Source organism: Mauremys reevesii, linkage group 20, assembly GCF_016161935.1.
Source record: "Mauremys reevesii isolate NIE-2019 linkage group 20, ASM1616193v1, whole genome shotgun sequence".
NCBI lineage: Eukaryota > Metazoa > Chordata > Testudines > Geoemydidae > Mauremys > Mauremys reevesii.
The window spans coordinates 3248966-3359051 of record NC_052642.1 but is presented as its reverse complement, the minus strand read 5'-3'; the positions used below and the strand labels follow the sequence as shown (position 1 = coordinate 3359051).

The following is a 110086-nucleotide window of genomic DNA, read 5'->3' as shown; positions in this document are numbered from 1 at the left end:
CAGGTGTAGGGACTATGGGGGCAGCTGACTAGCCAATACACAGTAAACTGCTCGGACTGAATCGCTACTGCAGAAGGGTGAAGACGTGAGGTGATCCTGCACACATTGAACCTGCAGTTCCAGGGAGCCTGGGGATTTCCAGACCATGGTCAGGCCACTAAGCCAACGGGGGGATGGTGTCAAAGGAGTTACAAGAAAACACTTGGCCCATTACATCTCTCTGCCAGGAACATCCAACCTGAGGACCCGGAGGGTGCAAAGTAGATACTATGTATTTGATGACGGGCTGAGCCACACCCTTAATTTTTAAATGGAAGCGTGTAATGCTCCCTCCCCTCCTGGTCGGAGGAAGGCCGCTCAGGCTAGTCCTATGGGGTCAGGACCAGAGTCTGTAAAACAGGCTAATAGTGAATACTGGGCTTTAACCTGGACTGGGTCACCTCAGGTAGTCAGCCCTCACCTACAGTCTGTCAGGGCTGGCTGGGCCTGGGCGGAGCTCAGGCAGCTACCAAGCAAATAGTCTTTCAGGGGCTGGCTTCAGCTGGAGTGGAGCTCAGGCAGCCAGAAAACACAGTCTCTAAGGTGAGTGGTGAAGGAGCTCCTATTCTGGGCTAGAGCCTCCTTGCACTGGGCTTGGGGTCCACCACCCGGGGTTGGGTAGCAGGGGGACACAGGCCCACCCTACTCCATTGTGTCCCAGCCCAGGGCCCTGGCAGGGGCAGGATTGGCTGCCCCTGCGTCGGCGGGGATCCAGCCGCAACACACCGACTGAGCCATGCCAGGCTCTGCAGCTGGCTGCTCCGTGGCTGCCCCTGGGCTACTTCCTGCAGCCTCCAGGCCTCTTCCGGCTCTTTGGGGTAAATGGCAGTGGGTACTCTGGGCCAGTCCTCGTCCACACCAGGGAATCGGGAACAGCCAGGCGCAGGTTCCTCTCGGGGCCTCTGGCAAACAGGCCGAGCATCCTCCTCCGTTGCAGGATCTCCCTCAACTGAGCTGCCGGGCCGGCCTTTTATACTTCCGGCCCCGCACCGGTACTTCTGGCAAGGGGGGCAGGGTGGTCTAGGCTCTGCCCTCCAAGGGACGTCTAATGCTCCCTCCCCCTCCCAGTCAGAGGGAGGCCACTCAGCCTCACTAAAAAGCATCTAAGCGCATGTCTACACATGCAGCATGTCTGGTGAAGATGCTCTGTGCCGACAGGAGAACGCTCTCCCATCGGCGTAAAACACCACCTCCCTGAGCAGCAGATGCGATGTCAGTGGTAGAAGCTCTCCCACCGACCTAGTGCTGTGCACACTAGTGCTTACTTCACTCACGGGGGTGGACTGGTCACACCCCTGAGTGACATAAGTTTTGCCGCCATAGGCAGCAGTGTAGACATAGCCTGAATCAACTGCATTGCTATGTCATCCCCAGCAGCCTCCCACCACTTCCACTGCAGCCGCCAGTGCAGCTCGTGTGTGAGCTGGCCAAGCTCTGAGAAGCTGCTGTCTCTTGTCTGCATCACAGGGGAAAGGGAGAAGGGAGCGCTGGGTGCTCCATCACCTGCTTCCCTGATGGGCTGTGGTGGGAGAGACATTGTGATATCAAACAATAACCCACTGCTAGCGGCAGGGGAGGAACTCAGCTGACTCTGCCTGAGGCTAGTGCAGTGCCTGGTGAAGGATGGCTCCACTCTCCTACAGGGACAGCCCGGGTGAGGGAAAGTGTAGAAGCCAAGAACCAGTTACAGCTATCGCAGTCTCTGCCCCAGCCCTGGTACAGAACTGTCTGGGAGATGCTGCTCTAACTTATGCCAGCTGGCAACAGTCCCCAAGGGACCATACACCAACTGGGGACAGCCAGAGTGCAGCCACGTCCTCACCTGAGGGCACCCCTTTCCACCAGCGGTGGAAGAGCTGGCTATAAAGCTATACTCCAGTGCTCAGGGCTTCTCCCACACCAGTGGCATTCCCAGCAGGGGTTGGGGGTGGCTTCCTTCCCTTTGCTCCACATCATAAGTGGGAAGGGAGGGGAACAGAGCAGAGAATCTGCCCTAAAGTATGGATTGTGGCTGCCTGATCTTCTGACATAACGTTTGACACTAGAGCTACAAAGGACAGACACCAATTACTCCTGAGGACGTTTTGTGCCAAAAAATTAACACGTCTGCTCAAAAAAATATACAAATTCTGCAAAATTGTGCAGACTTTGTCAAATCAATGTGGAGGCTCCAGCGTGGCCTTGGGGAGCACAGGCCCCTAGCTGCACAGAGGTGGGAGATCACTGTGCTGCTCCGCTCCGCGCCCCAACACGGACTCAATGGTGAGGCTGCACCCAATCCTGACATGGCGCAAGGATCCGGCTTGCCCCAGAAACACCTCAGGGTCCTGCCCCTCTGTGCCAGGTGCACCAGGTATTGGCAGGCAGGCTCAGCAAGGCAGGATCCAAGTGTGGAGGGGCTCAGTGTGGGGGGATCCACGTGTGGGGCAAGAGGTTTCTGTGTGGGGCAATTTGGGTGCAGGCAGCTCAATGGGGGATTTGGGTGTGGGGGGCAGATCTGCATGCACAGGGGCTTGTTGGGGGGTTCTGGGTGCAATGGTAATGGGACTTTGCAGCAGGGTCCAGGCGAAGGTAGTTGGGGCTCAGCAGGGGGTGTCTGGGTGTGTGGGGGATAGAGCTTGGCAGGGGGGGTCTGGGTGTGGGGGGCTCACTGGGGAGGTCCAGATGCTGGGGGAGTGGGGCTCAGTGAGGTGGGGATCCAGGTGCAGCTGGCTGGGGCTTGGGAGGGGGGGGGAGATCCAGGTGTGGGCGGCTTGCTGGGTTGGTCCAGGTGCAGGGGGAGTGGGGCTCATTGTGGGGGTTCTGAGTGCACGGGTGAGGCTTGGCAGGAGGGTCTGGGTATGAGGGGGTCTGGATGGGGGAGCAGCTCCCTGTACAGGATCCCTCCCCCAGCAGCTAAGGAACGATAGGTGCAGGAAGTGGTGGGTGGGGGTGGAGGAGTTTGCAGAGCTTCCTGCAGCTGGGGGAGAAATCTGTGGGCGGGTCTCACCCACCCCGGATGCCGTGCAGGGGAAGAGGAAGTCCCGTCCTCCCTAGTCCAGCCAGGACTAGCAGGTGAGCCTGGCACAGGGTAGGAACCACCTGCCGGGTCTTCCCCAGTCCCGCCCCTGCCCCACAGTGATTTACAGCTCTGCAGACTGCCATGGGTCCCTGAAACACACTGCTGGGGAGCCACTCTTGTGGCTTCCCTTTGCGAAAGTCATTTTTCTGCAGGGAAGCAAAGCAAACTGTGGGGGACTTATATTCTGCACATGCACGGTGGCACAGAATTCCCCCAGGAGTAACCAATGCTCAAGATCCCAAATGCCCAGTTTTCTTTACATTTCCCCATAGGCCTTATCTTCTAGCCCTTTTTCTCATTGTTGTTGCCCTCCTCTGAAATCCCGTGTGCGTATCTGTTTGCAAAAAGGCAGAGGATCAGTGTGCTCCAGGGGTGACTGCTCTGAATTTGCAGTGTAGTTGTAGATTTCCACCACAACTTCAGCAACCACCACCTGTCCATTAAACTCTCCCTGTAACACTTCCACACTAGCATCAACTTCCTCCACATCACAATCAGCTTCAACAATGGAACTCTACAGACAACCATATGTCTCACAACTGAGAGTGCCAGTCTCCGGTCAGACTGCCAGAAAGCAGGGCAGACATCCCAAACTGCTGGTATGTTCTATGAGTAGATTTCACCAAGCTCCTGGATTACTATCGCAATCTCCCCATGGAACCACAGGCAGTCCCCTTCGGTGTCCAGCCAAACTTACCACCTGGACAAACTGGACTTACTGATATTGGTCACATTAACCCCCCCAAAAAAATCACACTGTATTAGGTTCTTCCAGTCCCAAAGGGCCAGTCGCTTACCCCAGGTCCAGGTATACTCCAGATCTCACCAAAGACAACGCTGAACCCAACTTTCTCTAGTAAACTAACTAAAGATTTATTAGTGAAGAAAAAGAGATGAGTTATTAAGAGGTTACAGCAGATAAAATACACTGATTTACTTGCAAAGTTTTTAAGTCCAATGATAGCAGAGGTGTTGTAATTTGCTAGTACATCTCTCAGGGTTACCTAGAATGGCCCTAGGGATCTCTGTCCAACTGCTCAGAATCCCCCGTCAGAATTCATCAGTCCAGAGATGAAGGATCGCTCCCAGGGCACACTTTTATATCTGTCTTCATAGGCGCCGACTCCCACGGAAAAAAATTAGTGGATGCGTAGCACGCACCGGCAGCTAGCTCCCTGCTCCTCTACAGCGCCTCCTGTGCGCTAGCAGCCATACCGATCAATTCCTCCCCCTCCGTCTCAGTGCCTCCAGCCCGCCACAATCAGCTGTTTGCTGGGGGGAGGAGCGGGGATGGGTGCACTCAGAAGAGGGGGTGGAACTGGGCAGGAAGAGGCAGGGTGGTGGCGGGCCTGGGCTTGAGCACTCCCAGGGCCCAGAGGAAGCCGGCGCCTGTGTGTGTCTTCCCTGAAAAGCAGCCGGGCAAATGCTTGCACTCACAGCCCAGCCCAGCACTCACCTGCACAACATCCGTTTTGAGTCTTTGACCTCAGGTCACCACATCAAGGACCCTTGGTTTGAAATTAACGTTCTATTTTCTACGTATACACAAGTGATCCAGTTACAGTGAGATACAGAATGCAGTTGCTGGCTATTCATTATCATAGGGATGGATATGTGAAAACAATACAGGTAACATTCACTGGTTTTCATGAAGTAAATCAAGTAAATTCTCATCTCAATATTAACACGGTCCTTCGATCTAGGATGAATTGAGGGGCATGCATAATAGTTAAGGTTAAGATTCTGTCATAGGTATTTTTAGTACAAGCCAGGGACAGGTCATGGGCAATAAACAAAAATTCAAGGAAGCCTGTGACCTGTCTCTGACTTGTACTAAAAATATCCTGAGGGTGCGGGGAAAACAGAGTGCAGGCTCTGGGAGGGAGTTTGGGTGCGGGAGGGGGCGAGGGGCGCAGGCTCTGGGAGGGAGTTTGGGTGCGGGAGGGGGCGAGGGGCGCAGGCTCTGGGAGGGAGTTTGGGTGTGGGCTCTGGGCTTGGCTTGGGGTGCAGGAGACAGCGGGCTCTGGGAGGGAGTTTGGGTGCAGGCTCTGGGCTGGGGTGTGGAAGAGGATGAGGGGTGCAACACTTACCTTGGGCACCTCTGAAAGTGACCCACACACCCCTCTGGCAGTGGCTCCTAGGCAGGGGGGCAGGGGGGATCTCCACATGCTGCTGCCTGCAGGCGCTGCCCGTGCAGCTCCCATTGGCCGCAGTTCCAATGCCAGAGTCAGCACTCGGGGTGGGGGCAGCGTGTGGAGACACATCCTCCCCGGGGCAGCAGAAACTGCTGCTTCTGGGAGTGGCACGCCATGCGGAGTGAGAATGTGAGGGTGGGCAGGAAGGCACTTTAGCCGGCTGCACTGCCGGTGGTGGCGGCAGGGGCCCCCGGGCCCTTTTAAATCACCCAGGGGTGGCAGGTAGGGCTAGGAAACGCTCTTGGGAGGTGTGCAGGAGCAGCAGGCAGGGCCGAGGGAAGAGACCCAGCCCTGAACATTGGTGGAGCCGGGCCCCCATGTTCTGAGTATTCCTGGAGCATGGGTACCACAGGCCCATACAACTCACCATCCCTGCTCCCACCGTGTCATTGCTCCTGTGGGAGGGGCTGGCCGCTGCTGCTCCAGCCGCAGGGGGGGCTGACCCAAGCCCAGCTGCTGCTCCAGCAGGCCTTGGGCCTGGCTGCTGGTCAGCTGTTCTGGTGACCCCGAGGCTGGCGTCGATCAACTGTTCCGGTGGCCCTGGCGCTGGCAGCTGCTCCAGCTCTGCCCCAGAAGAAGTCACAGAGACCCCAGAAAGTCAAGGAATCTGTGACCTCCATGATAGGATCGTAGCCTTAATAGTAGTGAATAAACTTAGAGATAAGTGAAGACAATTTACTATCACATTTCCTTTGAATTATGCCCCCACACAAGTGAGTTGGCCTTTTGACACTCCTTTGATTTCTAGCATGTGAGTGAATTAGCCTGTTGGCAGCTTGCTAGACCATATACAAGAGACCCACAGATCGCCATACCTACCTTCACAGATCCAGTAACCACCCCAAATACACCGAGAAATCTGTTATCTACAGCCAGGCACTCCGATACCACGGAATATGCTTCGAGGATCAAGTCCAGGATATATACCTTAACACACTTAAAAGCGACTTCACCAAACAAGGACACTCCACCAGAGAAGTAGGCCACATCATGGAACAGGCCACCCAAATACCCTGAGAGAACCTGCTTCAATACAGGGGAGGAAAACCCAACTTCGGACCGTACAACCGTAGTTGTCACTTACCCTCCATGGGTTCCAGCATGGGGTGGTATCATCAAACAACTACAATCCATACTCGATGAGGACCCCATCTTGAAAGAAATCTTTCTTGAACCCCCACTTCTGGCCTTCCACAATCCCTCAACCTCATCATCAGAAGCAAGTTCCCCACAGACCAGGACACTCCAACTCAAAGCTGCCCCAGAACAACAGATGTGAAAAGTGCAGACATAGCTCCACTTCCACAATAATCAATACCCCTCACACCACACCTTTCAAGATCCATGTTCCTACACAACTCTATCACATGTGGTGTACTTCATCCAGTGCACTGAATGCCTCAATAACAGCTTTGTGAGTGAAACCAGACAATCACTACACCCTCGAATGAACTCTCTCAGGAAAATGATAAAAGACAAAAACACCCTGTCACCTGTGGGTGAACACTTTTCACAAAGCGATCACTCTATGTCTGACCCATCAGTCCTCATCCTCATCAGAAACCTGCACAACACTTTCCAAAGATGAGTGAGGGAGCTTTAAATTCATCACGCTGCTAGACATTTAAAATCATGGACTGAACAGAGACACTGGATTTATGGTTTATTATAATAATCTGTAAACCACTAACTCCCTCTTTTTGTCCTATGACTGGAGAGATGTGAAGGGGCCACTTCACCTGAATGGTCCCTTACAATATGTGCTAACTACTTAGTCTAAACTATCTGTTCCACTTTGCATTAAGCTGGGATGCTGGGAGGACCTGAGGAAGAGCTCTGTGTGGCTCAATAGCTTGTCGCTCTCACAAACAGAGGTTAGTTCAATAAGAGATATTACTTCACCCAGCTTGTTCCTCTGAATTTGCCATACAGGGGAGCACTGCCAGCTGAATTAGACCTTGGTGAGGCCACGTCCCATGGCCACACCACAGGATTTGGGAAGCTGTCCTGCTCTGGTCACTCTGGGAACCCGTTACTCAAGCTTGTTTTCCCAGCAACACTGCTAAGTGTGGGCGTGTACTACCCTGTGCCATTGGAAAGCGCTACTCTTCCTATACAGCCTGTCTTCTGCACAGAGGCTGCGGGCAGAAGGCCGCTTTCCGCAGCATACAGCTCAGCTTGTCTCCTTCCGGGCAAGTCCTTTTAGCCTCATCTCGCCCAAACCGCAAACAAATGTCGCAGCACCAGGTCAGCCTGGAGGCTTCTCCCTTCATGTCCTTTAGGCCCCGCATGGCCTCCTCAGTAGGCACCTGCTTGCAAGAGCTGTGACAAGGGCGTGGACGCTGTGCTCCACCCCCCCATCCCGCCCAACACCTGCAGCTCCCTGGAGCAAAGCGTTCCTGATAGTAACCCTGGGGGAGTTCCCCGGGCATGGCTCCCAGCTGCACCCCCCTTCTGGCCAGCGCTCCCCCCTGCTCTCCCCGTCCCCGGCCAGCGCTCCCGCCGGCTCTCCCGCCAGCGCACCCCTGCTCTCCCCACCTGCCAGCGCTCCCCCACTGCTCTCCCCCCCCCGCCAGCGCTCCCCCCTACTCTCCCCGTCCCCGGCCAGCGCTCCCCCCTACTCTCCCCGTCCCGCACTCCCCCCTGCTCTCCCCCCCCCCGCCAGCGCTCCCCCCTACTCTCCCCCGCCTGCCAGCGCTCCCCCCTACTCTCCCGTCCCGGCCAGCGCTCCCCTGCTCTCCCCGCCAGCGCTCCCCTGCTCTCCCGCCAGCGCTCCCCTACTCTCCCGTCCCCGGCCAGCGCTCCCTGCTCTCCCCGCCAGCGCCCCTGCTCTCCCGTCCCGGCCAGCGCTCCGCCAGCGCCCCGCTCTCCCGCCCGCCAGCACTCCCCTACTCTCCCGCCCCGGCCAGCACTCCCCTACTCTCCCGCCCCGGCCAGCGCTCCCCTACTCTCCCGCCCCGGCCAGCGCTCCCCTACTCTCCCGTCCCGGCCAGCGCCCCTGCTCTCCCGCCCGCCAGCGCTCCCCTGCTCTCCCGTCCCGGCCAGCGCCCCTGCTCTCCCGCCAGCGCCCCCCTACTCTCCCGTCCCCGGCCAGCGCTCCTGCTCTCCCGTCCCGGCCAGCGCTCCCCTGCTCTCCGTCCCCGGCCAGCGCCCCTGTTCTCCCCCGCGCGCCAGCGCTCCCCTGCTCTCCCGCGCCAGCGCTCCCTGCTCTCCCGCGCGCCAGCGCTCCCTGCTCTCCTCCCCGCCAGCGCACCCGCCAGCGCTCTCCCCGCCCGCCAGCGCACCCGCCTCCCCCTCCCCAGCCAGCGCTCCCCTGCTCTCCCCGCACCAGCGCTCCCCTGCTCTCCTCCCCGCCAGCGCACCCGCCGGCTCTTCCCCGGCCCGGCCAGCGCTCCCCCCTACTCTCCCCGTCCCCGGCCAGCGCTCCCCCCTGCTCTCCCCCGCCCGCCAGCGCTCCCCCCTGCTCTCCCCCGCCCGCCAGCGCTCCCCTGCTCTCCCCGCGCGCCAGCGCTCCCTGCTCTCCTCCCCGCCAGCGCACCCCTGCTCTTCCCGGCCCGGCCAGCGCTCCCTGCTCTCCCCGTCCCCGGCCAGCGCTCCCCTGCTCTCCCCGCCCGCCAGCGCTCCCCTGCTCTCCCCGCCCGCCAGCGCTCCCCTGCTCTCCTCCCCGCCAGCGCACCCGCCGGCTCTCCCCCGGCCCGGCCAGCGCTCCCCCCTGCTCCCCCCACCCCGGCCAGCGCACCCGCCGGCTCTCCCCCCCGCCAGCGCTCCCCCCTGCTCTCCCCCCCCCGGCCAGCGCTCCCGCCGGCTCCCCGCGCTCCAGCCTCCTGCCCCCCAGGAGCGCTACGCCCGCAGCCAACAGTCTTGCCCCACAGCGCCCCCTGCCGGGAGAGGCCGGGGCTAGTCGTTGGCGCCCGCCCTCTGCTCCCCGTCGGCTATTGGACAATCCCCTTCCCCCGCCCTGCCCCCACCGCGCCAGCCGGCACAGCCCCTCCCGCAACCAGCAGAGCTACGGGGCGGGGCCAGGGCTCTGAGTGACATGGGGACCCTCCCCCGGATCTCAACTCGCCAGGCCCGGAACCCCGGAAGTGCCCCTTTCCAATTCCTGTGACGTAGGGACCCGCCTTTCTGAGCCACCAATAGTCGCGGGTTCGCCCCCTTGGGTGCCGGGGCGGAGCCGGTGGTCCTGCCCACTCTGCCCATTGGCTCGCCGGGGACGCGCTGTGATTTGTCACTGGACGTTTCGCTGCGTGGTCCCGCCCCTCGCGCGCCCCCGATAGGCTGGCAGTGCGGGGGTGTGTTCGATCTCCGCGGCCCAGGCTGGGCGGTGCCGTGGGGCGGGAGGAGATTCCGTTCGCTGATTGGCCCGCGGCGGGGCGGGCGCTGATTGGTTGCAGTGGCAGGGTCTTTGCGTGGAGGTGTACGCGGCAGGGCGGGAGTGGCGGAGACGGACCGAGGTGAGACCCCCGCGCTGGGTGCAGGGCCCCCCCGGCCGGGTCCCGCCGCCCGGGGCCTAGCGCGCCTCCGCCCCTTGCGCGCGGGGACTTCCGCCCACAGCCTCTCCGGGGGCGAGCCTGGGCACGTGCCCCGGGGCGCGCTCCGCGTGCAGGCCCGCTGGACGGAGCCGTGCGCGTGCCCCGGGGCGCGTCCCCGATACGGCCCCTCACATCCCCTGTGTCCGCCCCGGGCTTCACCCTTCTCGCCGCGGGCCGCCCGCCCGCCCCGCCACGAGCCCAGCCCGCCCTTTGCCTCCGCCCCTTGCTTGAAGCAAGCCCCCGCCCCGGGCCATCCTGCTGGCCCCTGCAGCCCCCGCCCCCGCCCCGGGCTCGCTCCCTGTGGGCTGGTTCATTGCTTGGGTCGGTCTCCGGCCTGGTCCGCAGGAGGTCGGGCTGGATGCTCAGTGGGGCCTTGGCGGCTGAGAGTCGATGGCTGGGGGCCAGGGTTTTCCCTTTGCTTGTCCAAGGGTCACTCACAGGTGGGGTGACAAGGGAAGTCTCCTGTCACTTCTCATCAGTCTGTCTTGCTGTTTCTCATATTTAAACATTGAAGTGAAAAGTGCTCTGCTCCCCCAGGTTCAGCTTCTTCTCAGTCATGTTGGCTGCATGCTTGGTCTTTCTAGCATTGCATTGTGCAATTTATCTCCCAATTTCCAATTCCAGTTTAATATACTTGCTCCTTCTGTCTCTGCAAAGAGTCTGTCCACATATCACTGTGGTAAAATATCTGCCATTCTGTGTAGATCTTGCAAGTCTAACCTCTTTTGGATCTGTTCTTCTCGACTTCTATCTACTGCTTACAGCAGGGGTCGGCAGCCTTTCAGAAGGGGTGTGCTGAGTCTTCATTTATTCACTCTAATTTAAGGTTTCGCGTACCAGTAATACATTTTAACGTTTTTAGAAGGTCTCTTTCTATAAGTCTGTAATATATAACTAAACTGTTGTTGTATGTAAAGCAAATAAGGTTTGAAAAATGTTTAAGAAGCTTCATTTTAAATTAAAATGCAGAGCCCCCCCGAACCGGTGGCCAGGACCCAGGCAGTGAGAGTGCCACTGACAATCAGCTTGTGTGCCACCTTTGGCACACATGTCATAGGTTGCCTACCCCTGGCTTACAGCATTGTTTCTAGGTGAGGTTGTTTGCTCTGTTGGCCAAGAGGTTTATGTTGCTGAGACTTCGGAACGATCTCACATAGCAGTGGATGATGTTTTTATTTGGTTTTAGTTTCTGTTCCTCTCAGACTTCCTGGGAAAGGGAGAGGTTTCTGCTTTGGTTGAAGTGTCATCAAAAGCTGAGTACCGTTTTCTATATGTTGATTGCTGAGCAGCCATAATTGCTGGAGTTCCTCTGATCATGTTGCACTTATTTGCAGAACTGCAGGTGTGAGATTTATTTAGATGGAACATATATGCATGAGCAGCTATGGAAACTTTCAGTTCATTCAAGCTTGCAATGGGTGGGAAAAGTAGAGGAACAGTTATTAACGCAACCTGCTTTTATATATAGCTTGAGCAGAGGGCCCATAACCCTACAACTGTTTCAAGTGGGTGACAAGCAAGGCTGGAGAGGAATTTAGGATGATAGATAGTTATGCCCTGGTACTCCTAGTTATAAACCTAAGCCAGGGAAAATCTGCCACTGTGTGATACTAGTCTCTCTCAGAAAATGGTGGTACCTCTGTAACACTGACAGATCCCTGTCGTCGGGGGTGGGATCGAACCTGGGACCTCTGGAGCTAAATGCATGAGCTAAAAGCCATATAGCTCTTAGCAAAAGCTGTATAGCAGACTCATTAATCTCTCTCTAAGTGGTCTTGGTGCCACTAGATTGGAACAGAACACCACACCTAGGAGGTGTGTGGGTTACAACTCCATCACTTGGGCCACTTGAAATAAGAGTGGTCAGTGTATTAAAAAATGATAGGAAATTACCTCAGCCAGAAGGTGACAAAGAATGTTTGTACAGCTCTAGCTTTCATAAAGAGATTTCAACTTAGTCATCCGCTCCCCGGGGCCCATGTCCTGCCTTCCTGTCCCCAGGCTTAGGAAGTGGAGTGTCTGTGTTTCTCCCAGTGTTTATAACCTAGCTCTTTTAATCGCTTAGGGTCTGTCTACACAGCAGTGTAAGCACGGCCTAGGTGACAAGCCTAACCACCCTTGCGTCCACATACCAATTGTGTTAATCTAGGGCTTGACCCTAAGGTCCCAGGACCCTGAAGGGTACGAGCCCATGTTAAGCTGGGACCTAGAATCCAAATCTTATTGCTTTCCTCTGCATGTGTCTTAGCCCCCTCTTGTCTCAATCCCAGAAGTCCTTTGAATGTATCCCATTGTTCCTTGGGGCAACTTCCTTAGTCCTCTCTATGCCAAAAATCTGTGGTGCAGTCTATTACACTCTTGCAAATGGAAGCCACACCTCCCTTTGCAAACCGTAGCAGCTCAGATGATCAGCATTAACCCATTGTCTGTTGGACACCAGTCTGCACGCATGCAATCAGAGAGCCTGCAGGGTTTTCAGTGGAGAGCAATCAGAAGATGCTTTTTGCAAAAAGAGCTGTTACTTGGTCATAAGAGCACAGCCAGATTTTGGTGGAGGTCTGCTACTTGGTTCCTGCTCTGCTCTCTGTGTCTTGCTCCCAGGTGCTTTCCCCCAGCACCCTCTGGCTACATGTGTAGGGGTGCCCAGGCAGTGTGAGGGTGGTGAGTGGGAACCAGCCCCAAAACTTACCTACAGCCTCCCAGGGATCCAAGCCCTGGGGATGCCCTTCACCTCTCCACAGGCTGTGTGTGTGTTTTTTTCCTCTGAAACCTATATTTTATGTCAAACTTCAAAACAGACAGACAAATAAACAACCAAACAACACCATCACTGAATGTCCCATTTTAAAAATTAAGAATTGCAAATTTTCATTTTAATAGTTTGACAGCCCTTTGATGTCCTAATTATCCTCAGACATGTGCACATAGGCATTTTCCTGCCAATCTGACTCAGCCTAAAGGTGGAGCACCCTGTTCTCAGGTTAGATGGTAGTTCAGCATGAAGCTTTCTAAAATTGCAGTCATTCTGCTGAGACTGCCACCAAAGGAGCTATTTATGCAGTTATCTACTCCTGTGCTCCTGAGTCCCGTCAATAGCACCCTCAGAGTTAGGAAGCAGGGTGGGCAGCAGAGTTTTCCCATAGTGTAACACATTCATAGGGGAGGGTGCTAGCCACTGTGGGTTAGGGTTACTTTCACTCGTGTCTGTGCACTGCAGTGTGGATGCCAGAGCCCTAGGTTTGAGTGTGGCTCAGAAAATCCTTAACCTGGGGTCAAAATACAGTGTAGATGCTCAAACCCAGAGTTCCCTGACACGGGTCAGCTGACTTGAGTCCCACTATCCCTAGGCTTACATTGCTGTGTAGATGTACCCTTAGATGGATTCAAAGATGGCTGGAGCAGTTGTCGTTGCTGTTATTGTTTAATCCCATTTCCTAAGAAGAAAGAACATGACAAAGGGTATGTCTACACTACGGGATTATTCCGATTTTACATAAACCGATTTTGTAAAACAGATTGTATAAGGTCGAGTGCACGCGGCCACACTAAGCACATTAATTCGGCGGTGTGCGTCCATGTACCGAGGCTAGCGTCGATTTCCGGAGCGTTGCACTGTGGGTAGCTATCCCGGAGCTATCCCATAGTTCCCGCAGTCTCCTCCGCCCATTGGAATTCTGGGTTGAGATCACAATGCATGATGGAGCAAAAACAGTGTCGCGGGTGATTCTGGGTAAATGTCGTCACTCAATCCTTCCTCCGTGAAAGCAACGGCAGACAATCATTTCGCACCCTTTTTCTCTGGATTGCCCTGGCAGATGCCATAGCATGGTAACCATGGAGCCTGTTTAGCCTTTTTTCACTGTCACCGTATGTCTACTGGGTGCTGCTGACAGATGCGGTACTACAGCGCTACACAGCAGCATCTCCTTGCCTTTGCAAGTTAGCAAAGACAGTTACCAGCCCTACTGTACCGTCTGCTGCTTTGCAAGTTGACAAAGACGGTTACCAGTCATACTGTACCGTCTGCTGCTGTCATGGGTGCTCCTGGCCGGCCTTGGTGAGGTCGGTCGGGGGCGCCTGGACAACAATAGGAATGACTCCCCAGGTCATTCTCTTCTTTATTTTGTCTAATGGAGAGTCAGTCCTGCCTAGAATATCAGGCAAGCCTACTAAAGAACCAGAGAGGCAAACGGCCGCTCCGGGTCAGAGCCCCAGACATCTCGCAGAAATGATGAGCTGCATGCCATTCTAGGGGGTGCCCCTGCAACAACGCCACCTGTTGCTTCCCTCCTCCCCCACCCCTCCTGGGCTACCATGGCAGTTATCCCCCCATTTGTGTGGTGAAGTAATAAAGAATGCATGAATAAGAAACAACACTGACTTTATTGCCTCTGCAAGCAGAGATCAAAGGGGGGAGGGGAGGGCGGTTCGCTTACAGCGAAGTAGAGTGAACCACCATTCTGCACTTGCTCAGCCTATAGCTGAAAATGGGAATCTGTGATAAGTACTAGGATAGAAGCACAGGTAGGACTGAATCTCCATTTGTGTGTGGGCCTTTGGTTGACACTGGTAAAATACAAAATGTCCCGGGATATGTATGTTGGGGGACAGTTCTAAACGGCAGCTTAATTTTTTTATTTGCAGCAAAATGTAGAGGTCTAAGTATCTGATTGTGAGCCCTGGTAGCAAGGGGTAGGCGTGACTGTGCGGTGCTGCTGACTGGGAGAGCAGCCTGAGGCAGAAGCCTCCAGCTGGCATGATACTCCAGGCAGGACTGAATCTCCATTAGACAAAACTTAAAGAAGAGAATGACCTGGAGTCATTCCCATTTTTGCCCAGGTTCCCCCGGCCGACCTCACCGAGGCCAGCCAGGAGCACCCACGGGACGATGACGACAGATACCAATCCTACTTTACCGTCTGCCGTCCACAAGGGAAGGGAAGGGCTTCGTTGTGTGGACGGGTGCAGGGTTAAATCGGTTTAACGCTGCTAAATTCGGTATAAACACGTAGTGTAGACCAGGCCTAAGACACACAAAATGGGGAGAGAAATGAACAGCGCAGACAAAAAATGCAGCTTCTGTCTCTGACTTCCACTTGTACCCTCACTGCTGGGAAAAACACAGGCATAGCTCACGGTCTTATCAGCCAGCCCAAGAACTGACAGGCTCATAGCAGCATTGGGCTTTTTAGGGCAGTGGTTCTCAAACTTTTGTACTGGTGACTACTTTCACATAGCAAGCCTCTGAGTGCGACTCCCCTAATAAATTAAAAACACTTTTTGTATATATTTAACACCATTATAAATGCTGGGGGCAAAGTGGGGTTTGCTGTGGAGGCTGACAGCTCGTGACCCCCCCATATAATATCCTCACGGCCCCCTGTGAGGTCCTGACCCCCAGTTTGAGAACCCCTGTTTTAGGGCATTGCTTTTAGCTGCCTCTTTCTGGTCACAGGTTTACAGCAGGCTTGGCTGGTGAAGCCAGACTCTTATTAGACAGAAGGGAAAAGGAGAGAGTAGGAAAGAGGAGAAATCAGGTGGGGAAGGTAAAGAAGAGACCAGGGCAAGGGAGGGTTTTGTGACAAAGTTTCACATTCCAGGTGGTTGGGATTCAGCTGGAGTTGGTAGAAGTGACAATATCATCTGGATCCTTCTCTCTGGCCCAGTTTGGTCAGGACATCTCTCAGGATCAGGATGACAAAGGCCTGGGGTCTCAGGAGATGCTGACGGTGGCAGCCATAATGGTAAAGCTTGCTACAATAGCCAGTTTTTCTCCCGAAGTTCCCTTCTTTAAGGACCCCAAAAGGGAACGATGGGTGGAATAGCTTCTCTTGTTTACCCAGCATGATCTTAACACAGTCCTTGAATTCTATCAGAAGGTCTTTTTGTTTGGACCAGTTCAATGTGTCTCCCTTTTGCAACTTTTCCTATCAACATTTGTTATTGTAAGTTACAGTGACACTTCATGACTTTCACTCCTTTTTACAGTTGAGCTCACAATCAGGGTTAATTTGTAGTCCCTCGTCACAACAGTTAAAGTCATGCACTTCCAACCCATACAGTGACATTGGTTGAATAATGCTATCCATTTCAGGAGCATTATTTGTGATGGATACTGCAACCACATGCCATATCTCTGGGGACCATATTATATGAATGGTTTATGTAGCACTGTGGGCCAGAGCTGTTGGGTGTTTTGAGTTGCTGTGGCTTCCTGATTTACTACCTTTTGATGTATTTGCTTGGTTTATATGGAGGCATGTGAAGTCCTAAGTGGTAAGGGTGCTTTTTTGTCATTCTGATTTGAAATCTGCTTACTTACTAGTCTTCTCATTGTTCACATAGCTTTCAGGGCATTCCTGGGAGAGAGTAAGGAGGCTAGTGTAAAGATGGGGAGCTATCTGAGAACTAACTTGTACAGGCACTAGTCTGACACATCTAATTAAAAGGGTTTGTAAATCAGTGTTCGTTTGCAGCAATGGGCACTGTAACTTTCACTGATAAAAGTGAACATGTATGTAATGTTCTGAGGAGGGCAGGATGGGTAAGTAAGTTTCCAGAGCGGTGTCACCCCACTGCTGGAGTTATTTAGCCACATCTTCCAAATCTCATGTTTTGCTGCAGCTTCGTACCCTAGCCGGGAGGAGGTCTTTTTGTCAGCATGTGTAGCGAAGCCCTCCAGCAAACCGAAGTCTCTGGCCCATCTCGGAGGCAGGAATTTGAGCAATACGTTAGGAGCAGCAGCTCCACCCAGTACCTTAGAGGAGTCTGTCAGGATGGTGTACAGACCTCAGAGATCAAAGGGTCACCAACTTACATTGTTGCCTCTGTCCCCCAAAATACTCTGCCTGTTTTGTTCCCCGGTGGATTTTGTAGAACTGATAAGTGTTTGTGTGGTGACCCGGCTTGGCTAGGCTATTGTAACTGTGAGGAGAGGCAAACCACAACAAAAGGGATCATTTGAAATGTTTATAACTTTCTAAGGGAAAGCCCCAAACTTGTACCAGGAGCATAGATAATATAGAACATTACCGAAGACTTACTACTTACGATAATAAACTATAGGTTACCAGCTTGTTAACCTTTTGTGTGCTTGGACTTGCTGTACAGTTAGTACCAAACGCATTGTTGTTACCAAGGCCAAAAGAGATTACCATAGACTGTCACTTCAGAGAAGAAACTCTTCCTCTCCTTCACTCTAAATCCAGCTCCACTCTTGCTGTTCTATTCTTTGCCTCTCTTTGGCTTGAAATGCTCCTTGGATTCGATGTTCCTGTGGCTGTACCTCTTCTACCGAGTTTATCCACAAGTGAGGTTTCTTTACTTTGTGGGCCCTCACTTGTCCATTAGGCACCTTTGAACTGTGTTCCTTCAACAGATGTTTAAACAGTCATTCTCTCTGCTCACTCACTTTAGGTCCTTTCTGGGTGGGCTTTTCATTTACTGTTCTCAGGATCTGTTTTAATCTAACACAGCTTTTTGATCAATTCTCCTTTTCACCAAAGATATTTTCTTTCAGTTTTTCCCCCTGATGCTCTGTCTCTGGTAAGTCTGTAGATCAGGGGTAGGCAACCTATGGCATGCCAGCTGATTTTCAGTTGCACTCACACTGCCCGGGTCCTGGCCACCAGTCTGGGGGGCTCTGCATTTTAATTTAATTTTAAATGAAGCTTCTTAAACATTTTAAAAACCTTATTTACTTTACATACAACAATAGTTTAGTTATATATTATAGACTTATAGAAAGAGACCTTCTAAAAATGTTAAAATGTATTAGTGGCACGCAAAACCTTAAATTAGAGTGAATAAATGAAGACTTGGCACACCCTTCTGAAAGGTTGCCAACCCCTGCTGTAGATTTTATTTCCCTCTACTCCTTTCTCCAATAGTACCTGTTTCTCCTGACCTGAAACCATGCCTATTTTCTTTCTTTCCTCTTTCTCACTTCCCAGTCTCCTACTTTTATTGTCCTGTTCTTCTCTTATCACCTCACCTCCTACCCAGGGTCTTCCCGTTCATCCGCTAGCTCAGCATTGAGATTCTTCTCTTTTTCTAACAGCTTTTTTTCCCAACTGCCCCTTTGGGTGGATCCTGAGCCCCCTCCCCAGCTCAGTCTGCCCTCTCATTGGCTGTCTCGCTCCCCAAGACAGCATTCCGTGCTGCTGCATCACCGCTGTAGCAGGTGGTAGTGCCAGGGGGAAGGTTACTACATGTGCAGCTCTTCAGAGAATGGCTCCTTATCCCTGGCTTTTGTGGAGGGTGGATTGGTATGGCTGTGTTCAGGGATGCCAAACAAAATGCTTTGTGATTCACTGGGCTCGCATCTAGAACCATTATGTGTGTATCCCATGCACTGTGTGATCATGTAGGTTATAACTCTGTCTCCATGATTATGAGCACAATGAGTGTTCTCTTGGGACAGCTTCTTCCTGAGAGTGCCTCTGGTCTCTCCCCCTTAAGGCAAAACCATCCTGACCTCAACTTTATATTCCAATGCCCTACATGGGAGTGACCTGGTCTGAGTAGAATCATAGAACTGGAAGGGACCTCGAGAGGTCACCTAGACCAGTCCCCTGCACTCAAGGCAGGACTAAGTATTATCTAGACCATCCCTGACAGGTGTTTGGGGATTTTTAAAAGCAGGTTGGACAATGATGGAGATTTTACAACCTCCCTAGGCAATTTGTTCCAGTACTTAACCACCCTCCTAGTGAAATAGTGTTTCCTAATATCCAACCTAGACCTCCTCCATTGCAACTGGAGACCATTGCTCCTTGTTCTGTCATCTGCCACCGCTGAGAACAGCCGAGCTCCATCCTTTTTGGAACCCCCCTTCAAGTAGTTGAATGCTGCTATCAAATCCCTCCTCATTCTTCTCTTCTCCAGACTAAACAAACCCAGTTTTTTCAATCTTCCCTCATAGGTCATGTTTTCTAGACCTTTAATCATTTTTGTTTAGACTCTAGGACTGGAAGGAACCTCGAGAGGTCATCGAGTCCAGTCCCCTGTCCTAATGGCAGGACCAAATACTGTCTAGACCATCCCAGATAGACATTTATCTAACCTACTCTTAAATATCTCTAGAGATGGAGATTCCACAACCTCCCTAGGCAATTTATTCTAGTGTTTAACCACCCTGACAGTTAAGAATTTTTTCCTAATGTCCAACCTAAACCTCCCTTGCTGCAGTTTAAGCCCATTGCTTCTATGTTCTATCCTTGGAGGCAAAGATGAACAAGTTTTCTCCCTCCTCCTTACGACACCGTTTTAGATACCTGAAAACTGCTATCATGTCCCCTCTCAGTCTTCTCTTTCCAAACTAAACAAACCCAATTCTTTCAGCCGTCCTTCGTAGGTCATGTTCTCTAGACCTTTAATCATTCTTGTTGCTCTTCTCTGGACCCTCTCTAATTTCTTCACATCTTTCTTGAAATGTGGTGCCCCGAACTGGACACAATATTCCAGTTGAGGCCTAACCAGAGCAGAGTAGAGTGGAAGAATGACTTCTCATGACTTGCTCACAACAAACCTGTTAATGCATCCCAGAATCACGTTTGCTTTTTTTGCAACAGCATCCCACTGTTGTCTCATATTTAGCTTGTGATCCACAATGACCCCCAGATCCCTTTCCGCAGTGCTCCTTCCTAGGCATTTTGTATGTGTGCAACTGATTGTTCCTTCCTATGTGGAGCACTTTGCATTTGTCTTTATTGAATTTCATCCTATTTACTTCAGACCATTTCTCCAGTTTGCCCAGATCATTTTGAATTTTAATCCTGTCCTCCAAATCACTTGCAAGTACTGGGCTGAAGATACAGAAAAAAGATGCCAGAGCTCAGAGGCACCATTTCTCAGGGGAGTGTACAATTTGTCTTCAATAGAAATTCATGGACATTTCCTTGCATGAAAATAAAGAATTGAAAGTTAACACACAATTACTTTTAACTAGAAAAAATTACAGTACCAAGTGGAAATGAAATCTTTGCTCTATCTAGTCATATGTGATGCTCACCTTGGTAGTATCTGAGTGCCTCTCAGGTAATTAAAAAGTAACAAATAATTACAAAAAAGTTCTCTCCCTTCCCTGCTTGTAGTTATTGAGGGAAGAAGCTAAGTCAAAGGGACGGGTATTGCATTTGTTGAAAATGCTTCTCTAGATTTCAATGCATAGTTTTTCACTGAGATTTTTACTTCTGTTTGCAGGAAAATGTCAGCCGTCATAGACTAAGCTTAGAGACATCTACAACGACAGAAGAATCGAAGTCTCAAAAGGTAGTGCTTAATATTTGTTTTATGTATTATTACTTTTCCACTAATACATGAACCTAATAAATAAAGATGCCCATAACCCCTTCAAAAAGAAGCCCACCCTATTACCGAACAAGAAACAAATCTACACAAGTTTTTCATTTGGTCCCCTCTGATATCACCTATTCCTTTACAGTTCTTTCTCGGGGCTGCTCTTGAAACAGCACTGCTATGCACTGCTTCATATTCGGAGCTAGGAGCAAATGCACAATCTAGCCCAGGGGTCGGCAACCTTTCAGAAGTGCTGTGCCGAGTCTTCATTTATTCACTCTCATTTAAGGTTTTGCGTGCCGGTGATACATTTTAACGTTTTTATAAGGTCTCTTTCTGTAAGTCTATATTATATAACTAAACTATTGTATGTAAAGTAAACAAGGTTTTCAAAATGTTTAAGAAGCGTCATTTAAAATTAAATTAAAATGTTGATCTTACGCCGCCAGCCTGCTCAGCTCACTGCCAGCCTGGGGCTCTGTTCACCTAGGCCAGCAGCGGGCTGAGCAGGGCCTGCAGCTGGGATGCCAGTACTGGGTGGGGAGGTTTCAGGGGTCAGGGATGAGGGCTGGGGTGGGGTGGGGGTGTAGGGCAGAAGGCTGGGTGTGTGTGTGGGGGGGGTCAGGGCAGAGGGCTGGGTGTGTGAGGGGGTTCAGGGATCAGGGCAGAGGGCTGGGGGTTATGGGGGCTGCAGGGCAGAATGCTGAGTGTGTGTGGGGGGTCAGGGCAGAGGGCTGAGGGGCGTGGGGGGTGTAGGACAGAAGACAGTGTGGGGGGGGTTAGGGCAGAGGGCTGGGGTGCTCCATGAGTGGCTCAGGGCAGGGGGCTGGAAGAGATATGTCTGTTCCAACCCCTTCCCCAAGGCTCCGTCCCTACCTCTCTCTGTCCCCTCTAGGGAACTACCTGCACGCTGCTGCTCTTCCCCCTTCCCCATCGCTAGGGCCATCAGCTGATTGGCGCAGGGAAGCACCACGCTGGGGGAAGAAGCGGGGGAGAGGGAAGCTTGGTTGCCGCAGAACCAAGTTTCTGCCTCCTGCCCCAGCAGGGGAGAGCGGTGGGCGGGGGGGCTGAGTGGGGCTGGGGGCCAGGACTGCGGCAGGCGGCTGCGTGCTGCTCAAAATCGACTCGCGTGCCATAGGTTGCCGACCCCTGATCTAGCCTTTGGTATGTTGACAGACTTTCCTATTTCCTATGCTTTCCAACTTAACATCCCCAGCAACTAAACTCATACTCAGTTTTCCCCCATATGCGGGAGAGCTATCGTGAGTGTCCATTGGTGGCTGAAGTACATTATCTTTTGCAAGATTGCATTTGGCTTCTACTGTGTTAATAAAGAACATATATCTAGAGAAACATCCCCCTTCCTCCCCTCCCAAGTCCTCTGCAGGAGAGTCTAAAGGGATAGGATTTCTGTTGGGAGGATCAGATGATTGGCTTATAAATAGTAATGCATTTTGATGCCTGTCTAGGGCTACTTGTTATAGCCTTTCTAGTACTACTTCTTGGCCTCAGCTGGGCGGTGTAATACTAATGTTTGATGCCAGAAACAAGGAGTGAAATGTGTACTTTCCATCTGAACGGGTTGGTTTCGGAGAGTTACATTTCCTATATGGAAGGTCACTGACCTGATGCCAGTGATTTTTACCTCACAGCATGAGCTTCAGGCCCAAGACACTGACCTGCCTTATACCAGGTTTTACAAGAACGTGGTGTTAGTATCAGGGCCGGCTCTGGCTTTTTTGCCGTCCCAAGCCCCCCCCCCCCCCCAAAAAAAAAACCCCAACAACCTGCGGGGCGGCCGGAGCCAGGGTGCAAACTTTCAGCTAGTGGGACTCCCTGCGCTGCAGACATGCCCCGGGCAGTGGAGTGCGCACCCCGGCTAGCAGGTGGGACGGGGGAGGGAGCGGGGGGAGAGAGAGAAAGGGGCCGGCCAGGGCTTCCTCCAGCCAGGGCGCTCACCACTCAGCCCCTCCTGCCGCGCTGCCTGCCAGGAGGGCTCTGCGCCGCTCCGATCGGCGGGGAGGGAAGGACGCGGGCTGCCGGGCTTGCTGCAGACCAGGCACTGGCTGGGGCAGACGGAGCGTGTAGCCGGCTCCCAGCAGGGTGCTCCCCTCCTCCGCGCCACCGCCCCCTACAGGGCAGCCAGAGTGGCAAACAAAGAAAAAAAAGGGGGGGGGGGAAGACGGCTGTGCCGCCCTAGGATTGGCCAATATGCCGCCCCTTAGAATCTGCCGCCCCAGGCACGAGCTTGCTTGGCTGGTGCCTGGAGCCGGCCCTGGTTAGTGTGGGTTCATGTGAGGAATTCACAGGGTTAAGTGCCCAGTTAAGAAGCACTTAAGGAACAATGCATCTTGGAATGCTCCAATCCACGTAAGAAATCTTCCTAGAGACATTCAAGATACCATGTGGGCAATGGCTTCTGCCTGTAAAAACTGAGAGTCATGCATGGACATGTGACTTGCCCAGGTGACTCCAGAACTCCATCTTGGAGCTGGACTTTCCATAGGAGAGAGGAGGGGGTCTCCACCCACAAGAGAAAGTCTATTTAAGCCCATGGGAGACCCCTCCATAGGGTCTTCAACTGACTAAAGAGAGAGCCTCTCCACCTCAAGGATATCTAAAAGAAACTGGAACAAAGAACAGTAACCACAGGTGGTGTGAGTGATTGCTGGATCCAGACTAGAAGACTAGTCTGTAAAAGGAAGCTTACTGGTGAGGTTTTTATCTGTACTCAGTCGTATTGCTGTGTTAGACTCAATTTACGTGTTTTATTTTACTTGGTAATTCACTTTGTTCTGTCTGTTAGTACTTGGAATTACTTAAATCCTACGTTCTGTATTTAATAAAATCACTTTTTACTTATTAATTAACCCAGCATATGTATTAATACCTGGGGCGGGGGGAGTGTTATAGAGGGCGAACAATTAGAGTTTACCCTGTAAGCTTTATACAGGGTAAAACGGATTTATTTGGGTTTAGACCCCACTGGGAGTTGGGCATCTGAGTGTTAAAAATAAGAACACTTCTGTAAGCAGCTTTCAGGTTAAGACTGCAGCTATGGGGCAAGTAATTCAGCCCCTGGGTCTGTGTTGGAGCAGACGGGTGTGTCTGGCTCAGCAAGACAGGGTGCTGAAGTCCCAAGCTGGCAGGGAAGCAGGGGCAGAAGTAGTCTTGGCACATCAGGTGGCAGCCCCAAGGGGGTTTCTGTGATCCAACCCATCACACCTTATTTATGAGGGGTAGTCTGGGAAAGGTTCATGATGCTAGGATCTTTATAAAGCCTGGACTGTTTTTTTACAATCACAAATGGAACTTTTGCACCAATGGTATTGATGGACATTGTTGGTATCACCACCCACCAGTCATTCAGCTTACCCTCTGCTGCCCTGGCTTATGAAGCCTTTTACTGGACACTTGGAGGGAGAAAGGAACTGTTTAACCATTTCCTGAGTAGATGTGGAATGAATGTGGAACGTGCATTTGGAAGATTGAAAGGTAGATGGAGGATCCTGGGACTGAGGCTGATGAGGAGCGTCTTTCTCTTAGGATAGAAGCTTGCTGTGTCAGGCTGGGTTGATTTGAAATCAGTAAGTCACCAATTTTTAATCAATTTTTTCATTTGGACTTCAGTTATTTTCTGAAGAGAGGTACGGTCTCATTGGTTGATGATGTAACCATTAAAACATATTGATTTACAACTAAATAAGGCCTTTATGTTAGTTTTGGTACATCTTTTGGTGTCTAGGGGGGTACACTATAACAATTTACGTTTAAGCAATTATGTAGCTTAATATTTTCAGATCCTTATTAATTGTACATTTTAGTATGTTAAAAAGTGGTGAATGATATTCCTTATTTACTATATAATTAACTTTTTGCTCTTGACTTGTGTCGAGCTGCATTAAGATGGTAACTAGCATTTAATTAAATACACAACAGCATGTAAAAGTATTTTTTATTAAAACACCCGTAAATGTAAACTTCTCTTATCAAAATGTTTCACATTTATAGCTACATGATTTCTTAAACAAAGGATTAATTTTTAATTTAAATTAGGCTTTACTTTGTTTAAATTGTTTTTTTTAAATAGCTTATCTTTAGAAAGAAAAATGTATTATAACTTAAAGAGCAAAATAAAAAAAATCCAAATTAAATAATAATTAAATAAAAATCGGTGCCCCCCCAGTTGACTTTTATCCACCCTGTGCTGTGTTTTGCACAACCTATTTGAGAGCAAGGGGTAGGACCTTGCTAATGGATTGGGACAGTTGGAGACCATTGCAAAACGATGCAGCTGCTCAGGGGCACAGAGTGGGGGATGCATTTTGCTCAGACCGCAAATCTGGGTGTCACTTGTAAGAGTGAGTGTGTGTTTTGCCATTTGTCAGCATGGCTGGTGGCTACCTAAAGAGGGTGCAGCAATTGCAAGCTCATAATTGCATGTGCACCTCTGCAAGCTGCCATTGCTTTGGAAGATATTACCCTGAGGTGTGTCTAGGGTGACCAGACAGAAAGTGTGAAAAATCGGGATGGGGGTAGGGGGGTAATAGGAGCCTACTTAAGAAAAAGACCCCCAAATCGGGACTGTCCCTATAAAATCGGGGCATCTGGTCACCCTAGGTGTGTCCCTTCTGTTCAAAAAGGCATTGGGCCAATGGGGAAGTTGTGCCCTGCTGCTCTTTGGCAGGATGGTTCCCCCAGAGCTGGCGCAGGAGTGTAAGGGAACCACTATGCTCACCACTGCCCATCTCTCTGCTGAATTAGAGCACTGTTTGTGCGGTAAGTTCTCCTTTTTAACACTCGCAGATCAGCAGAAAGTGCACTGCCGAATTAACAGAATTCTGCAGTAACGCAGAGGGATGAATTCCTTTCAGTGCTTTAAAATAGTTTTCTTTTGGGAAATGCCTGTAGCATGATTTGAGTGGTTTAACACACAACTCATGGTTGCGCCAAGCTGAGGGCAGTAGTGAAACTGGGAGCCAGAAACATGATTTTTATATTTTTTCTATATTTTCTGCTGCAATAAAAGTGCCTTTCTTCAGCTTAGTCCATGCAGTGCTGCCATTTTGCGTGGGCATGGTGGGGTCAGTTGGGTGGGTGAAGACTAGCAAGTGCCTCGGTAAGGGAGAGTTGGGCAGTAGACAGCAAGCATAAGAGGTGTCTTTGTTTGCATATTTATAGAAATAAAGGAATAGAATTTGCAGTGTTTAACGTGGCTGTCAGTTGGGTAGTGGGGGTATTAAAAGCCCAGGGGGCAGAGAGAAAGTAGACCAATATGGTAGTGCCCTCATGGTGCCCAGAACTAAGTTGCTTACCCCTTGCCCCATTCAGTTCTCATGTAACATGTCATTTCATATTTACTTGACTTGGTCCCCGCCACAGTTTGGGTCTCTGCATGTGGTGTGGGTTGATTCTCTGGCTGTGATTGGAGGGTTCTGGATCTCTTCGATTGTTTCTGCCCCAGGGATCACAGAGCTGACAAGATCCTAGTTTGGAGGGTCAATCAGGGAGCCACAACATGCTATGGTAGCTGACGATCACACCATTCAAACACACAGTCCAGCTCCTCATGAGTACGAGCAGGATGTTCTGGCTCTCCCAGATTTCCTATAGTAGTTACCAGGTCTGTACCCCAGTCAGAGTGCCTTTGCCTTACCATGGTACTGGAGGCTGTCCTGGACATGCCACCTAGCCTGCATTTGTCATGATAAGCTGCTTGTACCCCTGAGCTAAGTGACTGCCACTCGGATGTGCCTGACCACGCTTCTCTTCCCAGAGGGCAGTGAAGTCCTGGATCTCCGTATGGTGCCAGGGAGAAGAACAAGGCTGCTGCTCGGTAGTCAAGAGGATGACAGAAGTGTGTGAACTCCACAAAAGCTGGACTCTCAAGTCAGAACCAGTCTGCCTGCCAGCATTTCAGTGGGATGGGGAGGTCACGTTTGGTCAGGATAGCTCCAGAGCAGTACAGGGCACAGACGCAAACAGGATAACTCCAGTAGCCAGCCAAGCAGCAAGGCATAGCAGTAAGAGGACTTGGCAAATGTGCGTCAGTGGGTTCAGGATGGGGATGCATCCACATCTACTCTGCTGCGGGTAAACTCATCTCACAGCTCAGTGAACCTACTTCCAAAGTGGGGTTAAAACACCAGATGGTTCCCAACAAAAACACTGTATGGAGGCCAGGCACTGTAATGCAAAATAACTCAGGTGGACTTGCAACATGTTGAGTGTAGACAAGCTCTAAAATAGCTCGTTGTGCCCATGGGAAGGGAAAGTCCCTTGGCCCTGAAAGCAGAAGTGTCTGGTAAGCTGTGAAGTCCCTGTTTTCTGGGGTTTTTGCACCTTGTTATGCACCATCGCTGCAATGGGTGTCATTTAAGAGTCTAGCCAGAGAGAAACTTTCCCTCAGGCCATTGGAGGTGCTTTTCTTCTGGATGGGATCCCTCTGACAAGGGAAGTGATAATGCAGCAGTTCTGACCGCTTTGCTCTGATAGGAGACGCGTAGGAGTTGGAGGCTGAAATTCTGGATTGGGTCTAGTGGAAAGCCCCAGTGTTTCCCTGTGTCCTGGCAGTTCCCAAACTGCACGTCCCAACAGAGCCTGTGTCTATTGTGAGCCCTGGCGGTTCCTTAGGGCAAGGCGGAAGCAGAGTCCCTGAAGCAGCAGTTGCTCACTGTGACAGCTTCACTCCAGCAAGCTCCATTCCTACAGGTGAAGTTGGACCAGCCATTTGTGGCACCTTCATTCTTGGTGAGCACCTGGGCATTGGTGACTAATTTGAACTGATGTTTGCAGTGTCCAGCTTTGGGGGGAGCATGCGTGGAGGCAGATGATGTACGTTGGGGGGATGCAGGTGGGAATTCAAGCTGGATTGGTTGATGTATTCCATAAATCTTGATGGATGATGTGGGTAACCTTGTGACCAGCTGGATGTTGGGGTGAGCTCCTGAGAAGGAGTGGTGTTGCTGACTCTCTGCTGTAAGAGAGAGAGGAAGGCTGGTCAGCAGGTTGTAGGGTTGCGTGTTACGGGAGGGAGGAGTGCTGATTGTGTGGCTGAGGGGAGAGAGTGCAGGGTGTGTTTGTGAGCGCAGGGATCTGGTGTTTGGAATGGGAGTAAGCGCTCCGAGTTTTCCTGCAGTCATTTGGGATGAGTGAATAAATGCTGAGGGGTTGTGCACCGAGTTGAATTTACAGCTGCTCCTTTGTCTGAAGAGTTGGTACTTGTCCCAGTCGTCCCTTGGGAGAATTATTGTTGTCTCATTGACAATAGCAGGCAGTCTCACTGCCCAGAGAGACAGAGGCTCCTACCATACAGGGGACTGTGCATGTTACAAGGGCGACTTGAGGAATGTGAAGGGAAATTGGCAGGCGGCTGCTGAGGGGAGCACCATGTTATCCAGAATGCAGTGCAACCCGAACACAGGGACCCAGAGGCACTAGCTTTCGAAGACAGACATGTGCCAGCATGCAAATGACCTCTGTCCCCTACCCTTTGCCATTAGGGGTCTGGTTGCCTTGCTGGTGTCCTCAGGCTGCTTCTTCCATCACTCTTTCCCTCTCCTCTGGGCCGACTGTTGGCACCAGTAAAACAGGGAACTGAGAGTGTGAGCAATTTTCTCACCCTCTCAGTTCCCTGTTTCTCCCGCCCCCTTCATCCTCTTTCTCCAGTTCCTCATCTTCCTTTAAAAATAGAAGGTATATGTTATAGGGATGCCAACTTTGCTCCCTGCTTAAGGGTTGGAAGCTTCCTCCCCACCTGCCTGCCCCCGAAATGCTACCCAACATGACCCTCTTCTTGCTCTAGCCCAATGGCTTTCAAACTTTTTAGGCTACATGCCCCTTTCCAAATAATGTAGTCTGCTGTGTACCCCCGTCTGACATAGGGTCATAATATACCTATGGTTAGATTGCCAAGTCTTACTAAATAAAATGTGGTGTCTACCATTACTGGATTTTTCTCGCGTACCCCTGAGGAGCTTGCGTATCCCAGTATGATAACCACTGCCCTAGCCAGTAATCATAGGGGCCCCTGAATACAGAAGGAGCAAAGCATTGGAGCGTGATCCTGTGCATGGCTGTTTCCTGGGCAAGGAGGGTGAATGTTAGGAGCTGGTTGGAGGGGGGTTAATTTTTAAAATATATTTTTTAATGCTATAAAATGATACAGTCCATAGATCCCAAAGTCAGTCCCATTACAAATACACTGCACAGGGTTCTGGCCTGCATTGCTAAGTCAGATGTGAAATACAGCAGAAGATTTTTGTCTGTTAAATTAGATCAGAATTTCATATTTGTTAAATCTAACACAGAATTTAGAGAAGAGGAAGAGACATATGAGAGAGACAGGAGGAAGTGAAGAAAAATGGAAATATTAGAAGCAGAAGGGAGAGTAGAGGATTAAATGTCACTGTCTTCACCTTTTTGCTAAAGGACTCTGCAAAAGCACAGTGCATGCTGTGAGTTTGTATCCCTTACCAGAGTGTGCCTGCCTAGTCTTGTACAGAGATGCTAGGTTCCAGGCCTGTTGAACCCATTCGGACAACAAAGGAGAATGGAGATTTTTACCCTCTCCTACAAAGAACTGATTGAGCAACTGGCCCAAAAACTGAATTAGCATCTGATTATCTGTTACGTTCCTCAGAGTTCCAATACTCCAACATATAAGACACCAAAGCACTTAGTACTAAAAAGACAATTATCTTTTGCCCCCAGTGTAACACAGAACAAGTGATCAGTGCTGACGTAAGTTTGTGAAGCAGGGTGTCCTATTGAATGAAGTGACTCTAATATTTGTCAGTGACGTAACTTGCATCTTACTTATTTTCACTAGTACTAGTACCTGGTGTCATTGTCTTATGTTAAGCCTTAACGAATGTGTTAAAATGAAACAAACTGTATAAAAGACTTAAGGAGAAATCCTTGTCCTGTTGAAGTTGATAAAACGTCCATTAACTTCAGGAGCGCTGGCATTTCAGCACTGGAGATCATTGCATCTGACTGGAGAAGGTGTGATAGTTCCTTTTCCCATATAATCATAAAGTTTTCTTTATCAAACAAAGAAGATGGAGAAATTGCACTATTCTGTGGTTCGTTTCTTAAAGAGGGTTTGCTCAGAAAGAAAGAACTCTTTCAAACTTGTAACTTCAACTTCAGGCAGAGTAAGGAAGCGCCTCATCTGACAACAAAGGAAGATCTGGCATGTTCCATTGGTGTGTTAGCTCTAGGAGTTACAAAACAAAAACAATATTAAAAAAAATATATATTATTTTTTTATTCCACCTCTCTTTTTTTCCATCACCCAAAAAAAAGGACACAACATGTGTGGACCAGATGAGAGTGAAGAGAGGGATGGATGACCTATAGCAAACTTTTTGGCACATCCATCCGGTGAAACCCATTTATTTTAAAACACAAACACAAAATAAAAATATATATAATATTTTTAAATTCCACCTCTGTTTCCCATCACCCAAGTTAAAAAGGACAACATGTGAATTGGACCAGATGAGTATGAAGAGGATGGATGACCTATAGCACTAACTTTGGCACACATCCATCCCGGTGAAACCCATGCCGCACCACTGGTGTGGATAGGGGGCAGACACTTGATACAGACTTACGATTGCTGGTCTGCACCTACCAAATTCATTCTGTTTCCACTCCACAACAGGCTGATTTCTAAGGCCCTGTAAAACACAGAACACAAAAATGGTCCCTGCTGTCTTTAGCTTACAACCTGTGCCCTTCTTACGTTAGCCAAACCTAGTCATGTTTTGGGATCACTATAGGGCACATGATTCACTTGTAGAGACCTTATTTTTTCTCTTTACTTTTTCTGTCTGAATGTGTTCTTTCAAAAACAATTTGTATTGACCTTTGATGTAACATTGCCTTAGCAGGATCCTGTTTTTTAAGGGGCAGCATGATAGTACACTTTTAGATCTGGCAAAGAAAATCTGCAACGTTCAAAACATGACATGAATGGAAACAACAACAGATGGTAGTCAAAACTGGCTTGGAGGGCTCAGATACAGAAATGAGGGTGACCTGAGAGTCTTGACAGGTTCCCCTTATACCCAGAGCTTTCTTCAAGAATCGGTTGGGGTTAGACAAGAACACTAGGGCAACAGTGTGACGCCCTGAAAAATGTGTCTTATGTGAAGTCACAGAGAAAGAGAACAGTACCAAGGCTTGTGATTTATCATCAGCTGTGTCAACTTGGCTAACGCTGGTGTGACTGTACCGCTGTAGTGTCACGGAGCAATTGTTAGGATATAGATATTTAGGCCTGTTTGCAAAGGCCTATACTTTAAGAATTTAGGTGTGTTTTTATAGCTATATTAAGAGGATAAAAAAGAGAGAAAATTCTGTGTTGTCTGTGTGTAATGCTCTCTTACTGTGACAGTTTGAGGCCTGGTTCTTAGTGAGGCCTTTGGCTAAGCAGCAGAGGCCAGCCATAAACTGGGAAGCGTATGGTCACATCCTTACTTTTCAAACTAGTCACATTGAAATAAGGCGCTATTGGGCTGTTAGGAATATCAGGACAGGATTGTATTCCTATCACCTCCAGAGAAAGGGAAGAGCCTAGAAGATTATCAATAGCTGAAATGTAAAATCCTCATTTCTGTATTGGTCTATCACTGTAGTCTCCCCTTCCCTATTGTTTTTGTCTGTACAATATAATTGGTTAAATAACCTATAGCTAAGCAAAACTCAAGTTTTACTATATAGTCTGCAGTTAATCAGGAAGTAAGGGGGGAATGAGAACAGGGAATGGGAGTGGGGGAATTGGGATCATGTTTTGCTAAAGGGGGGAATGGGAACAGGAACAGGGACACAGGCAAGGCTCTGTGGTGTCAGAGCTGGGAAGGGGGACACTGAGAGAGAAAACTGGAATCATGCTTGCTAAAAGTTCACCCCGATAAACATCAAATTGTTTGCACCTTCAGACTTCGGGTATTGTTGCCCCTGGTTCATGCAAAAAAGGACCAGGGAAGTGAGAGGGTGAAGCAATAAGCCCCCTAACAGCAATGTAGTCTCCTCCTTAGAACTGCCATAGTAATAAGGGAAGCCAGGGCACAAAGATTTTTTAAAAATTTGTGACTTACTCTCTGGATTAATTAGATTTCAGTGTCAGCATTTCAGAGAATGGAGTAGGTGACTCCAGAACCTCTTCCCTCATCAGTACATCTGGGTATATTAACTTTGGCCACGAAAGCTGTTATATTTTTCAGGACTTGGCATGTCAGACTAACACAAAGTTCAGATAGTTTTTGAAAAGGAGGTTTTAACTTCTTAATATATAAAATACATACACATCCACCCATCATATGTAAAAACTCTTCCGAGGGGTCTTTGGGTATTTTCTGCCATGCATTAATTGCACATTTTATGCATGCTTACACAATTAACTAACAATGTGTTCACTTTGTTGCTGCAAAAGAAAAATTGCTCTTAGAAATTTTTGAGCAAATTTGTTTGTTCATTTCAGATTCCTTTGTAATTGTGGTAGCACCAGAGCTCCAGTCATTGACTAGAGCCTGTTGTGCTAGCACTCTAGAAACCATAGGTGCTGAGACTAGGGGTACTGGGGGTGCTACCGCACCCCCTGGTTTGAAGTGGTTTCCATCAAATGCAGGGTTTGGTTCAATGGCTCTCAGCACCCCCACCGTACAAATTGTTCCAGCACCCGTGCGACAAACACAACAAAAAGATGGTTCCTGTCCCAAACAGCTTTCAGTCTGTGCCTCTCTGAGGTTAGCCAAACCTAGTAATGTTTTAGGAACGCTATAGCACAGAACCAATTGTAGAGACGTTATTTTTCTTTCCAGTTTTTGTGTTTGTGTGTTTTCTTTCAGACAAGTTGGATTAACTTTCCATGCAACATTGCCTTAACAGAATCTCGTAAAATCTGGTCTGATACTGCACCACTATTTTTGTTTTACAGACATTTTTTCCAAGAATCCAGTATGGCTGCTTTACACAGTATTGCCAGCCAAAATTCATGAGTCAGGCCCTAAAAATCATAACATTTTAAAAAACTTTTTTGTAGTTGTTTTTTCTTTACCTTCTGGTTTCTGATCCTTTAGGGTGCACTCAGGTCACATTTTTAGGCTTTTTTTTTACTGCAACCACAAGGACCAATACTACTTAATGAAACCTGAGATTCTCACATCATCACAGGAAGTCAAGAGCCAGGGTTTGTATTAAAACACCAAATATTGCAAGACTCATAATAAATCATGAGCGTTTACACCCAAGGCTATTGTGTAAGTAAATCATTACAGTGCCAAGAGGATCCTCCTCTTAGTTTCTGTAAGTCTGAAAAGTTGATATTGGTGCCAGTCAGTGCAGCGTTAGAAACGTTTCATGGGTAGAGCTCTCTCTGGAGACCTGGGATTGTCTAGACATCAAGTATCAGGAGGGCCTGGTTGAGAAAGCAAGTTCTTTGCAAGGGGTATTATTGTTCCTCCAGAAACCAAGTAGACCTAAATCCATGATAGCGCTTTTTAATGTCCTGGGCACTTTCATGTCTTCTTGTTGAGGTGCAGATGATGATGCTGGCTTAATGCTGTACCATATCTATGCAGTTCCTCACTCAGGGAGCTGGCAGTCTGAATGGTTAGGCCTCTTTTCACCAGAGGATGAAAGTTTTGGCTGTTGCGTGGGCCTGATGTGAGGGCCCTTTCTCTGCTTCTCTCACATCCAGCCTCTGTCCTTGGTTTCTGTGGCTCTGGACCAGGGGAGGGGCAAACTATGGCTCACAGACCGGATTCAGCCCATCAGGGCTTTGAATCTGACCAGCGGGATTGCCAGCCCTGTGGCGCAGCAGGGCTAAGGCAGACTCCCTGCCTGCCCTGGCTCTGCGCCGCTCCCGGTAGCGGCCGGCATCACGTCCCTGCGGCCCCTGGTCGGGGGGGTGGGGGGGGCAGAGGGCTCCATGTGCTGCCCTCTCCTGCAGGCACCACCCTCTGCAGCTCCCATTGGCTGCAGTTCCCTGTTCCTGGCCAATGGGAGCTTCGGGGTGGTACCCATAGGTGAGGGCAGCACATGGTGGAGTCGCCTGCCCCACCCCACCCCCAGAAGCCTGCCTGCCTTAGCTCCGCTGTGTGCCGCTGCCACCTCAGGGCTGCTTGAGGTAAGCCAGAGCCCGCACTCCCAACCCCCTGCCCTGAGCCCCATAACCCTGCCGCACTCCAATCCCCTGTCCTGAGCCCACTGCCGCACCCCTCCTGTATCCAACCCCCTGCCTTGAGCCCCTTCCTGCACACTGCACCCTCTCACACACCCTGCACTCCCTCCCTCCCGCACCCCAACCCCCTGCCTCAGCCCTATATTCATGGCCCTGCATACAATTTTCCCACCCAGATGTGGCCCTTGGGCCAAAAAGTTTGCCCACCCCTGCTCTTGACTGTTCCAGCTCAATTCAAATCTTAACCAGAAGGGTTAGAATCCTGCAAAGCTGGTAACACTAAATCTGCTTTCTGTTTTGAACTCCTGTTATCCTCTGGCGTTTCCATGGCTGCTGATCAGATGGTGAGTTAAATGGGGTAATTCCCTAGTTGAGGGCCTGGTGGTGATGGGAGAGGGGTTGTATTGCATATTCAGAATCTATAGCGGCATATGGCAGTGTGTACTGTCTGACTGTGTGAGTGGCCTGTGGCTGGAGCTTCCTTGCTCTGTAGAAGTGAGCAGGCGTCTCCTTCAAGTCTGTGCAAGAACCTTAGCTCTCTGACTTGCTTGTGATTTGAGAGGACACAGTTACTGCCAAGCTATGACTATGCTGTAATTTGTACTGCACGGACAGCAAGCTTGGCACTGTTGCAGAGCATGCAATAAGCAGCAGACTCTATTCCCAAGGCAGCTTATAATGACTAGAACAGTAGGAGTTAGTCAAAAAGACCTCCTAAGGTCTCTTCCAACCCTAATCTTCTATTATTCTAAAAAAGCAAAGCTGAACAAGGAGTCCATCCTTGATGCCACCTGGTGTGCAACAGTCATGTGTCTGGCTTACCCTGGAAATTAGATTAATACAGGGGTCCCCAACGCGGTGCCTGCGGCTGCCATGGCGCCCGCGGGGGCATCTAAATGCGCCCGCGTCCTGGCCGGTGGTGGAGCATCCGCCGAAATGCCGCCGAATTTCTGCGGCATTTCGGCGGCGACGCCTCTTGATGACGTCACTTGCTGACAAGCGACGTCATCGAGAGGCATCGCCGCAGAAATGCCACAGAAATTTGGCGGCATTTCGGCAGATGCTCCACCGCCACCACGGTCCTTCGTCTGGCGCCAACCAGACGAAAAGGTTGGGGATCATTGGATTAATAGATTTATAAATTCCAAGGCCAAAAAAGAACCATTGTAATCATCTGGTCTGACCCTTGCATAACAGAGGCCAGAAAATGTCCTCAACCGTTCCCTTTGGGCTAGAACATTTCTTTAAATAAATAAATAATCCAATCTTGATTTAAAAATTGCCAGTGATGGAGAATCCACCAGGTTCCAGTGTAGTTCCAATGGTTAATTCTCCTCACTGTTAAAAATTTAAATCTTATCTCCAGTCTGAATTTGTCTAGCTTCAATTTCCAGTCGTTGGAGTGTATTAGACCTGTCGCTGCTAGACTGAAGAGCCCAAATATTTGTTCCCCATGTAGGTATTTATGGACTGTGATCAAGTCACCCCATAACCTTCTCTTTCTTAAGCTAAGGGGTCGGCAACCTTTCAGAAGTGCTGTGCCGAGTCTTCATTTATTCGCTCTAATTTAAGGTTTCCCGTGCCAGTAATACATTTTAATGTTTTCAGAAGGTCTCTTTATATAAGTTTATAATATATAACTAAACTATTGTTGTATGGAAAGTAAACAAAGTTTTTAAAATGTTTAAGAAGCTTCATTTAAAATTAAATTAAAATGCAGAGCCCCCCGGACCAGTGGCCAGGACCCGGGCAGTGTGAGTGCCACTGAAAATCAGCTCGCGTGCCATAGGTTGCCTACCCCTGAAGTATACTGAGCTCCTTGAGTCTATTGCTATAAGGCATGTTTTCCAATCCTTTAATCATTCTGGTGGCTCTCCTCTGAACCCTCTCCAATTTATCAGTATCCTTGAATATGGACACCAGAACTGGACACACTATTCCAGCGGCAATGCACCACTGTCATATACAAAGGTAAAATAACCTCTCTACTCCTAGTTGAGATTCTCCTGTTATGCATCCAAGGGTCACATTAACCCTTTTGGCCACAGCGTGACACTGGGATCTCATGTTCAGCTGATTATTCACCACGATGCCTAAATTTGAGTCCCTGCTTCCCTGGATAGAGTCCCCCATCCTGTAAGCGATCCAGATTGCTTTTTGTCAGCAACCTGTCCTGTTCATTATTTACAGCTCCCCCAATCTGTGTGTTATCTGGAAACTTTATCAGTGATGATGACTTTTGTTTTCTTTCAGGTCATTGATAAAAAATATTAAATAGTGTGAGGCTAAGACCTGATCCCTGGGAGACCTCCCTAGAAACACACCCTCTCAATCATAGAATATCAGGGTTGGAAGGGACCTCAGGAGATCATCTAGTCCAACCCCCTGGTCAAAATAGGACCAATCCCCAACTAAATCATCCCAGCCAGGGCTTTGTCAAGCCTGACCTTAAAAACCTCTAAGGAATGAGATTCCACCACCTCCCTAGGTGATTCCCTGTTGATAATTACATTTTGAGACCCATCAGTTAGGTATGCTGCCTTGTAGGCAATACAGTCCCTTGTAACTGTAATTAGGCTTGGCAGAATTTGATTTATATTTTTGATAATTTTTTGGATAATATCAGTGTTTATTGATTGTAAATTTTCACAGGTGCACAAAATTATGGGTTTTAAGCTTTTTATTTTTATTTTTTAGCAATGTACATTTTTACAATTGTGGGAAATTACAGGGGGGTATCAGACAGTCACAATGGGGGGGGTCAGACAATAATTATTTACTGATAGATGTTGAGATTCAGAAAGCTGAAGCCTTCTAGCAGCTAAAACACAAATTGTCAACATCATATCTCAAAATGTGCGAAGTAAATAGCCTTAAATCAGTCCAATAATTTCTCAATCAGCATTTTTGCCTGTCTGTAACTTTCTGTTATTGATGGTTTGGGTGTGTTCGGTGAAATCGATATTTATCAACATTAACTGATACAAATCTAATCCTTCCAAACCTAAATATAACACAGCACGTACCCATACATGGTACATACCCTCTCACCTGCTGTGTGGGGGTTCTGGCTTTTGGGGGGGGCATATTCCAGGCTCCCATTGAATCTCCTCTTTATAATCACAGTAGGATCTCTGATTTGGTTACCAGCGGTGCAGATTGTGTGGTGATGGTCTGCTTTCAGACAGGCAGGTTAACTACAGAGTAGTTATAAATTACTTGAGCTCATTGCAGCAGCAGGCAGAAATGCCACCTTTGCAGTCTGGGTAAGCATGAAGGAAACTGCCCTTTCCTCTTGGATAGTCACATGCACCTTTATAACCTCTAGGCAGGACTGCTGCACCCTGGTCAACTGGCCACCTGGAGGACCCAGTTCTCAATGAAACCCCTTTATGCTACTCTGGCTGTGCAGAGGAGACTTAGAGTGAGTATAAGGTCCCTTTGTACAGCTAGTGTGGTGTAACTGAGAATTGGGTCTGGAAGCTAATTCAGAATGCAGCAGCCCATGTAAGAGGGACAGGCTGATCTAAGCACATACCCCAATGCAGAGTGCTCCCTATCTACTGCAGGACTTGAACCCAATCTGTGGGCTTGTCTTTGAGGCCTTTAATGGGGTAGCAGTGAACAGGCTTTCTCTCTCCACACCATTGCAGCAGCTGTAATCAGCAGGGAAGGGATGCTGAATTTTAGAAGTCTCCCAGGTAAAACATGTGGGGCCTTTTTAGGGTGCTGAGTAAATGCGGGTCATGAGACACCTGATTGTCAGAAAAGATGAGGATGTCATTAACATAAGAACATAAGAAAGGCCGTACTGGGTCAGACCAAAGGTCCATCTAGCCCAGTATCTGTCTATTGACAGTGGCCAATGCCAGGTGCCCCTGAGGGAGTGAACCTAACAGGCAATGATCAAGTGATCTCTCTCCTGCCATCCATCTCCATCCTCTGACGAACAGAGGCTAGGGACACCATTCTTACCCATCCTGGCTAATAGCCATTTATGGACTTAGCCACCATGAATTTATCCAGTCCCCTTTTAAACATAGTTATAATGACTACATAGAGATCTAACATATCCCTGAAGATGTCGTTTATGAAGTGCTGGAATGTTGCTGGGGCATTGCACAGGCCGAACAGCGTGACCAGGTACTCGGTATCCATACTGTGTACGGAAGGCGGTCTGCCACTAATCTCCCTTTCTAATCCAGACCAAATTGTAGGCCCCACAAAGGTCCAGTTTAGTAAAAACTTTTGTGGAGTGGAGCCTGTCAAAAAGCTCATTGAGGAGGAAAGGGTATCAATTTGAATTGTGATTCTGTTTCACACCCAGTAGTCAACACAAGGTAACGATCCGTGGTGGTTGGTTTTTTATTTATTTATTTTTTTACCAAGAAAATTGGTACCCAGCTGGAGGCATGGAAGGCTGGAGCTTGATGGGACAGTTGTAGCTGTGAAGGGGTGGCAAAATGTTTGTGTTCTTTTTGTTGAACACAGCAAAATTCTTGTATTTAATCAGTAATGTAGAGGCATTGGATGGGGTTGCAGAGGGTAAGGAGACTCCTTGGGGATTAAACGACTCAGACTCAGAATCTCTAGTATGAGGTAAAATGAACTATAAGGGGTTCCCAGTCTAAGGTCTCTACAGTTGGTTTTCAGGAGACAGAATTGTCGGCAATGTGGGAAGCTGAAATGTATTGTGCCTGGCCACCAACAAATGCAGAGGCTTGCCAGGCCGTCTACTCGGCAGCCTCCTCCGCCCGGGTCAACTGGGTCAAGAGCTCTGGGCTGGTGGTCGGGGACGGGTGGCAGGCGAGCTCCCTCCCACTTGCGCTTCAGGCCATCCGGTGGAGCGCGGGTCCGCTGCTCTGTCTCAGCGTTTACCTTTCTGCAACACATCCGTCTCCGCCAGAAAACTGGTTCGGTTTAATGGGCAGGGTGACGGAGCGGCTACTCTGGTGCCTCTCCCTCTGAGGGAGGGCACTGGTGCTTAATCAACTAGTCCTGTCCATGCTCTGGTACTGACTCAACACCCTGGTCCCGGCCCCGGGCTTCCTGGCCCACCTCCGGACGGCGATTCTTGAGTTCTTTTGGCCAGGACTGCACTGGGTCTCTGCAGGGGCCCTCCACCTGCCCCTGGAGGAGGGAGGGCAGGGCCTGAAGTGCCTACGCATTCAGGTCCACGTCTTCCTCCTCCAGGCCCTGCAGAGGCTCCTGTATGGTGCGGGTAGTCCGGCGTGGAGAGCACTGACGCACGCCTTCCTGCGCCGCTTCCGAGGGCTCCGATACGACCGGCAGCTCCTTTATCTCGATCCGAGGGGTCTTCCGCAAGACCTCTCCGGGCTGCCGGTCTTCTACCAGGACCTCCTCCGGACCTGGAATCTGTTCTCTGTGAGCAGGTCCATGGCGGCCACTGAGGGAGCAGATCTCCTTGTGGAGCCCCTGCTACACAACCCCCAGCTGCGTGTGCAGGTGGCAGAGTCCCCCTGGTGCGCCAGAGGTTGGTCCTGGCAGAAGTCATCAGGGTTGGAGACCTCCTGGGCTACGACCAGGGAGAATGGCTGGATCCCCTGACGCTCGCTCAGCGCATGGGGCTCCTACTCCCCAGCACGTACTTCAGGAGGTGAGGGCTGCTTTGCTGCCCACTGCTCAGGCCTACCTCAACCGGGTCCTGCGAGAGGGCACGCCCCGCCCACCCTCGACCCCATGCCCTCCGGACCTTTTCATCGGGCCCCTGCCCCGTGGACCCAACTGGCCCCTTCACCGTGAGCCAGCTGCACAATCTGCAGTTGGTCTGCTTCCAGACTGTGCCAAGGAAACATCTATATACGTCGTGCTCCACACCCTTTGCTTCCTCACCCTCACGTCCCGCCGCGAGACAAGGTGGCGGAACCTCCTGCCACTTCTAGAGGGTGAGGAGCCCCGGTGGGCCAGCCTATACTCTGCTCTGGTCCCGAGGCCTGCCAGGGATATCAGCTGGCGGATCCTTCATGGGGCCGTGAGCACAGGCGTGTACTGGGCGTGGTTTACCCCTGTCCCGGACACCTGCCCCTTTTGCGGCGTGAGGGAAACCCTGGCACACGTTTACTTGGAGCGCACCAGGCTGCAGCCCCTATTCCGTCTCCTCACAAATATTTTGTTAAGATTTTGGTTGCACTTTTCCCCTCACCTTTTTATTGATGCACTCCCCATCCGTGGCCCCACAAAGTCCCGGGACCTCCTGGTCAACCTCCTCCTGGCCCTGTCTAAAACTGCCATCTATAAAACCAGGGAGAGGAGATTGGCCGATGGGGTCTCCTGTGACTGGGCCTTTTTCGGATCCTCTGTCCATTCACACATCCGGGCAGAGTTCCTCTGGGCGGCGTCCGCTGGCTCCCTTGACGGCTTGGAGGAGCAGTGGGCGCTGTCCGGGGTTCTCTGCTCGGTGTCCCCGTCAGGTTCCCTTTGACCTCACTCCCGTCCCTGTTATCTCATTAGTTGTCCCTCGGAATTATTTGGTTTCCAGGCCCTGTGGATCCTCCCCTTAGGCTCAGGGGAGAGTCCTTTAGCAGTGGGCAGGCTCTGCCCGCCCACTTCCTGGTTCCCAGTAGGAACAAATGCAGAGGTAGTGAGTCCAGAGCATGCTGAGAACTACTGGAAAGTGTGGTGCTCAGATAAATCCATACTGGAGAGTCTCTTGGTGATCCTGCAATCCAGTGCTTAATTTGCCTGGCAACTCTAGGCTTGCTGCATCAGTTATGAATGTAAAAAAAACTGTTAGCCCCAGCGCCTCTTGCATTACAAATTAAGCATTGGTGCGATCTGGTGGATAACCAGTCTTGATGAAAGGTGCAAGCTGTCAATAGACTCCACCAAGACCAGAGAGTCCTTGCGTTGGGTGGGGATCTGATGTACTTGTGCAAAGTCCTGATTCATGAAATTGTCTGAGGTACCTGAATCCACCAGTACCTCCAGATGGAGGGCTCTGAGATGGAGGGCTGTTGGACTTGCAGAGGGAGATGGAGATGTCGGGACCTGCTCGGTTGTTGCCGGCAGACAGGTGCTGATGCTGGGTACTGAGGAGAGGTGGAGAGCACCACCCCGGACCCCCCTATCCGGGGCTGGTGTTTGCCATTCCCTGATGACAGTGCAGATTGGACCTTAGCAGGGGAGCCCAATGTGGAATGTCCTGGTCTTCCACAGTAATAGGCATAGCCCCAATGCAGTTTTCTCTTTGCATCAGAGAGGTCAAGCTGCAGGGGGTCAGGCTGTGGGGAAGACACTGAGGGTTGGTGGGCCAGAGATGGCAGGACTGCGGGGAGTCGGGAAACCGACCTTTCCTGGCAGCATTCCATCAGGCATTTGTCAGCCTTTATGCAAGGTCAATCAAGGCATCCAGACTGGGTGGGAAGTCCAATTGTACCAGCTCATCTTGATTGTGAGACAGGTTGTGGATTCCTAACATTACTGCCCATTGGGAAATGCCTTTTAGTTAACTACTGACCACTTAGCACTCTAGTTGAAGGTACTGAAGAAGACCAACCCTCGAATAATGCATTGGCATGTGTCACTGCCACCCTATAAGTTCCAGCTCAACCACTGAGCCGGAAAAGCTTAGCATAGTGCCAGTTTTTTCTCCCATGATGGGTTACTCTGATTCACACCCTCTCCCTCAGGACTGGGGTAGGGGTGACAGGTATATAAAACTGCTCTGGTGACCTAGAGCTGCTGTGGGCAGGGCTGCGGGAGACCAGACATAAGAATGGCCATACTGGGTCAGACCACAGGTCCATCTAACCCATTATCCTGTCTTCTGACAGTGGCCAGTGCCAGGTGCCCTAGAGGGAATGAACAGAACAAGTAATCATCAAGTGATCCATCCCATTGCCCATTCCCAGCTTCTGGCAAACAGAGGCTAGCGCTACAGCTCCCAAGAGGAACCCCAGGAGAGCTACAGAGAACTAGCCTTCCAAAAGGCCACTCACTGATTCCCCATGCCTACAAGGGGACAGCATGCTATGATATACCAACAGCAGGAGAGGCTTGGTGCAGCTGGGACTATGCTCAGAAGGACTTTGAGAGTGGGAGCCAGGGCCTTCCCCTACCCCTAAACTCAGACTGTTTAGCTTAATGTAGTATTGAGGGGACTCCTGTTTGTGTGGAGTGGTTTAGTGGTGGTTAGACAGCAGGAGGTGTCGGTCAGTTACCCGAAAATTGTGACAGCTGCTCTGTCACTTCTCCATGAGTGTTAGTCCTGTTGTCTTACCAGATCCAGTTACCTTTTCCTAAAAGTCCTCTAACTTCAAATGATGCCGTATGCCGTTTTCATTCTATATTACACACGAGAAAACTCTGTTAAAGGAGCGTTTTAAAGTTGTAAAGTCAAGGCTCACAAGTTAAAAAATGCTAGAATAAAGGCTGCCTGTGTGACTTGAATTGACTCCTTTGTATGATACAGCCTTTTAACTACTTGATCACACCCTATTTTCCCCCTCTGGATTCTCCCCTCCTCCCTACCAGCTCTTTGTCTGATCTGTCATCCCCCCTGTCCATGTTCCCTTTCCTCCCAGTCTGTTTTCCTGCCCTGCCCCTTTTCCCAGTCTCTTTGTCCGGCCATTCCCAGTTCTCCCTGCATGCCCTGTCTCCTTATCAGATCTGTCTGTCCTCTTCCGCAGCTCCCAATCTCCTTGCCCAGCTAGTCCTCGTTCTCATGGGCTGGCCAAGAAATCAGTTTCCCTAGGGAGGACCAGGAAGACTACTGGAGTAGTCCTGTTCTCCCCTGCCCCCCCAGCACCATTTCATTTTCCCTCTAGGATGCCCCCTCCTTCTGGCTTGCTTTTATTTCTCCATGTGATACCTGGCAGACTGTTTCCCATGTTCCCTGCCAGCTGGAAGCAGCTTCCACCTCTTCACTCTGAGTCTCCTGGCTGACTAGGCAGGCTTGACCCTCTATTTTTATTCTGGGACTGTTCTCATGACTTCTCTTGCACTGCAAAGGCTCTGTCAAGTCTGGAGCCTTCCCTTTGGGCATCTTGGGCAACCAGAGATGACATACCCCTTGAGTACTAGCTCGTGCATGCTCATGTCACCTTGCATGCTCAGTTCAGGTTTCTGATCTTGAACTAAGCTTCAAAGAGTAAAATATCCTTTCCAGATCCAGTGACTTTCCATTTATCTGGATAATGCTCTCTCTCCATTCAAGGTTTTGAAAAGCCAGAGTTGAAGTGTCTCAGTGGTAATGCCTCAGTCACTGGGCACTGGCCTCAGTGTTGTTGCTGTTCATGAAGTTAGAGGCCAAATCTTTTAAGTGACTGGGGACTTTGCTTGCCTAACGAGACAGCTCCAGGAGGCCTGGTGTTCAGATGCAGGAGCTCAGCACTTTCCAGAGTTCAAACCCCTTTTATGGTGTCTCAAGTTTGGCACCCAAAATCACATATTGCTCTTGAAAATCATGGCCTAGGTGTTTAAGATGTTCATGCCGGGACATTTCAGTGTTCTTGTGATTATTTTCTGCTCATAAACCTGTCTAACCAAGGCTGCTGCTCTTTCCTGCTGGCTGCCCAGAAGTTGGAGCAGCCCTCAGTGGAAAGGAAGGGAGCAGGTGCCCTGCCCATCTCTCCATTGGGGAATGGACAGTGTTCTTCTGCCCAGTGTATCGGGGAGAGAACATTCATTCCCAGTGTTCCCAGGAGAAGCAGTTCGCCCTTGAGATGGGTGCCACAGTGAGAGGCTGGTTGCCCTGACAGAGGGCACTTCTGTTGGTGGTGGCCCTGCGGAGATGAAGATGAAGCCAAATAGCGAGGTTAATGGTCACAGGTGTATAGGTTGTGTGCTCTTGGTAACCTTACATATGCTAATCCTTTTCTGGGCATGCGTTGTGTGCACCCTGCAGTACCATTACCGTATGCCTACAGCCTCTATACTGGTTTCTTTTCTTTTTGCTATAGGTGAATCTGGAGGAAGATAAAGGGAGAAAACCATCTGGATTTGAACTGTGAGATCTGGACCCAAGCCTTGTAATGATGGTGAGTACTTTCTCTAGTCTCTCTGTCTCTGCCTTTTGTTCATCTCTCTCTCTACTTTCTTCAGAGCTTTACCCTCTCTCCCTGTAGTAACTGGAAACTCCAGAGTCCACGCACCTACCTTCTGCATTTTAGAAACAGCCAGCGTGGCTGCATCTGAGATGTTCCAAGCTGTGGCAATAGCATCTGAAGTAGGAACCAAACTTCTGGGGAATGGAGAATGAATTAAGTAGAAGAAAGGGATCGGAACAAGTGTGTGCCATTGCTTGATGGCACCTAAGTGAGAAGATCGTGTTGTCTGGCAGCAGTTGTGTGCTAGCCCAGGCCTCTGGGCACTAGAATTTTCCCACCTTCAACACTGGAGGGCCCTGGGATCCAAGAATTATGCAAGAGGCCCCTTGGCTCTTATTACAGACCTGGGGGTACGTCTTCACTACCCGCCGTATCGGCGGGTAGCAATCGATTTCTCGGGGATCGATATATCGCGTCTCATCTAGACGCGATATATTGATCCCCGAACGCGCTCATGTCGACTCCGTAACTCCACCAACCCGAACGGCGGTAGTGGAGTCGACATGGGAAGCCGCGGACATCGATCCCGCGCCGTGAGGACGGTAGGTAATTCGATATAATATACTTCGACTTCAGCTACGTTATTCACGTAGCTGAAGTTGCGTATCTTATATCGATTTTCCTCCGTAGTGTAGACCTGCCCTGGGAGTGGATGCTTAGGTTGCTTATGTTGCTTTGAGGAGTGATGATGTGACTGCAGAAAAGGTAAAAGTTGGTTTCCTCCTCATCTGAGATTATATCATGGTGAGAGGACTTCCCTGGCCATATGATTTCAGGCAGAAGAAGGATGTTAGCCCTAACAAATAAAAGGGGAGTTGATTATATTTTTCAGTTCAAAAAGAAAAAAAAATGAGCATCCAAACTGTAAACCCAGACTGTAGGGAAGCTTATGCAAAAAGAGGGGTGTGTATGTGTGTGCACCCCCACCTGTGAGAGAGGCTGGACATGTATCAGAGCAGAAGTGTCTGTAGGGAGTCTGTGTCTGAGAGCTCTGTGGGTCTGTCTACACAGCCGGCAACAGCGAGCCTCCTAGCCTCGGTTGAAAGACTTGGGATGCAGGACTCACGCTAGTGCCCTAAAACTAGCTGTGTAGACGGTGCTTTGAAGTTGTGGCTCGGCTGGAGCTTGGGCTTTGTAGCCTAGGGGGGGAGAGATGGGCTTCTGAGCCCAAGCTGCAGCACAAAGCACTGTCTGTACAGCTACTTTTAGAGAGCTAACGTGAGCCCTGCTAGCCTAAGTCTGTCAGCCTGGTCTGGAGGTTTCTTGCCATGGGCTGAGTAGCCATACTCTGTGTGAGAGACAGCATATTGATTTTAAAGGAAAATATCATTCCAGGTGAACTGGATCAGTTTTTGGTCAATGACAAAAATAAGATTGATTTTAGGAGAGTATACGGTTCAGCACCTCTTGGAAACCTCACTGATTCATTTGCTTGGAAATTTGCACCATCACATGTGTTGAAAACTGACTCATGGAAGTAAACAATGCGTCGAGGAGCAATGCATCGAGTTGGAGGAAGTGTCCTCTGGGTACCATGGCGGTTGGTGTTCAGTCTAGTCCGGTTAAAATCTTCATGAAAAGAAATAGGTAGTTTTAATTCCAGCAGTTTAGGGCGTGGTTGTGGATCTCTGCTCACCAGCTTGAGCAAGTTACTCACATGAGTTGCTCCACTGAAGTCAATGGGGTTGTTTTTCTGAGTAACTGCTCAAAAATATGATTAAGGCTCTTCAGTCTGTCCCTTATCTAGGTAAGGAACTGTTTAGTAGGGGTAACGTTCTCAAACGTGACTTTGACACTAAGGAGTCTAAGTCCCATTGACTTTCAATGAGACTCCAATATTGCTTTTGAAAATATTACTCTAGATCAGGGATTCTCAAACTGGGGGTCGGGATCCCTCAGCAGGTCGTGAGGTTATTGCATGGGGAGGGTTGTGAGCTGTCAGCCTCCATCCCAATCCCCGCTTTGCTTCCAGCATTTATAATGGTGTTAAATATATAAAAAAGTGTTTTTCATTTATAAGGGGGATCACACTCAGAGGCTTGCTGTGTGAAAAGGGTCACCAGTACAAAAGTTTGAGACCCGCTGGTCTAGGTAGGGATTCTAACAGTGGAACCCAAATTTTCTGCTGTAGTTAAAATAGAAAAATGATTTCTTTTGTTTCCCCCAGTTTTCACGTGATCATAACGAAGTGTGGTATGTAACCTATTATTTAAATCAGATTCTGTACCAGATAATTGGAGGATAGCTAATATGTCACCAATTTTTAAAACAGGCTCCAGAGGCGATCCCGGCAATTGCAGGCCAGTAAGCCTAACTTCAGTACCAGGCAAACTGGTTGAAACTAGAGTAAAGAACAGAATTGTCAGACATACAGATGAACACAATTTGTTAGGGAAGAGTCAACATAGCTTTTGTAAAGGGAAATCATGCCTCACCAGTCTATTAGAATTCTTTGGGGCGGGGTCAACATACATGTGGACAAGGGTGATCCAATGGATATAGTGTACTTTAGACTTTCAGAAAGCCTTCAACAAGGTCCTTCACCAAAGGCTCTTAAGCAAATTAAGCTGTCATGGGATAAGAGGGAAGGTCCTCTCATGGCTTAGTAACTGGTTATAAGACAGGAAACAAAGGGTAAGAATAAATGGAGAGAGGTAAATAGTGGTGTCCCCCAGGGGTCTGTCCTGGGATCAGTGCTGTTCAACATATTCATAAATGATCTGGAAAAAGGGGTAAATAGTGAGATGACAAAATTTGCAGATGATACAGAACTACTCAAGATAGTTAAGTCCAAAGCAGACTGCCAAGTGTTACAAAGGGACCTCATTAAACTGGGTGACTGGGCAACAAAATGGCACATGAAAATCATTGTTGATAAATGCACAGTAATGCACATTGGAAAACTATAATCCCAGCAATACTAAATGAGCTGTTACCACTCAAGAAAGAGATCTTGGAGTCACTGTGGATAGTTCTCTGAAAACATCCACTCAATGTGCAGTGGCAGTCAAAAAAGCTAATAAAGTTAGGAATCATTAGGAAAGAGATAAATAAGACAGAAAATATCATAATGCCTCTATATAAATCAGGGGTTCTCAAATTGGGGGTCACAAGGTTATTACATGTGGGGGGTCGTGAGCTGTCAGCCTCCACCCCCAAACCCTGCTTTGCCTCCAGCATTTATAATGGTGTTAAATACAAAAAAAGTGTTTTTAATTTATAAGGGGGGGTGGGTCGCAGCATAGGTTTGCTGTGTGAAAGAGGTCACCAATACAAAAGTTTGAGAAACACTTATCTAAATCCATAATATGCCCACACCTTGAATACTGTGTGCAGTTTTGGTCACCCTATCTGAAAAAAGATATTAGAAAAGATACGCAAAAGGTCAACAAAAATGATTAGGGGTATGGAACAGTTTCCATACAAGGTGAAATTAATAAGACTGGGACTTTGAAGCTTGGAAAAGATATCACTGAATGGGGATATGATAGAGGTCTATAAAATTGTGACTGGTGTGGAGAAAGTGAATAAGGAAGTGTTATCTACCCCTTCACATAAGAACCAGGGGTCACCCAATGAAACTAATAGGCAGCAGGTTTAAAACAAACAAAGAAGAACTTCTTCACACAATGTACAGTCAACCTGTGGAATTCATTGCTGGGGATGTTGTGAAGACCAAAAGTAATACCGGATTCAAAATAGAATTAGATAAGTTCCTGGAGGATAAGTCCATCAGTGACTATTAGCTAAGATGATCAGGGATTCATCTCTATGCTCTGAGTGTATCTAGCCTCTGTTTGCCAGAAGCTGGGAATGGACGACAGGAGATGGATCACTCGATGATTGTTCTGTTCATTCCCTCTGAAGCACCTGGCACTGGCCACTGTTGGAAGACGGGATACTGGGCTAGATGGACCTTATGTTTTCCAAGACCTGTAGCTTTTGTGCTGAAATGTTTGGTCTCTATCAAAAACCAGATTGTCTAATTTATTTTGCTTTGGTTTATTTTAAGAAGGTTTGCACCAAATCCCCTCAGTTATTTTTTCAAAGTATCTGATACTTTTCCTGCATAAGAAAATTGGACACCATTATTTTGAGGAGTTATTTACAAAATGATTGAACTTTTGACATTTCAAAAAAACTTTAAAATCAAGGTTAACATTTGAACATATGGCGCTTTGCCCACACCATAGGGAATGTTGTCAGTAACATGTAAGGTGTTAATGGAACTATGGATATGTGTGCATCTACAGCTATTTGATGCAGTACCGAATTGCTGTTTAAAATGCAATTGACAAGTTATGCTGGTAAACGCCACAAGCCGTAAGGCTCCAGAGCACTACCACTGATTGACTCTGGTGACGAATCCAGCAGAGTTTGTTAATCGGAAGCTGAATAGCCTTTCTAGCAAGGTGATTGAGCTTTACAGGTAGACCTTGTTAGAAGTAAAACCCAAGTAACTGCAGACCTACTAGCTTATGAACTTTGTTAGCAAAACCTGTGGCAGTGAGTTCTGAATAACACCAGATAGTTCTACTCCTTCTTTAAAAATCTTTTTAGAAAAATCTGCAAAAATTGTAGTGTGCAGATTCCACAATTGCAAGAAATCAGGTCTTCTCCACCAATGCACCGGAGCAAGGCTGGGGGAGAGACTAGACCCATGTTGGGCAGCTCTCAATCCCCATCGGCCTTGCGGCCTCCAACTCAAGTTGAGCGGAATAGCCTGGCCCACTCTGAGCTGACTTCCCTGGACGCCAGTGGCCACATTCAGGTGTCCTCCACGCCAGAGGCCCTGCAGGCAGCTTGAGATGTTGTGTCTCTACCAGTACTGGTCGCACCGACGTCAGCAGCTCCCTGGTCCAGAGGCAAGCCACCACTTGGAGCCCCGCAGTCGCTGCTTGGACGGTACCATTCTCAGTCGAGGGAATTTTCCCGACGCTGTTTTCTGCACAGTGACCATCCCATGCGCAGGCTGCACCTGTCCCCGTCGACCTCCACCAGGTTGTCTGGCTGGGTGCCGGGCAGCAGGGGTTCCAGGCACCGCTCCACCTCGAGGGATTGTAGACCTTGCTATGAGAGCGTGCCCTTCCAAGACAAGGACAGACAGCACAGGAGGTCGTTATCTCCGAGAAGCTATCATAGCCCCTCATGGTATGGATGTTGATGCTGCTCCTGCTCTTCATCACATTCAAGGTCCCCACCGTGGCACTGCTCCCGCAGCCCCAAGTGTTGATAGCTGGCACTCCGCCATCGCAGATCCACCCATCGGAGACATTTGCAGAGCAGCTGCTACAGATGGTACTCCTGCTCCTCCATGCCGGGATCACAGTCTCGGGTTTGGCACCGCTCACGTCGCCGTCACTCGTCTCCGTCCCGGGATGGTGGTAGATCGTATGCCAGCCCGGCCTCCCTTCCAAGTCGACAGTCGGTGGGCCAGGCAAGTCAGGCGGGGCAGTCCGCTTCGACGGTGCCACAGCAGGTGCAGTGGCACCGGGCTCCCTGGTCAGCACCCTGGTACAAATGGGCCCCGGTGGTGGCTCGCTCAGTGGCCAGAGCCTTGGAAAGACCTTTGGCCTCCCTCTTCAACCTCCCAGAAAAGGGTCAGCGGAGCGCTCATCCCCAGTCCCGCACTTAGAAGGGGACCAAGTGGTGGGACCTGCGGCACCGGTGGGGACGCAGCGCACCGCACCCCCATCCTCATCCTCCCCCAGTGAGGCAATCACAGCTCCTCCTCCTCCTGTGCCACTGGAGAACACGAAAGCCCACAAGAAACTGTTGAAAAGGCTGGCATCGAGCCTCAACCTACATGCTGAGGAGGTGGAGGAACCCTTGGACTCTCTCTTCAATGTCCTCTCGGCTATGGCACCTGCCAGGGTGGCGCTCCCACTCCATGAAGGGGTGGCAAAGATCTCAAACACCCTGTGGCAACCCCTGGCTTCCTTGCCCCCCATCTCTAAGAGGGCAGAATGAAAGTATTTCGTGCCCGCCAAGGGGCATGAGTATCTGTATACCCACCCCACCCCCAACTCTCTAGTGGTCAAGGCGGTCACCCATAGGGAGCATCAGGGTCAACCAGCTCCTACTCCTAAGAATAAGGACTCGAGGAGACTAGGTTTATTCGGTATAAAGGTTTATTCGTCCTTGAGCTTCCAACTGAGGGTGGCAAACCACCAAGCCCTGCTGGGCAGGTATGACTTCAATTTGTGGGGCTCGATGCCCAAATTTGTGGACTCCCTCCAGTAGCGTGATAAGAAAGAGTTCAAGGCCCTGATTGAGGAGGGCACAGCTGCCAGCAGGGCGTCTCTTCAGGCAGCCTTGGACACTGTGGATATGGCTGCACGGTCTGTGGCCTCCGCGGTGTCCATGAGGAGAGCCTCGTGGCTCCCGCTGTCTGGGTTGTCCAGCGAGGCACAGAACTCCCTACAGGACCTTCCGTTTGATGGCAAGGCCCTGGTTGTGGAACAAACAGACGTGAACTTACATGGTCTTAAGGACTCCCACGTGACATTAAAGACCCTTGGTCTCTATGTCCCGGCCCCGGCCAGGACCAAATTCAAGCTGCAGTAGGCTCCCAGTGAGGCCGCCCACTCCAGATATGAGCCCCCTTATAAAAAATCAAGGGACTATAAAAAGCACCCACAAAGGCAATCCTGGCCTGCACCCCAGCCAGGGCCCTCTAAGGGCAAGCAGGCAGGTAAGCGCCAGTTTTGATGGGATGCCCGGGGACGACTTACCAGTTTGTACCAGGGATCCACCTGACTTTCCCTTCTCCAACCGCCTGTGTACTTTTCTCCCAGAGTGGTCGCGGCTGACCTCGGAATGGTGGGTCCTCAGCACCATCTCCTGGGGCTATACCCTCCAGTTTCTTGCTACCCCACTTAATTCCCTGACACTCTTCAGGGACCCCTCTCGCAAGGGCTTACCTGAGTAGGTGGTGCAGTGGCTCCTTCACTTAGGAGCAGTGGAGGTGGTGCCGGCGGAGTTCAAATACAAGGGGTACTACTCCTGTTATTTCCTTATCCCGAAGGCGAAAGGAGACAGGAGACATTGCAAACCATCTACATCATAGGTTACAATTCCCACCTTCTCTCACAGATGAAAGGTTGCAAAAAAAGGGGAGCTGTAAATTTAAAGTCAGTAAAATCAGGAAATGAAAAATGTAAAGCTCTCTTGGAGCAACGCTAACTCTGCTGCATTGCACTTACGCAGTAGTTTGGGTTCCTAATGTGGCTGTTAAATGTATTGTACAGTCTTGGGGGGAACCTGGTTTCTCTATAGATAAGATTGACACTAGCTTTCTATTAGAAGTATGATTTTTCCACTTGCACCTATATAGTCCTGAATATCAGCAAAACTAAACCAAGCCACTTCAATTTCCACAAGACATCTTAGGCTAGGGCAGATTTTTTTCTGGAAAACTTTACTCTAAACAATATGTTTGAGAGGGGAGGTTTCTTAAAAGGTTTTTCACTTTCTGTAGCAGGTGGGTTTTTTTTTTGCGGGGGGGCTCATCATATCCCAAAATAAAATCTCCAAGTTTTCTGCTGAAGCCTCATGTCATCCTTGACCTTCATGCAGGACTGAAGGGAATTCAGTTTTTCCTTTAACCTCAGCGAACTTAGAAAACAATTTTCATAATCTCTTCCCCAGTCTGAACTCAGGCATCAGTGGTAAATCGTTGTGAATGTTGCAGCTTACCAGAAGGGCAGCCTCCACCCAGGCCCAAAAGCTTTCAGAGGAAGGTTAAAAAATGACTTGCCATTGGCCCCCTGGCTTGCACAAATGCAGGATCATGGACTTCCTGTTGGGCTGGTCACCTGGGGGAGGCTAGACTGGTGGGTGGGAGCGTGGGACAGCTGAAGAACTTCCCAGGGCTTGGTCCTTCCCCTTGAGTACTGAAAGAAGCTCTATACCTCTGCCCAGTGCCCTGAGCTGCCGGCTACAGTCCCATACCTCATTTGTGCAGCAGGCTCAGTGTCTGTTCCTCTCTCCCTGGCTTTCTACTGCTTGTTCCACTTGGCCTATGGACCCTTGGCCAGCAGCATGGGAATGGGGGCATGGAGTCTTTGCCAAAGGCCTGGTGCCAGTCCCACTGTCCTCTTTGCCACACAGGTCCACTGTAACTAGCTGTCGGGTCCGGAGTGTGGGCTGCCTGGCCAAGGGATTAGCACTGAGTGTGGGCTGGGGCCAAGAACAAATGACTGGGAATCAGGCTGGGTTGGAACTTTATGAGATCAGAAGTGAGAGACAAATCGGAGGCAGAGGCGGCTCCAGGCCCCAGCACGCCAAGCGCGTGCTTGGGGCGGCATGCCGCGGGGGGCGCTGTGCCGGTCGCTGGGAGGGCGGCAGGCGGCTCCGGTGGACCTCCCACAGGCGTCCCTGCGGGGGGTCCGCTGGTCCCATGGCTTCGGTGGAGCATCCGCAGGCACGTCTGCGGGAGGTCCACTGGAGCCGTGGGACCGGCGACCGGCAGAGCGCCCCCTGCGGCATGCTGCCGTGCTTGGGGCGGCAAAATGGCTAGAGCTGCCCCTGATCGGAGGGCAGGGATCAAGAGTCAGTCACCAAGAGTCAGGCTGAGTCGTGATACCAGGAGGTGAGGATCAGAAGTCAGGAGTAAGTAAACACCAGACCAGTGGTCCGAGGCAGGGTGAGGCCCAGTTGTATGGACAACGTCCGGTTTCCTCCACTGGCTTAAATAGGCGCTGTGGCCCAATCAGAGTATATGGGTCAGTGCTTGAGCCCCAGCTGGGTTTCATGGACCCTGTGAGCTGCCAGGTGGAGAATTGGAGTGTGGTGGCTCCCAGAAACCCCACAGACCTGGGTTCAGGACCCAAAGGGTCTGACATTGTCTCCATGAAACTGACGCCTGGCTAGGAGTTTTACATTGCAGTATAAAACTCTTAAGGTTTAAGGAGCATTTTAACTGTGATAACTTTATCATGTTTTGGTTTCTACATATTTTAATTTGCAGCCTTAATGTAGCATCAGCTCAGGTTTCTGCAGTGAATTTTCTTATTTGCTCACAGAAAATAAATCCTGTGGCACGAGGAGGCTGTGCTGAGCTCCACAGGTCAATGGCCAGCCTACACAGCCTAATGTGATACTGTCACAGCCCCGCCAGGCTGTGGCAGCCATATTGGTGTGGGCCCAAGGGATATGCACTTCAAACAGCCAGCTACATATCTGCAAGGGCTAGGCATTGAATTTTCATCCCTTATAACTGTGGAAGGTTAAATCTGTTTTTGGGTCTGCCTGGTGACTTTGCCTGTTGAAGGTTCTGGCCCTGCCTAAGAACTGTGACCTGTTAAAGTGAAAACAATGGTCCTCACACTTTTCATGCTCTAAATTTTTGTGTGTACTCTCATCATTGAAAAAGAGCTGAATAGATTTATCTGTAACTTTAAAACTCAGCACTTGTCCTGTGCCTGTACATGGTGAGTTTCAGTGGAAAAGGAGATTATGAGCAGGTGAAAATGGGTTATAATGAAAATGCCTGGACCCATATAGTGCTAGCAGCAACACAAATTAGAATAGTAAAGGTAAGTGTCATTACAGGAGATGGCAGATTGGATATTGAAGTCCGCATCGGAATAGCAAGTATGAAAGAGTCTTCCCTTAACAATCTAGAGCTAGTATAAACCACATGCTCATGAATCCTCAGATGAGACTAAATTGGGAGGAATTTCAAACAGCAGCGAGGAAAGAAAAATACAAACGGATGTGGAGGAAGTAGGAATGTGGCCACAAAGTAACAAAATGAGATTGGAAAAAACCTTTCTGAGGGAAAATAAACCAAACCATACAAAATCAATGGGAGGGAAGTAAGCTAGAAAGCAGTAATGCTGAAAGAAACCAGCTGTAGAGGTATTGGGGATAGTAAATCAGATAGGAGTTTGAATGTAACAGCACCTGCAGAGTGATCGTGTCTCAGAGCAGGTAGATGGCAAATCCCTCTTTGCATGGTTCTCATGAGACTGGACCAGGAGCATTATATTCAATTATATTCAGTTTTGTGCTCATTTTTACTAGAGCATGGTGAGGGGAGCTCAGAGAGGGGCAGCAACAATGATCAAAGGGCTGGAGAGTTTTAATCTCTTTCAAATTCAAAGTGCTAACTATGTCTATTTTAACCAAGCAACCATTAGGAAGTAGGACACAAGTTTACAAATATCTAAAGTCTGTGAAAAGGGAGAGAGAATTATTTAGTCCAACACAAGGAGTAATGGGATGAAATTAAGAAAGGGACAGTTTAGATAGAATGTCAGGAAAACTTTCCTACCCATGAGATCAAAGAAATGGCAGAATCTCCCAAGGGAATTGGAGGAAGCCCCCCTGGTTGGTCTATTATCACTTCCATTTCAGGGTTTAATAGTGGCTCAATCCTGCAGCCTGTACTCTCTCAAAATTGGCAGTGATTTCAGTGCCTTGCAGGTTCAGGTGCTTGGAGAGCATACATAGAGCATGCTCCTGCATTGGCCCTGAGAGACGGAACGATCTAAGAAGTCTGCTGCCTCTTATCTCTCTGATTATGGAGCTGCATTAGCTTGTGGCTCTATTAGTCATGCATGCAACCATTGTCCTATTAGAAACCGTATATTGTGCTCTGCTGTAACATTACCAAGCATCCTCCCCTGGTCTGAAAACCGGTGCACTTTGTGAGGCCAGAGGAGAATTTCTTGCCAAGCTTGAAGAAAATGAATCCAGCCATTTTGGAGCTAGAGAAGTAAAAATACACCTTTGTTAGAAACTCATAAATATTTTATACTTTTCTGTACCCCTTACTGCGAAACAGCCTGGTTTCAAGGATGCAAACTCTAAAGACCCAACATGCTTTGTAAACTAGGGCAGAGATGAGATTGAGGCAAAAATATATCAGCTTGAATAAATATGCACCATTTTCTCAAAGTTACTAATTGAGTCTGCGTGAAGAGAAGTTTTTCCTGCTGGAGTGCATGGCATGAGTGAATGTTCTCGATGTCCTGAGGCAATGCTCAGCATAGTCGCTATTTGGGCAGGGGGCTGGAGAGAATCTTGGTTCCTTTCTCCAATGCTCATACATCATTATTATTATTATACACCATTGTTAGGAGGGGCACCACTCTGGATGGCATCCCACATGGCTTGGAGATGCCGCAGGGACCATGCAAAGGCCTGGGACATTGTCTGAGCGACTTGTTTTGTTTTTGGTAACTCCTGAAAAACCTGCTTTTCATAAAACTCCCCTGACCCAAAGCATCCATGACACGGGACGGGAGGGATAGATATAATAAGTCAGTCAAGGAAAATTTTTTAGGAAATTGAAGATTTAGAATCATCATCAGAATTCTGGATTCTGGAACAGCAGGAACAACAAAGGGGGGGGAAGGGGACCCATGACTTTTTAATTAAGAAAGAAGATAAGTTTATGGAGGGGATGGATGGATGATATAGGATAACTGTCAATAGGTAGTCAAATCAATAACAAATGGTGTAAGTACAAAATATCAATGATAGATATATTTATTTTTTTTTTCTTTCTGGGTCTGGCTCTGAGTCTTGCCTGCATTGGGGGGGTTCAGCTGACGCGACCGGGGGGTCGGGAAGGAATTTTCTCTTCCAGGGAGGTTGGCAGTGGCCCTTTTTTTTTTTCCTCTTCCTCGCATGGGGGGGGGTCGCTGCTTAAGAGTGGTGTGGATGCTTATGTGGCCTGCATCTTGCAGGAGGTCAGACTAGATGATCATAATGGTCCCTTCTGATCTTGAATTCTATGATTCTATGATTCTATGATCCAGTAAGCAAATGTCATGTATTGATTGAAAAGCTTGACTGAGCCTAAAGGCTGGTGGTTGGCCCAGAGCCTGCCATGCATGGGCCTTTTTGGCCAGTTGTGGGGAACGCCCAGAGAGATGCAGTGCCCCCCAGGCCTGGAGACCATACGTCCCGCTTTTAATAGGATAATCTTGGTTTCATATGATGTCCTGGTGTCCTGAGAACTTTTTTGGGACACCAGACATGGCCTGTTCTTCCCTTTCATCAGTCAAAATGTTTGTGTTTTTTCTAACTACAGAAAGTGGTAGAATTAGAATAATAGAATATCAGGGTTGGAAGGAACCTCAGGAGGGATCTAGTCCAACCCCCTGCTCAAAGCAGGACCAATCCCCAACTAAATCATCCCAGCCAGGGCTTTGTCAAGCCTGACCGTAAAAACCTCTAAGGAAGGAGATTCCACCACCTCCCTAGGGACCCCATTCCAGTGCTTCACCACCCTACTAGTGAAAAAGTTTTTCCTAATATCCAACCTAAACCTCCCCCACTGCAACTTGAGACTCCTTGTTCTGTCATCTGCTACCACTGAGAACAGCCTAGATTCATCCTCTTTGGAACCCCCTTTCAGGTAGTTGGAACCAGCTATCAAATCCCCACTCACTCTTCTCTTCTGCAGACTTAACAATCCCAGTTCCCTCAGCCTCTCCTCATAAGTCATGTGCTTCATCCCCCTAATAATTTTTGTTACCCTCTGCTGGACTCTTTTTCCAATTTTTCCACATCCTTCTTGTAGTGTGAGGCTCAAAACTGGACACAATACTCCAGATGAGGCCTCACCAATGTCGAATAGAGGGGAATGATCACGTTCCTCGATCTCCTGGCAATGCCCCTACTTATACAGCCCAAAATGCCATTAGCCTTCTTGGCAACAAGGGCACACTGTCGACTCATATCCAGCTTCTCGTCCAATGTAACCCCTAGCTCCTTTTCTGCAGAACTGCTGCCTAGCCATTCGGTCCCTAGTCTGTAGCGGTGCATGGCATTCTTCTGTCCTAAATGCAGGACTCTGCGCTTGTCCTTGTTGAATCTCATCAGATTTCTTTTGGCCCAATTCTCTAATTTATCTAGATCCCTCTGTATCCTGTCCCTACCCTTCAGCGTATGTACCACTGCTCCCAGTTTAGTGTCATCTGCAAACTTGCTGAGGGTGCAGTCCACGCCATCCTCCAGATCATTAATGAAGATATTGAACAAAACCGGCCCCAGGAACAACCCTTGCGGCCCTTCACTTGATAATGGCTGCCAACTAGACACAGAGCCATTGATCACTACCCATTGAGCGACATAAATTACAGGAAAAAGTCCAGTGGCACCAAGCGTTCATGGTGCTGACCAGTATCTGCAGTGAATGAGTACAGTCACTACCAAAGCTGTGCTGCTGCTCAGAGTAAATGTTAGGGATGTGTTCATCTTTCATGGTAAACTCATTTAGACACTAAGTATTGAAAACACCCTTCCTCAGAGAGAGTCGTATGCCTGCCTCGCACTCTAAACGTTTTAGTCCTCTACCATCTGCATGTAAACCTACCGAATGATATGCAAACTTTTGGACATAGTCTTTTTTTAAAAACTCTTGACAGGTGGCTCATTTAGTAACCTTAGGGTAGGTCCTGTAGCACTACAGTTAGAACAGGCTGCAAATCTGGTCCCAACACAATTGCCCCTTGATCCGGTTACAGTCTAGTGTAGCATGGCCCTTAAACCACCCCCATGGAGACACATCCAAGAGTTTAGTCTGGCTACAGAAAACCATCGAGTCTCTGTGTTACCAGCTGGAGGTGCCTTGGGGATGGACAGCTGTGAAGTGTGAGCAGATGCACTGCTGTGGACATGTTTGTAGCACAGCTAGGCCCAAGTGTCTAATCCTGACAGTGAAAGGGCTCTTCTGTGCTGGAAGTTTGCCCGACGTGGTATGTTGTGATTGGCCTGGGCTCGTGCAGTGTCACTCAAACGCCACCTCTTGGTTGTCTAGGTTTCTCTTTTTTTGTCTAAACAGAGAGGATTCCTTCTTCAGTTGTGTCGGGGTTTCTTTACCCCGTCATTCATCTCGTCATATGCCAGTTACCTCAGAGGAGTGGTCCCTGGCTGTTAGCTCAGGGTGCAGCCAAAAGCATGCTTGCCTTGGACAGAGAAGGCCTGAAGGCCCAGCCTGCTACTTCCTGCTGGTCCAAAGCCCTGGATGTTCTCCAGCGGGTTAGGGGGCTGTTGATGCCTGAACAGAACAAGGTGCTGGGAAAGTCAGGCTGTTGTCTGGGCAGTGGGCAATGGAGAGCAGCTGGTGATGGAAACCCAGTTGAGACTTTATCTTGTGAACGTTCTCAGTGTGGCTTTTGGCAGGTACTAACTCTGGATCTTTAATTTGGACTTTGGGAAGATTTCTGCCTTGCCCTAGCTCTTGAGGTGATGATAGAGGCAATGCTCGGGCGCAGCACTGGCCTGTGAGAGCGAAGAGGCTTCCTGCACTGGAGATATTTTCTGAACATTTCCCACTGTTGCTATTGCTTACCCAGGGCAGCTGCATTGGGGTTGGCAGCATTAGGAGCCCTGGCATAGGCAAGGCTCCGGCAGCCATTTTAAACAGTAAGTTTAACACTGTTCAGACGGGCTGATTGATACAGCGTGAAAAGTGCTGGCAGCCACGGGAGCCTTGTCTGCACTAGGGCTTCCAGCTGTGCTAACACCAGGGCAGTGGCCCCTGGGCTAGCTACATTTTGACCCTAGTGTAGATAAGGCCCATGGGGCAGTGCCCCCCAAGTGCTCTGTGCTCTGCCTGGGCAGGGCAGTGGCCATCGAGGGTGTGTACTTGTGAGCTCCCTAGCAAAAGGAAGCTGTAGGCTGTAGGGTGAGAGAGGACAGCCCCTTTGTCCCCTCCGCCCGATCAGGCAGAGTTTATCTGCTGGGTGGTGAAGGCTGTGAGCACTGGGGAGTTGCAGTTCAGGGAGGTTTGGGATCCAGTTGCTGTGGTTCTGTGGAACTGAGTATCCCAAAGCAGCAAGTTTGGAGCTGGAGCCAGGCCCTGTGGTCCCTCCTGGGGGAGGAGGGGCTCAGGGTGAGCGCACAAAGCGAGCTGCTTGCTATTGTTCCTGCACATTCCTGCACACGCTGTCTGGGTAGCGGGCTGTGTGGCAGGTGCCTCTGGGGGCGTGCTGCAGGCCAGGACTGCATTTCCCAGCAGGCTCCTCTCACTCAGCTTGCAGCTCAGTTTGAAGGGGGGATGTGTCAGCAGAATCCTAGCTCTGCGTGTGGTGGTGGGGAGGGGGTGAATCCTTCTGGCCGGTTTGCTGGTGTCTCCATTTTCCATGCAGTCTGTCAAGGAGGCACTCAGATGGCAGGGTCTGCTCTGCTTCCTTAGGAGGTAGGTGGAGTCTCTCCATCCTCCCTCCCTCCCCCACCTCCATTGTCAGCGGCAGCAGCACCAGCAGGCACACCTGCTGTAGTCGCTTGCAGCAGGGATGCTCCTGCCCTCTTTCGAGGGATGGGCAGGCTGTACTAACCGGGTGTGATTGTGTGGAGTCGCTGCCGGCAGCAGCAAAGGACCAGAGAAGGGCGATGCTGCTTGTGTGCGCCCAGCCCAGCCGTCACCTCTGGAAATGAACATGAGTCTGCCGGGCCGCAGTTCCTGCTCCATGCTCAACTGCTTTGTAAGTGCCTTCTCTTCTCCTCCCTGTTGTCTGCTAAGTGTCTGCATGCAGGGCTGCAGGCCAGGTTTCCTCTCCAGCGCCTGTCGGGAGGCAGGGAAGGGGCAGCCGTCCCAGGCGCAGCCTGTCCTTGAGTTGAGCGTCCTGCAGATCCTCGCTCACCTCCCTGCTTTGGACCTGCCCGGGCTCGACATGCTGCCCTCGCTGTGCCCCAGCTCCTTTTTTTTTTGAGGGAAGGAATCTTCCATCCCACTGATTCCACATGCTCCTGGGAGAAGCCCTGGATCGTACTAGTCCTGCAGCGATTGCTTGCAGTTTCCCAAGGCCACAGTTCTAACTAGCCCATAGCTGTGAGTCGGCCAGGGAGGCCAGACTGAGCGTGCTGTGCTGCGCAGACTCCTAGCCAGCCCCTGTCTGCAGCTGGAAAATTACAGTATGACAGCAGCAGGCACCTGGGGGGAATCCCTGAGTACCCACCCTGCCTGATGCTGCCTGGGAAGGGGATCCCAGAGCCCCCACCCTTTTGACATGCCCTGCAAAGAGGCCCTGAGCACACCTGGCCCCAATGCATAATGCTGGGTGGGAAGGAAATGAGGAGACACGGCTGGCTGAAGCTCTGTTTAGTTCTGTTCCAGGGTTGCTCCCACCCCTCGCCCGGCATTACTTAGTAGGCTGCATAGTGATGTCTGGTGTGCAGTCCAGGTACCCACTTCTGGGGGGTGGCACACTGCAGCCACCTGGCCATAGGCCTTGCTCACTGTCTGTCCCCTGGAGTGACACCGCTACTGCCTTGCCTTTGTGCTTTCCTGCTTCATCACTACTTGGCTAGCAGCGAGTGAAGCTGGGTGGGAGCTGACTGCTGGCTTGCAGGGCTCTTGCTCCAAGCCATTGCTGTTCCCCTGGAGGCTCTCCAGGGAGCCTGCTCCTCTTCATTACTGGTGACCAGTAGAGGCAGAAGCCTGTGGAAGTCTCCCTGTTATCTACATGCAGGCACCTGCAACGTGGCTGGTCACTAGGGAATTACAGTGAGTTGGCTTCCGGCCTGGAGTGATGCCGTGTTTCTATAGTGACTGAAAGGGAAGTTTCATAGACTTTAAGACCAGAGGGGGCAAGTGGATCATCTAGAAGGCCATGAAGTTTCATCCAGTGACCTCTGTATAGAGCCCAAAGTCTTAAAATAGACCAAAGCGTTTCAGTCCCCAGGAGATTAAACTGTGCGTACAGGCGGCAAACAGGAGAGATGAGTTGCTACTGATGGCCACAACCCCTGCAGTGACAGGGAGCTGATTAGGTGAGACGTGCCCAGCTGGTCCCAGAAGGTGAGCCAGACCCCGTGCTGCAGAGGAAGGTGAAAAAAATCCCCAAGATCCCTGCTAATCTGGCATGGGAGGTGAGGGGGAATTCCTTTCCAACCCCAGGTCTGACGATCAGTTGGGCTCTGAGCATGTGACCAAGACACACTAGCCTGGCAGCTGGAAAGGATTCCCTGTATCACCTCAGAGCACTGGTCCAGCCTGCCTGGTGTCCCGACTCCAGTTGCGGAGAATCACTGATGCTTCAGAGGAAGGCAAAAAAAATCCCAGATATGTGTAGCCAATTGTGCATTGGGAAAACAATGCCTTCCTGATCCCTACAGGCAACTGGCTGGCTGAAACCTTGAAGCATGACACTGGATTGGTCATTATCTTAATGCAGAGCTGCAGTGCTATGAGTATATTGAGGGCAATGCAGGCAATCCTATTCGCCCCAAGGCACAGGAAGGAAGGAGATGAGCAGGGGGACCCAAAGATCCATACATTGCAAGGCCAGAAGGGGCCACCACAACTGCTCAACCCAACCCCTATGCAAACAGGCTGCAGAACTTCTTGAAGCTGGATTAAAGCATCTCCTGTAAGTGATGGGAAGAAGGTGGCTCTGAGAACTGGTTTCATACCTATACTGAGCTAGCTCCTTAGTAGAGCCCCTTGTGCAGTGGGCTGCAGCTTGCTTCACTTCCCTGTTGTGTTAGCGAGATGCTAGTGGAGCTCCTTGCTACCTTTATGGCTAGCAGTTCTGGGACTTAGTGAATGCCAAGATGGAGGTCTGACAACCCTATGGCCACAGATTATCTAGACATAAACTAGAACAGGTATTGCTAGAAGTACTATTCACTCCATGCCAGGTCTGTAGGACACTGCCAGGACACTCCATGGCAGTGTCTGTAGGCTGCCCTCGGGAGAACCCCAAGGCCTGTGTGTGAGCTGATAGCACACTGCTCTGGCACCGGGCAGAGCAGTAGGGCAGGGGAGTGTGTGCTTTGTGCGTATAAGAGGGTGACCAGAGAGCAAGTGTGAAAAATCTGGTGGGGGATAATAGGCGCCTATATGAGACAAGGCCCTGAGTATCGGGACTGTCCCTATAAAATCAGGACATCTGGTCACCCTAGCACACATGAATGTGTGAGGTGCTAGCTGGTGCACTATGCCCCATGGGCGGAGGTGTGTGAAGTGTTAGCCCGATGTTCTGTGCACTGTGGAGTGTGTGGGAGGGCACGCTCTGGTTGCAGGGAATGAGAGAAGTATTAGGCCCATGGTGTGTGTTTGTGTGAGGCGCTGGGCCTGCACTCTGTGCTCCATGGGGGAATTCTGCGCCAAAACATTAAAAATCTGCACATTTATTTCAAAATACCTGTCAGCAAGTATGTCTGTAACAACACACACACACACACACACACACACACACACACACACACACACACACACACACACACACACACACACACACACACACACACACACACACATTCCCCCAGGAGTAGAGAGTTAAAGAAACCCCTATGACAGCCCAGTTCCTGTTTCTCTGACCCTGTTTCTCCCTACCCTCCCCCCCCCACCCCCCGAGCTCAGCTGTGGGACCAGACACCCACAGCCCCTCCCCCCCAGAGTCCAGCTGCAGGCCCCCCTCCCCAGCCCAGACACCCGCTGCCTTACCTCCCAGAGCCCAGGGATCCAGTGGGAGAAGCTGCCTGATGCTCGGTCCCAAGCTTGTGTGGCATTTCCCACGCACCGCCATCTCCTTCCCGGGAACGGCAGCTGCCAGGAACCCTGGAGCGCTCTCCCACTCCCCCTGGCAGTGTCTTCTATGTGTGAGCTGGGCGTTGCCGGGTCCCGTGGCCCCCTAGTGGTGGCCAGCAGCACTGCAGCCCATTTCTGTGGGAGAAAGGAAATTCTGTGCCGAAAACATCAATTTCTGCAAAATTCTGCATTGCGCAGTAGCGCAGAATTCCCCCAGGAGTAATGAGGATGAGTCCATGTGCACTTTGCCTTCTGAGTTTTATATTCAACACGAGAGAATGCTGACATCTTCATTTTAAAAATCTGGTATGAAATTAGTGTGTGATGTGTATATTTAAACCCCTATAACTTGGCCAAATAACTAGGCTACCATGGTCTGTCACGGAGACCAGCCTTGTGCCAGATTTCAAGTTTCTTCCCCAAATGGCTCAGGCACAATACAAAGGTATTTTATTTTAAAGTCACAAGCTTTTGTTTTTTTGATAATTGTGAAGTGTGTATGTTTCCTCCAAACCTACACCTCACTCATGACCAATGAATAAAACCAGTTTGAGAGACTTTAGAAGAAAATTAGTTTAAAAGAGATCTTTCAATGAAAGTTAGACGTCTAAACTGCATTTCTCCCAAAGTCTTACCTTGTCCAGTTAATATCCACTTTAAAAAAATCTTTTTCTAAGAAAGGAAACAAGTCCTTAAATGAGAGAGAAAAAAAATTGCAATTTTGCACAATTTAGAAGTGGGTGAAAATTAGGGTTAGATTTCCATACTTGCTAGTGATTTTGGGTTCCCAGTTTGAGGTATCCTAACAGGGCCTCTGCAAATCAGATCTCTTTACAGAGTCTCAAGTGGGCACCAAAAATGGAGGTCCCCAAAATCTCTAGTCACTTCTGAAAATCTTGTTCTAGGCTCATTATGGAAATTCTCACGGTCTTATCCTTGGTATTTGTTTCATGAGACTTCATGTTTGTAAGCACCCCAGGACCACTCACGGAGGTTAAATGTTCAGAGACTTTAATGGAGCTTCCAAAGTATCAATCTTTTGTCATCTAATTCTGTAGGTTTCCACTCGACCTAATAAAAATGATCTAGTGCTGTATTCTCATTGAGCAGTAATGTCTATAACAAAGTGGGAATTAGTCCATGATGTCTGAGAGATACTTTAGGTTAAAAAAGTTACTTTTCAAAAGTGGAAAAAAAAACAACCACCTGTTTTTCCAAATCCATAACCCCGGAGCACCTTGTCCAATTCACCTCAAACTGCTCCCAGACGTTTCTTGCCTGAATGTGTGTTCTGTTTGGAATGCAGGGTGAAGAAGGCCCTCCCAGTTTGGAGTACATCCAGGCCAAGGACTTGTTCCCCCCGAAAGAGCTGGTTAAGGAGGAAGAGTCTTTACAGGTAAGGATGTAAGAACCCAGGAAACCATCCACAGAAAAACACTGTGTAAATCCCAGGCCACAGGCTCATGAATGGTAGAGGTTAGCTTCAGAGAACAGGCTTCTTCCCTGAGCTTGCAGGCTGCTGACTCGCGGCTGCTGTGTGCTCATCCCGACCCTCATCTTCCTCCACACCAAGATGTTCTGATTTACACTGCGCTGCCGTAGCCACAAGGGAATGGGAACGTAACTGAGGAATGACGTAGTGCAGAGTTGTCCTGGGCATGCTCCCTTCTCCTGCTGTGCTGTCAGCGAGAGGGGAGTGAGTGTTGCAACAGCATCTATGCTGACTCTCTGCTGATGGAAGACCCTCTTGGGCCACTTAGGCTGGTTGTAGGGCCAGACTGTCTCATAGTGTGACACTAAGCATCCAGCAACAGATCTGGTCCAGTGTGTGATGTTGTGGCTTTGTCATACTGTGGAGGCGCAGACCAGAGTGGCTGTGTGATGGGTTGGGTCACAGATATCCCTGTGGGACTGCCACCTGATGTGCTGAGTCTACCTCTGAGCCCATTTTCCCTGGCAGCCTGAGACTCCAGAACCCTGCCTTGTTGAGCCAGACACGCCAGTCTGCTGCAAACACAGACCCAGGATCTGAACCACGTCCCTCAAAAGCTGCAGACGTAACAGAAAACTGCTTAGAAAGTGCTCTTGTCTCTAGCACCCAGATACCCAGTTTCCAATGGCATCCAAACCCCCCCAAAATCCGTTTTACTCTGGATAAAGCTTATACAGGGTAGACTCATAAATTGTTTGCCCTCTAGAACACTGATAGAGAGGTATGCACAGCTGTTTGCTCCCCCAGGTATTAATCACTTACTCTGGGTTCAGTAATAAGCAAAAAATGATTTTATTAAATATAAAAGGTAGGATTTAAGTGGTTCCAAGTAATAACAGAAGGAACAAAGTAAATTACCAAGCAAAATAAAATAAAACATGCAAGTCTAAGCCTAATACAGTAGGAAACTAAATGCAGGTAAATCTCACCCAATAAAGTTCTTTCACAGGCTAGACTCCTTTCTAGTCTGGGCACAATCTTTTCCCCTGGTACAGCCCTTGTTCCAGCTCAGGTGGTAGCTCGGGGATGTCTCATGACTGCCCCCCCCTTTGTTCTGTTCCACCCCCTTTTATAGCTTTGGCACAAGGCAGGAATCTTTTTTCTCTCTGGGTCCCCACTCCTCCTAAATGGAAAAGCACCAGGTTTAAGATGGATTCCAGTGCCAGGTGACTTGGTCATATGTCCTGTGAGACCCCCCCAAGCCTTCATTCCTCCCAGCCTGACTCTCAGGAAGGCCTGCAAGCAAACAGAGCCATCTACAGTCAATTGTCCTAGTTGATGGGAGCCATCAAGATTCTAAACCACCATTAATGGCCCACACTTTGCATAACTACAATTGGACCTCAGAGTTATAGTTTATATTCCTAGTTTGATACAAGAGTGATACATTCATACAAATAGGATGACCACATTCAGTAGATTATAAGCTTTGTAATGATACCTTACAAGAGACCTTTTGTATGAAGCATATTCCAGTTACATTATATTCACACGTATTAGCATATTTTCGTAAAATCATATGGAGTGCAACGTCACAGGCTGGGAGGAGAGACACCGCCGCAGAGGCTTTGGGATGACATATAGATATAGATGCTGCCATGGAGGCACCTATGCGAGCAAGGACAGTGTCACGGATTGATGCTCTAACCAAAGCTGCTCGATTCTCCTGATGCTTTCAGCGCAGTCCACTCCCTTACATGTCTGCTGTCGTCCTCCTGTACCGGGAGCCAGGCTCTGGCTACACACTCACGCTTGCTGTTCTACTGTTCCCAAGTTCATTGGCCAGATGGCAGTGTCGTGCTGAACTACATTCATAGGCCCTAAGCTGAGGAATGAATAAGGGGTTGAAAGTTGAGGGTCATGGAAAACGGAAGATACTGGTTTGTGAGAGTAGGGTGACCAGATGTCCCAATGTCGAGCAGTTTGTCCTGTGTCCTGACCGAAGTACGGTCGGGACGCCATTTGTCCTGATATTTTGTTTCAGATGCCTTTTTTTTTATTTATTTTTTCTTTCCTTGTTGCTTAGGTGGCGGTGACCGGCAGGGGGAGTGCCTTTTCAATTGTTACACTCACCCGATGGCACTTCGGCGGCGGGTCCCTCGGTCGCTGACAGTCTTCAGCGGCATTTTGGCGGCGGGTACTTCCTTCTTTGGTGGCAAGGTTTATTACCCTCCGCTGAAATGCCGCCGAAGACCGTCAGCGACTGAAGGATCCTCCGCCGAACTGCCGCCGAAGACTCGGGCGAGTGAGTGTAACAATTGAAAAGGTGCTCCCCCTGCGGCTGTCTCGATATTTTAGATTTCTCATCTGGTCACCCTGTGTGAGAGGGATGGCATGAGGTCAGATCGTGAGGAAGTTCTCAGAAGAATATGGGTGGGACGACTGGTCTGTCATTTCACCATTCTGTGAGAGGCACGTCCTCTAAACCAAATCCTGAACACAACTGCACATAGCCGGACGCACTGCAACGATAGCTTTCTGCTGACGGACCTTACAGTTCAGCATCAAAGGAGTAATTCGCATGCACAAATTCGTACTATTCTCTTAAGTTAAAGTAGGATTCAAAGGGACACCATCAACTTGAGATCAAGTTGGCTTCAAACAATGAGTTAGAAATTGTGACAGTCAGTTTGTTCCAGGATTACCCCCTTTCAGTTGTTATAACTTTACAAACCTATTGTTAAAAAGTTTCTTGCTGCTCATTTTCCATGTGAAAGAGCCACACGAACATGGGAAGCAGCAACTGACTAGACAGAAAGTGCTGCCAAAAGCAGATGGTAAACTGCAAAAAGAGAATAGTTTTCCCCAATCTCTGTCAGGTAAAATCATTGGTATTGCATAAAACTCTTAAGTACACAAATTTCAGGCAGAAGTGGTTTTAAAGTTGATGGTGCCCTTTAAGGTTATTTATATTTATAAATAACTAGGGCTGTCAGACAATTAAAAAAATTAATCATGATTAATCATGTGATTAAAAAAATAAATTGTGATTAATCACACTGTTACCCAATAATAGAATACCATTTATTTAAATATTTTTGGATGTCTTCTACATTTTCAAATATATTGATTTCAATTATAACACAGAATACAAAGTGTACAGTGCTGACTTTATATTTATTTTTTATTACAAATATTTGCACTGTAAAAAACAAAAGAAATAGTATTTTTCAATTCACCTAACACAAGTACTGTCGTGCAATCTATCATAAAAGTTGAGCGTACAAATGTAGAATTATGTACAAAAAATAACTGCATTCAAAAGTAAAACAATGTAAAACGTCAGAGCCGACAAGCCCACTCAGTCCTATTTCTTGTTCAGCCAGTTGCTCAGACAAACAAGTTTATTTACATTTGCAGGAGATAATACTGCCCACTTTTGTTCACAGTATAACCTGAAAGTGAGAACAGGTGTTCTCATGGCACTGCTGTAGCATGCGTCCGTGCTGATGATGGGTTCTGCTTGATAACAATCCAAAGCAGTGCGGACCGATGCATGTTCATTTTCATCATCTGAGTCGGCTGCAACCAGCAGAAGGTTGATTTTCTTTTTTGGTGGTTTGGGTTCTGTAGTTTCTGCATTCGAGTGTTGCTCTTTTAAGATTTCTGAAAGTCCACACTTTGTCCCTCTTAGATTTTGGAAGACACTTCAGATTCTTAAGCCTTGGGTTGAGTGCTGTAGCTATCTTTAGAAATCTCACATTGGTACTTTCTTTGCATTTTGTCAAATCTGCAGTGACCATCATCCAAGACTACTATAACATGAAATATATAGCAGAATGCAGGTAAAATAGAGCCAGAGACATACAGTTCTCTCCCAAGGAGTTCAGTCACTTATTTAATTGATGCATTATTTTTTTAATGGGTGTCATTAGCATGGAAGCATGTCCTCTGGAATGGTGCCCAAAGCATGAAGGGGCATATGAATGTTTAGCATATCTGGCACGTAAATACCTTGTAATGCTGGCTACAAAAGTCACATGCGAACGCCTGTTCTCACTTTCTGGTGATGTTGTAAATAAGAAGTGGTCAGCATTATCTTCCGTAAATGTAAACAAACTTGTTTATCTTAGTGATTGGCTGAACAAGAAGTAGGACTGAGTGGACTTGTAGGCTCTAAAGTTTTGCTTTGTTTTGTTTTTGAGTGCAGTTATGTAACAAAATAAAATCTGTATTTGTAAGTTGCACTTTCACGATAAAGAAATTGCACTACAGTACTTATACGAGGTAAATTGAAAAATACTGTTTATCATTTTTACAATGCAAATATTTGTAATAAAAATATCAAGTGAGCACTGTACACTTTGTATTTTTGTTGTAATTGAAATCAATATATTTGAAAATGTAGAAAAATATCCAAAAATATTTAATACATTTCAATTGGTATTCTCATAGACTTTAAGATCATCTAGTCTGACCTCCTGCACAATGCAGGCCACAGAATCTCACCCATCCACTTCTATAACAAACCCCTAATCTATGTCTGAGTTATTGAAGTCCTCAAATTGTGGTTTGAAGATTCTCCAAGCTGCAGAGAATCCTCCAGCAAGTGACCCGGACCCCATGCTGCAGAGGAAGGCAAAAAACCTCCAGGGCCTCTGCCAATCTGCCCTGGAGGAAAATTCCTTCCCGACCCCAAATATGGTGATCAGTTAAACCCTGAGCATGTGGGCAAGACTCACCTGCCAGCACCCAGGAAAGAATTATCTGTAGTAACTCAGATCCCACCCCATCTAACATCCCATCACAGACCACTGGGCATACTTACCTGCTGATAATCAAAGATAAATTGCCAAATTAATTGCCAAAATTAGGCTATCCCATCATAGCATCCCCTCCATAAACTTATCAAGCTTAGTCTTAAAGCCAGATATGTCTTTTGCCCCCACTACTCCCCTTGGAAGGCTGTCCCAGAACTTCACTCCTCTAATGGTTAGAAACCTTTGTCTAATTTCAAGTCTAAACTTCCTAGTGTCCAGTTTATATCCATTTGTTCTTGTGTCCACATTGGTACTGAGCTTAAATAATTCCTCTCCCTCCCTGATATTAATCCCTCTGATATATTTATAAAGAGCAATCATATCCCCCCTCAACCTTCTTTTGGTTAGGCTAAACAAGCCAAGCTCTTTCAGTCTCCTTTCATAAGACAGGTTTTCCATTCCTCGGATCATCCTAGTAGCCCGTCTCTGAACCTGTTCCAGTTTGGATTCATCCTTCTTAAACATGGGAGACCAGAACTGCACACAGTATTCCAGATGAGGTCTCACCAGTGCCTTATATAATGGTACTAACACCTCCTTATCTTTGCTGGAAATACCTCGCCTGATGCATCCTAAAACTGCATTAGCTTTTTTAACGGCCATATCACATTGGCGGCTCATAGTCATCCTGTAATCAACCAGTACTCCGAGGTCGTCGTCCTCCTCTGTTACTTCCAACTGATGTTTATTTATAACTAAAATTCTTGTTATTAATCCCTAAAGGCATGACCTTGCACTTTTCACTATTAAATTTCATCCTATTATTATTACTCCAGTTTACAAGATCATCCAGATCTTCCTGTATGATATCCCGGTCCTTCTCTGTGTTAGCAATACCTCCCAGCTTTGTGTCATCCGCAAACTTTATTATCGCATTCCCGCTTTTTGTGCCAAGGTCAGTAATAAAAAGGTTAAATAAGATTGGTCCCAAAACTGATCCCTGAGGAACTCCACTAGTAACCTCCTTCCAGCCTGACAGTTCACCTTTCAGTACGACCCGTTTTAGTCTCCCCTTTAACCAGTTCCTTATCCACCTTTCAATTTTCATATTGATCCCCATCTTTTCCAATTTAACTAATAATTCCCCATGTGGAACCATGTCAAATACCTTACTGAAATCGAAGTAAATTAGATCCACTGCGTTTCCTTTGTCTAAAAAATCTGTTACCTTCTCAAAGGAGGAGATCAGGTTGGTTTGGCACGATCTACCTTTTGTAAAACCATGTTGTATTTTGTCCCAATTACCATTGACCTCAATGTCCTTAACTACTTTCTCCTTCAAAATTTTTCCCAAGACCTTACATACTACAGATGTCAAACTAACAGGCCTATAGTTACTCGGATCACTCTTTTCCCTTTCTTAAAAATAGGAACTATGTTAGCAATTCTCCAGTCGTACGGTACAACCCCTGAGTTTACTGATTCATTAAAAATTCTTGCTAATGGGCTTGCAATTTCATGTGCCAGTTCCTTTAATATTCTTGGATGAAGATTATCTGGGCCCTCCGATTTTGTCCCATTAAGCTGTTCGAGTTTGGCTTCTACCTCAGATGTGGTAATATCTCCCTCCATATCCTCATTCCCATTTGCCATCCTTCCATTATCCCTAAGCTCCTCGGTAGCCTTATTAAAGAATGAGGCAAAGTATTTATTTAGAGTATTTATTTATTATCTATTGCTTAACAATATGATTAATCAGGATTAATTTTTTAATTACGATTAATTTTTTTGAGTTATTCATGTGAGTTAACTGCGATTAAAAATAACTTGAAAGGGGAGAAATCCTTAATGACTTAAAAAAATTTGGAGAGCCAGGAGATTCAGTGTTTAGGCGGCACTCATGTAGGCCACAAAAGTATATGAAATTAAACAGTACAGAATATCTGTTTCAAAACACGGGAATTGGAACTGGTTCAAGTATTTGTAAGGAATAATTTAATCAAGTCCTTGTGTGGACACATTACAGCCTGTGATGTGAACACTATGGCTACTTGATATTTTTGTGAGATTTGCTCACCTAAATCACATGTTATGGCCTCTGTTCCATGATGGGATGTCCTAGCCTGAACAAAGCTTTGGGCTTTGAATCGCTAAGGAGGGAGGGAGAAGAGAGAGCACGGCCGTGGCCAATTTTAGGTTATTCTGGATCTTTCCTTCCCCTCTTTTGCACAAGATGAACATTATATCTGGCTGCGTACATGGCCTCCAGGTTTTAAAATAGCTGGGTCACTTCCTGACTGAGGAAGAGAGAGAGAGAGAGAGAGAGTCCTAGTTTATGGCCTGTCCATTAGTCTTGCACTTTCATTTCTATCGGCGGCTACAGAAGTGATTGTGTGGTTCGTGTACAGTCCTGTCTGCAGAGATTGTGGCCAGATTCCGTGTCTGGCTCCTCCAGTTGCTTGGGCTGTGGCCAGCGGGTCTAATGCTGCAGCTAATTGTTTCAGTTACATATACACGACACTGCAGGACCATTACGTGGCTCGATGCTGTCTGGGGAGGTGATTCAATTTGGGCTACACAGACACCTTGCTCCCTGTTCTGGGACACATGCAAAGTGCCTCCAAACAAGTGATTTCTTCCTTTCCATCTGCTGCTTATGCTGGTGTTGAGTTTACTGTGAGAAAGCCAGTGACTTTAAATCCCTCTCCTTGCCACCCACTGACCTTTCTGCCAGTCTGCACAGGGCAGGAGCACCAGTGCTGGTGATACAAATAGCTCCCCCTGAAGCTCTATGAACACAAACCAGATGTTCCTGGAAAGATGAATTTAAGGGCCCAAGCATTGCTGAGTCACACTGCAGGTCAGTCTAGCAAACCTGCCTGTGAACACACCTCCATCCTCTCCCAGTTCTGGAGCGATGGTGTTCAGCACCACATTCCACTGCGGGCCCCACGTTTCACACTGAAGAGCTTTCGGAGGTGAATTCATGGTGGGGCAGGTCCCTGTGCCCTGCTGCCTGCACTCAGGTCCCACTGAGATCACTGTGTCCTACTGATTTCATGTGTCAATAGCATGGAGAAGGCACTAGCAGAGCTGGCTCGTCTCACTCCCCATTGCACAAGGAGTTCTGGGTGTGTGTGTCTGACAGCTGCTCTGACTGTCTCTCCTCCCTTGCAGGTCCCATTCACTGTGCTGCAGGGTGAGGGTGTGGAGTATTTGGGCCATGCTAATGATGCTGTGATCGCCATCTCCAACTACCGGCTTCATATCAAATTGAAAGACTCTGTGATCAATGTAAGTGCAGCTCTGTCTGTCACTGGTTTGTTACTCACAACCGAGGCCTCTGGCATTCTTAGGCTGCTGCAGTATTCTGTGGCTGCGGAAACCACTTTCAGGTCTCATCATCCTCCATGAAATTAGGGCTTGGAGTCATTCCAGTAGGTGGCCACATGCCCTGTGACGCAGCAGCTGCATCTCTAAAGAGGCAAGCAGCCTGACAGACTCCAGTGCCATTAGCAAGTCGCAGAAATGCTTTCCCTCCCCTTCATGGGGTGAAGACCTTTGTGTTGGCGTGTGCGTGATGGTCAGATTTCTCTCTTGACATTCTCCTTTCTTGCAGGCTCTAATCCCCCCAGCAGTTGGGTTTAAGACCAGTGAAAAATGTTCTTGCAGACCAGGCTAGACATAAAATCATAGAATCTCAGGGTTGGAAGGGACCTCAGGAGGTATCTAGTCCAACCCCCTGCTCAAAGCAGGACCAATCCCCAAACAGATTTTTACCCTAGTTCCCTAAATGGCCTCCTCAAGGACTGAACTCTCAACTTCGGGTTTAGCAGGCCAATGCTCAAACCACTGAGCTATTCCTCTTCTATTGAGGTCAGGGGTGTGGTGCCAGGACTTATGGCCCACGCTACTGGAGTGTGAGGCCTCGTCCCACGGTGCCTTACTCTCAAGTTTCTTCAGTCCCCCGTTTTCCTGCTGCCCTTGTCTCTTCTGCATCTGTGATCCCCTTTTGCTCACTAGGCCGTATCCAGTGGTTCCAGGCACCTCTGTCGTTCTGCCCTCCCTAATCTGTTCCTCCCTGACAATGAGAGAGGAGGACAGGGTGAGGATTGAGGGGGAGACTCTAAATTGTGGATCGTGAAGCTATGTAAATGTGGGATTCTCTTTGCTGAGCCTCGACTGGGGTGCATAATGAGAGAGTGTCAGGCTGGGGTCCCTGCTGATGTGGGACATCCCATGCTGTCAAGTGACTCTCTGCATTTTTTCTGTTTCAGGTGCCTTTGAGGATGATGGAAAGTGTGGAGAGTCGGGACATGTTCCAACTTCACATCATCTGCAAGGACTCCAAAGTGGTCAGGTAGCTGCATAGTTCCCTGCTATTGCCACAGTGTAAGGTTTCTCCAGCCACAGGTGTGGTCAGCAGCCTTGGGGAATCCCTGCCCTAGTCTGTGCTGCTGAGTCAAGCCCTGCTATCCTGGAGGGTGCTCTCAGGTGTGGGTGTGTGTGTCCGTCCGTCCGTCTCAGCCTTCTGCTGGGAAGCTCAGAGCCTCTTGGTCCTCCCAAGGAGGTTGGATCTCCTTCTCCTCTCCTCCCCTCCCCTGGTTGAACTGCAGGCTGTGGAATGCCCTGTCAGTCCATCCTGACTGGCCCTACTGAGTCTGTGTGTCCTGCAGGTGCCATTTCTCCACCTTTAAGCAGTGCCAGGAATGGCTGAAGAGGCTGAGCCGAGCCATTGCCCGCCCTGCAAAGCCTGAAGACCTGTTTGCATTCGCCTACCATGCTTGGTGCTTGGGGGTCTGTGCTGATGAGGAGGATCAGCACGCACATCTGTGCCACCCAGGTGAGCTCCCAACCAGCCCCTTCCTCAGTGCAGCCCTCATGGTGTGTCCAGGCGGAGGGAACCCACACACCCATATTATGCTGTGTTTTTGTGTTCTGCTGCAGCCACCTCCCAAATCTCTCTGGAGGGTCCTGTTAAGCTCTTTGCTACACAAAGAGTAGCTATAGCCAGGAGTGCTTTGTCCGTCTTCTTCTGGCTAGGAGGTGGCATTGTCTTCTGGTGGATTGCTGTGTCCAGACCTAACCTGGAGATCCAGGTGCTGCACCTGGCCATCCACTGGAAGCTTTAGCTGGTGCAGAGCGGGCTCACTGCTTGCCTAGCAGCATGTCACTCAGGAAACATCAAGGGCACACACTTCAGGTTCCCGGCTCCCAGCCATCACCTCTTTTAGGCTGAGACCCCTGTCTCATTCCTTACTGACTGGGGGATTTTTAAGGCTGCACAGTCCCCCTCCCTCCCTCCCCAGTGAACCAGACTGTCTCTGTGCTTTGCTTTCTCTCCTAGGGCTGTGACCTGTGTATTGCCCACAGTTATAAGTTACCACCCAGCTCTTTATAAGCAAGCACATTTGTTCTTAAGGCAAAAGCATTGCAGAGAAAACATTTAAGCCACAGAAGAACCTATACACATGCTAAAAATCTCACCAGAGGTCACCCCAACTTCAACCTTGGGTTCTGACGGAGGATGAGTAGATCTTGTCTCTGGACTGTTAAATGTTCATGGCTTTCTTGAAAGTGTATGTCATTCATAATTCTGTTTGCATCTCTTCTCCCAAAAGTGCTCAGGCCATTGAGCAACAAGTACAGCATGGTGACTAAACCTAAATTCCTACCCTCTCACAGACAGACACATGCAGGGGGGATAAAGCCCTCTTTCTGGCTTGTGCCTCCTTCTGTTCCAGGAGTTTAGGTTGTTGGAGGCACCTGAGCTGACAGTCCCAGATCTAGGCTGAGGATAGGATATTCTCAGTGCCAGGCCCTCGATTGTAGAATATGCCTCCCCAATTGATCTGGCCTCAGGGGGCTAATTAGAGGAGTTCGGGGCCTGGAGGAATTGCAGTATTAATTTAGATGGAATAAATGGGCCCAAAGAGTGAAAGGTTTTACCATGACCCTAAGGGTATGTCTACACTACGAAATTAGGTTGATTTAATAGAAGTCGATTTTTTAGAAATCAATTTGATACAGTCAATTGTGTGTGTCCCAACTAAGCGCGTTAAGTCAACGGTGTGCGTCCACAGTACCAAGGCTAGTGTCAGTTTTCACCGTTGCACTGTGGGTAGCTATCCCACAGTTCCTGCAGTCTCTGCTGCCCATTGGAATTCTGGGTTGAGCTCCCAATGCCTGATGGGGCAAAAACAGTGTCGCAGGTGGTTCTGGATACATGTCGTCAGGCCCCCATTCCTCCCTCCGTGAAAGCAATGGCAAAAAATCTTTTCTTGCCTTTTTTCCTGGGTTACCCGTGCAGACGACATAGCATGGCAAGCATGGAGCCCGCTCAGCTCACTGTCACCGTATGTCTCCTGGGTGCTGCTGGCAGACACGGTACTGCAGCGCTACACAGCAGCATCCCCTTGCCTTGCCTTGCGGACGGCAGGCAGTACAATACGGCTGCCAGCCGTCATTGTCGTCCCGTGGGTGCTCCTGACCCACCTCGGTTAGGTTAGTCGGGGGTGCCTGGGCAGACATGGGTGTTCTGGCCGGCTCCTGGAAAAAAATGGGAATGACTCCAGGTCATTCTCTTCTTTAAGTTTCATCTAATAGAGATTCAGTCCTGCCTGGAATATCATGCCAGCTGGAGGCTTCTGCCTCAGACTGCTCTCCCAGTTGGCAGCACCACACAGTCGCACCTACCCCTTGCTCCCATGGCTCATGAAGCCTGGACAGTAGTAAGGAGCAGTTCAACTATAGGCTGAGCAAGTGCAGAATGCTGGTAGAATGTGCATTTGGACGTTTAAAAGCTCGCTGGCGCAGTTTACTGACTCAGTTAGACCTCAGTGAAACCAATATTCCCATCGTTATTACTGCTTGCTGTGTGCTCCACAATCTCTGTGAGAGTAAGGGGGAGACGTTTATGGCGGGGTGGGAGGTTGAGGCAAATCGCCTGGCCGCTGATTATGCGCAGCCAGACACCAGAGCAGTTAGAAGAGCATAGCAGGGTGTGCTGTGCATCAGAGAAGCTTTGAAAACTAGTTTTGTGACTGGCCAGGGTATGGTGTGAAAGTTCTGTTTGTTTCTCCTTGATGAAAACCTGCCCCCTTGGTTCACTCTACTTCCCTGTAAGCTAGCCACCCTCCGCCCCCCCTTCAATCACCGCTTGCAGAGGCAATAGTCATTGTTGTTTCAAATTAATGCATTCTTTATTAATTCGTCACACAAATGGGAGGATAACTGCCAAGGTAGCCTGGGAGGGGTGGGGGAGGAGGGAAGCACAGGGGTGGGGTAGTTGTAGGGGCACCCCCTAGAATGGCATGCAGCTCATCATAGAGCGGCATGTCTGGGGCTCTGACGTGGAGCAGTCGTTTGCCTCTCTGGTTCTTTGTTAGGCTTCACGTGGCACTGCTGCAGGTCCCTGTTATAACCCCTGTCCTTCATGCCCTTGGAGATTTTTTCAAATATTCTGGCATTTCGTCTTTTGGAACAGAGTTCTGATAGCACAGATTTGTCTTCCCATACAGCGATCAGATCTAGTACCTACCGTTCGGTCCATGCTGGAGCTCTTTTGCGATTCTGGGACTCCATTGTCACCTGTGCTAATGAGCACTGCATGGTCACCTGTGCTGATCAGCTCGCCACGCTGGCCAAACAGGAAATGAAATTCAAAAGTTCGCGGGGCTTTTCCTGTCTACCTGGCCATTGTATCTGAGTTGAGAGTGCTGTCCAGAGCAGTCACAATGGAGCACCGTGGGATAGCTCCCGGAGGCCAATACTGTCGAATTGCGTCCACACTACCCCAAATTCGACCCAGGAGGGTCAATTTCAGCGCTAATCCCCTTGTCAGGGAGGAGTACAGAGATCGATTTTAAGAGCCCTTTAAGTCGACAAAAATGGCTTTGTTGTGTCATCGGGTGCAGGGTTAAATCAATCTAACACTGCTAAATTCGACCTGAACTCATAGTGTAGACCAGGTCTATTACTTCCAACATTAAACAGTGTTAAATAAGATTTGGGGTTTGCTATACAGAGACCTCAGCCTGCTTCGTACCATAGCAAACATGCTAGGAAATTCATGCTGAAGTTTAGAGATTTATTTGTTAGAATACACGAGAGAAAAAGAGGTCAAACAATTTGTATAGCACTTTAAAACAGCAGTTGAATTATATGATAAAAAGGTAACCAAAACCTATCAAAATCCCTTTAAAATTGATGTATCAGGTGCACTCTTATTTTGTGGGACAACTTTTCTTGGTAGCAAGGGAAGAGTTTTGTTGCTCATCCTTCATATCTTAGAACCGATTGCTTTTCCTCCTTTTAACAGACAGACACAAAGGGGAGGAGAGAGTATACTAATGGTGGGGGAAATACGGCTTTTGTTAATGTTTTCGGAACTTCGAGTGTCAGGTCAGTTGGAGACAGATGCTGTGGGTTGTTTAATCAGCCACTACAGTAATTGCACTGAGCTCTGTCTTATCTTCCCATCTGAGGTGCGGCTGGTCCCTCTCCTTTAACAGTCTCTCTCAGCCAGGGCAAAGCTGGATGGTCTGTCTTGTCTCATTGTGCTGATCTTGCATGGTACAATTGACCTCAGGATCAGATGAAAAGCCAAGAGAGGAGGAAAAATAGCTGGGCAGAAAGGAACACACAAGGGAAGAGGAGACAGCATGATCTCACATGTCTCCGGCTGCTGTCTTTGCTGGTGTGACACTGTTGACTGGGTGTCCCTGCTGATGTTCTGAGGTCTGAGCTGCATGATGATCATTAGACCTTTGGGGTCCATGGATGAAGGACAGAGTCCCACAAGTGGAGTGGAGTCCTGACCGGCATTCCTCCTCCTCCAGAAATCCCTCCATCAGGCCGCACGTCCTAGCCCCCAAAGTGGGCTGTTGGTTGGAATAATCCATCCTTTCATTATTGTGTTTGCCAGTTAGGCCTAACTTCTGATTTGCCAAGTTTGGTTCATTAGCATCCAGTCCCTCACTTTTTTGTTTACCAGGTTTTCATAGATTCCAAACTAGAAGGGATCATTGTGATCTAGTCTCACCTCCTGTATAATGCAGGCCAGAGAAATTCCCCATAATAATTCCCTAAGCACATCTTCTAGAAAAACATCCAATCTTGATTGAGAAATGGTCAGTGATGGAGAATCCACCATGAGCCTTGGTAAACAACAGAACAAGGAGCAATGGTCTCAAGTTGCAGTGGGGGTGGTTTAGGCTGGATATTAGGAAAAACTTTTTCACTAGGTGGGTGGTGAAGCATTGGAATGGGTTACCTAGGGAGGCGGTGGAATCTTCTTCTTTAGAGGTTTTTAAGGTCAGGCTTGACAAAGCCCTTGCTGGGATGATTTAGTTGGGGTTTGTCCTGCTTTGAGCAGGGGGTTGGACTAGATGACCTCCTGAGGTCCCTCCCAACACTGATATCTTGTAATAAATTGTTCCAATGGTTAATTATCTCATCGCTAAAAATGTACACCTTATTTCCAGTCTGAATTTGTCTACTTTCAACTTCCAGCCATTGGATCATGTTATACCTCTGTCTGCTAGACTGAGGAGCTCATTATCAGATATTTGTTTCCCATGTGTAGGTATTTATAGACTATAATCAAGTCACCTCTTAACCTGAGCAAGTGAGTGTGACATTTGGAAAAGCACCCATCCCACAGTGTTCAGACACCATCTGGCCTCTTGCTCATCCAGTCCTGTAATGTTGCAGCTGCCAGGTTTAGGTTTCCCTTGGCTGTGTCCGGCTGCCAGTAACTGTGCTGTGCCTGTGCTGTTCCAGGAGACCACGTGAAATACCGGTTTGAGATGGAAGTTGTGAGGATGGACTTCGACTTGCAGAATGTCTGGAGAGTTTCTGACATCAACAGCAATTACAAGTGAGTAACATACCAGCCAGACCCCACCCCTCATCCCATATAACTCCCTGGCAGGGCAGTGTACCAGCCAGGCATCTCCCCACCTCTTTCCTCGCCCTGGCAAATAACCCACAGCGTACCAGCCATATGTCACTCTTCACCCTGGGTTATGGAATTGGAGCAGCATTGCACCTAAGCTAACAGGGGTACATAAGAACAGCCGTACCGGGTCAGACCAAAGGTCCATCTAGCCCAATATCTTATCTACCAACAGTGGCCAATGCCAGGTGCCCCAGAGGGAGTGAACCTAACAGGCAATGATCAAGTGATCTCTCTCCTGCTACCCATCTCCATCCTCTGACAAACAGAGGCTAGGGACACCATTCCTTACCCATCCTAGCAAATAGCCATTTATGGACTTAACCACCATGAGTGGTGAGACCTCATCTGGAATACTGAGTTCAATTCTGGTCTCCCATGTTTAAGAAGGATGAATTCAAACTGGAACAGGTATAGAGAAGGGCTACTAAGATGATCCGAGAAATGGAACACCTATCTTATGAAAGGAGACTCAAAGAACTTGGCTTGTTTAGCCTAACCAAAAGAAGGTTGAGAGGGGATATGATTGCTCTTTATAAATGTATCAGAGGGATAAATATTAGGGAGGGAGAGGAATTATTTAAGCTCAGTACCAATGTGGACACAAGAACAAATGGATATAAACTGGACACTAGGAAGTTTAGACTTGAAATTAGACAAAGGTTTCTAACCATCAGAGGAGTGAAGTTCTGGAACAGCCTTCCAAGGGGAGTAGTGGGAGCAAAAGACATATCTGGCTTTAAGACTAAGCTTGATAAGTTTATGGAGGGGATGCTATGATGGGATAGCCTAATTTGGGCAATTAATTTGGCAATTTATCTTTGATTATCAGCAGGTAAGTATGCCCAGTGGTCTGTGATGGGATGTTAGATGGGGTGGGATCTGAGTTACTACAGATAATTCTTTCCTGGGTGCTGGCAGGTGAGTCTTGCCCACATGCTCAGGGTTTACTGATCACCATATTTGGGGTCGGGAAGGAATTTTCCTCCAGGGCAGATTGGCAGAGGCCCTGGAGGTTTTTCACATTCCTCTGCAGCATGGGGCCCAGGTCACTTGCTGGAGGATTCTCTGCAGCTTGAGATCTTCAAACCACAATTTGAGGACTTCAGTAACTCAGTCATAGGTTAGGGGTTTGTTACAGGAGTGGGTGAGTGAGATTTTGCGGCCTGCATTGTGTAGGAGGTCAGACTAGATGATCATAATGGTCCCTTCTGACCTTAAAGTCTGAGTCTATGAATTTATCCAGTTCCCTTTTAAACGCTGTTATAGTCCTAGCCTTCACAACCTCCTCAGGTAAGGAGTTCCACAAGTTGACTGTGCGCTGCGTGAAGAAGAACTTCCTTTTATTTGTTTTAAACCTGCTGCCTGTTAATTTCATTTGGTGACCCCTAGTTCTTGTATTATGGGAATAAATAAATAACTTTTCCTTATCCACTTTCTCCACATAACTCATGATTTTATATACCTCTATCATACCCCCCCTTAGTCTCCTCTTTTCCAAGCTCAAGAGTGTAACAGGTTTCAGAGTGGTAGCTGTGTTAGTCTGTATCAGCAAAAAGAACGAGGAGTCCTTGTTAGTCTCTAAGGTGTTAGTACTCCTCGTTTTTTTAGGGGTAGCATAAGTTGCAACAAATGCTGATGTATCCAATTTAAAAGGTGGTAGGCATGCTTCTTCATTAAAGCCTTTTGGAATATTGCAAAGCTGTTTTTGTTTGAGAATTCCCCATCCATACTGCTCTTTTTCTGATCAGTTGTTGGCTCTGAAGTGTTCAGATCATTTGGAATAAAAATGTCTCAGGTTCCCATAAAAGAATGCACAACTCTTCTGCATTCTTTAGTCTCATTTTCTGTGTCTCCTAGTTTCTTTGTACTGCCCCATCAGTCTGTCTGTATCCATCTGGTGTCTCTTGTCTTGTGGTTAGATTGTCCCCTTTTGGGGGCAGGGATTGTGTGATGGGTTGCTCCCCCTTCCGGGGTGCCACCTGATGTTCTGGGGTACCACTGAGCCCGCCAGTTCCTCGAGCCTGGACTCCCTTACCCTGTCCTGCTGAGCCAGGCCCCCAAGCTTCCTCCATCACACCCAGGTAGGGACACACCCAGCTGCAGACAGACACTGAGATCAGCTGTGCCTGGGAAAGCTTCAGCTACAGAGTTGCCTAGCACTCCAGTGCACTCCCTCTCTGGGGTGCAAACCCAAAAGTGTCTCGTCTTGCGCTGCACAGAGACCTGTACAGTGTAAGCTCATTGAAATTTGCCCCCTCCCTCAATGTGGAGGGAGATCTGCAAATCCCGCCCCCCCCCCCCCCCACGTTATGAATTCCACAAACTGGATTTAAAACAAAAACAAGTTTATTAAGTACAAGAGGTAGATTTTAAGTGACTATAAGTGATAGCGAACAGATCAAAGCAGGTTACCTTAGTAAATAAACAAAAACTGCAAACTGAGCGTAACACACTAGATAGGTAGGGTATAAATTAGCAGATTCTCACCCTGAGTGATAAACAGACTGGCAGACTCTTAAGGCACAAGTTGCCTTGGCTTTCCTAGGTTTTCATACACAGACTAAAGATCTTTCTAGTCTGGAACCATCACTTTCCATAGTTCAGTCCTTGCCCTGCAGGTGTTTCCAGGTATGTTGTTGTGGGGAGAGTGAGGTTCCCCATAATGTCATTTTCCCCCTTTTATATCTTCTCCCCACTTGCTGGAAAGCTCTTTTGCTATGACCTGGGTCAGAGTGTTCCCGTTGTGTAGTGCTGTCTCTGAGAGGTTTCTGTTGTACACAGTTCCTGGGGTAATCCTTGTGCTTGTGTGCATTTCCTCAATAAGCCATTAACATTGTTTGGCCTTTTTACTGTTGTTCTTGAAAGGCTGCTTGTAGGTGTTTTCGGGACATGTTTCAGTAACACGTACGTAGCCAAAATTCATAACTTCACATATGATGTTAGCACCTACAATCCAGTAAGATATTACTGTCTAGCAGATCAAGACTCAGAATGACACCTCACAAGTCACACTTTCTATAAGACAAATCCTAGTTATATGACAGTGGTGAATATTGGGGTATCAGGGTCATAGGTGCTGGAACTAGGAGTGTGGGGGGTGCTACCACACCCTCTGGCTTGAAGTGGTTTCCATTATATACAGGGTTTACAGTTTGGTTCAATGGCTGTCAGCACCCCCACTGTACACATTACTCCAGCACCCCTGGGCAGGGTGTAAAAGATTGTCTTTTTGTTCTGTATTTGTAGCAGAATAGGATCCGGTCCATGGCCAGGGCTCTGGAGCGCTCCGCTAATACAAATAATAAAGAACAATAATAATAGTCTTGGAGCTTTAAGAAGAATTTCTGCTTTCTTTGTGCCAGGCTTACTGCCATCTGCTGCAACTGATAGCTGTATTTCATTAAACCGAAACCAATTTGTATTTCTAGTGAGCCAAAGTCCCCTTTCTTGAAACCAAGCACACACTTCCCTCCATCTTTTCTTCAGCTGTTTCACATTGGTACATGGATGGTGAGGCTATCTTTACTGACAGACAGTTTGAGGTAAATGACCCAATACTGAATCCATGGCCTTTTGGTAAGCCCTTGGAAGTCCCAGAGAAATTCTACAGTATGTGTAACCACCACAGGGCAGCTTTCTGAATTCAGGGGATAATGCCAAAAGTCTTTCTTAGCATCGAGTTTGGCAAAAACTTTTGAGACTATTAATCCACGCTAGGTACAGGGTGAGGCACTCTACTCACACCTTTATTTACTTCTCAGTAATTCTGTCAGCCAGCATCTTAGCCAGTCCTTGGTTCACAACTTGTGTCCTGGGTATGGGCCGGGCCATAGCTTTTGGACTACTGGTGTGACTTTGTCATCTGCTGTCACCTTGTGACAATATCCATGACTTTGCCCAAGACCTTTCAATTAGATTAGTACAGGAATACAATTTCTATGGCGTCATTCTCTGGAATTTGCTATTTGTTTCACCCATCTCCTCACTGGTGCCTGTGTAAATCAGAACTGCTTTGCAGGGCTTTGGTGCTCCCTTCTGTCACAATTACTGTTCTAAAAGACTCTCTGGCCCGCCCTGGTCTCTGTGAGCACACCCCTCAGGTCTGAGGCCATCACCTCTCTAGGGTGGAATCGCAAGTCTCTTGCTCTCAGACCAGGCCCTGGGGCTGCAGTGCCCTGTCACTAACTTTGATCACCTCACAGGTCTGACTCGGGTTCAGTACCTGCAGTTCCGTTCCCTCCGGGAGCAATGGCAGGGTACACACTGACCAGACGGCCTCCTTAAAGCCAAGTATCGTTTATTTAGATCCAAAGCATTTAAAAGAAAAGGTCTTAAAACGATAAGTAGACTGTGTGCATGTCTAGCTTACCAGGTGTCTATCCATCTTCTGGTAGGTCTAAGCTTCTTATAGACACCCCAACACTAGACCTGGTTGGGAATTTTACTACAAAATGTTTTTGTTGGAAAATGTCAATTCTTTAGGCCCTAAATTTCAAAGTTGGATTTTTGTTTTATATTCCAACCTATATGCTACTATAAATGCAAATGGGTATCTATCGGAAAAAAGCTTCCTTTTAGAGGCATTTGCCAGGGAAGCCAACTATCACCTCTTCTTTTTGACATAGTAATGGGGTCATTTGTTCAGTCAGTCAGAAATAATCCTAATATAAATGGAATTACAGTAGGAAACAGGGAACACAAATTAGGCTTATATGTGGACAACGTCGTGGCATTTGTTACGAATCCAGCTCACACACTACTAGAATTGCAAAAAGAAATCTTAAAATTTGGTGAAGAGTCAGAATTTAAAATAAACGCTACACATCAGAACTCCTGGATGTAGGTGTGAGCTCAGATCTACAGAAAGAAATAAAAGCTAAATATAAATGGGTACGACTTCAATAAGATGCCTGGGAATACACATTTCTAAAAGATGTTAAGATTTATGTAATATTAATTAAAGTCCTTTCGTTAAGAAAATCAAAACATCTGGAAATTGGTCAAAATATGAAATTTCATGTTAGTCAAAATTGTAACAGCTAAATGAATGTCTTGCACTGAATTAACTTCTTTTTCCAAACGCTTCCCATTTGAGTTCCAGAAAGCCTTATAGGTCAATGGCAATTTATGATAAATAAATTCATTTGGGAAAATAAGAAATCCAGAGTTAAGCAATCTACTTTACAAAGGTCATGGTAAAATGGAGGCTTGGCTTTACCAAACATCAAGCACTATTTCCAAGTTAGTCAGATCAGAAACCTGAGGCACTGGATAACACCAAACCCTAATAAGCACTGGGTAGAGATACAAGAAGTTTCTTGTTGTACAGTCAGACTCCACGTGACCCCATGGATAAAGAAAACCTGTAGGTCAAAATCAACATACAACAACTCTTTTTTTTTTTTTAAATGACAGCAACAGTAGAAACTTGGGATAATTTATTAGAAAGCAGAACTCGTATCCACCACATCCAATGTCCATAGTAGATAATATAGAATTTAATCCTGATAACAGCCTGGAAATTTTTGACATTTGGGAACTTACAGGTATATCAAAATTCAACCAACTGTTCAGAGACAATAGATCACTTGAAGAAATAAAGCAACTCTCAAAAGACCCCAAAATTGCAGTATATCAGTAACTACAACTGAGAGATTTTTCAGTCCATCCCCACAAAAAAGAAAACCTATGCAGAAAATTGACAGAATTTGAAAAAGTACTCCCTACATCCATGAAACATAAATGCTTACTTTCCACTACAAAATAATTTCTAACTTACGTGGTGGAAATACACTTCTACCCCGATATAACGCGACCCGATATAACATGAATTTGGATATAATGCGGTAAAGCAGCACTCTGGGGGGGTGGGGCTGCACACTCCGGTGGATCAAAAAAAGTTTGATATAATACAGTAAGATTTTTTGGCTCCCAAGGACAGCGTTATATCGGGGTAGAGGTGTAACTACATTTCATGAGAAGAAGGAAAGTTGAAGTAGACATAGGCACAAAAATTGAGGAATGGGAGAACATATGAAACGGGAGGATTTATCTATGGTAGATGTGCTCCAAAATTAAGACCTTTTGGAAAGCCATTGGAGGCTCCATAAGGGAGATAACAGGGTGTCAGCTGTCATATAACCCCCTTAGTATTTTGTATTCAATTGTCCTGAAAACTCTGTCTTCTAAAAGCCATAAAGAACTGATCATTCTTTTGTAGTTGCTGCTGGAATTACCATAGCAAGGTGATAAAGAGAAGTGATTCTCTTAAAACTATTGGCTGGTATAAAAAGGGTGTGGGAAATTCTGGTACTAGAAAAGCTAACTGGTTAAGTCAGTTCTGCAGGGGAGAAGACAAAAAGATAAGGACTAAGGATGGTGGAAGTTTTTGGAGTTTGCTGGAAGAGGGTCATCATTGGCCCTCAAACTGGGAGTTTGAGAACTTCTGTTTGAATACTGAGAAAGGGAGAAATCCCTTCAACAACAGTCACAATTAAACTTAGAATTAAGATATTAAAATAAGGAAAATAGATAGGAGGAAATAGGAACAAAGCTAAATATTGTGTAAAGGTTTTGATAGGACAACTAACAAACAGGTTACGCATCTAAATGTAAGAAAAAGAGACGTTTGGATCTAAACATGAGATAATGAAAGACTTTAACCAACGCGGTCAACTGAGAAGACAGAAGAGTAAGACAGAGAATAGAAAAGCAGCAGTCACAATATGTGATCAATACCATAAAGGAGGAGAAAGGGACTGATAGCAGGTCTCATCAGTACAGCTTCAGGGACTTCCCATAGGACAGTTTATAACTGTGTGTAGCTTATTGCTGTTTTAAGGTGTAAAGCAAGTTTAATATGATTTGTTATAAAAGAATGGATCTGTTAATAAATACAGTGTTTAAAAGGGAAAATGTCAGTCAATCAAAACAAACTCTTTTATGGGAATGGGGAGGGAGGGAGAGTGAGTGCCCAGAATAACAAGCGGCCTGGTTGTCAGGACGCTCCCCTGGGTTGGAGTCTCCCGCATTCCAGGTGAGTGCCCTGACTGCTAGGCTACTGGCTATTCTGAGCTCTTTCTCTCCTTCGAAAGAGAGAAATCTTGAAATCTCAAAAAGTTTCATGGGATGGGAAAACTGTTTCCCTCCCAGCTCTATCTAAGACCTTCTAGGCTCTCAGTGGCATAATCTGTTCTGCTAACTCACAAACTAGTTCCCTCTTGCTCTTTCAGGGAGTGTCTTTAAATGCTGCTCAGTCTTTTGATCACTGCTTTTATAGGAATCAAGTTACTTTTAAACTGTTTATAGCCTTTGATCTGTTAGCTCCCAGCACTGGCAAAACTAGGCTTGCAAATTGTTGGAGACAGGATGTAGGTTCCTTGAAGCTAATAACTTTGCCCTTTGTCTTTCAAGAGCAGGGGTGGATAAACTATGGCCCACGGGCCAGATCCGGCCCTCCAGCCATTTTAATCCGGCCCTCGAGCTCCCGCTGGGGAGAAATCTTTGGTGAGCTTAAACTCAAAAAGGAAGCTTACAAGAAGTGGAAACTTGGACAGCTGACTAGGGTGGAATATAAAAATATTGCTCGAGCATGAAGGGGTGTAATCAGGAAGGCCAAAGCACAATTGGAGTTGCAGCTAGCAAGGGATGTGACGGTAACAAGAAAGGTTTCTACAGCTATGTTAGCAACAAGAAGAAGGTCAGGGAAAGTGTGGGACCCTTACTGAATGGGGAGGCAACCTAATGAACGATGATGTGGAAAAAGCTGAAGTACTCAATGCTTTTTTTGCCTCAGTCTTCACAGACAAGTTCAGCTCCCAGACTGCTTCACTGGGCATCACAGTATGGGGAGAAGGTGAACAGCCTTCAGTGCTGAAAACAGGTTAAGGACTATTCAGAAAAAGCTGGACATGCACAAGTACATGAGGCCAGATGCAATGCATCCGAGGGTGCTGAGGGAGTTGGCTGATGTGATTGCAGAGCCATTGGTCATTATCTTTGAAAACTCGTGGCGATCGAGGAGGTCCCGGATGACTGGAAAAAGGCAAATATAGTGCCCATCTATAAAAAAGGGAAGAAGGAGAATCTGGGAACTACAGACCAGTCAGCCTCATTTCAGTCCCTGGAAAAATCATGGAGCTGGTCTTCAGGAATCCATTTTGAAGCACTTGGAGGAGAGGAAGATGATCAGGAACAGTCACCATGGATTCACCAAGGGCAAGTCATGCCTGACCAACCTGATTGCCTTCTATGATGAGATAACTGGCTCTGTGGATACCAGGAAAGCGGTGGACGTGCTATCTCTTGACTTTAGCAAAGCTTTTGATACGGTCTCCCACAATATTCTTGCCAGCAAGTTAAAAAAGTATAGATTGGATGAATGGACTATAAGGTTGATAGAAAGCTGGCTAGATCGTTGTGCTCAACGGATAGTGATCAACGGCTCCATGTCTAGTTGGCAGCTAGTATCAAGCGGAGTGCCCCAGGGGTTGGTCCAGGGGCCAGTTTTGTTCAACATCTTCATTAATGATCTGGATGATAGGATGGATTGCACCCTCAGCAAGTTTGTGGATGACACTAAGCTGAGAGGAGAGGTAGATATGCTGGAGGGTAGGGATAGGGTCCAGAGTGACCTGGACAAATTAGCGGATTGGGACAAAAAAGATCTGATAAGGTTCAACAAGGACAAGTACAGAGTCCTGGATTTAGGACGGAAGAATCCCATGTAGTGCTACAAGCTGGGTAAGGAGCAGTTCTGCAGAAAAGGACCTGGGGATTATAGTGGACGAGAAGCTGGATATGAGTCAGCAGTGCGCCCTTGTTGCCAAGAAGGCTAATGGCATATTGGGCTGCATTTGTAGGAGCATTGCCAGTAGATCGCGGGAAGTGATTATTCCCCTCTGTTCGGCACTAGTGATGCCAAATCTGGAGTATTGCGTCCAGTTTTGGCCCCCCCACTACAGAAAAAGGATGTGGACAAATTGGAGAGAGTCCAGCAGAGGGCAACGAAAATGATCAGGGGGCTGGGCCACATGACTTACGAGGAGAGGCTGAGGGAACTGAGCTTGTTTAGTCTACAGAAGAGAACAATGAGGAGGGATTTGATAGCAGCCTTCAACTACCTGAAGGGGGTTCCAAAGAGGATGGAGCTCGGCTGTTCTCAGTGGTGGCAGATGACAGAACAAGGAGCAATGGTCTCAAGTTGCAGTGGGGGAGGTTTAGGTTGGATATTAGGAAACACTATTTCACTAGGAGGGTGGTGAAGAACTGGAATGGGTTACCTAGGGAGGTGGTGGAATCTCCTTCCTTAGAGGTTTTTAAGGCCTGGCTTGCCAAAGCCCTGGCTGGGATGATTTAGTTGGGGATTGGTCCTGCTTTGAGCAGGGGGTTGGACTAGATACCTCCTGAGGTCCCTTCCAACCCTAATCGTCTATGATTCTATGTCAGATGATGTCTAGTCTTCAATCTGGGCAAGACCAAACAGTTCCCTGCTTTGCCTTGCCTGTTTGTATCATATGCAGATTGTATGAAGGGGCCAGTGGTCTCTTCACAGACTCTCTCCAAATGGGTAACATCCTGTATCAAGACCACATACAAAATAGCTTCGGGTACACCCCATCCGCGGTTGCGAGCTCATCTTACAAGAGCGCAAGCAGTGTCAATAGCATTCCTCAGTGATGTCTCAATAGTGGGCATTTGCAAGGCTGGTACCTGGTCATCCGTCCATCCATTTACGAACCATTACGTCATAACCGCATCTTCCAGGGCAGATGCACGTCTCAGCAGGGTGGTTCTGCAGTCCTTGCTTAGGTGGACCCCAAACCCCGCCTCCTGATGGGGCATCCTACTTGTCAGTCACTTAAGTGGAATACATGACTTCATCCGCTTGAAGAAGAAAAAGTTACTTACAGTAACTGTGGTTCTGAGATGTGATGCAAATCTGTATTCCATGACCCACCCTCCATCCCCTCTGCATCAGAGAATAGTCTGGGGGTTGGTGCAAAGAAACTGAGGGGGGTCAGGGCGCCACCACCTCATGTAGCCAGGGGAGGGGCTATGGCTACAAGGCATGAGTGCTGCCCCTCTGTGGGTACTGCTAGGCAAAATTCTCCAACTCTGATGCACTGGGCAAAGTGGAATACACGTCTGCATTGCATCTCAAAGAACCACAGTTACAGTAATTTTTTTTTTCACTCTGTGTCAATTCCCATTACCAGCTTGGGTCTATTTACAGCCTCACTTTTCCTTACTTCTGAGTTCATAAATTCATCTCTTCCGCCTCTGAGTCAGGCGTACAATCTCAGACAGCTTGCAAGCTCCTGTTCCCTTCTGAGGCTGCTTTAGTTCAGAATTTGTGTCCGGATTTTGCATTCGTGGCTTTCAGCAAACTCTAGCCCTGGGCCCCACTCCCTTACAAAGCTGACTGTAGCATTTCCCTTGCGTGTGTGCGGACAGTCCCCGACAATTGCAGACACTTACCATTTACATTGGCAAAATCCATATTTTGTGCCTCTGCTGAAGCATCATCTTTCTGACTGAAATGTCTGTGAGCTGTAAGGTGAGAGTGCCACAACTGCAGGCCTAAGTTCTGCCTGTACTGATAGTTGTGCTATTGGAACTGCCTTTTTTAGGATTAAACCCTCGTGTTGAAAGAATCTTTCATGCAATGTTTTGTGCACATGTAACCCACTAGTTAGTTACAGGTCCTGCTGTGTGTCTGGGCTACAGAGGGAGAGAGTCTGTAACAGCCCCAGTGAGGGGGCTCTCGCTCAAGCTGTAGCAGCTCATGCTTTTAGCTCTGGAGGTCTACACCCTTCTGCTAGTCATGTCTGATTCAGATGTACCAAAATCGCAAGATTTCGTTAGTTCCCTTAGCCTGTTTACATGAGTCATTGGATTGATTAGCCATCTGCATTCTCTCTGAATTTGCAACATTCAGATATTATAATGTTATGTAGAATAAAATATGCTTTTGCCTGTTCAGATGTACCTCTTTTGGATAGTAAATTAGATTACAATCTCTTGTATGGGGGTCCCATATTCCATGGTTTAGACCCTGTACAAAGCCCAGTTTTCAGGGCCACCTTTGGCTCTTTCTCCCAGGCACCGCTAATTCTGGATGGGAAAAACCACCCATAGCCTGTGTTCTCGTTAGTCAAATTCAGACAAACCTGAAGGTCTCCCCTGTTCTCTCTGCATAAATATTCTCATTGCTTGGCTCTGATTGACACCGTGTCACTTTATTTCTAGACTCTGTACCAGTTATCCTCAGAAGCTGCTAGTTCCTGTCTGGATCACTGACAAGGAGCTGGAGAATGTGGCTTCCTTCAGGTCTTGGAAAAGGATTCCTGTAGTTGTGTACAGGTAAAAAAGAATCTACAATAGCTGCCCTGTCGCTCATAGTCCATTGTACACAATATCATGACCCCAACCCATGGTGCTGGCTGAGGAATTAGAGAAGATGGATGTGATGTCCATGTTCCAGTGAGCTGTCATGGCAGCTCCCTGGGGAGGACAGCAAGCTGAACTCTGCACGTGCCTGGTTTAACTTGATATTACTGAAGCACTTATAGATCAGGCTGTGTGCGCCACCTTGCTCCTCATTGGTGCTGTTAGAGCTTGAAGGCAATTTGGGATCCCTATGGAAGCCTACACGGGTGAAGCACCAGTGCTACTGGCTCGTATAGCTGTTATAAGTCTTTTACGCAGAAGTACTGCATTTCTGGGGTGTGCAGCTACACTCTATACTTAGGGATACTATACAGAGGGTCAATGTGATGCTCCCTCCTTGAAAGTGTGGAGCTGGCCTGGACCCTGCTCCCCCCCAAATAGAAGTCAAACTACGCTTATGCCCAAGGGTCCTCTGGCCCAGCAGCCAAAGCCCAGAGCTCCGGCACCCTGCAGAGCTTCCTGCATTGAAGAAAGGCAGCACCATGCAGCTGAGCACAGCTATGCTACCTTGGTGCATGTGTTGTTTGAAAAATGGTATGTGACCCGGAGACTGTTCTAACCATACACACACACCAGAGGACAGAGTTAAGGTGGGGATATGACCTGAACTTTTGCCTTTTTTCACTGAGTGTTCAGCTGTGCAACCTTGCCATTGTTCTAACCATTTTTGTGTAGAGTTCTGTGCCTCTCCTTAGTACTTGGTAATTTACAGCCCATAGTTGTGAGACTCTGCGGGCTTGTATCAAGGTTTGAAAATGAGATGTTTGTTATGTATTTTCCCAGCCCTTAATGTTTCCTTATTGTGTGTAGCTGAGGATCACCTGACCAGGGTTTACACTGTATAAATGTTGACTGACCCCTATGCCTTTTTCCTGTAGCTTCCTGCACAGAGGCCTGGTCATGAAAGTGACATTCCTTGTGGTGATCTTACTGACCAAACATTTGGCCATGTCTACACTACCAATTTGTGTTGACAAAAGTGATGTTGACACCCAAAAGTCGACAAAATAAAAATCGCAATTTTGTGTTCACACTTGCTCCCTCTGTCGGCAGATCGTGTCCACAGTGGGGGCATCATCATCAACAGTGTGAGCAATGCACTGTGGGACAATCCCACTGTCCTTCTGTCGCTAGGTGTTGTGGGACGACGGAGTGGATCATGGCGCATCTTGGGACAGTGCTAAATGTTCCGTGTTGCATTGCTTTCTGTCCCAGCACTCCATGGGCTTCTGGCATTTTTTCAACGGCTGTTGTTTGCTGTGCACGCCGGCATCTTTGTGAGAAGGGATGGATCCCGCGCTGCTCTCCTATGCTCTGTTAACTGTCATGAGGACATCGCGGCTGGTAGTGCAGTTAATCGTGAAGTTCCTAACTGAAGACTCTTCACAGGCGCTCGACACTCTGCATGATATGGAGCAACATAAGAGTGCTTTTGGCATTCACAGAGCAGGTGCATAGGGTAGACCATTGCTTTTGGGATCAGGAAACAAGCACTGAATGGTGGGATTGTATCATCATGCAGGTGTGGGATGATGAGCAGTGGCTACAGAACTTTCGGATGCAGAAAGCCACCTTCCTGGAACTGTGCGCGGAGCTCGCCCCAGACCTGCAGCACAAGGACACTAGAATGAAAGCTGCCCTCTCGGTAGAGAAGTGTGTGGCGTTCGCTGTGTGGAAGCTGCCAACTCCAGACAGCTACCAGTTGGTTGTGAATCAATTTGGAGTGGGGAAGTTGACTGCGTTAATGCAAGTGTGCAGGGCAATAAATCGCATCCTGCTATGAAGGACCGTGACTCTGGGAAATGTGTGTGAAATAGTGGAAGGCTTTGCAGAAATGGGTTATCCTAACTGTGGAGGGGTGATAGATGGCACACACATTCCAATTTTGACACCAGACCACCTTGCAATGGAGTGCATCAGTAGGAAGGGGTACTTCTCCATGCTGTTGCAGATGCTTGTGGCTCATTGTGGGCATTTCACTGACATCACCGTGGGATGGTCTGGAAAGATGCATGATGCATGCATCTTCAGGAACACCGGCCTGTACAGAAAGCTGCAAGCGGGGAATTTCTTTCCTAACCTGAAGGTTACAGTGGGGGCTGTTGAAATGCCCCTAGTGATCCTGTGGGACTCTGCGTACCCCTTTATAGCCGTGGCTCATGAAACCCTACATGGTACACCTGGACAGCAGTGAGGAGCAATTCAACAGGCTCAGTAGGTACCAGATGACATTTGAATGTGCCTTTGGCAGATTAAAGGCACCCTGGTGATGCCTTTATGGCAGGTTGGACCTCACTGAGGATAATATTCCTATGGTCATAGTCGCATGCTATAAATTGCATAATCTCTGAAGCTAAGGGTGAAAGGTTTGCTCAGGGGCGGAGTGCTGAGGCAGACTGCTTGGCTGCTGATTTTGAGCAGGCAGATACCAGGGTTGTCGGAGGAGCCCACAGGGGGGCTATTTGAATCAGGAGGCTTTGAGGTAGCACTTTGACAATGACCACCAGTTACATATATCTCTGTCGGAGCTATTTCAATGTTGCATTACATGTAGTTTTCCTAAGGGCCAATGGTGACATTTGGGGCCTTAAATTCCTGTAATAAAGTGATTAAAATGCCTGTGCATGTATTGGCAGTGCCCGCAATCTCACCGTGTAGAAAAAAAAGATGATTTACCAGTATAAAAGTTTGCTTTTATTGCACAAGAAACAGCACACACAAACACACAGATGCTTGGCAGGAAAGAAGGAACCAGGGAAGGGCAGACTCTCACAGCTGTGTGTAGGTCCAGCTGTCATTGTGAAAGTTGTCTAAGGGGGTAGAGTGAAGGGGAAACGGAGAAGTCCCAAAAGGTGGAAAGGAATGTATGGGTGGAGGGGCATGGAGGTTTGGAGGGGCATGGAAAAGAGTTCTGAATGTGCTGCAGAGGAGGTTGAGCACTGATCTGCTCAGTCTGCAGCATCTGCGTTTGCTCCTCCATTACTTTAAGCATCTGTTCAGTAGCGTCCTTAACAAACTCCTGATTCTCTTTTCTGATCTGCCGTTCGGGCACTCCTTTCATTCCCTTTTTTCTGCTTTGGAGCCCTGCAGGAACTCCCAGAACATGTCGTCTTTGCTGCGTCTTGGACGCTTTCTTATCTAGTGGAGACACTCGGCCGGGGTATGTGGGGTGTTACTGAAGGCCATATCTGGTGAAGCACAGGGGACAATGCACAGAAGCGGGATTGTTAAATTCACACATGGCATTGAAACATTTCTGTTAAACACACCTTTTGCAACATTGCTATCACTTTCTTACTGACCCTAGCCAGGCACACATCTCCATGAACAGCCAAAGCATGGTTAGTGTTGGCAGGGGGATAGGGAGTGCTTCACATGGGGAAAAGAGCACACGCTGTTTGCAAGGGTCGTGGTGCAGCATACTAGGAACAAATTCTAAAATTCTCCTACACTTTTCCACAGGTGGGCGTAATTCTAGCAGATTATCTCACTGCTAAGGGTAAGCTGGGAAACAAGGGTACATCTACTCCATGCTTGTGGCTTCCACCCTGCTACCTATGCTGCTCGCCTGTGTGCTACTCTGGTCCCTGCACAAGTGATTGCCGAATGGCGCGGGAAAGTTTCCTACAATGGGGGAAGGAACAAAGCTGCTCTGTCACGGAATCTTTAGCAGAAGATTACCAAGTACCTCCAGGAAACTTTCCTGGACATCTCTCTGGAGGATTCCTGTGAGATCTCAGCATGCATCAACACCCTGTTCCACCATACTGCTTAGCTACACTGGGAAATGTCCAGCTCACAGAAACACAGCCAGCCACCCACGTTTCTATGCCCTGAACCCACCTCCACACTACACAAGCCACAGCCACTTACCAGGACTCTCATCTCCTGCTTCTTGCTCGCTGGAGAGCAACTGCTGAGACTGACTAGACACCTCTGGAGTGGAGAACAGTCCCTGGCTGCCTGTCCCACCGGGCAACCTTACCGGGAGCTGCACATCCTCATCTAACTCCAGCTCTGAGTTAGGTCCTCTTTCTGCTGCCTCCATTCCCTCCGAAGTATCCATGGGGTTCTTGCCGATGGGTCACCTCTGATGATAGCGTCTAGCTCCTTACAGAGCCAGCAGGTCTTGGGTGCAGCACTGGAGCGACCATTTGCCTCCCTCACCTTATGATACGCCTGCCTCAGCTCCTTTATCTTCGCTCTGCACTGCAGCATGTCCCGATCATAGCCCTTTTCGCACAAGCCTTGAGCTCAAGCACAGCTGGGACTGCACAGCCTCCTCTCCCCATATACTGAGCAGATCCAACAGCTCTGCAGTGGTCCAAGTGAGTGTTTGCTGCGATAACCCGCCATGGTCACCTGGGAAGATGCGATGAGATCTCTCCACACCGAGCAAACAGGGAATGGAATTTCAATATTTCCCAGGGCTTTTAAGGGGGAAGGGCAGATGGTTGCAGGGCAGTGGAGTTCAAACTGCTGACCAGAGCGGTCAGGATGGGCATTGTGGGACAACTCCTGGAGGCCAATTAAAGCGATGAATTTAAGCATGGTGTCTACACTTGCACTTTGTCGACAAAAATGTAGTGGAAAAAAGACGTAAATTTCTCATGAGTGTGGATGTATTTTGTTGCCAAAACTGGGCATTCTCCCCAACAAAAGTGGCCTCGCAGTGTGCACGCGCTCACTGTTTGGGTCAACAAATGGCAGTTTTGGTGACATAACTTGGTAATGTAGACAAGGCCTTTGAGTGAACCCCAGGGCCTTAGGCCATTTGGCTGCCAGGTTCTCACCCCATTATACCTATGAGCTATTTCCTGTCTTTCACCTTGCTGTATGCTTCTTGGGAGCTGTGCTTCTCTTTGCCGTCAGAGGCCGGAGTTGAAGTCAGGGCCATCATACTTCCTTTTGTAGGCATGATCTCGGTACACTTAATGTGTGAGTTGAGACATTGGCCCCGCACAATGAATCTGCTTTGAACAATGTTGGGTCCTCAGAGCAGGACGCTCGCCTCTGAGGGCGAGAACCGCATCTTTTGCTGGCACGCTGCCTGGTGTGTCTGCAATGGGATGCCAAGTGAAACTCTCCTCTTCCTCAGACACCAGCCCAATGGAGCTGCAATCGCACGCTGCAGCCAGCCGGAAATCAGCTGGTGGGGCTGGCGCAACGCTGATGACGAGTATCTTGTGACCTCCATCGCCAAGGCCTGTGCCTTGAACCCTGGAGCAAAGACAGCCAGTGGAACTCTCCACAACGGCCCCAGCGAAGGCACCGAGGCCAGCGACACAGACTTTGGTAAGACGGTCACTCCCTTCTGCTTGCTTCCCAAACTGGGCTGGGTAGGGCTCTCCAGAGTGGGGTCCCACCCCAGGGATGCATGCAGATGATGGGCAGCTGTTTCCTGGTGGCTGGGGGAGTTGGTGTTGTGGGGTGGGATTTAAAAATAACACCCAGATTAACTATTTAGGCCCTTTCAGGCCCTGACTGCACTATGCTGGGCAAGGCTTTAAACGTGTGTTTTGTCAGTGTCTGGCTGCACTGGCCTAGCACCAGCTGTGAAAGGCCAAGGCCCAGATGAGAGGAGTTGTCTGGATGTGGGGAAGTTCAGCCTGTCCTGTGTCTGCAGATTCCTCGCTGACGGCTTGTTCGGGCGTGGAGAATGCAGGAGCTCCTCAGAAGCTGCTGATCCTGGATGCCAGATCCTACACCGCAGCTGTTGCCAACAGGGCAAAGGGAGGGGGCTGTGAATGTGAAGGTATAAAACTGCACTCAGGCTGCTTAATAGCTGGTCTCATGGCATCTCGGTGCTTGGACTCTTTCTTGTTGGATCCCTTGGACGCCCAGTTTGGACTGGGGCTCTTTGTGTAGTGTGTCCAATACACAGATCTCCCTGGGGAGGGAGGAGTGGCAAGATTCGTGCTGCCCCTTCCTCCTCTTGCTAGATTACTGTGAGGCTGCCTGCCTGCCTACCCTGCACTCTGCTAGGACAGGCTGCACATATAGCTCCCAGGGATCAGGAATGCAGTGTGGGAGTGAGGGGCAGCAGCTCCTGTTCTGTGGGCTGTGATCAGAGCACCTGCAGTGAGACGCTTTGACTGCAGCAGATCCCATCCAACCTTTGCTGTCTGTCTGTGTTTAGAGTATTACCCAAACTGTGAAGTAGTGTTCATGGGCATGGCCAATATCCACTCCATCAGGAACAGCTTCCAGTACCTGCGTGCTGTCTGCAGCCAGATGCCAGATCCGAGCAAGTAAGTGCCAACGTGCTCTACTACCACTCCTTGCCTTTTTGTCTTCTCATTCCCAGCCAATCGCCAAAGCCAGGTTGCTGGCTCAGGAATCAGAGAGGTTTTCTCTTGGGTGTGTTTACAGAGCTTGAGCATTGTGTTTCCTGTGATCAGTATTTACTATTGGGGGTACCGTAAACACACCACTCTTCTGTGGGCTTCAGTAGAGACCTCGTGGCTTTTGTGTCCAGAAAAAGTAGGAGTTGGGGGCTGGATTCTGTGCTGTTCTTCCTGAGTTGGCTGGTTCCCGTCTGTGGGAGCTGGTGTGGAAAGGCAGCAGTACAGTATTTACTGAGGGCTCCAAAGAGTCTTGGGATAGACGTGTCCTCTAGTAGAGCTAACAAGTCATTTTCTTTCCTTTTTACGTGCCCTCTAGCTGGCTTTCAGCCCTGGAGAGCACCAAGTGGCTGCAGCACCTCTCCGTCATGTTGAAGACAGCAGTTCTGGTCTCAAATGCAGTTGACCGAGAGGGGCGTCCGGTGTTGGTTCACTGCTCAGATGGCTGGGACAGAACCCCGCAAATTGTAGCACTGGCAAAGATTCTTCTGGACCCCTATTATAGGACCATGGAGGTACCATACAGTAGTGCCGTTCTGTTAGTTCAGCTTCTGTTAAGAAGTTGCTTGTGCTTGCAATGAGCCTCGGGCAGAAGCAGAAAAAAGGATATGGAGTGGAATTGCATTTCACAGTAAAGCTGCTTTGCAGAATGTCACAATGCAGGGTAATGGCACCTATATTCCCCCTCTGTGATCCTCCAAGGAAACCTGTGCTAGGGACCCGGCTCCTCAGCAGTCACCTCTCTTGGGCAGAGACTCACATCTGTCTCCCTCCTGACTGGGCTGTCCAGGCTGCTCAGTTTCCTGCAGACACTGTGATGTCTCTGGAAAGCCGCACCTTCTAAAAGAACAGCATCGGCACTTGGCTTTTTTTTCTAGAGTCTATGCCCAATGTAATGGGCTGCGGTTATAAGTTACTGTGCAGCTCTTTATAAGCATATTTATTCTTAAAGCGAAAGCATTACAGAGAAAATATATTAAAAACAATAAGAAAAACTACATGCAGGCCAAAAAACTTACCGGAAGTCACCCCAACTCCAACCTGGGCTTTGGTAGGTGTCAGTCCTTCAAAACCCACAACTGGATTTTCATCGTGGTTACCAGTTCGCATCTGTCTCAGATTCAGACCCACCATGAATAGTTCAGTCTTTCCTTTATATAGCGTGGGCCTTTGATCTTGGCCTCTTATCACAATTGATCATCAGACAACAGCTCACTTCTCAGGGCATAGCTTCAAAAGGCTGGTTTTTGCATAATCAGACGTGGGGAATTTGTATTCACTCCCTCTTAGATATTTCCCAGGAAAATCACTCACCACTTTTTGTTCCAAAAGTCCATTCTTGTCTGGCACGTTGTTTAATAAAGCCCGTTGAACCCTCAGGTCTCACATCTGTCACATCTCCCCACCTTCCTCCTCCTCCTGAGAAGTTGCATACAATCCTAGTCCATAATAATACATAGACCATTTATTTAAGGCAATGGATCCCAAAGATATTTTAACTTAATTCCGGAAGGCCTCCCACTGATATTGTAGGAAATTGCCATATCTGTCACACAACATTTCCAAGAGCTGCTGTGCTGGTGAGGGGTTTTCCCACCTATTCTTCAGTGATCTGTAGCCACTGAATTGTAATACATCAGGCTCTCGAGCCTCTGCCTCGGGAAGTGACCGCTTGTGTTCAGGGCGTAGCAGCTTCCCCACTATATTCTCTGCATGGCACCCAAAGGGATTTGTTATGTGGATTTAGTAGCCACTCCTTCATATTTGGATTATAGGTTCTGAAAGTGTCAGTTCAGTGCTATTGAAAAGGCCTTGTCCTTACATAAAGCCAGAGTAACCACCAGCTTTCATAATGCTTTGCTTCTAACCCTAGCACAAGTGCAAGCTTCTCTCTAGCCCTCCAAGAAACTCACAGGAGTTGCCTTGCCCTGCTGGGTACCTGGTGCTGCAGTTAACATTCTTCTTTGTTAACAGGGTTTTCAGGTGCTAATTGAATCAGACTGGCTGGATTTTGGTCACAAATTTGGTGATCGCTGTGGGCACCACGAGAATGTGGAAGATCAGAATGAGCAGTGTCCAGTGTTTCTTCAGTGGCTAGATTCTGTTCATCAGCTGCTCAAGCAATTCCCCTGCCTGTTTGAATTTAACGAAGCTTTCCTGGTAAGAGCTGTGCAAGCAAATGCGTCTTTATTTCTTGCTGATTATGAGCTGGGGCAGAAGGACAGCTGAGCTTTTCAGAGCTGTTGTATTTGAGGAAAAGCAAAGTGGACTTAGGTAAAAGTGAAAGATGTTTTATTATGGATTGGGTTTTCTAATGATGTGGCTGAGGGAGAAGGGGAGTGAAAATGCATAGAATTCAGCCAGTGAGGCTGGAGTGGGGAGCACTCATATTTGGCCAGTACAAATCCTTCCCTATTTAGTTTGATTATGGTGACTCCATTGTTAATGCTGTCAGTTGATGTCCCTATTTGCTTACTTGCACTGTCCAATCTAGTTCAGTTTTTACTTATTTCCCAGTGCTAAAGGAACTTTACATGGTACCTGTGTCCCTGCTCACACACGTAGATCTCTGTCACTGGGAATTTTAAACCTATAATGCATTCCAGACTATTAAACACATCATCATATTTTTAAATAATCTTTTCCATCCTGTTACATGTTTGATCATCTGTACTTGCAGACTGCTCTTCAACCCAAACACACACACTCCTTCCTGTTTCAAACTTTGGGTGGTATCTGTGATATAGACATAATAGAAAAGAATAGTTCAGTTTTGTGTGGGCTCGTTTTCTGCCTGCTATATGAAAAGAGCTTCATTTTTTTTATTTTAATGGATGGTCACTCTATATATATTTTCTGTGAATAAGTTGCACTTAATTCCCAACGTCAGTTTTAAAATTAATGTTTTGTTTTTGATTTCCAATGTCCCACATCGTGTTGAAGAATAACTGCAAATTTAAGAAAAGACCCAACAAAGTTTTCTTGAAATTTTGTCCTTTAGCTATGAATTAATTAATGTAGTTTGCTTTTTTTTTTTTTTTTTTTTTATTTTGTGCTGAAAGTGACCTCAACCTTATTGAGGTTGCAGGAACAAAACATCCTGATGTGTAGAAAGAATAGTAAATATGGCAGGTGACCAGCTTGGCTTAACAGTGAAATCCTTGCTGATCTTAAACACAAAAAAAAGCTTACAAGAAGTTGAAGATTGGACAAATGACCAGGGAGTATAAAAATATTGCTCAGGCATGCAGGAGTGAAATCAGGAAGGCCAAATCACACTTGGAGTTGCAGCTAGCAAGGGATGTTAAGAGTAACAAGAAGGGTTTCTACACGTATGTTAGCAACAAGAAAGTGTGGGCCCCTTACTGAATGAGGGAGGCAACCTAGTGACAGAGGATGTGGAAAAACCTAATGTACTCAATGCTTTTTTTGCCTCCGTCTTCACAAACAAGGTCAGCTCCCAGACTGCTGCACTGGACAGCACAGCATGGGGAGGAGGTGACCAGCCCTCTGTGGACAAAGAAGTGGTTCAGGGCTATTTAGAAAAGCTGGACGAGCACAAGTCCCTGGGGCCTGATGCACTGCATCTGAGAGTGTTAAAGGAGTTGGCGGATGTGATTGCAGAGCCATTGGCCATTATTTTTGAAAACTCATGGCGATCGGGGGAGGATGACTGGAAAAAGGCTACTGTAGTGCCCATCTCTAAAAAAGGGAAGGAGGAGGATCCGGGGAACTACAGGCCAGTCAGCCTCACCTCAGTCCCTGGAAAAATCATGGAATCAATTCTGAAGCACTCAGAGGAGAGGAAAGTGATCAGGAACAGTCAACATAGATTCACCAAGGGCAAGTCATGCCTGACTAACCTAATTGCCTTCTATGATGAGTTAACTGGTTCTGTGGATGAGGAGAAAGCAGTGGACATGTTATTCCTTGACTTTAGCAAAGCTTTTGATACGGTCTCCCACAGTATTCTTGCCAGCAAGTTAAAGAAGTATGGGCTGGATGAATGGACTATAAGGTTGATAGAAAGCTGGCTAGATTGTCGGGCTCAACGGGTAGTGATCAATGGCTCCATGTGTAGTCGGCAGCCGGTATTAAGTGGAGTGCCCCAAGGGTTGATCCTGGGGCCGGTTTTGTTCAATATCTTCATTAATGATCTGGAGGATGGTGTGGATTGCACTTTCAGCAAGTTTGCAGATGACACTAAACTGGGAGGAGTGGTAGATACGCTGGAGGGTAGAGATAGGATACAGAGGGACCTAGACGAGTTAGAGGATTGGGCCAAAAGAAATCTCATGAGGTTCAACAAGGACAAGTGCAGAATCCTGCATTTAGGATGGAAGAATCCTAAGGATGGAGGGACCAAATGCTACAGACTAGGGACCACATGGCTAGGCAGCAGTTCCGCAGAAAAGGACGTAGGGATTACAGTGGATGAGAAGCTGGATATGAGTCAACAGTGTGTCCTTGTTGCCAAGAAGGCTAACGGCATTTTGGGCTTTATAAGTAGAGGCATTGCCAGCAGATCGAGGGACGTGATCATTCTCCTCTATTCGACATTGGTGAGGCCTCATCTGGAGTACTGTATCCAGTTTTGGGCCCCACACTACAAGAAGTATGTGGAAAAATTGGAAAGAGTCCAGCGGAGGGCAACAAAAATGATTAGGGGGCTGGAGCACATGACTTATGAGGAGAGGCTGAGGGAACTGGGATTGTTTAGTCTGCAGAAGAGAAGAATGAGTGGGGATTTGATAGCTGCTTTCAACTACCTGAAATGGGGTTCCAAAGAGTATGGATCTAGACTGTTCTCAGTGGTAGCAGATGACAGAACATGGAGTAATGGTCTCAGGTTGCAATGGGGGAGGTTTAGGTTGGATATTAGGAAAAACTTTTTCACTAGGAGGGTGGTAAAGCCCAGAGATTCAAATAGTAGCAAGTAGAAGTATTGGAAACAAATGTCAGAGGGGTAGCCGTGTTAGTCTGGTTCTGTAAAAGCAGCAAAGAATCCTGTGGCACCTTATAGACTAACAGACGTTTTGCAGCATGAGCTTGCATCCGACGAAGTGAGTATTCACCCACGAAAGCTCATGCTGCAAAACGTCTGTTAGTCTATAAGGTGCCATAGGATTCTTTGCTGGAAACAAATGGTTTCATAGAAAATAAAATCATAACATACATTCTAGAACCTAGACTTTAATTAAGAAGCTACTGTCGTGTCTTGCAGAATGTTGCTCAACCAAAATCTCTGCAGCTTTACAGCCAGGCAGGCTGTGACCCTCCTTTCATGAGACATGCACGCTGTCAGTTTGCCTCTTTGGTGAAGACTTCAGTGTGTTTCTTAGCTCTCCAAGATATCCCACACCAATTCTTTGTTTTTATTAATGAAGAGGACACCCCCGGCTGTTTGTTTATTCCTGAAGATTTCCTCACTTGTAGATTTTGCAATCTCTCAGTCTGAGCCTGGCTCAGTATGCAAATAGGCATGCAATGCACAAATGGCCAGACAGTGAGATAAGGGTCAGTTTTCTCCTGCCTGAAAGGAACATTTCCGAGGTATGGAACCTCCTGATGACCTGCCTTAACTCCAGGACCTTAAAAACACAATTTTTAATATAGTACATAACTCCTTTAAATATTATCCACACATACATTTTGCAATGGTTATGACAACCAGTAGGTTGCTGGCTGTCAGTAGAGATCTCATATACCACTCTTCGGTCAATTATTATGCAAATATCCAACCCAGGGGATTCCTGTAAAACCCTATGCATCCCCTGTAGCCTCTGCCAGTTGACATCAAGGGATCCTTGGGTAACATTCTCCCACAGGATGGAAGGAGAGCTGTGGCAGGGGGCTGGAGCGTGTGCTTTGGGAGTGAGCTGTTTTAGGTGGGGTGGGAGTTGTGTTATGTGAGTGTGAGGGAGAGTTGCTTTCTAAGGGCCCTGACAATTGCCCTTTTCTGTTGGCGGTGCAGGTGAAGCTGGTGCAGCACACATACTCCTGCCTGTATGGGACCTTCCTGGGCAACAACCCATGTGAGCGAGAGATGCACAACATTTACAAACGCACCTGCTCAGTGTGGTCCCTCCTGAGAGCTGGCAACAAGAACTTCCACAATCTCCTCTACATGCCTGGCACCGAGCAGGTGAGTGGCAGCCCACAACCCAGCTGTTATGGTATGGGCTTGTGGCTAGCAGCCAGAATTGTCTGGGAAGCGTAATTGGGCTGGAGGGAAGGGAGGCTGGTTTGCCTTGGATTGGGAGGGGTTTCCCTTTTGTCCTGTCCCTCAGTATGATTTCTCCTGCAGGTGCTGCACCCAGTGTGCCATGTGCGAGCACTACATCTGTGGACAGCCGTGTACCTTCCAGCATCATCCCCCTGTCCGCTAGGGGAGGAAGGTATGGACCGCTACCTGCCCCCAGGATCCCAAAGCCAGGAGTTCAGCGGCAGATCTCTGGACAGGTAGGGAGAAAGGAGCACCACTCTGGGTTCCCTTTCCACCATGCTCCTGGGTTTCTTTCCTTCTCACTTGCTCTTTCTTCTGGCTGACATTACACACACACATTTGCCATGAGAAGCACCCAACACCATTGTCCTGAAAAGACAGGGCCTGGAGACAGGGTAGCCTCAGGGAACACCTGGAAGAGAGAGGACACAGCTCCCCACCATACTAGGAGCACCATAAGGGGAGATTTCATGTAGCTGCTCTGAGGCCACCTGGTAGTGGTACGAACACCAGCATGTCCTAGGGAGCAATAGAAGTGAGGCCTGGGGGAAGGGAGACTGGTGCCCAGATGTGGTGGTGCTGGCTGCACTAGGAGTGTCTATTTCTCTCCCTAGGAAGCTGTGTGTGAAAGAGGAAGTTTGTGACACTTGTCCATGCCTCTCCCAACTAGCTGGCGTGTGCAGTCTCAGCCTAATGCTGATGCTGCCTTCACCTTCACACACAGACAGTTCACCACAGTGCCCTGGGCACTTCCTTCTCCTCCTGATCAATGGAGAGCAACACCTGGGGGGACTGGCTTTGGGGATCCAAAGGGAAGCTCCTCCAGCTGTATCCCTGTGCTCCAGGGGCTGCCTGATGCTACATAGACCCCTACCCCTACTCCAGCATGATGAGGAAACTAGAGATTAGCGGAGGTTCTTGTTGGCTGGTTAGGCCTCTGAGGTGATGTCCCAGCTGTGAAGTGATTAAACCAAGAAATGGCTGGCGAGGAACCCAGAATCAGTGCCCACTTTTCACATGTTGACTGTAAGTCTAAATTCCAAAGGGATGCAATGATGCAACCCTATTAACTGCTCTCTCGTCACACCTCGGAGCATCCTAGCACTATTCAGAGACCTAGCCCTGTGTGCTGGGCAGTTCCCTTCCCCCTCTGCTAGGACCCCTGTGGCACAGAGCAGCAGGTACTGGGATTTTTGTAGTAAAAGTTCCTTCTCCGGAGATTCAGGCTTTGTTTCTTGGTCCCAGGTTACCAAAGACAAGATCTATGGATGACCTGCTTTCAGCCGGTGACTCCAGCAGCCCGCTGACCCGTACTTCTAGTGATCCCAACCTGAACAATCACTGCCAGGAGGTCAGGATGGGCCTGGAGCCCAGACATGCCAGCACAGAGGGCCCCGAGCTGCACCCTGAGGAAGGCAGCGTGGTGGCTGTTGGAGAAACGCACCAGGTGCCAGTGGAGCAGGGGAAAACTCACCCCCTGCAAACCAGCAACAACTTCAACAGCCACACTGATCATCAAGCGCATTGCAAGCCGCTTAGTGGCTGGGTGCCTCCACCAGCAAGCAACATCTTTCCAGAGACAGAAATGGGATGGAGGGCGAATGTGGACGATGTAGATGGCATCAGCCCAGCTCCAAACCATTCTGGACAGGAGAACGTCTGCAGGACTTGTGTCAGAGCTGTGGAGCAGCTTGAAACATGCCCCCATAATCCTTCAAAAGCAACTGGCCTGGAATCTGATGGAAGCTGGAATCTTGTGAAACCCCCCCACCAAGACACCCTAAATCCTGCAGTGGGCATTCCCAGCCAGGACACCCCTGCACCAAGTGTCTCTCCTCAGAACAACCCAAGCCCCATGCCCGGCATCCCCCATCAACATAAAGACACTGGCAAAAGTGGGAGCAGCAGGAGTGGGCACTGGGAGGAAATGGGCCGGGTGGGGATGGTGCCGCTGGAGCTGTGGCAAAGGCCCATTTCCCAGAGCCAGACCAGTGAGTTCTCCCTCCTGGGTTCCAACTGGGACAGTTTCCAGGGAATGGTGACGTCGCTCCCCAGTGGGGAGACAGTAACCAGGCGGCTGCTTTCCTATGGGTGCTGTAACAAGAGGTTGAGCAGCAAACAGTTGCGGGCGCCAGGGCTCTATCTCAGTAGCCAGTGGCCTCCAAGAGAAGGTGTGAAACCACCAGTCTGCAGTGCACATTGTGCAGGCCCTGAAGGGAAGCCTAGCCGGCCATGGCTACCCTGCCACCTGAAGCAGGTGTCTGGCTCCAAGCATGTGCCACCAAGCTGCCCTTCCCCTGTGCCTCCTCTCTACCTGGATGATGACGGGCTCCCCTTCCCCACAGATGTGATTCAGCACAGGCTGCGACAGATCGAAGCCAGCTACAAGCAGGAAGTGGAGCAGCTGCGCAGGCAGGTGCGAGAGCTCCAGCTAAGGCTGGATATACGTCACTGCTGCGCCCCCCCGGCTGAGCCACAGATGGACTATGAAGACGACTTCGTAAGTAATGGCCTACAAAGTGCCATCTCCCACAGTGTCTGACCCAGCCATGAACCATGATATCCTGCCCTTCATGTCCCTGCTCTCCCCTGACTCCAGGGGGAGCATGTGATGCCAGGCTCACATGTTCTCTTACCCCTCACTTCCTGTTGGTGTGCAAGTTTGATGCTCATTAGGATAATGATTCACTCCTCCCCTTCCCCGCCCCTCCTCCCCGTCCATGGGTTCTACGTTCTCCTAGTCTGTGCTTCCCAGGAGGGAACAGAGTTCCTTCTCTCATCTGGACACCATCTCCTCCTGGCCTTCACTCTCCAAGTACCCAAAGATTCCTTCATCCAATCTTCCTTTATTTCCGAAGACATGGGGGATGATGCCATTCCGGATTCTTCTGCCCTTTGCTTCCTGAGCTGGGGAGCAACAGTGCCACTTGCTCCTTCAGGAGCCATTCTGAGTGGGGTGGAAGGGATACCCTTTGGGTCTGTGCTGGAAGAGGCTGATGGCTTTTGTGACTTTGGCTTTCTCTCTGCAGACCTGTCTAAAGGAATCGGATAGCAGTGACACCGAGGACTTCTACTCTGATCACAGTGAGGACTGCCTGTCTGAAGCAAGCTGGGAGCCTGTCGATAAGAAGGAGACTGAGGTACATCCATATACAGCTACATGTGTAGCAGGGTCAGCTTTGTCTACAAGGCAGGATGGGATCTAGGCTCAGAGCAGCCGTTCCTGTTGTGCAAGGTGGTGACGTATGTATGGTAGGATTGGCTCTCTGCTTTCCTTGCGAGGTAGGCTGTAGCAGGATGGGCTGCAGACTTTCCTGGGAGCAGTCTCATGTCCTTTGCTGCTAGGCGAGGTGCGGGTTCACCAGGCTGGGCCTCCATGCCTTGCTTTGCAGACCAACCCACATGGTTCAGTGTGTTTTATGGCCCAGTGTCACACTGTAACCCACGCTCCAGTCTCCTCCTCAATGATGTTGTTTTGCAAGCCTATTACAGGCTCCTGGAGTGAGGTGCTAATGAAGGCCGTTATTTTCCCCAGGTCACACGTTGGGTTCCAGACCATATGGCCTCACACTGCTTTAACTGTGATTGTGAATTTTGGATAGCCAAGCGAAGGCACCACTGCAGGTAAAACTCAGCCACCTCTTGCATATCTCCATTGTTCTTTTCCATCTCCTCCCCAACCCCCAAATGACCAAGTCTCTGTTCTTCCTTTTCTGTCTCCTCAGGCCCCCCAGCACAGGATCACTGATCCTCTCTTTCTCTGTCCACCCACCCTTGCACACACTCCCCCTGAAGTCCCTGACCCTCTGTCTTTTTTATCGCTGTTGTCCTGGGGTCTTTGACCCTCCCTCTGGCCGTGTCTACACTAGAAATGCAGATGGTATTTAAAAACATGTCAGCTAACATCTCAGCTCTCACATAGTTGAACATTAGTGCAGACAGGACTGAACGCCTTCAAGAACATGCTGGTTGTGTTTGGCCCTAGACTCCCCCAGTCTAGACATGGCCTTATTCTTTATGGAGTTGTCACTGTGTCACTGCTCTCTGCTTTTATTACCCCTTAACAGGAATTGTGGGAACGTGTTCTGTGCTGGCTGCTGCCATCTGAAGCTGCCCATTCCTGATCAGCAGCTCTACGACCCAGTCCTTGTCTGCAACTCATGTTACGATCACATCCAGGTGTCTCGTGCTAGGGAGCTCATGAGCCAACACCTGAAGAAACCCATCGCCACAGCTTCCAGTTGAACGCCAGACAAGGACGCTGTCCATGCCAAGCCTTTTTGCTCACTGATTTGAGGGATGGCTCTGCCTCCACTGGAATTGTGAAGGTCTTTGGTGCAGCATTTGAACACCAAACTCAAATGCATTGTCTTCAGCAATCCTCCTTGATCCCATATCCGTCTGAAGCAGAGGAATTGAGATGAGACAATACAGTGGGCCCATCTTGGTACCAGTGTACTTATAGCTGAAGACCTAGGGCTAAATAGGAGACCACAACCTCTTTCTCCTATGGATTGGAAAGTGATGCTTTCACAGATACTGCCTGTACAAGTACCCCAAAGCAATAGAAAGGTATGTTTAGAATCAAACTCTTCTTTCCACCCTACAAAAGGCAGTTGCATTGTACAAGAATGAAGAGGGTGGATTCTGAATGGTACCTCTGTCCTCTGTGTCCCTTCAGAAAGGCTCAGCCTTGAGGTTCCACTGCTTCTCTTTCCATGGAGTTTGATTTGCAGGATGGCTTTGTGATGAGGGGTCTGAACTCATTAGCAATCCCTGGGTTAACCTTCTCTTGGATGCGGAAAAGGAATTCCTTCTCTCTGAAGACAAAATGGGGCTTCTCTGCGCGGCCAAGCAGATCTCTGCCAATGTCCGGGTCCTGCAGAGAGTGTTGAATGCACTAGACTAGACTGTCCCCCTGCAGCACTGTGTGGGGAGAGGGGAGAATGGTTTGTTCTCTTCTTGCTCTGCCTGTCTACTTCTAGTCTCTCGCAGTGTCACATCCTGGTGCTAACACAGGAATGACCGTGATTCTGTCCTGGGATGGAAACATAACTTGTGTTCCTGTGTTGCTCCTTCTCCCCTTTGCTGCCTCCATCTCCTCCTTTTCCTGTTGCTCTTTATCCTGAAAACTTGACATCTTGAGGGTAGGCCGTAGTGTGTCATTTTACCTCCTGGAATGTGCTGTTTGGTGTGCGTGAGGGTTTCAGTCCAAATGCTGCTATATATTTCTGTGCACTTAATGTAACCCGAAGAAGGGAGAATGAAGCAGAGATACCAAATTGGGGGTAGGGAGAAAGCCGGCCGACAGAGCCTCTACAGTCTGGATTTTTTCACTGTAATGTGGCACTTAACCAAAAGATACAGTGATGGGCATGACGTGCAGCATATGCCCCTACGTGACAGAAACAGTCTCTGGGTCATTCCAACACCACTTAAAAGTTTCTCTTGGACTTGACTTCCTTTCCTGTCTGCTGTACAGAAGCCATAACTTTTAGGGTCGCCCTTTTTGAAATCTGTAGTTATTGCCTCTCTGTTGCTTCCATATGCTACACACCAAGCATCCCAGCTCATTTTAAGGAGAGCTCACTAGGATACAAGCTTAGGAAGACATGAGTTACAAGATTAAGCTTCTGCTCTTTTCTTGGATCCTTGTGAGCGCCATGTTTGATCCTTGGTTCCTGAGAAATCTGGAGAGATGCTGGTCGGTGCAATGGAAAGAGCGAGGAACCATGGGCATTTTTTATAGCTGGGTAAATTGGTTTTCTCCAAATAAAGAGACCACAGATACCCTACTTAAGACTCCACATTGGGAGGGTGGGGGATATGAGTCCTCCCTATCTCGTAAATAACCAGATAAACACTAGAACCATGTTCTGACCTCCCAGTTCTATTTACAAAACCCAGTGGTTTTCAAATTTCAGTTGAAGGAGTAAAAAAACAATTAATTTCCTGCACTTTTACATTTCCGCCTCCCTGATTTCCAATAATGAAAGCAAAGCTAGCATAATCTGACGAGACTGTATCTGCTCAGACTGGTTTGCTGTTCCATACTGGGAGCAAACAACAAGGGGGAGAGAGAGAGAGATGTCATACTTCTGATTCTTCCCTGCCTTGTACCTTACATTATTTCCACCCCTGGAGGAGAGTGGGCGTAAGACACTGAGCCCCTGGTGAGAGCACAATTCCCATTTGGCCTCACTTTCTGCGGGTGGAAGTGACTGCAGGCAATAAGGCAGCAGAGAGTCAGGGCCCGTATTCCTGGACATTTGGATTCAGACATGGTTAATCTAAACTGCTTTCAGCTCTTGTGGGTGTCAGTGTCACAATGTGCTGGCCAGAACCTCCAAATCAGTTCAGTAGCGTTGTGACGAACAATGTGCTGTAAGACTCAATACATTTGAAATAAAATCTCTATATTAGTGCCGCTGTGTTTGGCCCGTTCTTTAGTCTGGATTCTGTTGTTTTTTTCATTTTAAATAAAAATCTCCACAGCCAGCTGTGCTAGGGCAAAAAGTCAAAGTAAAGCTATGCTCTTGCACTCGCACACGCCACACTCCCTCTCTCCTGTCAAACCCATTAAGCCCCCGTCATTCTGCCCCCAGGAGCTCTGTCCTGTGTATCCCCTTAATGACCAGGTGAGGAGATTTCCTTCCGCCCCAGTTATAGTATGGAGAGGTCACCTGCTCCTGACCAGCATGCTTGCTACACTTCTGCCTGGAAGCAAATCCCATTAGCTTTATCTCTCCCCACCTCCCCCAGGCAGGGCTGGGTCCACTGGCTCCCACATAACCAGATCAGTGCCTGGATCCTCCCTTAGCCTGACACCCAGTGTGTTGGGCAGAACAGAAAGAACTACGTTCAGTGCTCCACTTGCTGTGCCTGTCACTAGTGAGTCACTGAGTGAACAAGGTGGCAATCCAATGCACTTCCTTCAAACACCTGGGAGTCAGCAGTGCTCCTCTAGGGTAGAGTCACAGTTGTTAAGGCCAGAAGGGACTGTTTTCATAATCTAGTCTGACCGCCTGTATAACACAAGTGAGAGAATGTCACCCAGCAATTCCTGCATCAAGCCTTTTACTTCTGGTTGGGCTAGCCTCAATTTCAAGATTCATGGAGTCTTTGAGGATCTACCATATCCCAGGGTAAACTGTTCTAAGTGTCAATTACCCTTCTTATTACACATTGGCACCCGATTGCCAGTTTGAATTTGTCTAGCTTCAAATTCCAGCCACTGGATCTTGTTATGACTTTGCTAGATGAGAGCCCTCTAGTATCAGAAATCTTCTCAGGAGTGCTCGTAATGAGCTCTTTGTATTCCCACAGCATCTCAGAGCACTTCATATACATGTAACAGATTATAAAGTCAGGGATCACTAGGATCGTTATCTGACCTCTTGCACACAAAGATAACACACTAGAATTGCTGTGGTCCCCTCTGAGCAAAACACAGCTAAACTCCAACTCACAAATCGCATTGTGCCTCCCTTAGTTCTTCCTGCAGTTCCCACAGAATACATTTAAATGCACACTGCAGTGTTATACAACAGTTTAGACTGGAAGTGAAAATGTCCATATCCTATTGAAAATGCAGGAGGAATTGAGGGATACAGAATGTAACTAGGGAGCTGGAATTTATCCAGGACACAGGAGTCCCTTCCTCTCATGAACAGGGAATTTTACTAACTAGTTGGTATCTTAATTTTGTCCCCTCTGAATGAGGAGAGCACTAGCAGGAGAGCCACCCTCATGCAAGAATGGCAATGTGTCTATGCGGAAGAAACCCACCTACGGATGGTTTTTTTTGCCATTGTTGTACTCAGGGAGGGTACATCTACACTGCGATTAGATACCCACAGCTGACTCGGGCTTGGGCCAAGGGGCTGTTTTGATTGCAGTGTAGACCTTCAGGTCCAGGACCTTCCCACCACAGATCCTAGAGCCCAGGCTGTAGCCTAAGCTCAAATGTAACTAAAGAGCCCCTTAGCGTGAGCCCGAGTCAGCTGGCACAGGCCACCCCTAGATTTTTAA

General features: G+C 48.5%; 1 protein-coding gene across 1 annotated transcript; it reads left to right on the top strand.

The window, feature by feature from the left end:
- Window positions 1-43234: 43234 nt before the first annotated feature.
- On the top strand, window positions 43235-108482 carry MTMR4 (myotubularin related protein 4). The gene is made up of 18 exons (XM_039507650.1): window positions 43235-43316; window positions 63188-63277; window positions 71251-71367; window positions 72351-72433; window positions 72750-72916; window positions 77857-77953; window positions 89285-89398; window positions 94584-94780; window positions 95112-95240; window positions 95625-95736; window positions 96149-96344; window positions 97804-97989; window positions 101804-101974; window positions 102137-102291; window positions 103301-104555; window positions 105085-105195; window positions 105591-105679; window positions 106123-108482. Exons 1-18 carry the CDS (start codon window positions 43311-43313, stop codon window positions 106298-106300), a joined length of 3453 nt encoding a protein of 1150 aa, XP_039363584.1. The 5' UTR covers window positions 43235-43310; the 3' UTR covers window positions 106301-108482.
- The last annotated feature ends 1604 nt before the right edge of the window (window positions 108483-110086 follow it).

Bases quoted from the DNA above. Each gene is read 5' to 3' on its own strand.
- MTMR4 (XM_039507650.1), top strand. The intron at 104,556-105,084 runs GTAAGTAATGGC...TTCTCTCTGCAG, and splicing joins TGGACTATGAAGACGACTTC to ACCTGTCTAAAGGAATCGGA. The intron at 105,680-106,122 runs GTAAAACTCAGC...ACCCCTTAACAG, and splicing joins AAGCGAAGGCACCACTGCAG to GAATTGTGGGAACGTGTTCT.